The sequence below is a fragment of the Notamacropus eugenii genome, chromosome 1 (assembly GCF_028372415.1).
Source record: "Notamacropus eugenii isolate mMacEug1 chromosome 1, mMacEug1.pri_v2, whole genome shotgun sequence".
NCBI lineage: Eukaryota > Metazoa > Chordata > Mammalia > Diprotodontia > Macropodidae > Notamacropus > Notamacropus eugenii.
The window spans coordinates 659,780,778-659,911,924 of NC_092872.1; the positions used below are offsets into that span (position 1 = coordinate 659,780,778).

Genomic DNA, 131,147 nt, shown 5'->3' on the forward strand with positions numbered 1-131,147 from the left:
ACAATAAGAGATTCAATAAAGCAGTACAGAGAAGAATGGTTCATATCTTTCTTTTATTAACCTTTGTGTGAAAGGATACTACGATGGATCTGAATATAAAACGACAAAAGTTTTTTAAAGCCCAGGGGCTTCTTGGCCCCCAAAGCGTGAAGGAACAGTCTCACAACCAGTCAGGATTCAGAGTTATTCCCTCCACAGTTCTAGGGAAGGAAAAACTACACTGTAGAGAGCAAGAGTGGAGGAGAGGCCAACAAAAGAGAGAAGGATGAAATCGAAAAGATCCATAATATCTGGAGTAGAGGATAGACGGAGTGTAGAAGTAGAGGAGTGAACTTTTACAGCAGCGGAGTGGGGGGCAATAAAGGGGCAATACAACAAGGAGTGACTTTCTTAATACTGAAGGTTGGCCCACCAAAACCACCTTAAGTGAGCAGCAAGGGGGCTCAGAGGACACAGCACTAGGACTGGAGTCAGGAAGAATTGAATTTGAATCCAGCCCCAGACACTTAGTAGCTTAGGAAATCTTAGGAAATCACTCTGTCTGCCTCAGTTTTTTCAACTGTAAAATGGGGAAAATAATACCTATCTCCCAGGATTACTGTGAGGATCAAATAAGATGATGTTTATAAACTGCTTAGCACAATGCCTGGAACATGGTAGGTGGTTAATAAATGCTTGCTTCATTGAATTATAGAGATAGATACCATAATAAATTTCAAAAGAAAAAAACTCCAGAACCATATGGGATTACATAAAAATTCTATCAAACACTTAATTTTTAATTAAAGAAAATTTAATTCAAATATTTAATAGGTTATTTGCAATAAGAAGAAAACAAGGGAGCCATCCAGTCTCATTCTATGACACAAATATGATCTTTAGTTCTAAACCAAGAGGATACAATGAAAAGAAAGAAGACTTTAAACCAACATTGGTAATAAACATTGATGGAATATTTTTAAATAAAATATTGAAGATAACAATGTGGCAGAAACTGGGCATGGACAATGCCTGACACCATACACAAGAATAAAGTCCAAATGGATATATGATCTAAGTATAAACACTGATACTATAAACAAATTAGGGGAGCAAGGAATACTGTATTTGTAAGATTTATGGAGAATAGAGTAATTTTTGATGAAACAAGAGATAGAGAACATTATGAAGTACAAAATGGATAATTTTGATTACTTTAAATTGAAAAGTTTTTGCACAACCAAACCCAATGCAACCAAGATTAGGAGGGAAGCAGAAAACTGGGAAAAAATTATTGCAACTAATATATGTGATAAAGGCCTCATTTCTAAAACATATAGATAACTGAGATATGAATACGCAGTTTTCACAGGAAGAAAATAAAGCTATCTATAGTCATATAAAAATACTCCAAATCACTATTGATTAGAGAGATGCAAATCAAAGCAACTCTGAGGTACATATCACATCTATCAGATTGGCTAACACGACAGAACAGGAAGATGACAAATGTTGAAGATGTGGAAGAGTTGGAACACTAGTTCATTGTTGGTGGAACTGTGAACTGATCCAACCATTCTGGAGAGAAATTTGGAACTATGCCCAAAGGGCTACAAAAATGTGCATACCCTTTGACCCAGAAATATCGCTTCTAGGACTGTATCCCAAAGAGATCATAAAAATGGGAAAGGGTCCCACATGTACAAAAATATTTATAGCAGCTGTCTTTGTGATGGCCAAGAACTGGAAATCAAAGGGATACCCATCAATTGGGGAATGGCTGAACAAGTTATGGTACGTAAATGTAATGGAATTGATTGGTTGTTGTCCATTTTTGAAGAGGACCAAAATGACATCACCAATTTAAAGTGAAGTTTCAGTGTGTCTGACTATGACTGATCAGACTAATATGAGCTCAGAATGCTCTACCATAGGTTGGACAGAAATAGTCCATATGAATATTTGGGGTGGTTACTCCAGATTTATGCATCCTACATTTACTTTGTGCTCTCTCTATTCTGCTTTGCCCATAGAGCACAGCACCCTCTCTGATGTGGGCATGCCATGCTGAGCAGTCCTGTGCCAGTATCTCCCATGTTGCACAATCAAATCCAAAGTTCTTGAGAGTGTACTTGTATCACTTCTTCTGACCACCATGTGATCGCCTGCCCCATGTGAGTTATCCATAAAATAGTCTTTTTGGCAAGCATACATTTGGCATTCCAACAACAGAGCCAGCTCATCGGAGCTGTGCTCTCTGAAGCACAGTTTGAATACTTGGCAGTTCAGCTTGAGCCAGGACTTCAGTGTCTGGTACCTTATCCTGCCAGGTGAACCTCAGAATCTTCCTAAGACAGTTCAAATGGAAGTGATTTAGTTTCCTGGCATGGCGCTGGTAGACTGTTCATGTTTCACAGGCATACAACAATGAGATCAGCACAATGGCTCTGTAGACCTTCAGTTTGGTATTCAGTCTAATACCTCATCTGTCCTAAACTTTTCTTCAGAGTCTCCCAAACATTGAGCTAGTTCTGGCAATGCATGCATCAATCAACCTCATGATGGTAGTTGACCTTGATGGCGTGTTCATCCTCATTGAAAGCATTTGACAACATGGCTGAAAACATCATGCTAAAAAGTGTAGGAGCAAGCACACAGCGCTGTTTCACTCCGTTGGTGATTGGGAAGGCATGGGAGCATTGTCCACTATCTAAAACATGGCATTATGAAATTGATACTGATGAACTTTTCTGGGCAATCAAATTTTGACATAATTTTCCACGAGCCCTCACAACTAACAGCGTCAAAGGCCTTGGTCAGATCTACAAATGTGTACAGACCTCTGTTCTGCTCTTGGCATTTCTCCTGGAATTGTTGGGCAGCAAACACCATATCGACTGTTGCTCAGACCTTTCTGAAGCCAAACTGGCTCTCAGGTAGATGACCATCTTCCAGGTGAAGGATCAGCCTATTAAGGAGGACTCTAACAAGAATTTTGCCAGCAATGACTAAGAGAAAGACCCTCTGTGATTGTTGCACGACAATCTATTCCCTTTACCTTTATAGAGATCAACAGTGGAGGCATCCTTGAATACTATTGTGCTATAAGAAATGATGAACAAGAAGACTTCAGAGAGGCCTGGTAGGACTTATATAAACCAATGCCAAGTGAAAGGAGTAGAACCAGAACTTTGTACACAGCATCAAAAATAGTGTGCGAGGAATTTTTCTGGTAGACTTAGTCCTTCACAGCAATGTCAAGATCCAAAAATTACCCAATGGACTCTTGAGGCAAAATGCCTTCCACATCCAGAGAAAGAACTATAGAACTGGATTGCAGAATGAAGCAGACCATTTTCTCTTGTGCTATGTTTTGTTTTGTTTTATGGTCTCTCCCATTCATTTTGATTCTTCTATGCAACATGACTAAGGTGAAAATGTATTTAATAAGAACGTATGTGTAGAACCTATATAAGATTGTATGCCATCTTGGGGAACAGGGGAGAGGGAAGAGGGAAATCTAAGATATATGGAAGTGATTGTAGAAAACTAAAAAAAAATAAAATATTGGCATGTTACTAAAATGACATATTAGAAAGATTATACACTATGATCAGGGTGGATTTATATATCAGGGTGGAGGGCATTTGTGCAATTGTACAGTTGAATGTGCAATTCAACATAAAGAAAACTATAAATATAAAAAGCTATCTCAATATTGTAAATAATAAAAATCATATCAATAGATGCCAAAAATGCTTTTGATAAAATCCAACATTTTTTTATCTTTAAAAACTCTAAAAATTACAGGAATAAGGAGATTTTTTCCTTAATATAGCAAATAATATTTATCTAACTCCAAGAACAAATATATGTAATTGAGAAAAATTAAAGTCCTGTCCAATCAGATCAAAGGGAAAGCAAAGATCCTTTCATCACTACTACTATGTAACACAATGCTAGAAATGCAAATTATTGCAATAATACAAGAAAATCAATTGAGGGAATAACTATAAGCAAAGAAAAAAAACAAAATTATCACTTTCTGCACATGTCATTGAAAGTATATTGAGAGAATTCTAGAGAGTTAATTTCAAAGTTAATTAAAATAATAACTTTGGCAAAGTTTCAGAATATACCATAAATCAACATAAATCTTCAGCATTCCTCTATATAACCCGTAAAATCCAGCAAGAAGAACTAGAAAAACAAATCCACAAATCCCATTCAAAAGAACTACATAAGTTATAACAGATATGGGAGTATATTTTCTAAGATTCACCTATGGATTATAAAACACTCTTTGTAGAAATAAAGATAGACCTACTATGCAAAAAAATTTAATTGCTCATGTCAATATAACAAAAATTACATTATCTTAATTTAATCATTTATTCATTACTACACCAAACTCCCAAAAGAATATTTTATAGAGCTAAAAAAATGAAAAAATTCATATGAAAAAACAAAAAGTCAAGAATCTGAAGGGTAAAAATGGGGGGAAAATAAAGGAAGGAATGTGATTTGGTACTAGATCTCAAACTACAACTATTACTGCAAAGTGGTAATCATTAAAACCAGGATCATATCTCAAATTATATTACAAAGAAGTAATCACTAAAATGATTTGATACTTTTTAATAGAGTTTTGTCACTTCGACAAATTTGGTATACAACATTCAGAAGCAAAAAATAAAATTAGTATAGTATTTGATAAACCCAAATACTCCAGTAACTAGAAGAAAGACTATTTGACAAAAACTAACCAAAAAATTAGACAGCACTCTGGCAGAAATTAGGTTTAGACGAACACCTCAAACTATAAATCAAGACAAAGTCCAAATGGATACATACTCTGAATATAAAAGTTCACATTATAATCAAATTAGAGAATCAAGGAAGAAATGGGAAATTTTGGTTACATAAAATTGAAAAGGTATTACACAAACAAATTTAAAATAGAAAAAATTAGAAGGGAAACAAGGAAAGGGGGGGTAGAAGTTTTGCAACCAGTTTCTCTGATAAAGGTCTCATTTCCAAGATTTATAAGGAACTTATTCAAGTTTATAATAGTAAGGGACATCTCCAGAAGATAGCAAGTCAAAGGATATGAACAGGCAGTTTTCAAAGGAAGAAATCCAAACTATCAACAATCATATAAAAATGCTCTAAATAACTAAAAATTAAAGATTCTACCTCATATCTATCAGAGTATGATGATAAAGGAGGAAAATGAAAAATATTGGAGGGTCTGTTGGAAAATAGGTATACTAGTATATTCTAGGTGGGACTTTTAATTGGTCTAGCCATTCTGAAAAGCAATATGTACCGAAACTGTTTAAACCGTCTAACCCAGCTACAAACATTAGGCCTTTACCCTCAAAGTAATCGAAGAAAGAAGAAAAGGACCTATACATAAAAAATATTTATCACAACTCTTTTTGTGGTAGTCAAAAACTGGAAACTGAGAAGTTGTCCTGCTATTGGGGGAATGACTGATACACTAGAATGCACTCTACAGATGTAATGGAATATTACTGTGCCATAAGAAATGATGAAAGAGAAATTTTCAGAAGAAACTGAGAAGACCTTTAAAAATTAATGGAGAGTGAAGTGAGCAGAACTAGGAGAATAGTCATTCCATGATAACTCTATAGAGAAAAACAACTATAAAAGACTTTAGAACTCTGATCAACGCAATGATAAACCACACATTCAAAAGAAAGAAAATGACACACATGCGGAAGGTGATGAATTTAAAATGCAGAAAGAGACATACATTTTCAGGCATGGCTAATGTGGGAATTGGCTTTGTCAGACTGTGTAGATATGTATTAAGGGATTTTTTTTTTATTTGCTCTGTGGAGGTGGGAGAAATAATTAATTTTTAAAAATACTTTTCATTTGAATTTTTTAAAGAGAAAAAAATCAGAGTTAGACAGGTTCTTAACTTTCATCTAATCCAATCTCATCATTTTGAACATGAGGAAATGGCAACCCAGAAAATTTAGGCCAAATAGTAATCATCAAAATAATCTGAATATTAGAAGACAAATACCTTTATTTTTAATCATAAAATTAACTTTCTTATTTGAATACAAGTGACCCCTTGAGGCCTCATAGACAAATAGGGACTGCATTAGGTATGAAAGAAAGAGAAAGACTGAAGACCCACATCTTGCTAGGGATTTGGAGGCAGGCTGACCCTGAATAACACGGATTACCTGACATTCAAGAATGAGAGGACAATGTGGAAGAGGTATGTCTTCTTTTTTAATGCAGTAGTGGTCCAACAGATTCTTGTCCCTAGTTCTGAGTTCTACAACTAATAAGGAAAAGGGAGAGTGTGGTAAATGGTAGGGAAGAGAACGATAGTAAGTTAGGAGATTGGAAATCAAGACCTTTGAGAAAAGGCAAAAAAAAAACCTGTAACTGTCCAGCCTGAGGGTGATTTAACCATAATACTGTGTACTTGAACAAGCAAAATTCTCCCTGAAAGGGTCTCCTTTGATAGCATGTAGCCTGTGAATATTTACAAATCATACAAGAATCTTTGAATGAATGAATTTTAAAAATCTATTAAGCATTTTCTGTACTATGTGCCAAACACTGTGCTGAGTGCCAGGAATAAAAATACAAAAACAAAATAGTCCCAGACCTCATGGGTGAGGGGAAACAGCCACAAAGGGGAGTGGGTATCAAGAGGATGATTTGGTCAGGTAGGTTAGAGACATGCAAGTAGAACAAAAGGGCCATCCATTATCACACCCTTTCCAGAAGCAAAGATGACATTCATATGATTGCAGTACTCTGTGTAAGAGGTAGAAAGGAGAAAGGGGGATGGATAGCAGGTATATGGTACAGGAAGTTCAGAAATTAATGCTCCCAAGTACAATCTCTGGTTTAGAAAATAGCATAGCAACAACAGAGTTGAAAATAACCAGCATGAAAATTAAAATGCAAGAAAGGACAGGGAGTGACAAGTGGAGTGATTTAATTCTTCCCTGGTGTAGTCTCTAGTAATCTAGGTAGATGTGAAGAGCAAGAGCTCAAAAGATATAATGATAGCATTGTTCTACAAACTTCTTAACATCAACATTAACAAGAGAAACGTAAGCACACCATGTTCATTTGCCACTGTCACAGAGGACATGGACTGAAGAGTCCAAAGGAAAGAGAGATTCCCTGTAGTTGGTGAGGTCTTACAGATGTTCTTGTTTGCAGATGATATAGTGCTGGTTATATCAAGCTCTGAAACCTCATAGATCCTCCAGAATGAGATCTATGATCCCTCAAAAGAGTTTGGTGAACTATTGTCCAGCTTCAGACCATGGTGCTGTTCATCCTTCATTTTCAAAGAAGACCAATGAATGCAGTTAGAAAATCCATAAAGCTAGTGTATTAGCACATACCAGTACAATTGAACTGGAGGAGGGAAACAGGCTGGATCACCTTTGGGAAATCATACATTGCTTACATACAATACAATACATACAGTAGTTAGAATGAACTTAAGCTTTTCTCTAAAACAGAAACCTATGTTTCTAATAGTAATCTGAAGGCAACCTTGTGGTACAATGGATAGAAAACTAACCTTAGTCAGGAAGACTTGTGTTCAAATTCCTGTTTAGATATTTACTGGCTCTGTGATCTTAGGCAAGTCACTTAACCTCTGTCAGTCCATCAATAAACATTTATTAAGTTCCTACTGCGTATCAGGCACTGTGTTAGCTCTGAGGATACAAATAAGGAAAAAAACAATTCCTATCCTCGAGAAGCTTACAATCTAATGGAACAAGATAATAAAAAAAGGAAGCTTTAATAGGGCTGATGTAAGGATTAAATGAAATAATATAAGTAAAGCACCCTAGCCCACTGCATAAAGCTAGCTAGTATTGTTAATATTCTACCAAAAATGATGTGTGCTTACAAGTCATGTAATGCTACAGTCTTGAGTTAACATTAAGTGTCTTCCAAAAGACCACAGAGATGCATATGGCAGGAATAAGCAGGATATAGCACCTTAACAGCAAAGAATCACACTAGACAAAGAGCTTAAATGACATCATTTTGGAAGATGGTTAACCAGAAGAAAAAATGACTCAGTCATGTGATGAGAATGAGGGATAACCAATCCACAGGCTACATACTCCGATAAAATAGACACATCAGCAGAATGAGAAGCAGGCACTCAAGATCTCCAGTGGTCCACACTGGTAGATTTATGGGACAGTGTAACCAGAGTTGCAGGTTGGTCTGGATGGATTGCAAACTTCACTCTTAGAGGAAATAGCTATATCAACATAATCCCATATTGACAGAAATATCCAAGTATCTTCTATGTATTTAGGACCTTATCCAAAGGATATTCATAGGTAACTCCTCAAACAATTTAGATTTTTCTTAAAGGATATATGCAGAAGTTGGAAGCAAGGGAAGATAACAAAGAAAGAATATAAAAACAGGGCACAATGCTATAAGAATCATGGCAGAAGCTTGGAATAAACTGAGACTGGCAAGAAAAGCTAAGGACAAGAAAAGGGATTTTTTAGTTCTATTAGAGGAAAGTGGAGTATCAAAGAAGGGATAGCATAGCAGCCCAGGGTAGATTGTATAACTGACAACAGAGAGAAGATAGAACTGTTAAGATTTTATTTAGTTTCTGTTTTTTCTGCCAAAAAGAATGACCTTTGTACTGGAAAGAACCGAATAAAAATGACTAATAGGGAGTTGATACCTACTGTGACTTAACAAGATGGTGAGAAAGTACCTAGCATCTTTGATAAATTTGTCACTGTCCCAGATGAATTATATTCTTTTGATACTGGAAAAATTAGTGGATATGATTGCTAGTTCACTATCAGTGATATTTCAAAGATTGCAGATGATCAGAGAAAGGCATGGTGTCCCAAATTTTTGAAAAGAGGATAGATGGTAAGGGAATCTGCAAACTATGGGCTAAGGAGCTTCACTTGGATTCTTGGGAAAACTCTAGAACATATTTTTAAAGGGATGATTAGTTAAATGTGCAAGCATCCCTAGCTTCTTTTGAAACTCAGTTCAAGTGGTATTTCCTCCATGAAGCTTTTCCTGATTCATCCCCTTAGCTCTGGTGCCCCACTTCCCCAAGTTATGTTCTATTTTCTTTGTATATATTTTCTTACTTTATGTGTATGTGTTGTTTTCTCAGATGGAATATAAGCTCCTTGTAGTCCCATCACTGAGAACGTCTGGCACACAGTAGGTGCTTAATAACTGCTTGATAGATCCAAAAAAGTATTTCTCTATGGAAGCTGGAATATACCGTTGTTTCCAATCTTTACAAAGCACAAATGGTATTTTGTCTTCCTCTTTGTCTATCTTAACACCTACATCTCCCCAAATTATGCACGGAATCTCACAAGATGCTTTCAGCCTATTTTTTATCAATGTTGACAGACATGCACAAAACTAACAGTCTTCAATGGGGCTCCCATTTTTTGTGCACCAATTTCTAAGTGACTTGATAGCCATCGTTCTATTTAGGTCCATCTCAATAGCGACATACTACAGTTCAACAATGGTGAGTCTTAACCAAGCATACCCCAGCAAATTAAACATGTTAAATATTGACAATACTAAAAGAGAATGTAAGGCACTATGTGCACCAAATTGACATTTGTTCCACAAAAGGATGAAAGATAAAATGTAGCAACTACAACAAAAGACCTTTAAACTGCCACTACAATTCAGAAAAAAATGAGAAACAATCAAAGGGAAGAAAAAATATTTAGTGGATCCAACCTCACCCTAGCTCATAAGTGCTAAACTTTTTTTGTACTATGGAAGCCTTTTGTGACAGTCTGATGAAGCCCATGGATCCTTTCTCAAGACAATGTTTTTAAATGCATAAAATAAAATACACAGAATTACAAAGGAAATAAACTATATTTAAATAGAGTATTTAAAATATTTTGAAAACAAGTGGGTCCTAGATGCTAGAGATGGGCCTGATGACAGAAATTTATTAGTTCACGTTCAATTTTGGGTTGAAATGAAACACTCCTAAGTCATTGAACAGTTAACAAAAAGGTTTACTTTGACCTAATACAGAGAGACTATGCAATAAGTATACAGTGGCACTTAGCTTTAGCTTTGATAGATGTGGCTTCCTTCATTTCCTTATAGAAGGGTCAGCAGGGTAGGCTATAGTGACTCCCATCGTCTCAGGCACCCACCAAGTTTGAGAGACCCTGATCCAATCTGGGTGGCACTTTTTATACTTTCAGGTGACCAGGAAGCTGCATCAGGGAAGCAGGGACCAATAAGGTCCTAAGGACCAATTTAACTCATTTAGCAAAAAACAATCTCTGTCACCAGAGGGAAAGTGACACCTTCTCTAAGCATGAGCCAAACCCATATTGTGGGAAATGCTGGTAGATATTATTCCTATCACACCAGGTTAAGAATCCCTAGATCCCAATCTCAAACAAGGAAATATATATATATGTATGTATGTATGTATGTATGTATGCATGTATATACATGTACATATGTGTGTGTGTATGTACAGATACACATATATGCAGAGAATCAAAAAATAAATAAAGATCATTTATCCCAGAAGACCCCACAATACAGTAGTAGTTTACTTCAGACTGGGTGGGAAGTAGAGGGAGCAAGTAAGGGTAAGATTTTCCTCAAGGTCAATGGGATCGGCTAAACAAGGCTAACTAATCCTCAGGTCATCAAGCTGAAGCCAGAGGAATCATGGCAAGTAGAAGCTTTCCATCTCCAAGTGGTCATTAATGTCTCTCACATCTTTTTTCCCATATTCACAACTTAACATTGGTGCCTCCTCTTCTCTTCTCCTCCTAGCTAACATATCTGGGTCATGTTGGCATCAAAACCATACTGAAAATGTCCCAGTAATGGTGGTTGCTAGAGGGGCATTACCCAGAGACTCTGTGTCCATATTTAAAGAGTCAATTCCTTCACATACCATATACATTACCATAATTACCATAATACAAAGGAAAATGAAATATATGCATTTGTAGACCTACATACAAAAATCTAATGGGTATTCAGAGGAGATAATGATTACTCTGAGCTGGTGAGTCTAGGAGGGAAAACATCTTGGAGGAAGTAGTACTTGAGTTGCACCTAGAAAGGATTTTGATAGAAAAGAACGGGATAAATGAGGAGGAAAGAATATAAACAAAATGCAGAAGGAGGAAGGGAAGGGCAGGTTTGGCAAATGATGGATCTTCCACTTTTACTGAAGCAGTAGGACATGAGGTTAGAAAAATACAATGAAACCTATTTAAAAGGGCCTTAAAAATCTGCTGGTGAGTTTGAACTCCACTCCATGGCAATGCGGAGCCATTAAAGATTTGGAGTAAGATAATATTTTTTAAAGTGATTCCTGGAGTCTCTGTAGGACAGACTACCAGGTATGGTAGTGGGGAGGAGACATGACTTAGCTACACTCCCTGAGGAAATACATCATCCATATCTTTATATCTCCTTCACCATAAGGTACAGTGCTAAACCCATTTTTCTCCCCTTGAGGAGCTGGGAAGAGGGAAGTAGGGGTTCAGACTTGTGATTTCATCCACATAGAAGACCCATTGTGGAAACTCCCTCTATGTATCAAAGAGTTGCCTGGGGCATTGAAAGGTCTTTGAAACAGTGGAGAATAGGAGAGGTGTCCCAGGATAGAATCTGGCACACAAAGATAGGACATGAACCTATAGTTTTATTGGTATAAGGAATTCCTAGGCAAGGAAACTCTCTCTTCCAATGCAAGTTAGCACCTTCTCTGAAACCTACAGCCTTAGAAAGTTGCATAGAGTACTAATGTCAAATTAAAATAGAAACAGGGGCTTACCTAAGGATCCCTGTGGGCCACAAAATAACTTTGTTTTTAAATGTAAAATTACTTATATTTTGTTGTATTTTATTTACTTTGGTAAACATTTCCCAATTGCATTTTAATCTAGTTCAGGCCATACCTAGGAAAGCCATATGTCACATGCTTCCAGCAGCCTCATGCTTGACACCTTTGGCCTAGAACATTGAGAGATTAGGTGATTTGTCTGTAATTAGTATGTTAGAGGCAGGACTTAAATTCAGGTTTTCCTCACTCCAAGACCAGCGCTTTCCACTATGGGTTGTTGCTGCAAATAACTGAACACAGAGTAAGTGAATGAATAAATGAGACAGAGACGCTATTGCAATAGTCCAATTTAGATGTTTCTGGACTCATTGCTGGAGTAACAGACTATAAGTGGGGGAAGTAAAAGAAGAGAAGATGGGACACATAAACTTTAAGCTTCATCTCTCATGTGTAATGAAAGTCAGCCAGAAAAATCATGTTTGTTGTTTTAAAGCACTGGTGCTTTTGTTTATACTGTGTGTTTACAGGTTTTGAACTTTCCTCAGCTAATCTTTTTAAGGGACTGAAAAGAGTTTTCACTCAGGGGAGGAATGTAACCTTAGTCCCAAAGCCCATTGGTATGTGACTCTCTACAAACCGGTAGAAATGAATGCCCTGCCCTGCATGAGGGGCAGATCAGACTTGGTGAGAGGAGAAGAGGAGAGCTCTTTTGCTCTCTTTAGGCTTCAAGTCATTTCAGATCCGGCAATCTCTTTGGGTGCTTCTGGCTTCCAGTTTCAAGAGGGATAATGTACAAGGTCAACTTCTCTTCAGGGCTGAAGGAAAAGATTGGGAAGACATGAGAGGAGTTGAAAGTCTCCATTATGTCCCTATCCACAGCTTATTATATTAGAGACTCCAGGGAACTTCCCCTTGGATGAGAGCTAGGATTCTTTCTGTGGTTTGAACTGAGTTACCTTCCTCTCCTAATGGGAGGTCTCTATCATTCTGTATCTCTTATGTATGCCTTCTCTGATTTTTTTTTTTTTTGCTACCAATTTGGATAAACATGTTTTCTCTGATAATTTCTATGTGCGGTCATTATGGAACTGACATTTGAAGGGAAAAGAGTCAAGTCTTGTGTATAAAGCTTGGGGTTATCCTTTCCCCATAATGAAACAGTGATTAGAAGTTAAATTGAAACTAAAAACCTCATCTCCTAAACTAACAATATTTAAGGGAATAGATTAAAATTTCTCTGAAGAGAGCAGAGTGGCCTTTGACCCCAAATGCCTTCTTCCTCTCCTGGCAGGAATTAAATCTCCCTTGGAGAAGTGGGGGGTGGGGGAAAGAGGGTAGATAAGTTTCTTCTGCCTCCTTTACAGCCACATAATGACACTCCCATGGTACAAGTTGGGAGGGGGAAGTTTTCCCTACACCTTTTAAAAGAATTTCAAGCATCACTGGAAGATATAAAAAGAATATTCTGGGAAACAGAGGAAACTTCTCATACCAAAGGAGTGGCTACTTGCTCTGCCTAAGACCAACCCAATTGGGAATTTTTAGCTATTTTCACTCCAGACAACCCATCCTTCAATATCTGCCATTCTGTAATAGCTGTCACTTCTAAAAATCTACCTTGAAAGAGACTTGCCCTAAAGATAAGGGATCTAGTCGCTTGAGAGCCCCAGGGTTATAAATTGTCTCTCTGCTGCCATAAGTCTACATGTCTACTTCGTGAAGCCTAAAGTCCAGGAGGCATAATTCAATGTGACAGATGTTGTCAGCAGTGGGAGAATGGATTATGCATCACTAATGGAGCCTGAACTGAAAATAAGTGGAACATCTTAAGAGCTCTTGAGTACTGGCGCTAGAATGCGCTGATAACCCCATTGCAACAAATGGAACATGTTTTCTCTCCATGTTCTTAGCATTCAATGCAATAATGGGAACATTAGACCAGAAAACCTCAGAGGCCACCTCTACCTCTAGGATTCTGTGATCCAATGAAGCCACTCCTTCTGAACGCAATTAATTACTATTAGCAGAATCGATCAGGAACAAAATGTGCCATAAGTAAAGCGTGCTTTCCTCCTCCCGCATCTCCATTAGCTAGCTTTCTTTTTCTCCCCTGTATATACACATTGCCTTCATGCTACTGAAGCCCCTTAGAAAATTTATCCTATACATATACATTCAACAAATACTAACTTTGTGACCCTGAGCCAGTCCTGGGCTTCTCTGTACTCCAAGGCTGCTGTCTCAAAGACAGCAAGTTGTAGAACAACATTGGAATAGAGACTTTGCTGGAGTAAAATCACAGATGCCCAGGGCCCAAAACAAGAGAAAATCATTCACACCAAGTTATTATTATTAGCTTTCTCTATGACTCTTGTTTTCTATCCCAGAGAACTGTAAGTTTTAGAAAAAGGTACTTAGAGAGAGCAAAGCTTACCTGGAAGGAATGGATCATTAGAATACCAAATCACAGGATCAATAGAGCAGTGGAGATATTTGGAAATAAGGGGATTCCTTCCCAATTGCCCTGAAATCACATCACATTATTAACCCTTTACTCTGATCAGTCAGTCAGTCAACGAGGATTTATTACATGCCTACTAGGTTCCAGGCACTGTGCTAAGCCCTAGGGATATAAAACCTTATATATACATAAGTCAGCCAGATAAGTAAAGGGCTGCCTTGACCCAAACAATACGTGTATTCCTGAAAGTTATCTATAAATCTTACTCCCACAAATCAAATCCTGTTTCATATTGATTTGTCTCATCATTTCAAAGATTTAGTCTCATCATTTCTGATAATTCTTCAATAAACCCCTAATGGGGTAGGGAACCTGTGGTCTCGAGGCCACATGTGGCCCTCTAGGTCCTCAACTGAAGTTTGGAGTCAGTGAAAGGGCCACATTTGAGCACCTAGAGGGCCACATGTGACCTCAAGGCCACAGGTTCCCCACCCCTGCAGACCTAGCACTTCAGTGTTGAGTTCTACAGTCCTCAGACAACTAACAGGAAAAAAGAAAGTTAAGTACTAAAGAAGGAACTTCAGAGGCCATTTAGTCTGACTCTCTCATTTAACATTTTAGTAAACTAAGGCCCAGGTCAGTAACATGAGTTGTCCAAGGTTACACAGTCAGCAAGTGGCAAAGCCAGGACTCAAACCTTATTTATTTAAAAGCTCCCTAATTAACTGAAAAAAAAGTTTCAACAAATCCTGTAATAAGGTAAAAACTCCTTAGCAGTAGCAGTAATTTTGATTTTATTATTCTACCCTCTGATTATCTTTATGGTTAGTCTGCAAGTCCGTTGAATGCTGAGGTTTATATTGTGAGCTATAATAAGAACCATAATTGGATACCCATATACCTAGTTTCCTTAAAGCAGTGCCCATCTGCAATTGTAGAAATTCCAGTAGGAGTTTAATAAGAAATATTAATAACTTGCATTTACATAGAGCTTTACAGTATGAATATCATCTCATTTGATTCTCACAACAATCCGATTAAGTAGGCAGTGATTTATCTCTCCCTTTTACAGGTGAGAAAATAGAGAGTCAAAGAGTCTAAGTGACTTGTCCAAAGTTATAAAAGTAAGTGGAAAGCAGAACTGGATCTAGACCAAAAGTCTTTTACCTGGGACTACAGGATTTAGAATTAGAAAGAATCTTAGAGATCTTCTAGTCCAACCCTATCATTTTATAGATAAGGAAACAGGTTTTCTGACTCCAGTTCCAGAATCCTTCCCGTAACACCATGCTACATTTCAAAGAAATGGAGGAGGATTAGGAAAGCCTCAATTCTCCAACTGCCTATTGGATATATTGAACTTGATTTTCTATAGATATCTTAAACTCAACATGTCCAAAACTGAATTCATTATCTTACCCCTAAAAAAAATTCTCCTCTCTTCTTAACTTCTATATTATTATTAAGGATACTGCCATCCCCCCAGTCACCCAGAATTGCAACCTAGGTGCCATCCTTAACTCCTCACTCTCACTAAACTGTCAGGTTTTATATCTTCTACCTTTACAATATTTATTGTATACACCTTTTCTCCACTGACACTGCACCACCATGATGGAGTTCCTCACCACCTTATACCTGGACTATGGCAATAGCCCACCTGCTAGCGTCCCTGTCTTAAATCTTTCCCCACCCTAGCACAACTTCCACTCAGTGGCAAAGCCCTCTTTTTTTCCCAAAGCAATCTTAAAGTGCAGGTCTGATCATGTCACTCAGCACCTTTCCATTTCGTAAATTCCTGTGACTCCCTTTTAACCCCAGAATCTAATATAAGATCAAAAATGTTTGACTTTAAAGTCCTTCATAAATTGATTCTTCTTATCATTCCAGTCTTCTTACACCTTACTCCCTTCCACATACTCTGCCATCAAGGGACAATGGCTTCTCACAAGATATTCTATCTCCAAACTCTGAATAGTCACTTAACAACTCACCATGTACTTATCATTCAATAATTGTTTATTAAGTATCCACTACATGTCAAGCACTGTTCTAGACACTCAGGAGATTAAAAATAGTCATTGAAATAATCCCTACCTGTAAGGAGTTATAGAGGAGACATAAGACTTATATATGTGTATAAACGTATATATGTACATATATACTTATCTGTTTATACAAATATACATATATAGGTGTGTATACAGAACAAATATGAATAATAAATACAAATATATTTCAGAAATTAGTTAACTGTAAGGTAGTTTGGGAAGAAGAACACTAGCAGTTAGGGGATCAGGAAAGGATTCAGTCAGGGCAGAGGCACAGAGGTGTATACCATATGGAGACAGGAGATGGAGTCTCGAGTGTAAGGAACCCAGAGAAGGCCATTCTAGCTAGATTTCATTGTAAGCAGGGTGGGAGGAAAGGGGAAGGAAAAAGTCAACTAAAATTCAATGTTAGAAAAATAGGTTGAGGCTAGATTATGAAGAGACTTAAAAGCTAAATAGAGGAGTATTTTATCCTAGAGGCAATAAGGAGCCACCGACAGAAATCATTTATAAAGCTACAGTTTCGCAGTTTTTCCTGGGACCTAAAGTGGCCCCAGATGCAAAGTTTGGGAGATAGAAAAACTGTAGGTAGCTGCAGGTTTCACAGACATGTGGGTAGCTGGTTTTGAGCATGAAACTCCTAACAAAAACTAAAAAGACCTTGTGAAATTTCACAGAGCCTAACTTTGAAAGAGCCTTTTATTTTCATGCTTCCTTTTGGTTCTAGGAGACAAGCTGGGTAGGTGTGATTAAGTGAGAGCAGAGAGGTGTTTTTCATCCCTTCCCATTTCTATATCCCCAGCTTTTCTTTCAATGAAAATGCAAAAATATGTGCTGGGAAAGGTAAAGTAATCTCAGTGCCAAGTCTACCAGTGCACTTTCAGCAAGGAACAAAAATTTCTTTGCCTATTTCCTCTTTGGTTTTTTGTTTGCTTGTTTTTGTTTTGTTTTGTTTGTTTTTCTTTAGTTTCTTCCCTCCTCTGGATTCAAGGTCTAAGTGTCATACCAAATATTCTTGAAACGGATTTGGGTCTTATGGAGCATAATGACCAAAAAAAAAAAAAAAAAGATCCCTGAACTTTTGAAATTGCTCTTGGAACAATAATATTCTGTTTTGCAAAAACTAAGACTCTCAGTTAATTTTTCCAACTTACAGATGAACCCACAAGCACATTAGATTTTAACCAGAGTCCTAACAAGTCCTCCCCTGGTACTCTCCCCCTATGAGACTGATTCCATTCAGGAATCTAAATTCAAGAACATTTTAAACCACCCAAAGAAAGGTGTCCTTGGAAGATTCTTATTCTAGTCTCAGTTTTGATATTGTTTGGAAATGGACTTGAGTCTATAGCAGCCTTCCCACATCTCATTGTCAAGAAAATAGAAGGAGGAATATCAGAGTTGGAGCCAAGATGGCAGAGTAGAAAAATGCATATAATCTAGTGCTTCCCCCACAGCCCACAAAATACCTGTAAAAAATGACTCTCAACAAATTATAGAGCAGCAGAAGTCACAGAACAACAGAGCGAAAGAGGTTTCCAGTCAAAGATAACCCAGAAGGCCAACAGGAAAGGTCTATCTCACAGGACACTGAGCAGACTTGAGCCCAGCACTGGCCACACTGCACTGGGAGGAAGAGGACCTCAACAGACCTCCAGGGCAGAGTTCTCAGCAGGGAGGGTCCCAGATACCTCAACCCACAAGAAACAAAGAAAGCTCCAAAGGTCAGGGTGGGAGGGCTTTCCCAACTGGGCAAGAGGGGAACAGGGTCCATTCAGCAACAGCCCCAGGCAATGACATCAACAGCAGCAAAAGAGTGCAGGCAGCTACGGTGGCCGGGAAACAACCTAGATCCATTGTCCAGGCAGGTCAGCTTAAAGCCTCTGGTGGTAGGGAGCAGCTGATCTAAACCTCAGCCCTGAGTGATGGCCCCACCCCCACTCAAAGTGCCAGGGAAATCAGCTGAATCTAATCTCAGCCTTGCACATGATACTGGGGAGAGGAGAGGCAATAGGACCATCCTCTTGACAAAGGATTCAGAAGTCAAGTAACTGGCTGAGAAAATGCCCCCAAAAAAGGGGAAAAAAATAAGATCATAGAAGGCTACTTTCCTGGTGAACAGGTGTCTCCTCCCATCCTTTTGGATGAGGAATAACAAGGTATCCTGTAACAGGAAGTCAAGGCCCCTGGCCTCCAAAGTGAACTTAAACTAGGCTCAGGCAATAGAAGAGCTTGAAAAGTTAGCAGCTTGCTAAAGGAGAACCAAAAAAATGCTGAGGAAAATAACACCTTTAAAAAGAGGCTAACTCAATTTGAAAAAGAGGTCCAAAAAGCCAATGAGGAGAAGGAGGCTTTAAAAAAGCAAAATTAGCCAAATGGAGGAGAAAGTTCAAAAGCTCACTGAACAAAACAGTTCTTTGAAAGAGAAAATTGAGTTCAGGAAAGCTAATGACTATGACATAAAACAAGCAGTTAAAAAACAAAACCAAAAGTTTGAAAAAATAGAAGATAATGTGAAACATCTCATTGGAAAAATAACTGACCTGGAAAACAGATCCAGGAGAAACAATTTTAAAATTATGGAACTACCTGAAAGCCATGGCTAAAAAAAAAGAGCCTAGACATTATCTTTCATGGCATTATCAAGGAAATCCATCCTGATATTCTAGAACCAGAGGGCAAAATAAATATTGAAAGAATCCACAAATCACCTGCTGAAAGACACCCAAAGAGAGAAACTCCTAGGAATATTGTGGTCAAATTTCAGAGTTCCCAGGTCAAGGAAAAAATACTGCAAGCAGCTAGAAAGAAACAATTCAAGTATTGCGGAAATATAATCAGAATAACACAGGATCTGGCAGCTTCAACATTAAGGGATCAAAGCGCTTGGAACAGGATATTCCAGAAGTCAAAGGAACTGGGATTAAAACCAAGAATCACCTACCCAGCAAAACTGAGTATAATACTTCAAGGGAATAAATGGTCATTCAAATGATATAGAGGACTTTCAAGCATTCTTGATTTGACTTTCAAACACAAGAATTAAGAGAAGCATGCAAAGGTAAACAGGAAAGAGAAATCAATAAAGACTTTCTAAAGATGAACTGTTTACATTCCTACATGGAAAGAAAATATTTGTAACTCTTGAGACTTTTCTCAGCATTTGGATAGGTAGAGGGATTGTACATACACACACACAGACACACACACACACACACACACACACACACACATAGACAGAGAGTACATGTTGTGTTGAATCAGAAGAGATGATATCCACAAAAATATAAATAAATAAAAATTAAAGGGTAAGGGAGGAAAATGCTGGGAGGAGAAAGGGAGAAATGGAATGGGGCAGGCTATAACTCATAAAAGAGATAAGAAAAATCTTGTTCAATGGAGGAGAAAAGGGAGAAGGGAAGAGGGGAAAAGTGAAGCTACTTTCTCCACATGTGACTAAAGGAGGAAATAACATGCTCACTAAATTTGGTATGAAAATCTATCTTACGCTACAGGAAAGTAGGGGAGGAGGCGACAAATGGGGTGAGGGGAATGATAGAAGGGGGACAAATGGGAGAAGAGAGTAACTAGAAATAAACACTTTTGGGGAGGGACAAAGTCAAATGAGGGAATAAAAAAACAAGGGGGGGATAGAGTAGGATAGAGGGTAATAAAGTTAGTATTACACAACATGATTATTATGGAAGTCTTTTGCTAAATGATACATATTTAGTCCATATCAAATTACTTGCCTTCTCAGTGGGGATGGGTATGAAAGGAGGGAAGGAGAGAAGTTGGAATTCAAAGTATTAGAAACAAATGTTGTGAATTATTATTGCATATAACTGGGAAATAAGAAACACAGGTAATGGGGTATAGAAATTTATCTTGCCCTATATGAAAAGAGAGAAGATGGGGATAAGGGAATGGTGGGATGTGATAGAAGGGAGAGTACAATGAGGGAAGGAGTAATCAGAATGCAAGGTATTATGGGGTGGAGGGAGGGGAGGGATGGAGAGAAAAATTGGACATGTTACGGAGTGATGTAAAAGCAATTCGTAGTAAAACAATTGACTGAATTAAATACTGAGACTAAATCAGAGACATCTTTAGTTTGGGGAAAAGAATTTTAGTCTAAGTTTCCTAGAGGCAGGTAACCTTGGGTAAAATTTGGCACTGATGGAAAAGTTAAGGTTTTAATGGTAAATTTGATTTTATGATTGTTATTTAATCAGGAACTAAAACATGTATAGTAAGACATATAAGCCACTTAAGACTTGCCTCAAAAGATGTTCCTTAGCCAAAGTGAAATTATAGTCATATCTGAAACTTGGTTATTGGAACTTGCTATTTTAAGATTCTATGGGACTATTAACTAACTGACTGTTCTTCTGAGTCTGCCTCCAGGTATGGATAGCAAGAAAGGTGATCTGAGCCTCCAATCCATGATGCCAGTAAGCCTGTGAGATGTTGGTATGAAATGCAAAAGGTGATCTCATGGGAAGTTTGAGAGAGCGGCTGTTCAGCCTGGGCTGAGGTAGGATTCTCCTGACTCAGTTTCCCCACTGACACCTGGCAGACTTTAAGCCTGACTCAATGCAACTTGACAATCTACTCCTGCCGGGAACTGACATGAAGGTGGGAGATATTGGTTCCCTGCAATGTCCCTACTTTTAGTGGCAATTTCCTATAGTCAAAAGGTTTGTAAGCTTAATAAGAGATCCATTAAATTACAGATTGTTGGTAGGGGAACATCCAAGGTTAAGTCTAAAATTAAGCTATTAGGCTTAGGACATTAGACCAACAACAATAAGTTAGGGTCCTTTAATTCTTAGCAATAGTGTAGAGACAATCAGGTCAAGGGCTTGTGAAGTTAGCATATGTAGTTATTATTTGTGTCTCAGTTGGTTAATGCTAAAAAAAAAATAAATTCATTTGTGGTCTATATTGTAAATGCTTTAAGAGAAGGATCACCTGACCAAAAGTTGGAATTGTTTTATGTGATATGAACTGTGTTAAAAATGAAAAATAAAAAAAAGAAAATGGAAGGAGCAACTATTTATGTGGTCATAATCTTCTGAAGGGGCTGCCAATTTATGGTCATATTAAATACAATCAGCAGACTGGCAGAGTTGTAAATATGTGCCACTGCTACTACTCCTGTAGTGGGGACCAGTCAGGATGGGAAGGGAAGCATGGAAGGGGCAGACAAAGAAAGAAAAAAGGCAAGAAAGTGAGCAAGGATTATATAACAGGTCCATTTTGAATATGTTGATTGATCTAAGCCAGTCAGACATTAACAAGTAAGACAAGTTAAAAACAGGTAAGATTGGATCCTATTATAATTTTTGATGTAGGGTATATTTGATGTCAGGTGATTTTGTTATAATAAGCAGTCCACTCGATGTTATAACAATATATAACAATGTTATAACAATGATCATAACGATGGTAGCAATTAGGATCCTGGGCATAATTAGTAACACTGGAAAGAAAAGCATCATGAAAATTCCACCTAATTGTAATCTTTCTTTTAAGAGAACAAGAAACTCCTTTGAAAAAAGAATTTTGAGTCTAGTCTGATAGAGACTAAATAAGGAGCAAGTAAACAGAATTCTAACTCCAGGGGTCAGCAATGACATTAAAGAACCTAAGAGATGAGCTAATCCTATGCCTTAATTTTACAGAGTTAAAAATGATGCACAAAAAAAAGTGTGAGAGCAGAATAAGGTCTCCTTAAATGCTATGCAATGCATACTACTTAAAGTTGAGAGATGGAAGAAAGGGAAATTGATTTCAAGGGGAATCACTTGTTCCCATCCAGAAACATTATGGGGTCCTAAAAGGAGTGCTGGATCAGGTCCTGGATTTGAATGTGGATTTCAGTTATTTACTATCTCTGTGACCTTGAACAAGTCCCTTATACTTCTCAAGAGAAGCTACTAGCAAGAATGACCAAGAATTCACAATGGTGATTCTAATACCCTGAATAAGGAGTAAAAGGCAAAATTTTGCAGTGCTCTATATATATTACATGATGTATGCATTTCTTTCATGCCCAAATGACTGATTGTTATCCACCCTCAAAGTACAGACTGGCCTCCCTCCTAGCTAGAAGGCAAAGGGGCTCTAGAAATATGCCATTCCACTCTCCAAGTTATCAATAGAACAAAGTATTCCTTTTAAAAATTATGAAAACAGAAGGACTTTGATGTGAAAACAGAGAATGAAAAAGATCTGGAAATAAAGAGGAAATGTTGACCTGTGTCAGGAAGCTGGGGGGTAGAAGAAGGCCACACAGAGGATAAAGAGGAAAAGAAGGACTATTATTTGGGAATTAAGCAACAGAAATTAGACTCTTCCTGAAGAGGAGGGAGCTGCTTGTCCTGCAAGGAATGATGATGTATATTCATAAGTGCTGTGAGGGGGTGGATACCATATAGTGAGGATCAGAAGAATGAAGAAATCAGATCAGTAGTGTAGTTTTATTACCCCTTGCTGAGAGGTTTTGAGGCAGTTATTTTCTGACTTGAGTAATCACAATGAAGGGGTCTGTTATATTCCTGATATGTATAGATAGATAGATAGATAGATAGATAGATAGATAGATAGATAGATAGATAGATAGATAGATAGATAGATGAGAGAGAGAGAGAGAGAGAGAGAGAGAGAGAGAGAGAGAGAGAGAGAGAGAGAGAGAGAGAGAGAGAGATGCACATACAGTTTGTAACAGAGATCCTCCAAAGACTTGTCAGGTGAAATGACTCCTTCTGGTGATTTTCTATGGGCATAAATGATCCTTGTCCAAGATATCTAGGAAACATTGTTCAACACTGCAGCATCTTGATCAAGAAACTAAAGACCTTCAGGGCACAAGTGTTTCATTTTTTTCTTCCCTGCTTTCAGTCAAATGGAAGGATTTCAAAAGATAAGGGCGCATTTGGTAAATTGACAGGAGATGTTATCTGAGAGCAAGATTTGGATTTCTGAACCAGTAGTGAGCTCCTGGCCAGGAATGAAGCACACGTAACAAGGACCAGTAGGAAAATGTTTGCATTCAGTCTTACAAATCTAATTGTAATTTGGGCATGGCACATGCACCACCATCACCCCACCTCCACACTCCCATACTCCCCTTCTTCCTCTCTGAGTTGACAACCTACACTCACATTGGCAAGTCTGGGGTCTTTCCCTAGAGTGAGACAGGAGGGGCAACCACTAAACATGAAACTTTTACTAACCCACAAAGCAAATGCAAGAAAAGTCAAAACATTTATGTAAAAGAAGGCAAAAGTAGTAAGAATCAAAACATCACAATCTATCCATAAATCTGTGTGGATTCTCCCACTGACACAGCTTCTCTGGTGGCTGGGTTAGGGGGAATTACTGCACATTTACATAAAACTAGCAGAGGCAGTGAGTAAAGAAATCCATGTGCCAACAGTACCTCACAACCCTAGACTGCAGATTATTTATATCCTTGATCTCTTCAAGGAACAGTCTCTAACACATATTACCTGCTGGGAAAACCAGTTCTCTGTTAGCTCTTCCCCTTCCAGTCCTCTCATCTCTCCTGCCGGTATTTTGGGAGAGCTCAAGAAAGACTTTATGGAGAAGGTGGTGCTTAAATTGCCTCTTGAAGGAAGAGAGAGATTCTATAAGATGGAGACATGGGATGACCTGCTAGGCAAGGCTGTTTCCCTGATACTCTTGAGCTGCTGAAGCAATGTCAAACTTTTTTATCATACAGTCACCCTTGACAGGGCACTGAGAAAATATGAGATTCTTTTAGCAAAAATCGCCTGACAGAGAGAGCAAAGCCTGTCTTTCCCTTCTATTTCTTCATCTCAAGCCGTAGAAAGCAGTAAAGGACCATATAGGCAAACAACTGAAGGGTTTCCCCTCTCAAGTGTAGGTTGTACTAAAGGGCAACAAACCTAACCTGCTCTTCATACTGAAGACTAATCTTCTTTCCTCTCAATAGCTTCCAGAAATAATAGCCCTTTCCTCCAGCCAAATAATCCCTCACAGCATCTGCAAAGCCTGCCCGGCAGTTCCTGAATTTTGTCTTCTGTAAGCAGCCTTCTGTGTCTGCTGTCCTCATCTTCTGACACCTTCTGCACTCAGGTTTTCATCTTCATCTACTTTCTATCTCCATCCAGTCTTAATTGTGGACCCCCTCAGGATCTATCTCAGACTCTCTACTCTCTCTACACTCTCTCTCACTTGGTGATATCAGCACTCCTTTGGGTTCCATTTCACCCATTGTAGATGATTGTCAAATCCTTTTATCCAACCCTACTTTCAAAGTAGATGTAATGTGGGCATCTCAAACTCAAGATGTCAAAAACAGAACTCATCTTCCCCCCCAAGTCCTCCTAGTTCTGAATCTCTCTATTAAAGTCCAATGTACCCCCATCCTTTTAGTCAACTAGGTTCAAAGTGTCAGGGTCATCCTCTACTCCTCACTTACCACCCACATACAATTAGTTGCCAAGTCTTATAAATTCTTTCTCCACATCTCTCCTCTGAAGCAGCAACCACAGTAGTCCAAGTTTTCATTACCTCTCAGCTGGATTTTTGCTTCCTAATTGATCTCCCCACCTGAAGTCTCTCCTCACTCCATCCATCCCCCACACTGCTGACAAAGTGATTTTCCTTCATTGTAGATCTGACTATGTCCCTCTTCTTCTCAATACCCATCAAGTGTCTCCCTATTGCTTCTAGGATAAAATATGAAGTCCTCTGTTAAGCCTGCAAAGTCTCCTACCATTGGACTTCAAACTCTTTCCAGTCTCATAGTAATCTATGTATATGTATAATGGATATGTACATATGATGTATGTATATATGTATAATCATAGTAAACAATTCCTCCTCCATACAATCCTCAATCCAGCCAAACTGGCTTTCTCATGGTACCCCTGCACTGGCCATTCCCCATGCCTGGAATGCACTTACTGCTCAGTTCCACCTTATAGATTCCCTTTCTTCCTTCACAATGAAGTTCAAACTCTACCTTCCACATGAAGCCTTTCCTCATCTCTTCTGAAATACTGTCCTCACTCTCAAAACACATTGTAGCTATCTATTTTGTGTTTATTTGCATTTATTCTGTATATACTTATATTTGTTGTCTCCCCCATTAAGATGTTAGCTTCTTGCCAGATGGAATTGTTGTATTCATTGTATTTCAATCTTTAGTGCCCAGCATAGCAGCCTGGCAGGTAGCAGGTGGTTAATAAATACTTGTTGACTGATCAACATCTATACATAAATGTACAGAGTATCACTCAATCAACAAACCATTTAGCACTTACTGTCTGTCAGACATTATGCTTGGAATACAAAGAAAAATAAAAGACATCCCTGCCCTCCAAAGGAGAAGACAACATCTATAAATTGGAAGGTGCAAAATAAATACAGTGTATGTGGAAGGTAGTCTTGGAGGAGTTCTGACTAGCAGTTGGGGAGACCCAAAAGGCCTCCTAGAGGAAATGGTGCTTGAACTGAGTTCTTAAAGAAAGCCAGGGAGATTAAGAGTCAGAGGTTGGGAGGGAGAGTATTTCAGGCATGGGGTATATCCAATGCAAAGGCACATAGGCAAAGGTGGAGTGTCCTGTGTGACTGAACTATAGAGTGTTCAGAGAGGATTCAAATGTGAGAATATAGGAAAGGCAGGAAAATGTCAGATTGGGGAGAGCTTTAAATGCCAACCAAAGGATCCTGGAGGTAAAAGGGATTCAATGAAGTTTATCGAGCAAAAGGTTGACATCAGATCTACCCTTTAGGTACAAGAAAAGTTAACCAGAGATCCTAACACAAGGATGAAATTTTTACTTTATATGTATCAATGTGATTTACTGGGATGAAACCCATAATGGTAATATGGCTTTGGAAGGGAGTAGCTTATTCAAAAGGAACAGAATAAGTAAAGGTGGGACCTGGTTGGGGATGCAAGAGAAGTTATATTTTATATAAAGAAGATGTGCTCAGGAGAGGAAATTCAGAAAAAAACACCATGCAACACCATACTTGGTACTTGGGTTAAAAAAGAATCAACAAAGTCATAAATAAAAGAAATATTGTCAACAGAATAAGCCATAGACAACCTAGACAGAAAGATGATGAACTTGGAAAATACATCACAAACCTAGAATAGAAGCAAGAAAAATGGCTAGTAAGATAGATGGACAGAGAGAGATTTTATTAAGCACTTAACTATGTGTCAGGCACTGGACTAAGCTCTGAGGATACAAATACAAGGAAACAAGTAAGGGGCTGCTTTCCAGGAGTTTACATTCCAATGGGAGAAGACAACAAATGAAGGGGCATTTGCTAGGGTGGAGTCCATACACAGTGCCACAGTGAGGAGGATGGTGTGGAGGTGGTGGGAGGTCTGGTTCTAGGAATAATAAAGCTAAAACTCATCTATCAGAGCTGAGAAACCAAATATTGGAATCCCAGGTTATGGAATCCTAGGAAGTGGGCAGTGAGGAGGTGGTTAGAGAAATAAAGTTCAAGTGCAAACTAGGAAATAAGTAAGGAGATGGCAAGGTGATATAGTAGAGATGGAAGACCTCACTTTTCTAGACATCTCAGTGTCCAAGGAAGAGCAACTGAAAATTCTCTGGCTTCCTTTAATGACAATGCAATCTTTCAAAAAGTGGAGGAAGCAAGGAGAACATTTTCTATTCCAAACCTGATTCTCACCAGCTAGGAGGAATGGCCTACTATAATAGAAACAATTGAACTTTAGTGTAGAGTGACCATTATATCTTAGAATTTGTTCTAGGAAAGAGAAAGGTTGGCAATACCTTGAAAATGCCATAAATTTGGGAAAGGTTAATTTCAAAAGATTCAGATAGGTAGCATTCATTGCCATAAAATTCTGTAGGGGATATCATACCAGAAGGGATAGGAAGCTCCCCAGAATTAAATTCTAAAGGTATAAAAAGTAGCTATTTTAATGAGGAGGAATAAGGGTAGGAGCTGACTAAAGAAACCAAGGTAAATGCATAGAAATTTATTTATGAGCTTAGAGTTTAAAAGTATATGTCCAGAATATGTAAAATGAATACAAAAGTGTATTCCTACAGACCCTGTCCTATAAGAATAGTTTCAAGACTCTTAAAGCTCAGAATTAGCCAAGGCTGCCCAAAAATGCAAAAGAAAACACAAAGGGGAACATGGTGCTTAGAGAGAAGAGGATGGTCAAAGAACGGATAGGACCATTACTCAGGGTGGATGAGACAACCATTAACAACTGATAGAGAGAAAGCAAAGCTCATTACCTCTCATTTTTATCTAGTTTTTAGTAAAGGGAATTACTTTGCATGAAATGACCAATAAGGAATTGAAAACAAAAATAAACAGTAACATATTAAGAGAGGTCATAAAATAGTGAGATCTAGATCCTTGGTGAGTTCCAGCCACCATGTCAGGATGTTGAAAGAACTGTGGGATGTGATTGCTAAACTGAATCAGAGAGGGTTGAAATATTATATTGAATGGTAGAGTTACCTCAAGGTTAAAAAGGAGCAAATGTTGTTCAAGAAAATGGAAGATAATGGAGTTTAAAAACTAGTATCTAATAAAATTGATTTCATTCCCTAACAACATTCTAGAAAATATTATTAAAGATATTGTTAGTAAATATCAATATAAGAAAATAATGATCACTACTCATTTAATCAGACATTCCAGGGCTTCCTGCCATCTACCATCTGTTGTCCCCCCTCTTTATCCACCAGGAGTAGCACACTGCTTGGAACCAAACACCTGGAGCAGTTAATGCATTCTATTTGGAACTCTTCCCTGGACCTATTCTTGATTGGCAAGTGGGTGACTATGGACTTACGTAACCAAGAACATCTAGCTGACTTCAGACCATACTTCACAACCATCTGCCCCAGACATCTTGAGCCATCTTGCCCTCTACCTAGGCCTACCCCCATACAATCTTTTTCTCTGGAAACTGTAATCAAATCAATACTGCTTCTATTCTTCTGATGTATTCACTTATACACTAAGACCCAGTATAGCTTCATGAAGAACAAATAATGACAGACTAACTTCATCTCCTTTTTTAACAGAGTCGTTAGTCTTGTAGTATGCTGGGGTGGTCAGATTGGGGTTGTGTAGATAGTATTTACCTAAGTTTTAATGAAATGTTTTATAAAGTCTCACATGCTTCTATAGAAAATTGAACAAGAGAATTTCCTTATCAATTTGATGAACTTACAGGACATTGAACCTTTGTCTAGGACTTTTAGAAGTGCCTTAGTTGCAAGGGTGTGGATGTGCTCACTGCTACCTTGATGGGAAGACTAAAGACATCTAATTAAATCTCAGTAACTAAAGTTGTCCTCTGGATGAATTGGTTGACTCTTAGAAGGATGGACTGTCATGGAAGAAACCATTATTTGTGATAACATAAAAAAAAGCCAACAGATCACTTTGGAATCTTTCACTTTATCTTTTCCAATCAAGCTTTCTCCCAAGAGATTTTGAGAGAACAACTAATGTAGAGGAGAAAGGGAGAATATCATTTTCCCTCCTTCTCCCTTGCTAGCTTGCTCTTTATCATGACTGAAGCAGAAGCACATGTACTAACCAAACCATGTGGCCTGAAAAGGAATCTCCTATACAGTGATGTTCTTTAGCACTGGGGTCCTAGGTAGAGAAGGGAGGGAGTTTTCACTGGGCAACAGGATCCCAAATTGAGCCAAAGAAGGAGCATAATCCTGAAGGATGAAGGTTGACTCTGGGGTGAACCCAAGTTTGAGAGGCCTGAATTCTGGCCTAATGAGAAAATGGGAATATCCTGAGTGAAACTGAGTCTTGAAAGAAGATCAAGGATATAGCCATGGTGCTGGCAGAAACAGAAATGAGGGACTTCTGCCTGATGTGGAGGAGCAAAGGACCTGGTCGTTAGACTCCATGATGAAAATGGGTCATTCAGACTGTAAGTCTGGTATGAAAATTGTATTACATATTTAGCAGCTCCAAAGGACTCTGCGAGAGAGTCTAAGTCTTTGGAAAATCTTGGGGTAACTGAAGAGAAGATTTATTGGAGTGCTGAATACCTAAGTTCAATTTCTTACTCTGGGAATACAAAACATAGTGGCACTAAACATGGAGGACTTTAGAATTTTGTGGGAAAGTAGACCTCAGTAGAGGAAGAGCAATATCATATTGATTTTTATGAGCTATTATGGGGTCTTTTTGTTTACTGCATTGTGGATGGGGTAAAATAAAAGGTGAAGTTGACAGTACTTTGAATGCCTATATGGAATGTAGGGCACAGATCTACACACGAACTATATTCTGAGATTATCCAGAGCAGACTCTGGGTAGGGAATTACAAATGCAAGGGAGAATAAAATTTTGGGGTGGCCCCTAAGATTAAACCTGGTCCACATAAACCCAGAGCCAGGAGGCCCTAGGTCATGGTTACACTGTTCTTTAACCAATCAATTCACTAGCATAAGCTCTCACCATGTGTCAGAAATCTTGATCAGCAAAAATTGTCTCTGCTTTTAAAGAGCTTACTTAATGAGAAAGACAAAATGTAAATAGATAGGAACCTTCAAGATGTACGCAGAGAAGGTGGAAAGCAGCCTTAAAGCTTTATCATTAGAAGCTAAGGGAAACAAGAAGTAGCCCCTGCAGAAAGTGGTGTTTGAGCTGAGTCTTAAGGACAAGATGAAGAAATGTGGGTTGGCTAATATTCCATAAAACTTTTAAGTGTTCTAATCCAAAGAGTAATTATTTAAAGGTTCCATGTCAACTTGGAAAAGGTCTCTAGTAGAATTTCCCAGGTACCTGTGCTTGACTTTATACCATTATCATTTTTATCAATGATAAAATTAAGATTAAGGCATAGGAGTCATGCTTGTCAAATTTGCAGATGACACAAAACCAATTCTTTGGATGATACCAAGAATTCAAAAAGGTCTTGGCAGAGTAGAACCTCAGGTTAAATGTAATAAGATGAAATTTTATAGAGACTAATGTCAAATTTTACACTTGGGTTCAAAAAAGTCAATTTCACAAATACAAAATGAGAGGGAGAGGGTCATTGACTAGACATCAATTCCTCTGAAAAAGATTTTGGGACTTTAGCAGATTAAAACTTCATATGAGTTCAAACTGATATCATGAGCAAAAAAAAGCTAAGGCAATTTTACGCAGCATTAAGAGAATCACATAACTATCTAAAAGATTGATGATAACGTAAAATAGCACAGACCCAAGCATAGATCCCTGATGCACTGCACTGTAGACCTCCTTTGAAGCTGACATTAAACCATTAGCATCTAGCCATTATAGCAATTCCAAATCAATCTTATTTTACTTTTATCTATTGTACTGTTATCAACTACTTTGCTAAAATCTTGATAAACATCTGTATGTGTACCTCTAATCTACCAATTAAGTAACATGATCAACAATCAATAAAGGAAAAAACTATTCCAAGACACCAGATACAGAATGGCAGGGGAGGAAAGCACACACATCAATAGAACCACAGCCAGATCCACTTATAAGCATTTATATACTTACATACTAAAGGACTACATGACCCAGCATACATTCCACAAATGAACTAAGGCAAAAATCTGTTTGCATTAGAATAAGAGGCCCACTATGGTATAATGCCCAAAGTATTGGGTTAGGAATTGAGAGTTCTGTGGTTCTCGTTTACTAGATCCATAACCTTGACCTTCAAATCTCTGAGCCTCAGTTTCTGCATTTATAAACTGGGGATACCTATTCTGACTACCATTTGTCATGAGAATCAAGTGTTTTGAAAACTATAGGAGACATTGTCATTATCTCCCTCCTCAGGTTTCTCACAGCAAGTTACCTGACTCCCCTTTGTCTTTAACATACACTTTCTTGTATCATCTAGTAGACTATGCTTTGCATAAACATAAAACATACTGAACATACTAAAACATACTAAGCACTTCTCCAGTCCCTAAGCCTCCAAGTCTGCCTCTCTTTTCCCAGCCTTCTAGGATCCCCGAGGGTTGTGGATCTCTCCATTTTCAAGCTTAGAAAGCAATCCTTTTCTTTGAGAAAAAGGAGGGGAAGGGAGAGCCGTTACATTCAGGGCAAGTGAGAGCGCTATCTTATAGTCACTGGGAGATCTTGCTCCCGTTCAAGGTCCCATTCTTAAAGTGCCGTCAATTTCATAACCCTCTTTAATCCTCAGGGTTGGAGGGTGTTACTATCCCTATTCCACATATGAGGAAGCTGAGATTCAGAGGGTAGCGAAACTTTATGCTACTTCTCAAGATCACAAAACTAGCCAATGTCAAGGTAAGAACAAGAAAAGAGGTCTCCAGACTTCGTCCAGTTCTCATTCCATGACCCTGGGGTGTTTCCCATAACCAGGACCACTCTGGGCTTCCTAGGAACCTGCTCGGAGGAGAGGTGGAGCGAAGTGGGGAGGGGCTGAGAGGAATGAAGCTGGGACATCGACATCGGGCAAGGTCCCAGTCCAAGGCAGAAACTGGTGATCCCTCGGATTGGAGGGTGGAGGGAGGCCTGACTGAGGCACACAGACACACCGGGACCAGAGAAGCCAGGAGCACAGGAGGCAAGGGAGAAGTCGCCTTCCCCCCTGGAGTCCGGATCGGAGTGGAGGAGGGTCCCAGACTGCAGGCTCTGTTCACGCAGCGCAGACCATGGGTGTAAGGCTCTGAGCCTGACCATGGGGCGGCCGCTGACCATGGCAAGGCTGCTACGGGCTCTGCTGCTGCTGCTCCTGCTGTGGCCTCTGCCTACGAGGACGCACTGTCCCGACTTCTGCAGCTGCAGCCCCGACGGCGCCCTGCGCTGCCCAGACGCGGGCCCTGGCTTCACCAGGCTGTGAGTAACGTCAGCGGGCAGCCCTGGGGAGGGGAGAGGAAGGAAAGGGGGAGAGGGGAGATGAAGACCTGCCTCCCGGTGGAGGTGCCAGCCCTGCCTTGGTCCTCCTGTCCCTATCAGCTCCCCAGAAGTAAAGAATGAGCAGATTGGACTCAGAGGACCTGGCTCAGCCACTTGCTCCCTGGGTGACTATGAACAAGAAAGTCACTTAGCTTCCTTGGGCCTCAGTTTCCTCCTGTGTAAAATGAGGACTAGATTAAAACCAGATGACCTAGGTCTTATCCCTGATTTACTCTGCACAGCAACTTTCTCCTCTTTCAGGGACACCAGGCCCAAAGGTAGGTCCCTTCCTATTCTAAGTGATGTGAAAACCTCCCAATTCATCCCACCCCTTTTGCTTGCCCAGCCTTTATCTTTTGGGGAGAGAATCTAGCTTCACCACCACCTCCTCCAATTTTGTGTGCCAGGATATCAGTTATTGGGGGTGGTTGTAAGTACCAGCCCCGCTGCACAGGACACCAGGTTCAAACCTTCCTCCTAGTAACTTGGTCCAGCTAGGACTTAGTTGAAAAGGAAACATGGGGATAGATTGGGAAGGATATCATTGATTAAAATAACAAAGAAGGCTGGCCACATTTACCATCCAATTTCTCCAAGGCCAGATATCAGCATAATCTGTCCTCAACTCCCTCCTGCTTCAACTCAAGTTTGCCTTAAAGCACCCTTTCCCTATGGGACCCCTTTCCTCAATGTCTTTCTGATTTTTTTCCATCTCCCTATTCAAGCCTACTCTCTGAAAATTATTTTTATAGCATTTCACCCTTTCAGAATGGATTTAAGTCACTAGAAAGTAACTTTTCCCAGTGATATTTTATAGCTTAGTCTACCAAGGGTGGGGAACCTGTCGCCTCAAGGTCACTTGTGGCCCTCTAGATACTCAAGTGTGACCCTTTGACTGAATTCAAACTTCCCAGAACAAATCCCCTTAAGAAAAGGATTTGTTCTGTAAAACTTGAACTCAGTCAAAAGGTTGCACTCAAGGACCTAAAAGGACACATGTGACCTCAAAGCTGCAAGTTCCCCACTCCTGGCAATTATCAGCACAGACAGAAAGGCTTGGTTTTGTCCCTATCCAGGAAATTTGGGACATATGTGTAGAGGTATTTTAGGGGAGTGGAGGCACAACTGTATTAAATGCAACACCAGATCTCTGCTCCATTCCTCCCTCAAAAAAAGTGAGGGAAGGTGTGTGTTTTAAATTTAATCTTTAAATAAATTACATCCTTCTCAGATAGGATAAGAGAGAAATACACTACCCAGTGAATGCCCTTTGGAAGACCTCCTTATCTCTTCCAGTTCATATAGCATAGATATACTCTAAAGCTTGAAAAGGTCTTACGAGTTACCTTGCTCAAGACAAACCTGAAAAAAGAAATGCCTTCTTCAACATTAATAAATGGTTATCCACTTTTTCTTAAAGAACCCACCCCCTCCAGAGGCAACCCATACCACTCTGAGTTAACTCTAATTGTCTCAAAGACTTTTTACAGTTCTCAAGTCTTTAACTAGTCTTTAACCCTAATCTCAAGTCTTTAACTGCCTGTTTGCAATTTCCAACTTTGGCAAGTAATTATGCCCTCTAGGGCCAAACAGAACAAGTCTGGTGATTTTTCCAGGTGACAACCCTTCAGATCCTTGAAGACTGCTAACATTTCTTCCCCCTAAGACTTCTCCAGGCTAAACATCTCTTGTTCTTTCAACTGATTCTCATATGGCATTAACTCAAGGCCCTTCAGCCTCCTATTTATGCCCACTCTGGACAGTTTGCCACTTATCAATCAATTTGACTGACACAATCATTCATAAAGTGACTACTGTGTGTGCAGCAGGAACTGTCAGAAACTGACAATAGAAAAACAAAAAATAAAATGAGTCACTAGCCTACAGGAATTTACATTCAATGAGGAAGGAAGGAAGAGAGAGAGAGAGAGAGAGAGAGAGAGAGAGAGAGAGAGAGAGAGAGAATGAAAATATATAGGGATAGGACCTAGATTTATAGGAATAGGAGCTAGACCTCTGATTTCATCAGTATAGGGAACTCCTGAACAGAAAAACTTCCTTGACCAGTGCCTTCTCTGATGGGTTGTTTTAAAGATTATTGCCTAGAACACTAAGAAGTCAAATGACTTGCCCAAGGTCACACAGCCACTCTGTGTCAGAGGTGAAACATGGAACAAGGTCCTCCTGGCTGTCAGATCAGTTTTTACACACTATACTACACTGACATTTATACACATATAAATATATTCAAGGTAATTGATGGGGGACAGAGGGTGGCAAGGAAATACTTCATGTAGGAGGTGGCATTTGAGTTGAGTTTTATCGGGTTTTTTTGAAATCCTGCTTACTAGCTATAGGAGTCAGCAGCTTCCTCAAATACTTTAAATCTTTTTCTCACCTGTAAAATTAAGCAAATAACACTTGGCATTTTTGTGAATAAAGTCCTTTATAAATTTTAAAGTGATATAGGTATAGATACCTAGATAAATCTATCAATATATATAGGCAACGATATCGATTGATTGATCTATCTACAGGCAGGTTTCATCTGTACAAGAATTAGAGAGGCCCCAAAGCTTCCAGTGGAGAAGCTAAATCCAGTGGGCATCTGAAGCAGGAATGCTCCATTCTGGGCAGGGATGGAAGTACATACAAAGTCTACAGAAGATTTGGGTGGGGTGGGGGTGGAGGAAAAGCAGCCAACCCTTTCTCCTTTTGGCCTGTGCCTGACTTTGCCCTTGGGAAGAACTTCTGGATGGTGATTATTCCCATTTAGACAGTCCAACCTCTGCTCCATCTCACTCCCTCCATGCTCCCAGGGGGTTATTCTTTCCCATTCTGTTAGCAGTTCAGTTCTACTTTTTAAATGTCCTGTGGACTCAGTTTTCTTCATAGCATCACTGGAGCCGCTGAATTTCTCACAGAGACAAAATGTACTGCAAAGTCTACAACATGAATATATGAACCACTTTTATTGTTATCCAAGTTCACAAAACAGGCAGCATGGGCCAGGTCTCCTGATTCAGAAATCAGGGTTTTTAGCATTATACCCATTACGTTATTTGGGCAGAATAATTATTGGGTTGAAGGATATTGGGAGGGAGGGGGAAGTTCCCTTAGAAGATATATGTGGTAGAGAAAATATACGTCTCAATAAATTTTTATGTGTCTTAATTACTTCAGGCCTTAGTAGAATCAAAGGACTCAACAACAATGAGGTGCTAAAAATGTATTCAGATCAGAATATCATCACTGAGATAAGCTAACTGCTTACAAATATTTTAAATGGTAGCTTTCAAGTCTTTGCTTTCCCTTTCATATTTTACTTAAGTTCTAAGTATTTGAAATACAAAAATAGAGTTTAGAGATTCCTCTAGTGTGATACCAAGAAATGGCTTCCCAGATTCTAGTTCATTTTAATTAGGGGGAACAGGTTAACTTGTAGCTCATAAGAGATTTGATTCTAAATTTTTCCTTCTTTTCTCATTAGCTCCAGGCAACTAGAGGGAAAGAAAAAAACTCTCACCTTGCCCATAGTTATATAAAGATCTTTGTCTCTATGACAACAGAAAGGTTGATCTACTTGATATGGAAACAGCTTCTAAAATCTGTTAGTAGGAAAATGCTAATAATAATTATGGCACTTTATTCATTGCATGTTGTGCCTATTGAAAGATTAAACTCTTGACTTTATTGGAAGACAATATGATAAATTTTTAGATGGGTAAAATGTTCCCTCTATGCACTGCTCCATAGTAATGGAATGATGTCAGCCTCCTGCCATCATTACTGAATTCTTTTCTCTTCTTTTACCTTCAATTCATTTCATTAACTGAGCACCTTCTCTGTGCCTAGTCCTGTGCTGGGTTAAAGTGGAGCTTATTTTGGATGCTATGAATAAAAAAGGAAACTTACATTTTAGTTTGGGAGATTCATAGAACAATTAAAGGACAGTTACATAGAAAATGTGGTGTATTAGAGCCAGACTGCGTCAGGAAGACCTTGCTGCCATTTTGACCTCTGATATATGTTGACTATGTGCCACAGAGCAAATCACTTAAACTTCAGGGGCCCCAGGAGGCTTGTTAGGACTATAAATTGTACAACAGTTGCTAATCTGGCAGCTAGTTGGCACAGATCATTGGGTTTGGCGTCAGAAAGTTCTGTATTCAAGTTCAACCTAAGACATTTCTTACCTGTGTGACCTTGGGCCAGTCACTTAATCTCTGTTTAGCTTAGTTTCCTTATCTATAAAATAGGAATAATAATAGCACCCATCTGTCAGAGTTGTGAGGATCAATGAGATATTTGTAAAGTACTTAGCACAGTGACGAGCACATAGTAGGTGCCATATCAGTGCTAGCTATTGTTATCCATCTGAATCAGTGGAGGGAGTATCTATCCTCTCCAGGAGTCTCCCACAGGAATGAAAGCATAAATCTGGACCAAAAAATAAATAATTAAATAAAGCAGAACAAAGGTGAATGGTGCTGATGCTAAGTAACAAATGAATTTTGAGAAAGGAAAGGTCAGCTTAAACTGCAGAGGTGGGGAACCTACAGCCTTGAGGCCACATGTGGCCTTCTAGGTCCCCAGGTATGGCCTCTTGACTAAGTCTAAGTTTTACAGAACAAATCCTTTTCTTAAGAGGATTTGTTCTGTGAAGTTTGGATTCAAAGGATTGCACTTGAGGACCTAGAGCTCCACATGTGGCCCCGAGGCCACAGGTTCTCCACCCCTGGAGAAGAATCAGGAAAGGTTTCAGGGTAGGAAGTTTGCCTGAAAAGATAGGCAGGCTCTTGATAGGCTGAAAGGATAGAAAGACATTTCAAGAGGTGGAACAGCAGAAGTTGTGGAGGTGGGAATAAGAACATCACATTCAGAATGAACATCACAGTGGCTGCTGAAGGTCTATCGCACAAGCACCTTGCATACACATAGTAGGTGTTCAATAATTATTGGCAGGAAAGAGGGAAAAGGGAAGCAAGTAGATTATTATATAACTTATTCTATATATTATATATACATATATATATTCTAACCCCCAAAAGTTATTACTAAAAGCTCATGATTAAAAAGTCTTAAGTACTTCATAACCCAGAGGAGTTTACAAAAGAATGCCGCAGCAATGGTCTCTACCTAACAGATGTTTTTGTTAAAACACAGATGTACAGATACCAGAGAACTGTGGGAAGATGGCAGCATATTAAGACCCAGAAAAGTCCAGATCCTCCCAAAACACCCCAGTAAAGCTCTAGAAGTGGGCAGCTAGGTGGTACTGTGGATAGAGTACCAGCTCTGGAATCAAAAAGGCTCATCTTCCTGATTTCAAATCACTAGCTGTCTGACTCTGGGCAAGTCACTTAACCCTGTTTGCCTCAATTTCCTCATTTGTAAAATAAGCTGGAGAAGGAAATGGCAAACCACTCTGGTATCTCTGCCAAGAAAACCCCAAATGGGGTTACATTGGATACGACTGAACAACAAAGCTCTAAAAATGCACCAAAAGGAACAATATTAAAGAAAACCAAAGAGAAATAGTTAAGTTTCTCCAGTCAATCAGTCTATCAGTAAGTATTTATTAAGTGCCCAGGATGTAGGACACCTGGGTTTAAGTCCTGCATCTAATCTAGCATATATTAGCTGTGTGACTATGGGCAAGTCACATGAATTCTCAGGTCCCCCAGGTAACTTCCTAAGAAGATAAGGAGGAACTGACATCTGTATCTATGAAATAAGTTTCTATGCTAGGAGTTCACATACACAGATACAAACACAGAATGAAAAAATATCAACATGTAATATGCCTTCTTCGGTATCTCCCACATCACATCAATCCTATTCAATCTTTTGAATCTGTTCCCCTCTTCTCCCTCCCCCACCCCCGCCTTCAACCCACAATGCTACCACTGTAATCTAGGATCTCAATATATTTAGCATATCACAAAAACTTCCCACCGAACCACTCTTCCTACTTTCTGTGCCTTACTCTTCCAATCAGATCTTATTTTCTACTACCATTTTAATCTTTCCATAATACAGCTCTGATCATGTTGTCCACTTGATCAAAAACTTTCAATAGCTCCCCATTACCTTCTGGATAAAGTCCAAACTCCTTAGCTTGGCATTCAAAGCTCTCAAGGGTTTGCACTAATCAATTTTTCCATCTATCTCCCACCACTCTGATATTTCTTAGTTACATACACTCCAGGCAAACCGGCAATGGGGCTATCTATCAATAGGTGCTGAGGTGAGGAAGAGAGGAGAAGCAAAGAAACCAAAGCATTTCACTTTTTGTTTAGGACAGATAGCCTTTCTTTACCTGGATGCTTGACTTGAACCAGCCAAGTAGAGCATTTTGGAGAAAAGCAAATCTAAGAAAATCAAAGCACAGGAGGTCAAGCTGTCCCCACAAATAGATAGTTAGACCTCTTTGTGAAACTTCTCATGGGCTAATTCATGAGGCATTTGCTGTCCTTTGGGGGAGGAAAAGCCTAGAATGGGGCTGAATCCAATAAGATAAAACTTAATAGACATAAATATAGTCTTACACAGGTTCAAAAAACAACTTCACAAGTACAAGATGGGGGACAAATGGCAAGGAAACTTGTTGTGAAACAGATCAGAAGGTTGTAGTGGTTTACAAGCTGAACAGGAGTCACAGTGTGGGTGGTAAATTTAGACTGCATTAGGAAAAGCATGAGAAAAACCATAGCAGATGGCTAGAAAGCTGGTCTGGGAGTCAGGAAGACCTAGGTTAAGGACTTCCTCTACTAGCTTTGTGCCCACAGGGCAACTCACTTCATCTTAGTAGCCCATGACTATTCCAAGATTCCATGTTACAGAGGAGTTCACATCCCACAGAGGAGGTGCACTCTGTAGTAGTGGAGTTTCTACAGTGAGAATTCCCCATCTGAATGAAATAACTGATCCAGGTGAATAAAATCACCCATTTCTCTTCCTGTCCCACCCCTCCTAATCCCCCTCCCCCCTCAAAAAAGAAAAAGAGGAATAGTGCCGTGACAAAGAGACATAGTGGATCTGCTGTATATACTCTGTTCTGATCAGACCAACATATGAAGTATTATGCTCAATGCGGGTCACTCCACATTTTTGGAAGGACAGGCATTAAACTACCATCCAAAGTAGGATGATAAGGATAATACGAACATAGTCTCTACTGCTCCCAGAAGGCAGACCAAGAGCAAGAAGCATTCATTATGAAAAGGCACGTTTAAGCTTTAATGGAAGGAAGAAAAAAACACTTCTTAAAAATTACAGAAGTCCAAAAGGGGGCTGCCTCAAGAGATGATGGAAACCTCTCCCTCCATCTTTTCTCTTCTCCTCTCTCTCTCTCTCTCTCTCTCAAACACACACACACACACACACACATCCAGGATGCTATAGAAGGGATGTCCAAATATAGGCTGTACTTGATGGGCTCCTCCTTCTCCAAGATTCTGAGGTTTTGTACTGTGGCCCATTAACAGGATACTTTGAAGCCCCAGGCAGACTCCCTAAAAATCTCACAGAAAATGCGATAACCAAAAAGGCTTACAATTGCTTTTCAGCTTTAGACAACTTTATGCTTCAGCTTTATGGCAATAACACTGTGCAAAGAGTCAGAAGACCAAGACTGTAGGGCCACCTCCAACCTTTTGTGGTTGTATGACCTTGAAGTAAGCTACTAAATCATTTTGGGCCTCAGATCCCCATGTAACGTGAGACTTAATCTGTTAAATAAGGAAGTTGGATTGTATAGCATCTCTAAGGTCCTTCTTGGATCAAACATTCTAGTAATCCTCTGGCCACTCTTTTCTGATTATTTTTCCTGAATCCCAAAGCAGAAAAGCCAGAGAGATTGTTCTAAGTCTGCTACCTACCCCCGCTTTTTCTCTTTAGACTCGATTCCTTTCTTGAAAAGAGACAAATAGTAACCTTCAAAAAACTAATCCACCAGGGTAACCACACAAGGATTTTTGTTCAGTTGTGTTTCACACATATATCGAAATTCCACAAAGATCCAACAACAAACCAACACAGCCACCTTGACAGCTAGGGAGTAGTTCTGTACTGGGGTATAGTGTTATTGTTTTGAATGGGCCTTGGTCATCCATGATTCATATTTAATAAAGCCTTTTAAAATAATAACTGACATTTTTACAGCAGTTAAAGATTTACCAAGTCCTTTCCTCACAACAGGCCTGTGAGTTGGGTGCAGCTGTTATTACGTACATTCAATAGAGAAGAAAACTGTTTCAGTGACTTGCCTATCATAGAAACAGCACCACCTAGGTCACTTGACTCCATGTCCAGTTATGCCACACTGCCTCTCAAAGTAATTTGTGCCAAGTGCTGTCTGAATGGGACAAATAATAATAACTGTTGACATTTGTACAGGACTAAGGGTTTACAAAATGCTTTACATATTAAATGCTATAGATATTGAGAGAAACCAGAGGTTATGCTGGATAGAAGCAAAAGAACTGGGCTTTCAAGGATGAAGTCACAAAGTGGCATCTTGATAACTCACTAATAAGTCTGATAAGACCAGTGTTAGTCTTGGACTGCAAGCTCCTTGAGGATGAGGACCATATCTCATTCTTCTTTTGGCTTCCTCACTGCTTATCCCTCTTTTCTTAAGGAGATTTGTTTTGTGAAGTTTGGATTCATTCAAAGGGCTGCACTTTAGGACCTAGAGGGTCACATGTGGCCTCACCCCAATAGGAGCTCAGCAAATATTTCTGGATGAATTAAAATATAAAATAAGAGTACTGAATGACACTTTCTGAAAATTCAGAAGCAAATCAGTTTCTGACCTCATTATCCAATTTTCTTCACCAGTCAGTGAAATATTAGATAACATTGACCCAGAAAACATAGACAAAGAGATTCTGCTAACAATTCAATAAAAAAAGGTAATCATCTTCAGGTACTGGATGCAGGATGGTAACTTCTCTCCAAATTCATCTTCAGACTCATTAATAACTTGTGATGCAGTAAGTTGGAACTAACTTTCAAAAAATACAACTTTCCAAAAGTTTTAAGTGTCTGGAAACAGAGGCTTGGAATGAAAGAGCGTCCTGAAGTATATCTGCAGTGTCACTGACATGACAACATAATGATATTCTCTGCTCCTGAAAAATACTTTTGAGAAATCATTATAGTTGATGCAGATGATCCCCAGGGAGAATTCAACATATAGTTCTATTTACCAGAGTTATTCTTGTCATGTCATATTATTGCTGAAAGAGCTCTGGTTTGCAGGAGAGAAGGGTTGAAATGGTTGTTTTGTTTCTTTAAAAATTAGACTTTAAATGGCTCTTTTTGAATATGCTTGGATGTATTTACCATTTTTCTCTCAGGCTTTTTTTTTAATTTAGATGTTGCATAAATGACTTGGAAAAGCTATTATGCAAGAGATCTTGATAGAATGTCTGTTCACATTATAGTAGGGAATTATCTATACTTTCTCAGGTACTCTAGAAAGACTGTCAAGGTTGACAGTCAACTCAATCAACCAAATACAAAAGCCAATGAAAGGGTTCTGATTGACTCAGATCTTTTTAAACAGGGCGCTTACGTGAGCCCCTGCTACCCGATTGGTTCCCCAGAGGTGAATCATGTATGATTAGTTCTGTTTTACAGTTGAGGAAACTGGACCTCCAAGGTCCAGTGAATTGATCAAGGTTACAGAGGCAGAGCTGTGTCTCAAACCACTGTTCTTTCCCACTGCACCAACGTGTCTTCCCAGCTACTTTCAGAAAAGAACAAAGGTAGAAAGTTTTCTTTCCTTGACTTTATATTTCTTCCTGTTTCACAGAGATTAGTGAGAAATTGTTACTTAGCTACCCAGAAAAAGCTCAGGAAAGGAAGAGGAGAAAGAAGGTCTTCTTCTAACTCTTGACAGCTTTACTAATGACTAAGAGTATGTTCCTGTCACTGAAAATAGAGTTAATGGTTAATTATATGGCCACAACAGCTGTTAGTAGTGCTGTGTCTTATGTATGGAAGCAGGGAACATGCCCAGTGGGAAAATCCATCCCCAAGCAATGGGGTTTGTGCTCTAGAAGTAACCCTGCTAAGGTTGTCTTTTCATAGGGGAGGGCAAGGAAGCAGAGAGGAAGGAAGTCTGTGGATATAGGGAGGCTGGACAGCCTCAGGAAAAGTTGCCCCATCTCTAAATCAATTCACTACAATTCAGCAAGTTTTCATTTGAGTACCTTCTCTATGTGCCAGCCCCACTGACTTGGAGCTGAGGAGAGAAGGGAAGTTGCAAAATAAATAAACTAGGCATTAATTAAATTTAATGAGCATTTATTAAGCACCTACTATGTACTGAGAACTGTGTTAAGTGCTAAAGATATCAAGGAAATAATATTCTATTGATAGGAAACAAAATGTACTCACATAAAAATTACAGATTACATACAAAGTAATTCCCTAGAGGCAGGGCACAGATTTAATAAAGACAGGCGTTTTTTAATATAGTCTTCCTGAAAATCTGAGAATACTAATCCCACCTCACACACTGATGTCACTGAGCATGGTGTCTTCCCTTCAAGTTTCTAGAGGAACCCCCTAAGAGACTGGAGGCATCTCTTCTCTGATGTCATTGGCTCAAGCCCCATTCCAGGGTATCATCAATGTTAAATACCAGTGATTAGTACTCCAATTTCATTTTAACCAACAAATTTCAATTATCTTTCACAAAGGGATATTCACTACAAATATATAGCAAGAACAGAAATTCCCCCTCAACACCTTGGGGCATATTTGCCCTTATTCCCCCACCATTCATGAGTGTAGTGGGTTCAAACTCAAAGTGGTTGCTACAAGACATTAGCCCCACCAGATCACTTCTAAATGCAGCATAGTCAGTGCTTCCTTCAATCTATGCTAGATTGAACAAGTCACTCAGGATATTTTTCCTCATTGTCTCAGTACAAAATCTGGCACAGACTCTAACTCCCAGACCTCTGGTGATTCACTGTTCTGATCTTTGAAAATTCTCTAGGTCATAACCATCTCCAATGCTCTTTTCATCTAAAATCAGGAAAGAGCAAGTACAAGAGGCAAACTACAGAGGCCCATATTCATGAGCCATACGTTGGCCCTCAGAGGGCCCAAAGTCTCTCCCCACTTAGAGGTGTTTCTTTCTGCCTCTCCCATGTCTGTCTGTCTGTCTTTCTCTCTCTCTCTTTCCCTCTCTCTTTCTGTCTCTCTGTGTGTCTCTCTCTCCTCTCTGTCTCTTTCTCTGTCTCTCTCTGTGTGTCTCTGTCTCTGTCTCTCTGTGTCTGTGTCTCTGTCTCTGTCTCTCTCTGTCTCTCTCTGTCTCTGTGTCTCTCTCTGTGTCTCTGTGTGTGTGTGTGTCTGTCTCTCTCTCTCTCTCTCTCTCTCTCTCTCTCTCTCTCTCTCTCTCTCTCTCTCTCTCTCTTTCCTGTCTAGTTAGTGCCCTTGCCATGAATCCCAGTTCAGGTACAGCAGCCAATCAAAGCTCTGACTCTTTACCACATAGTGAGATGGCTGAAACCAGTCATAGAATGTCTACACATGCTACAAATTAGAGAACAGGACCCTTCGTGCCTTTCTGAAAGCAAGCTCTCCAGTGGGCTACCAGGTAGGTTGAACATACTGTCCATGCTCTGCAGATGGAGCTCTCTCATTGGTCAGTCCCCTGATACATTAACAAAAGGCCAGGGGTTCAAGAAAGAATGATAGAAGGATTGGAAAGAATGAAATATAAACACCAGAAGAAAGGGTCTGCTATGGAGGGGTAGAAGAAAGCACAGTGGTAGTCAGAGAAAGGAGCTTTAGTGTAAGCAACCCATAACTCAGAATCACAGGGATTCTGAACTGAGTCATAGGACAATAGAAGGTCATGCCCTTCACAGTGATGAAGGTAATGTTGATTAGAGTATCAATTCCTGAGAAAGGGGTGTAAGAAGGAGGAAGCTGGTTAGGAGGCAGTCAAGTGGAACGGTACAGTGCTAGACTCAAATCAGGAGGATCTGTGTTCAAATCCGACCTCAGACACTTTCTAGCTATATGACCCTGGTCAAGCTACTTGACCTCTGTCTGCCTCGGTTGCTTCATCTATAAAATGGGGAGAATATTAGCTCCTATTTCCCAGAGTTATGAAGATAAAACAAGACGATATTTTAAAGCCCTTGCAAATCCTAAAGGTACTATGTAAATTATCATTTCTAATATTATAACTTATTATTTATTACATTATCAATCAACAAATAGTTGCTGAGTACCCACAACAGGTCACATAGTGCTATAGTGTGAGTGCATAAAGCAATCATTGTAGGTGCTTAACAAATGCCTGTTAATTAATTGATTGATTGATCCTTGCCTCATGAATTTTACAATTTAGTTAGAGAGATGCAATATAAATATGTGAAGTGTTACATAATTACCCAAGTGACAAATAACAGGTCAATACAGAAATGGAAGAATTGTCCCCAGACAGTACATGATTAATCACCCAATGAATATACTTTAAGAATGAGTTTATTGACATCCAATTCCCTAACTTGTCATTATAACTTCCCACTCTCAGTGTTTATAAAATACTGCAAGATTCACAAAGTACTTTCTCTCACAATAACCCACAAAACACATGGGAGATATCTTATTGTCTTCATTTCACAGATGAAGAAACAAGCTCAGAAAAGTTAAGTAACTTCCCTAAAATGAAAGCCAAGGGCTCTGACACAGAGAATAAGTCATGATCATGGACATTTACAATGTTAAATGTTAAGAGAATAGTTCATTATGGCCCCAAGTAAGCTCCTTGGAGGAGTAATACAAACTGAGTCTTGAAAAATAAAACAGTCTCCATTCTCTGGAATTTTATAGTGCTCATGGAGCGCCAAGATGTACACATGTGAAAGAACTGGAAAATGATCTATGACAACGTGCAATCAGTTGATAAATTAGACGGTCCAGACTGACGCATTCTTGATGAAGCCATTTTGACCCTTTGTGGTCATCACATCCTCTTTCAGATTTTCACTAACTATCCTTCTCACATTTTACCAGGAATTAAATTAAGCAGAGAGCCTAGAGTTTACAGACTATTCTTTTCCCATTAGTCCCACTCAAGTCATCAACAAGTTTCTATTAAGACTTACTACGTGCTAGGCATAATGCCAACAGCTAGGGCTATTAAAAAAGAGGCAGTGTCCTTGCCTTCAAAGAGCTAGAGATTGAATAGAAGAGACAGCAGGTGAACAACTCTGTACATAGGCGATATATACAGGAAAAATTGAAGTCACTTTAGTGGAAGCCGTTAGCCTTGAAGGGGGAATCTGGAAAAGGCCTCTTGCAGAATGAGGATTTTGAACTGAACCATGAAAGAAGTCAGGGAAGCTAGGAGGCAGAGACAAGGACGGGGATCATCTCAGGCATGGGGGGCAGCCAATGAAAAACCTGCAGAGAAAATGGTGGGGAGTCAGGAGGTGAAGAATTGTATTCAAGAAACAGCAAATTCTTTCATCTTCGGATGTAATGCCTGGAGATTGGAACTTACCAACAGAAGTTAAGTTCTCTCTTACAGCCTTACTATTTTGGGTCTCACCTCTGTATAAGCCATTTGTGTTCTGTCCTCTCCAGTGTAAAGAGAATATGTTGGTAGAAAAAAAAATCCAGAACCAGAATGAGAGCTGAACTGTTCAGGCTTCTCCTGATCAAAAGTAATCATTGCCCCATCATGCCTGAATAAAAAGTAGTCTTATTGGCATTTCGGTTTTCTTCTTTTCTCTAACATATACTTTTTTAAAAAAACCTTTTTGTGTTGTCCTTAGCATTCTTTTCCAGCTTCAATTCATTCTGAGCTTAAGTGACCCTGTCAGTATTCTGAGAGAACCATGTGACTGTTATGTATTCATCCCATCCCCTGCTTTTCAATATACCTTCAACATGTCCTTAAAATCTAAATTTCCTGTGCATATACACCAGACAATCCTCTTTTTCCTGTTCATTGGAATTGTTTTTCTGTGTCTTTGAGATCTTATTTTTTGTTACATTTATTTTTGACATTCTTTTTTTATAATTTTTAGTTCCAAATTCTCTTGTGCTCTCCCACCCCTCCCCTACCCATTGAGAAGGCAAGCATATTGCTTATAATAATAATTGTACATGTGAAGTCATGCAAAACATTTCCATATTAGTCATTTCAAAAAATAAAAAGCAAGAAATATAAAGTTTAAAAAGTATGCTTCCATCTGTACTCAGAGTTCATTAGATCTGGAGGTAGACAGCATTTTTCACCCTAGCTCCTTCGGAATTGACTTAGATCATCAACTTGATCAGATTAACTAAGGCTTATACGAGTGATCATTGATACAACACTGCCATTATTGTGTACAGTGTTCTCCAGTTCTGCTCACTTCACTTTGGATCACTTCACAAAAGTCTTCCCAGGTTTTTCTGAAATCATCCTGCTCATCATTTCTTACAGCACAATAGTATTCCATCACAATTATATGCCACAGCTTGTCCAGCCATTCCCCAATTGATAGATATACCCTAAATTTCCATTTCTTTACCACCACAAAAAGAACTTCTATAAATATTTTTATACCTATAAGTTCTTTTTCCTTTCCTTTGATCTCTTTGGGATACAGACTTAGTAGCTGTACTGTTTGGCTAAAGATTATGCATAGTTTTATAGCCCTTTGGAGCATAGTTAGAAATTGTTCTCCAAAATATTTGGACTAGTTCACAATTCCACCAACAGTGTATTAGTGTACTTGTTTTAACATATCCCCTCCAGAATTTGTCATTTTTTTTCCTTCCTATCATGTTAGCCAATCTGATAGATGTGAGGTGATACCTCAGAGTTGTTTTAATTTGCATTTTTTTAATCAATAGTGATTTTGAGCATTTCTTCATGTGACTACTAACTTCGATTTCTTCCTTCTGAAAGCTGCCTATTCATATCCTTTGACTATTTATCAAATGAGGAATGTCTCTTATTTTTAAAAATTTGACTCAGTTCTCTTTGGGGATCTTACTCTTAAGAGCTTACCTTTCTTCCTAAGCTGACATCCCTTGTAGAATTTTATTCTATGAGAATCCTACCCATCCTTGCTCTGAAACCTTTGAAATTCATTCTTTCTAAAATCTCCAAGGCTATATTTCTTCTCTTCAATCACAAATTCTAAAATAGAGTAGCTATTTCTGCCCAAGGTGATCATCATTTCTGAAAAAGATGGTTTCAGAGAAACCTGGGAACATTTGTATAAACTGATACAGGATGAAGTGAGCAGAACTGAGAAATATTTATAAACTAGCAACAATACTATAAACATACTAATACACACATACAACTTTGAAAGACTTAAGAACTCAAATCAAAGCAATGACCAACCATGATTCCAGAGGATCAGTGATGAAGCATTCTACCCATCTTCAGAGAGACAGACAGGAAAAAGAGAGAGAGGGGGGGGGGAGAGAGAGAGAAACAGCGAGAGAGAGAGAGAGAGAGAGAGAGAGAGAGAGAGAGAGAGAGAGAGAGAGAGAGAGAGAGAGAGAGAGAGAGAGAGAGATAGAAACAGCGAGAGATAGAAACAGCGAGAGATAGAAACAGAGACAGAAAAAGAGAGAAGGAGGGAGAGAGAAGTTATAGATTTAAAGTGCAGAACGAGACATATTTTGAGGGATATGGGCAATGTGAAAATTAGTTTTGCTTGATAATAATGCATATTTGTTACTAAGATTTGGTTTTCTTTTTTTCAGAGTAGAGGTATGTGAGAGGGGAACAAAACAGATTTTTGTTCATTGAAAAAATTAAATTTTAAAAAGAAGAAAAAGTAAAATTAAAGATTTGCAACTTTGAGCCCTCCTTTTGGTGAAGAAGTCCCAAACCACAGTCCTTCTCATTGCTTCTTTCACCTCTCAAAGAAAGAAATTGTCACTAAGAAGAACCAGAAAATTATTAGCTTCTCTCCTTTGGGCAATGAGGATGTTCTAGCACATGCCCAAGTAACTGACGTCCCTCAGCATCCTGCTCTCCTATGCCTCTATAGCAAGCCTGTTTTTCAAACTACTAAATTTCTTTCTTTTTGTCCAGGTAGTACGTAGTATATACTCTGATGACATCATCACTTTTCTTTCTGCCTTCACTGGATTTTACTCAAATGCTCTATTCCATACTTTCCACTCAGGTTCATAGATTTCTTCATATGAGTATAGTTTCTTAAGATACATTGCTATTTCCCCCTTTGATCTCCTCTTCCCCTTTACCTGGCCTGGGTTGTTTGTTTGTTTGGGTTTTTTTGCATACATTGCCTTGAGGAGTCATATTCCAGTCTTTATTTCTCTTCAACAATTAATGATTCCTATGAGGCCAAATTTGTCTCTTGCATTAGTAGCTGCAGTTTACATGCCTTCTCATATTTTGTGAATTTGTTTATCAGGGCAGCTATATGGGGCAGTGGGAAAAGGGCTATACTTATAGTCAGGAAGACCTGTGTGACCATAGGTAAGCCACTTCACTGCTATCTGCCTCAGTTTCTGCATATGTAAAATGAAGATAACAATAGCACCCACCCACACCATAGCTGTAGTGATGATCAAAGGAGATAATATTTATAAAGTACTTTGAAAAGGTGGGTTTGTATTTGATCCCATAAGCCGGGAATAACTGACACCTAGGCAGTTAGGTGGTACTGCAGATAGAGCATTAAGCTTGGAGACAGGAAGACCTGAGTTCAAATCTGACCTCAGACACTTACTAGCTGTGTGACCCTGGGCAGGTCCTTTAACCCTGTTTGCCTCAGTTTCCTCATCTGTAAAATGAAATGGAGAAGGAAATGGAAAATCACTCCAGTACCTTTGCCAAGAAAACGCCCAGTGGAGTCATGAAGAGTTGGACATGACTGAACAACAACAAGGCAAACTACAGCCTGAGAGACAAATCTGGGACACCACCTGTTTTTGTATAGTCCATGAGTCAAGAATTGTTTTTACATTTTTAAATAAAATTGATTTTACCTATACTTACAGTATAGGTTATAAGGAACCACTAGCATTCATTGAATGGGAGTGTGACTTGATCAGACCTGTACTTTAGGAAAATCATTTTGGCTGCTTTCAGTGGGCAAAAGATTTGAGGCAAGGTAATAAATTAAGAGGCTATTGCAATTGCCCAGGTGATGAGAACCTGAACTAGAGTGGTGCCTCTGTGAGTGCAGAGATGTTGTGAAGAAAGAAATGACAGTATGTGACAGCAGGTTGGATAAATGAAAAGAATATGAGTGAGGAGTTGAAGATGATAAAAATAAGCCTAGGTGATTGGGAAGAAGATGGTACTCTCAATTGTAATCGAGAAATCTGGAAGAGGGGAGGGGAGAAGAATGAATTTTATTTTCAACACATTCAGTTTGAGATGCCTGTGGGGCATTTAACTTCAAATGTCCAATGGGCAGTTAGAGATGCCAGATTGGAGCTCAGGAGAAAGAGGTGGGAATTTATAGCTCTGTGAGTCATCTCCATAGAGAGGATCATTGAACTCATAACAGCTGATGATATCACCAAGTGAAAAAAATGGAAAGAGAAAAAAGAAGAGTCTTGAACCCAAAGTGAATTGGGGGTAGTAATATGGACTTAGATCTAGATTGATGAAAAAGTGGTCTGGCAGGTAGGAAGAGAACCATGTAAGAGCAGTATAAGAAAACACCAAATGGAGGAATTTTCCAGAAGGGATTGATAGTGTCAAATACTGCAGAGAGGTGAAGAATGTTGAAGCTTTAGGTAAGGACATTAGATTGGGCAATTAAGAGATCATTGGTAACTGTGGAGAGAACAGTTTCAAATACTCCAAGGATCAAAATTTTAATTTTATTTTTACCAATTCCTTTGAATTAAAACCATAATCTGAAAGACTTCAGAGGCAGTTTCATAAAGTTCTTCCTGAGAAGGGGGAACAGAGTCTCTCTAAGAGTCTCTGTTTAATCTCTTGCTTAAATATTCAAGAAAGGAGAATAAGGATCTACAGATGCTATCAGGTTAAAAATCATCCAGTTATAGGAAGAAGGAGGAGGAGGAAAAGGAGAAGGAAAAGGTTTAAGAAGGGGTTCTTAACATTTTTGTGTATTTCATGGACCCTTTTGTCAATCTCGTAAAGCTTATGCACTCCTCAGAGAAATGTTTTTAAATAATTTCAGGACTGCCTAGAGGGCTATGAACCTCAAAGTAAGAGTCTCTGCCTTAAGGTATGCATCTAGAACATAGATTCTCCCAAAACTTGCCAAACATGACAACAAATACTCAATTCTTGTGACTAACTTGGGTACAAATGATAGTCCCAGAAGGAAACTATTGAACATCCCTGAAGATTATGAAGTCTTGGGCAAGAAACTCAAGTTCATGGAGACACAAGTATTATTTTCACCACTGCTGCTAAGGAAGGGAAAAGATTTCAGGAAAGAAAAACAGATTTGGGAATAAAAGAGCTAGTTGGGAAGTTCATAGGCTCATATGATAACAGAGATTATAGAGATCGCAGAAATCTTTTAGTTCAAATCCTTAATTTTACAGAAGATAAAATTGAGGCCTTGAGAGGTCAAGTGACTTATTTAAAGTCATCCATTAATAAGTGGCAGCCCTGGAATTTGAACTCATGTCCTCTGACTCCAAATCAAGGTGGTAACTGAGAGCTTGACTCTGATATCTGAAACTGTGTTCAAAAAATAAGAATGATAGGCTTTTGGACAGGGATGGAGTCCACCAAATAATGAATGACTAGTAAAAATATACTTGCCTAGAGTCATACAAATTTAATCAAGAATACTTTAAAATGAAAAGGAAGGGATTGGGAAATGAAAATTGTTTATATACATACATACATGCACACACATATACATACACACATACATACACATATATATATATATATATATACACCAAGAGAGATACTCTGGAAAGTAATAGCTTCATTGAAGGGGAAGAATTGCAAAAACGATGACAGCATGGTGAATGAAAATACTTCACGGTCACTGTGCGTTGGACAGGTCTTATATGTGAAGTGGGGGTGGGTGAACACTTGTTGAGATTTCTTCAAGTTGTTTCTTGTTTAGGCTCAGGTCATATTGGATAAATTCTGAGTTCCCTTTCAAACTGAGACTTGGTGATTCTCTACTTCTGGAATAGAATCCAAGACCACAACTAGTATAACAAAGTCTGAGATGGAAATTGGTACTAAAACCCATGACCTTATATAGATGTCTATTAACCTATTCACAAATAGTAATACACAGCAATTTTGTCATGCGGTCATTTCAGTCTTATCTTATTCTTCAAGATTCCATTTGGGGTTTTCTTGGAAAATATATTGAAGTGGGTTTGCCATTTCCTTCTCTAGTTCGTTTTATAGATGAGGAAACTGAGGCAAACAGTTAAATGACTTATCCAGGGTCACACAGCTAGTAAGTTTCTGAGGCCAAATTTGAACTCAAGTCTTCCTGACTTCAGACCCAGTGCTCTATCCACCGTACCACCTAACTGCCTAGCTAGGCATCAGTGTGCCTGTCTTATAAGATGAACATAAATTCATGTTTGTCATTTAAAACTCTTCACAATCAGGTCCTTTCCTTTCCCTTCCTTTTACATATTACTCCTCTCCACACAATTTACTGGCCTCCTCCTTTGTCTGTCTGAGTTTGTCCTTCATTTTCGAAGAAAACCATGACATCAATTATCATGGCCAATGCTCCAACTCCTGTCTCCAGGCCTTTATCCTATATGTCTCCCATGCTTGGAATGCTCTCCCTTCTCACCTCTACCTCTCAGAATTTTCGACTTCCTCCAAGATTCAGCTCAAACACCATCTTTGACAGAAGGTCTTTCCTGGTCCACCCAGCTGGTTAGAGGCTTCTTATCTCAGATTGTTACCTTTTAACTCTCCTGTACATATCTTGTACATGCCTACCCAATATTCTCTTTTTTTCCCCATCAGATCATCTCCTTGAGGACTAGCACTTTCAGTTTTTGCTTTTCTTCTGTACCCTCAGTGCTTAGCACAATGTCTGGTACATAGTGAATGCTTTATAAACACTGACTAATTGATTAGCATTAATGCCTCAACTCCTTCACTATAGGTTGCTAGAGGCCAGCAAATGGAGACATTCACCATGATAGCAGTTGGCATCTGCTCAATGGGTCTCATCTATTTGAAAGCCTGAAGATTTTACATTATTTGAAAAGTGGGAAGTCATTTTCTGGCTAAGTTCTGAGATATGAGCAGTTTTGAAAAAAGAGCACAGAAATTCTTGAGTAGTGTTAAATATAGAACAAGGTCTTATACAATAAACATGAAAATCTTATTCTTGTGAATTAAAAGAAGGGAAGATTTCCTCCCTGCCAAATCACCATGTTCATTAAACAAAAATGCTTTGTGCATACCTGATCCCTTCTGTGTTCCTTCTCTTTTTTCCTCATTTTAGGAGTACTTTTTAAAATTCAGGGTTTGTAACTATAGCAATAAACTAATTGACTGTGAAAGATGGATGAATCTTTTTAGTTTCCTTAAATCGATTATATAGATGGCTTTCTAAAACAATTACAGTATGATGAATAAAAATACTTCACGAGCTCTATGTGCTGGACAGGTCTCATACATGGGGTGGGGGGGTGGGTGAACACTTGTTGAGATTTCTTCAAGTCTTTTCTTGTTTAGGCTCAGATGGTAGTGGATAGATTCTGAGTTCCCTTCCAAACTGAGGCTTGGTGATTCTCTACTTCTGGAATAGAATCTAAGACCACAGCTAGAGTTTAGAAGGTTGCAGTTGGGGCTTAATCATCTCTCTCTCTGCCACTGACTAACAATGATTTTGTAACTGCCAAATCTAGTAGCTTTTTCTCAGTTCCTCATCCTTCTTGACTTCCCTGCAACTTATGATACTGTTGACTACCTTATGTTCCCAGACACTCTGTCCTGTCTGGGTTTTCATGATACTGCTCTCTCTCGGTTCTCTTCCTACCTGTTGGACTCCTCCTTCTCAGTCTCCTTTCCTGGATTAGCATCCATACCATAATCCCTAAGTGTGGGAGGACCCTAAGACTCTGTCCTGGATCTTTTCTATATACAATCTCTCTATTGGTGATCTTATCTGCTCATCTGGGTGCGATGATCATGATGGTCCTAGTCTGTCTCCTGAGCAGCTGGATGGTGCAGTGGATACAGTGCAGGCCTAGAGTCAGAAAGACTCATTTTCCTGAGTTCAAATCTGACCTCAGATACTATCTGTGTGACCCTGGGTAAGTCACTTAACCCTGTTTGCCTCAGTTTCTTCATCTATAAAATGAGCTGGTGAAGGAAATATCAAACCATTCCAGTATCTTTACTAAGAAAATGGCGTCACAAAGAGTTGAAAAATGACTAAAGTCTCTCTTCTGAGTCCTATATCATTAATTACCAAGTGAACATTTCAAACTCATTATCCCAGAGACATTTCAAATTCAGCATATCCAAAACAGAATTTATCTTTCCCCCAAATCCACCCTTCTTTTGAATTTTCCTATTTCTATCAAGGGTATCACTATCCTTCTAGTCATCCAACTTTGCAACTTCAACATTACCTTGGACTCCCTCCTTTCCCACAATCCACACATCCACTCAGTTGCCAAATTTTCTCATTTCTACATCTTCAGGATTTCTCCCATCAATCCCCTTCCTTTATTCACATGGTACCACCCTACATCAGCCTGTTTTCCCCTTTCTTGTCTGAACAATTGCAGTAACCTCTTAATTGGTCTCCCTGACTTAAATATCTCTCATCTCTAATCCATTGTCCACACAGCTGCCAAAGTGATTTTCCTAAAGTGTAGATCTGACCATGTCCCTCTTCTATTCAGTAAACTCCAGCTGTTCTCCATTATGTCTAGGATTAAATTAAAAGTCTTTTGTTTAGTATTTAAAGCCTTTCAAAACTTGGTCCCAACTTACCTTTCTAGCCTTGGACATCACACCCCTTCCGCAACTATAAGGATCAGCCAAACAGCTCTCGCTCTTCCATACATATGACACTCCAAATTCCATCTCCAGGCTTTTCACACTGACTGTTCTCTATGTTTGCAATGTCCTCCATCCTCACTACAGCTTCTTAGAATCTCTAGTTTCATTCAAGGTTCATCTAAAAAGATACATTCTATATGAAGGCTTTATCAGTCCCCCAAGTCCTAGTGCCTTTCTCCCAAAAATTACATCACATTCATTTTTGTGCATACTTATATGTGAACATGTGTGCCCCAATCAAACATAAATTTCTTGATGTCAGGGACTGTCTTATTTTTTGTCTTTGTGTCCCTAACACCTTGCACAGAGCCTGGGCTCTGAAAAATGCATGCTGATAGAGTGATTGACTTTGAGCAAGTCACCTCAAATCTTTAGGCATTGGTTCCTCATCTTTAATAATAATGATAGCTAACATTTACATAGCACATACTGTGTGTTGGGCACTGTGCTAACTGCTTCACAATTATTATATCATCTGATGTTCAAAACAACCTTGAGAGGTAGGTTTTATTGTCCCCATTTTACAGGTGAGTAAAGTGAGGCAAAGAGAGATGAAGTGATTTGCCCAGAACCATTCAGCTAGTAAACATCTGAGCCCAAATTTGAACTCAGGTGTTCCTGACTACAAGCCCAGCAACTGTGCCACTTAACTCCTCTCATAAAATGAGAGAATGATCTCCTGGTACCTTCCAGCACCCAAGATCTACATTTCTTTCCTCATATACTTACAGCACTTTTATTTTTCCTTACACAATAATGAGTTGGGCATAACAATTCTCAACTCTTAGGATGACTTACAATTTTGGTATTCTATTGTCATATGTGAACATTGAGACAATATGAAATAATAATAAATTAGCTATGTGCACAAATTTACAGGTGTGTAAAGGCAAATTTCTTTGTGACTCAAGATTGAGTAACTGAGTCCCATGACAATGGGGGAAAATAGTAGGTTCAGAGAAAAAAAAAAGTGGTTCCTAAGGCTTAGATTCTAGATACTAGAATGGTGGCAAGATAAACCATCCATTTAATAAATTCTTGCCAGCCTTAGGAGAGAAATTCTGGAAGTCAGTTCTTTTAAATGCTGGAAATCTGACCTTTCAATATCCTGGTCAGATCTGATGCTTTAATGGAACTAAGCTGTACAGCTGATGAGTATCAACCAGCCAGATACTCTATTGTCGTATTATCAGGTCAGTTCTCTATAGAGATAAACTCTTAGCCTTGTCTGTCACATGACATGACCTGTATCAGGGTTAAGATCAAAGACATATACAAGCTATGCTAAAAATGTGCACCGAGGGAACAACTTTGAAATGGAAAATGAGGTCAGATCAGTCATAGTTCAACAATTTTAAAAGTGCTCATATTTGTCTGGTATCAAATGCAGACTGCCCCAAGGAGAAGCTTCTTTTCAAAGAAAGTTTACTCCATCATATGACTAATATGAGTAAATAAATTAATAAACATTTATTAAGCACCTACTGTGTCCCAGCTTAGTACCAAGCAGTAAGAATTAAAATATAGTCCCTCTCCTCAAAGAGCTTACAATCTAATGGAGAAAGACAACACAGAAAAGAAAACTGAAAAGTAGAAGTAGAGATGGGATGGGGGGAGTGGTGAAGGGAGACAGCGCTAAGGAAGGTACCCAGCATGGGCCATAATGGAGAAGTCCAAAGAAGCCCCAAAGCAGCACAGCTGGTGAAAGTGGGAAGAAGACTGTGCTGGGTCCCTTCCTTGAATGTAGGCCTTGGAGCCCATGGTTCTGCCTTCAGGTCAAAGGGTTCAATCAGAGGGGCAGATGTGAGTACTAAGGCTGATTCAGTATTGCAGGATAATGAGAATTCCCAATAATGAGTATACACTCCCAATTATATACACATAAAGGGTAGATACACCAGGACAAAATTATACTTTGTAAACATTCAGCAAATCTACACATCTGCTTACAATTCATTTAGAAGCATTTGCAATGGACGATAGGTGGGCCAGGGATTTATCATGTTCCTGCTTGCTAACCTACATCTGCCAAGTCTAGACAAAGGATGGCCTGGGGAGGAATAACTCTCCGTCATAGATGAGCATAGTGGGGGTGGCACCATCACCAGTTTCCATAAGAATACCAGTGGTATGACCAGAGACAGACAGAGACAACTCAACCTGAAAAGAAACATACATGGGTAGGGTATTGACAGTCTCAAACATGATCTGCATCATCTCTTCCCTGTTGACCTTGGGGTTTAAGAGAATTTCTGAACAAGGTCTTCCTCTGGGGTTACTGGCAGCTCATTGTAGATTTTCTCCATGCCATACCAGTTATTAGCAATGCCATGTTGAATGGGATACTTCAGTCAGAACACATCTCTTGCTCTGGGATTATCCTTCTACCCCATCCCTACCCTGACACCCTGGGGTCTTGGGCATCCAATAATGAAGAGGGGAATTTTGCCTGAGAAGCATCATCCCTAGCAAAGTCAGCTTTGCACATGCAGATCTATTAATGAAAAGAGAAGCAATTTCTTCTGCTATTTTTGTAGATCTGAAGTCTGTCATCTTCCTCATAGAAGAAATTAGAACGAGGGAAAGGCGTAGAACAAAAAAAAGGAAGAATGTCCAAAGTAGTTGAAAAATGCTGCCACTTCCCATTGAGTGAGATAGTTCTATCTTTCTCCATCATTCCTATCTGCCTGGTCCTTCTCCTTTCCTCTCATTCTGGATTTGTGGACCACAGGTTATTTCATCATCATGGTAGACTATAAAGAACACCAAATATGGGAGTCAGGAAATTTGGGTTTGAACCCTAGCCTTGCCTCTCACTATTTATGAGATCTTAGGCTAATAAAACTTCCCTCTCTGAACCTCCCTTTGGCTGTAAAATCAAAGGGTTTAACTAAATTAGGCACATTTGGTTGTCTTCTCCTTTCTGATGTCATTTTCAGAGAGTCTACCTAAAAGGTAGATTTCTCCAGCAAGGAAGATTCTATATATGGAAAGGTCCAGAGAGGGAAAAGGGGGCATGAGAGAAAGCCCATCCAAGTCCAGAGATGTTTTCTGGACTACTAGAGAGAGAATTGTTGGTGAACTCCAGTGAAAGCAACTGAAATGTTTGCTCTGGAGGAAAAAGGAGTTGGAGGGGAGACATTAAATATTTCCAAGTGTTGAAAGACTGTCACATGTAAGAGGATTTGTACTTGTTCTCCTTAGCCCCAGTGGCATTGCTAAGGCAATGAATAGGTGGACGTTTCTGAGAGATGTATTTGGCTCGATGGAGATAAAAACTTAGCAATTAAAGCTGCCTGGAGATAGAAAGGGTTGTCTTTGTTAATGATTGGGTTCCCCCTCACCATAAGTAGCATCATGATGTTGTACAGAAAGGGCCAGTCTACAAGATAGAAAGAGCTGGGTTCAAAGTCAGACACATATTAGCTGAATATAAACAGACAAGTCACTTGATTCTCAATGCCCCCAAGGAACCCCCTGAGTAAGGAATTGGCAAGTTCCCCCTACCACCAACACAACCAATGGAATTATAAGTTCAGAATCCCACAGAAACAACTGTCACCGAAGTACTACTTTATGGCTTGCAAAGCACTTTCTTCATAAGAGTCTGGACAAGAAGTGTGTCACAGGGAGAAGAGCACTGGATTTGGAGGCAGAGGCCATGTGTTCAAATGTAGGTACTGCCACCTACTACCTACAACTACCTAATCACCGGAGGCAAGATACTTCACCTTTCTGGCTGCTAAGTGGTGCAGTGGATAAACTCTTGAGTTCAAATTTGACCTCAGAAATTGTGTAACCCCTAGATTTGTCACTTAACCTCTGCCTGCCTCAGTTTCCTCAGCTATAAAATAGCACCTACCTACCTCCCACTATTGTTGTAAGGAAAAAATGAAGTAATATTTGTAAAGTACGTAGCATCCACATTTGTGGAGCAGAGTAGGTGCTTAATAAATGCTTATTTCCTTGTATTCCTTCTCTGGGCCTGTTTCTTCATGTGAAAACAAGGAGGCTGGACTACATGGCTATAAGTCCTTTCTAGGTTCTAGGATCCTATCTCTAAACTTCCTTCCAGCTATAAATTCTAGGAAACCTGTCTTCTTGACAATCTATTTGTGGGGTGCGTCTTTGAGCAGTAGAAGGCAAGAACAACAGAGGAAGTGCCAAATGAACTGGAGAGCTGGTGATTAAATTTCAGACTTTAATATGACACGCATGACAGGAATAAGATTCTTCACCTTTATGGATCTCAGTTTCCTCCCCTGTAAAAAAAAAGATACTAGACTCATTGAGGAGAATACTAAGACCCCTTTTAGCTGCAAACCCACAGTTATCACTTGAATTGTTTTAATGGCCCCTTTCCTATGAAGGTTAGTGTAAGACAAATTTTGGACATCGAGCCATATTTTCAAGTGAAGAGCTTGCTATTTAAAGGAAGCCTGTCATAAATCTTTGTTTTACAAAAGAATACTTTCTAAATACAGATGAACACTCCTTAATTTATTGGGTTGATCTGTAAGTATTTTTCATATCTCAGGTTTTCTTAGAGAGGGGCAAAGAAGCCTTATCCACTCTGAAGATGTATAGCTGTGAGACTGGCATGAAACAGTATGAAAAAACAGTATTAAAAAAAAAAGTCAGTGAATAGACTATTTCTCAAAGAATCTGTGTGTTTGTATGTTGGTGACTGCTCCAGGGCAAGAAATAAAAATGTGTAGGGGAGAGACAGAGACAGAGGTAAAGAAAGAGACAGAAAGAGAAGAAAATGCAAATATGCCCCACCTTTGGGAAAATTCTAATTCCCCAGCTCTTATTCACATTGGCTGGCTGGGTCCCCAGAAGGTAGAAAACTACTTTTCTCCTCAGGGTTCTTTCTAGGAGTTGGTTACACTGAGAGACTGGGGTTTCTAGCACCATATTGTCATAAACTCCCTTTCATTGTATTTCTCATTAATTATTAAGTTAATATCTTGAAAAAGCTTTTGGGAAAGACTATTTAATGAGATATTTTTTTAAAAATGACATAAAAGGCAATCCCCCAAAAGTCTGGGGTATGTTCTCCTACAAATATATACTCAAAATTCATTAGGAAAGTAGGCACAAGTTTAAAGTGGTGGTGAGGCACACATGTAATACAAAAGCACTGTTGGTGGAGTTGTGAACTGATCCAACCACTCTAGAAAGTAATTTGGAATTATATCCAAAAGGCTATAAAACTGTGTATACCCTTTGACCCTGCAATACCACTACTATTCTATATCCCAAATAGATTTTTTTAAAAAGGAGGGAAAAGCACCTGTATGTACAAAAATATTTATAGCACTTTTGCGGTGGCAAAGAATTGGAAATTGAGGGGACCCATCAATTGAGGAATTGCTGTACAAGTTGTGGCATATATATATGTATATATACACACACGCATATACATACATACATATACACACACATACATATATGTGTGTATGTATATATGTATACATATATATATTATTGAGCCATAAGAAATGATGAGCGGGATGCTTTCAGAAAAACCTGGAAAGACTTGCATGAACTGTTGCAAAGTAAAGTAAACAAAACCAGTTGAACATTGTAAATGGTAACAGCAACCTTGTATGAGGATCACTGTGAATGACTTAACTCTGTTCAGCAATATAGTGATCCAAGACAATTCCAAAGAATTTATGATGAAAAATACTCTCCACATTAGGAGAAAGAACTGATGGAAACTGAATTCAGAGTGACAGGTACTTTCTTTTTACTTTATTTTTCCTTTGGTTTGTGTTTTATAACATGAGTAATATGAAAATATATTTTGTACATGGATAATCTATATCAAATTGCTTGCCTTCTTTCTCAGTAAGGGGAAAGGAAGAAGAGAATTTGGAACTCAAATTTTTAAAAAACAAATGTTAAAAATTGTTTTTACATGTAATTGGAAAAAATTTTTTTGAAAAATAATAACTTATAGTTCCCGGGTACTGGAAGTCCTTCTCCGCTATTGCTGATTTTTCATAAGTTCCCCTTAAGGTAGCAATAGCATTCTGATGGGCTTGGGGTGCTGGTAACCTTGTAGAGTCTTAAAGCTGCCTTTCCTCAATGTACCTAGTTTGTCTTCAGTCTTAATTGGGTGTCTCAGCACCCAGTATAGAATTTTCCATCAACCACTGCTGTCTAAAGACACTGCTCAATAGAATTAATGCAGTTACCTAGGAAAAGGACATAGAGATCCTTTCTTCCTCTTCCCCCAGATAATTCCTTCTCAGGCTGCTCCATCACTAGACTGGAATGTCAAGAACCTATGTGGAGGCGTTTCCTATATGATACTGTCCATCTTCATCCAATGACAAAAATACCTCTTCCAAGTTGATTAAGGCCTTGTTTGCATCTAGTTTATACTTTTGATTGATTGGTTCATTCATGAAGCTTTGACTTTCTGTATTTACATTAATTGAGATGAACCCCACTACCACCACCACCATTACATGTACACAGAAAGAGAGAGAGAGGAGAGAGAGGAGAGAGAGAGGAGAGAGAGAGAGAGAGAGAGAGAGAGAGAGAGAGAGAGAGAGAGAGAGAGAGAGAGAGAGAGAGAGAGAGAGCAGGAAGAAAGGAAAAGAGAGAGAAAAGAATAAGGAAATAAGGGAATTATAGAATATTAGAGCTGGAAAAATTAGAGAAATGTTAGCAATCATCCAGTTCCACCAAGTCATTTTACAGGTGAGGAAACTAAGAACCAGAGAAGACTTGCTCAAGATCACATGGCTAGTATGAGGCAGAACTGAAGCTCAGACCCTCATCTACTGACTCTACAACCGTACTTTCTCCCCTACATCGCTTGCTCCTAAATCACATTCAATTAAGCAATATAAATTTTAAAAAAGTTGGAAGAAACTGTACTAAGGAATAAGGTAAATGATTTTTAAATTTTCTAAACAATCAAAATGACCGTATTTCATCTGAACTAATCAGGTTTATCTAAACACTGTACTTTTTTAATCTGTAATTTCCAATCTTGAGATTTTATTCATAAATACTTGGGTTTTTTGAGGGACCTCTCTTCCTCCAAGATATGTAATCTAAAAGAGGATCAGGTTTATGTTCCCTTGGCCTTCTTTTGAGAAATAGGTGTTCAAAGGGCAACTAGGTGGCACAGTAGATAGAGCACTGGCCCTAAAGTCAGGAGATCTTCCGTTCAAATCTGGCCTCAGACACTTACTAGCTATGTGTCCCTGGGCAAATCACTTAGTCATGATTGTGTCCAGTTTACCCCATTACCCACCCCCCCAAAAAAAGAAAAATGGGTGTTTAAAACTTTAAAGGGGAAAATATGAATCTGAATTCCACCTTTATATTCTTATCATGTAAGGTCATCATACTATCTCAGCACCAGAGCTGATTCTTTCCTCTGGGAACTAGATGGCATAAAATTGGGAATATCTCCATGTCCAGCCCCTTTGGGTTTTTTTTGTTTTTTTTGTTTGTTTGTTTGTTTGTTTTGTCTTTTAGTCTTATTCTACATCCCAAATGGTAAATTTCTCTTTTTTTTTTTAATTTAACTTTTAACATTTATTTTCACAACATTTTGGGTTACAAATTTTCTCCCCTTTTATCCCCTCCCCCCCCAAACCCAAGCATTCTAATTGCCCCTGTGACCAATCTGCTCTCTCTTCTATCCTTCCTCTCTGCCCTTGTCTCCGTCTTCTCTTTTGTCCTGTAGGGCCAGATAGCTTTCTTGACCCCTTAACCTGTATTTCTTATTTCCCAATGGTAAGAACATTACATTTGATCCTAACACTTTGAGTTCCAACTTCTTTAGCTCCCTCCCTCCCCACCCCTTCCCTTTGGAAGGCAAGCAATTCAATATAGGCCAAATCTGTGTAGTTTTGCAAAAGATTTCCATACTAGTTGTGTTGTATAGGACTAATTATATTTCCCTCCATCCTATCCTGACCCCCATTACTTCTATTCTCTTATGATCCTTTCCCTCCCCATGAGTGTCGACCTCGGATTGCATTCTCCTCCCTATGCCCTCCCCTCCATCCTCCCCCCCACCCTGCTTGTGACCCTGTCCCCCACTCTTCTGTATTATGAGATAGGTTTTCCTATCAAAATGAGTGTGCATTTTATTCTTTCCTTTAGTGGAATGTGATGAGAGTAGACCTCATGTTTTTCTCTTGCCTCCCCCCTTTATCCCTCCACTAATAAGTCTTTTGCTTGCCTCTTTTATGAGAGATAATTTGCCCCATTCAACTTCTCCCTTTCTCCTCCCAATATTTCTCTCTCACTGCTTGATTTCATTTTTTTTTAAGATATGATCCCATCCTCTTCAATTCACTCTGTGCACTCTGTCTCTATGTATGTGTGCATGTGTGCATGTGTGTGTGTGTGTACTCCCACCCAGTACCCAGATACTGAAATGCTTCAAGAGTTACAAATATTGTCTTTCCATGTAGGAATGTAAACAGTTCAACTTTAGTAAGTCCCTTATGACTTCTCTTTGCTGTTCACCTTTTCATGGTTCTCTTCATTCTTGTGTTAGAAAGTCAAATTTTCTTTTCAGCTCTGGTCTTTTCATCAAGAAAATTTGAAAATCCTCTATTTCATTGAAAGACCATTTTTTCTCCTGAAGTATTATACTCAGTTTTGCTGGGTAGGTGATTCTTGGTTTTAGTCCTAGTTCCTTTGACTTCTGGAATATTCTATTCCTTTCCCTTCGATCCCTTAATGTAGAGGGTGCTAGATCTTGTGTTATCCTGATTGTATTTCCACAATACTTGAATTGTTTCTTTCTAGCTGCTTGCAATATTTTCTCTTTCACCTGGGAGTTCTGGAATTTGGCCACAATGTTCCTAGGAGTTTCTCTTTTTGGATCTCTTTCATGCAGTGTTCTGCGGATTCCTTGAATATTTATTTTGCCCTTTGGTTCTAGAATCTCAGGGCAGTTTTCCTTGATAATTTCATGGAAGATGATGTCTAGGCTCTTCTCTTGATCATGGTTTTCAGGTAGTCCCAGAATTTTTACATTGTCTCTCCTGATTCTATTTTCCAGGTCAGTTGCTTTTCCAATAAGATATTTCACATTATCTTCCATTTTTCGAATCTTCACGCTATGTTCTGTGATATCTGTCTTTCTCATAAAGTCCTTAGCGTCTATCTGTACCATTCCAGTTTTGAAAGATCTATTTTCTTCAGTGAGCTTTTGAATCTCCTTTTCCATTTGGCTAATTCTGCTTTTGAAAGCATTCTTCTCCTCATTGGCCTTTTGAACCTCTTTTGCCAATTGAGTTAGGCTAGTTTTCAAGGTGTTAATTCTTCAACATTTTTTTGGTTCTCCTTTAGCAGGGAGCTGATCTGCCTTTCATGCTTCTCTTTCATCCCTCTCATTTCTCTTCCCAGTTTTTCCTCCACCTCTCCAACTTGACTTTCAAAATTCTTTTTGAGTTCTTCCATGGCCTGAGCCCATTGGGTGGGCTGGGACACAGAATCCTTGATTTCTGTGTCTTTGCCTGATGGTAAGCATTGTTCTTCCTCGTCAGAAAGGAAGGGAGGAGGTGTCTTTTCTCCAAGAAAGTACCCTTCAATAGTTTTATTTCTTTTCCCTTTTCTTGGCATTCTCCCCAGCCAGTGGCTTGACCTCTGAATATTCTCTTCACACCCACCTCGCCTCCTGGTCCTCCCAGCCAGCGTTTGGGGACTGAGATTCAAATGCTGCTTCCCGCCTTAGGGCATTTGGTGGGGGCAGGGCTGCTATTCAGTGTGAGAATTAAGTTCAGATGGTCAAGTCGGGGCAGGGCCACCTCTCAGGCCCAGTTCCCTCAGGGGGTTTATGCACAGACCTTCCACAATGGATCCAGGCTCCCGCCCACTTGGGGAGCCCCTCTCTGCAGCCGCCTCTCAGCTTCTATCTCCCGGGGGGGGGGGGGCCGAGCCATGGGGGCACCCCACTCCCCTCTCGACCCGCCAAAGAGACTCTCTCACCGACCCTCGTCACCTGTGGGTGGGGGGGCTTGTGCCGCCACTGGATATCCCGTCCCTAAAGCCTGCTCGGATCTGTACCTCTCGGAGCCGCGGCCGCCGCAGGTCCGGGCTGGGCTCCGCGTCTGCAGCGCGACGGACCTTTTGCGAGAGGTTTGCAAGTCCCTCTGTGGGTGGAGGGACCCTCGTGGCCGCAGGATATCTCGTCCCCGTAGCCCGTTCGGATCTTTTCCTCACGGTGTCGCGGCCGCTGCAGGGCTGCACTCAGCTCCCAGTCCCAGCGCCCAGTCCACAGCGCGAAGGACCCCCCCGTGAGAGGTTTGCAGGTCTCTCTGGAACAGAAATCTCCCTCGCTCCAATATTCCGTGGCATCTGGGGGCAGAATTCACCGTGGGTTGGTCCCCTCTAGCCGTTCTGTGGGTTGTGGGTTCGGAGCTATGTGTATGTGCGTCTTTCTACTCCGCCATCTTGGCTCTGCCCCCCAGCCCCTTTGTTTTTATAGGACCTCCCTCATTGTCTTTCTGCCCTTGGGCAGCTATCCCCTTTTCCTTACCTTTATCTTATTTTCTTTATGCTTTCTCTGATTTCAGTCAATCAACAAAATTTATTAAGCACCTATGGGTCAAGCATTGTGCTAAATTACAAAGAAGGGCAAAAGATAGTCCCTGCCTTCAATGAATTCACACTCTAAGGATTTCTATTATATTCTCAATCTTCTTAAACAGAAGAGTTTAGGCCCAGTGGCTCATTTAATTCACAGAAATTTCAAGAATGCAATGTAAGCACAGGATTCATTTTACCAAAATTCGGTTAGTATACAGCTTCCTAAGAAACTCATGCTGAGTCCAGTGGGTGCAGGTGTATTATTTTAGCCCTGCTCAAGGATTCTGATACTCAGCTCCTTTTCCATGACAGTCACCTATCCAGTGTCATCTGCTGTTAGCTCAGCATCTCTTCCCCAACAGTATTCATCTTTACCTCCATTCCTGCTGCTTTTTCTGCCCCTCGGCATCAGCATTACCTGAGGCCAGTTTCATTTTGGCATCAGGAAAGCTCTGCAGCACAGTTCCTAGTGATCTAGCATTTCTCCCACTTTTTTTGACCTTTGTCCTTCCTCCCAGTCCCCTCAGCTTCTATCCATCAACACCTTCCAGCATTCTCCCTGTTCAAACCTGAGTTCTGCAGCCCTCCTGGGAATCACACCCTATACCTACTGCCATCCTTCTCCCAGGCGGCCTGCAGAGAGGCTGGGACTGCTTTGCTCCCATTTGCATGAATAAACAGCTCTGAAGAGTTTGGCTGAAGCTTTTATGTAAACTCTCTCCAAAATATGTTCTGTTCTGCATTATCCCTTAGTAATAAAGATTCTGGGATCAGAACTTGGCTGTCAATTTTATTGATGTTGTAGGGGGTACAGTAGAATACAGCTTTCTCTTCTGGAAATTTATTGGCTTGGCAGTGCAGAGAGCAATAAAACCGTGTTTTTAATCAGTAAGCCAAGCGGACATGATTCAGAAGAAATATAGGAAGCAAACATGCCATAACAAGGGGACTTTTTCTTCCCCATCGTCACTGTTCTTACTATAATCCATGTTAAATATTTCCAAGTGTTGAAAGACATATTTAATGGGGCCATTTTCAGGAATGGAATTAGAGTACAAAGCCTTGCTTGCCTCTTGTTGGGGGGTCCTATTACCTGTAAGGCTATTCAGTGAAACTGCCCATCTGTTACATGCTCCCAGGTTTTTTGTGTTTAGATAGAAACATCTGAGGAGCTGGCCTTTAACTCATAGGTAATTGCAGGTAATGCAATGTAGTGAGAAGCATACTGGACTGCTCAGGAGATCCAGATTTTTAGCCATGATTCTTCCTGAGCTGGATACTACTATAAGGGTATATCCTTGAATATTTTACTTGGTCTCTCCAACATTCATATTCATGGAATAGGAAAGCATTTATTTATTAAGTGCATGTTATATGTCTAGTATTGTACTAATCACTGGGGATCCAAAAGAGAAAATCAAGATATTCCTTGCTCTCAAGGAGCTTACATTCTAATTTGAGGGTAGGGGGACTAATACATAAAGGAGGGTTCAAATGTGGGTGACAGAAAATCTTGATATTCTGTACTCTCAAGAAGTTCACATCTAATGAGACAGACAACACATTGGAGAGTCCATGTTGATGTTCACTTCATGAAAAATGGAAAGGCAGCTAATATCTAAGCAAGGGGAGTAGAAAAGAAAATAACAAGTCTAAGGGGATCTTGTGAAGTAATGGCAGAGCCAATGGTCTACCGAAGAGATGGTAGGTTGAACAGTTAGAATGAAGTGGGGCTCTGGGAGATCTCCAAGGATCTGTACGGCAGTATCCAGCCAATAGTGAGCATCCTGTATTTGGCAGGAATTGACCATAGGAGAGATCAGTCTGTAGTTCACCTCAGTAGCAGCAGATGTGGCTGGTCTGTTTTCTATAAATTAAAATATTGGACTAAATGATATCTAAGGACCTTTTCTACTCTAAATTCTGTGATTCCTCTGATACAGTGGGAATAGAAAGTTCTGCATGTTACTCTTAACCAAGAGTCAAGGGCATAAAATACAGCACTTGCCTCCTTCTTGTGCTAATATTGTTCTGTATGAGAAACCTGATTTGGAGGATGGGGAAGGTCTGTTCTTTATTAAAGCACAAAGTAATATTTTTGTCATCCCTGGGACATAGGTGCTTCAAGTATGCTTATCCATGTTTGCAAATAAAACAACAGCACCAGAGAGGTTAAATTAGTTGCCCAGGGTCACAAAGTTAGTGTCAGGTGCAGGCTACAAACCTAGTCTCTGCCCTCTGAAAGGTGAGCATTCTTGTCCCTACAGCATGCTGCCTCTTGCTTCTTCTGCAGCTCTAGCTCCCCTCCAGAGTACCCACTACAAGGTTCTGTATAGACTAGTCAATCCTTAAATGCCTATCCAATGAACAATTGGATAGATGAATGAAGTAAATGCATCTGTAGGTTTGTCTCTCCATGATAGTGTTCCAGGGTCAAAATGACTTAGTTGATGATGTGGGTTCCTGGAGAGATATGGCAAGTCCCAAAGGTAGGAGAAATTTTGTCAAAAATCCCTAGTTCCTGTCATATTATTTTGTCTGCCTTTCTCCAACCTCCTCTCTAAGAAATCAAACACCACCACCACCACCCCCTCCAATCTCCCTTACCTACGTGAAGTAACCTGATGTCAGCATAGATTTAGTTTCTTTAAAAGAGACCAAGCTGGGCCCATTGACCCTTGCCTCTAATAGAGAGTAATGTCCAAACAGCAACCAAGAGTCCAACCACTGCACTACTCATGGGGCTTGTCATGGAGAGCTTGAGAACACATGATCTGATGGGGAACAATGGGAAGAGGAAGGAAGTCACACAAAGGCACACATTTATGTAAAAATCTGAAAGCACCCCATTTGAAATTCCTGCTTTTTTTTTTCCTTTTCCAGATCACTTACTTATCTCCCTGTCAAAGTCATCCCTTCACAAGCTTTCAGAGGACTTAGTGATGTCTTAATAATGTAAGTCGGTTCCCTTATGCAAAATGACACTCACAACTGCAGTGACTGTTTCATTTCTTTTAAAGCAGTAAGAGAAAGCATAGCTGAAAGGGGATAATTTTTGTGGGGGGGAAAATGTGTTTAAGAAAGTAAACCCTATTATTTCTGTCTATATCCATACAGCTAGCATCTAGGGACCTTTGAAGGAAAGGTATGATTTTCAGGAGTCATTAAAATCCAGATAATTAACCTCGCTTCAGAGAACTGAATGCATTTTGATAAGTGATGATAAACTTCCCAAGCGGAAAAGGAGATAGATTCCAATCATAAAAACTCTTCTTCTGCAATAGAACAGCTATTCCCCCATGACACATTTTTAGATAACACCCACATCAGATAAAATGTGTCTAGTATTTTATTGTGCATCTGAGGATAATCTTTGTATCTAAAATATAATAAGTTTATGACAAAAACACAATATTTATAGCCATATTGATGAAAGAAATTTATCAAAAGTGTAATAGAGCCTGATAATGCCATGTTATCTTGTGTCCTCTCAGATCTGACCTTTCTTTCTTTGTCCCCTTTGCCTCAATGTTCCAGGCCCAAACCTCCATCCACATACATAGACCTTGTAGGACCAAAGTCTCCTTCCATAGCTATGGCACAGCAGATGGTTTAGAATTTTGAAAAGAGTCAAATTCCATAGATTGTTCTTTTTAGGGATCGAAGAGGAAACATTGCAAGAAACAGAAAGATGCAAACTGACTAGGCTAATTCTAAAGAAAAGAACTTCTCAATTGCTGGGTCTAGGCTGGCACCTTGTTGTACTTTAATATTCACAATAATAATAAACTATATTATGGTGAGTGATTCAAGCAGCCACTGTAGACAGAGCCTTCTTCTATCTCCCTCCCCTCTTAATGATAGTTTTAGCAGCAGCCCACAATTCATCTCTAAAAGGCAGCATACTGGATTAGCATAGTGGAAGGGGAGGCAGCATATCCATAGAAAATAATAAGCCTACATTGGCAGCCTAGGTGGGAATTTCTAGCTTCCTTTGAGGTTTAGTTTTAAAATATGGAGATCATTAATAACAACATAAATGCATATAGCTCTTGCAGTTTTACAGTACCCTTTCCTCATAACAACCACTCTGTTTAGTAGATAACACAAGCATAATTACTGCCATTTGACAGATGAGGAAGCTGAGCCTCGAGATTCAGTGACTTGCCCAAGACCATACTTAAAAAGTATGGAAGGTGGATTCAGATCCAGGGCCCCCAGTTCTAAGAGTTAAGTCTTTCTACTATCCCAGTGCCACTTATTTTTTTTAATATTTTCAAAATAAATGCCAACTATTGGAAATTTAGTGCAAATTGGAAGGAATCAGTATAGTTATTAAAGGTTTATATAGAGGCAGGCAGAGTGATGTTTGCTCCCAAAGCTGCTAGTCAGGAACACTTTGTCACCCTTTTAGTCAATTAATCAACGAGCATCTATTAAGTGTCTACTATGTGCCAGGTACTGAGCTAGGGGCTGAGGAGACAAAGACAAAACCCTTAATTAGAAGAGCAGCCATCCATTCAATAAACAAACCATCAAGCTGAGAACAGACTTAACACAGACTCTGTTGCTCATAATGGACTTTATCTGGTTTTTATCAAAGCACAAGCCTTTAACTGAGCCTTAGGAATACAATGGTATACAAAAGTACAATTACATCAATTTGCTATTTTCCCTCTGGCTACAGATATGATCCTGCATTTGGTCTTTAGTCATAAGACATATCTAGACACTTGCTTTGAGGCACTTTGCCAGCTGCATTGATCTCAGTATCCGAGGAACAACCATCCTAAGTCATCATCTAAATGCATATCAGACCTCCGTGTTAGGAGACTTGGTCCCAAGTTGTGTCATGATTATTTTGGACAGAATTTTAGCTCTCACTCATTTATAACAGAGCAAAAGCACAATCACCTATAAAGCTGGGCTGTCAACAGCTGCCATGGAAGCTGAAAAATGTGGATTTTAACTAGACCTGTATTGCAGGCACTCACACAGCAACCCTCCTAAAGGGAGACATTAACACTTTATGATGCCGCAAATTTTCTGTTCTTTTTCAAAGAAAACATATCACATTTTTGCTTCTTTTGCCCCAATTGTTACATGTCATGCACAGCTCATTCTCATGTAGACATGATCATCTGTTTCATGTTGTATTCTCTGTTTCTCCCCCCAGTGAAATCTCTCAGAGTGACTCTCTGGAAAGGATGGAAGCTAATGCCTTTGACAGCCTCCTCAATTTGTCTGAAATGTAAGCATCGGCTAAGAGATAGTTTATTGCTGTACACTAGTACCCTTGCTAGCCAGAGCCCACTCCGTATTTGTATTCAGGCACCTGCTGCAAGGATCCAAGAGGAAAAAAAAGACTACCACAATTACTGGATTTGGGCAGGCACTAATTTCTCTCACCACAGTGGCCTAGAGGTTGCTATGGTGACAACTGCTTCTCCCTAGGTGCTGTATAAACTCTGAAACATCACAACACAAAGCTGGAAATTAAAATTGGCATGTCAGAGTCCAGCCTGCAGCTTCCATCTCTCTCTTGGGGGGTGAGGGGGTCACAGGATCACAGATAGTAGATGTAAAGCTGAAAGGAGTCTTAGAGGCCATAAAGAACAACACTCTCATCTTATACATGAAGAAACAGAGACATATATAGGTATAAAGTGACTTGCCCAGGGCCCCAAAACTAGTGTCTGAAGCAAGACTTGAACCCAGGTCTTCCTAACTCCAAGTCTACTGCCATATCTAGCAGACCACGCTGCCTTTCCTTGTAGATGTCCACAGACAGTGTGGAAATTTGGACTACATATTACTTTCATGTTTCCTCCCATCTATTATAAATGTTTAACAAAATCTTTGTATTCCAAGATCATAGATTCATATTGAAACTTGGAGCAAAAGGATCTTAGAGATAATCTCATTGATCTCTCATGTTTAACAGTTTTAAAAACTAGGGCCCAGAGCCCCTAGGTCACAGAGATGATTAGGGAAAAAGTCAGCACAAGAATCAAGTCGTCTGACTCCAAGGATTGTGATCTTTCTACTGTGCCAGAAGTTTCTAAGTCCAAAACTTAAATAGATAGCATCTTGGGATATCTGGGGATATTGGTAAAGTCCTTTCTAGTTCTAAATCTATGATTTAGACATTCTATTTAGACATTCATCTTCAAAAAAAATAATCAGATGAGTCATCCAACCAGTGTTTATTAAATGCCTCTATGTTTCCAGTATCGTGTGAGAGCCAGTCAGTCGGTGGACAGAGCCTGACAGACAGCAGGTGCATATTAATAAATGCTTAGTTGACTGACTGTGAGGAACAGGGTAGAAGGATAAGTTACAATCACAAAATCGCAGAATTTTAACCAAAAAGTGAATTCCTTTCACAACACAAAGCACACTCAACAAGATATCATCTAGCACCTGGCTGTCATAATAAATACAGTGCTAGATTTGGAGTCAGAAAAACCTGAGTTTGAATTATGCCTTCAAATATTCCCTAGTTATAACGTTGGATACGCAACCTCTCAGAATCATCTGTAAAATGGGGATAATGATAGCACCCATGTCCCAGGGTTGATGTGAAGAATAAATGAGACAATATATGTAAAGTGCTTTGCAAACCCTAAAGAACTATATAAAGTTAATTTATTAATTATCCACCCTTTCCTTCAAGACTTCCAGTGATTGGGAACTCATCATCACCCATCTGCTTTGGGGTAGCTCTAATTGTTAGGAAGTTTTCCCTAACATCTTCCTTTAGCATCTTCCACCCATTGTTCCTACTTGTGTCGGAACAAGTCTTTCTATCCCCTTTTCCATATGACAGCCCTTCAAATACTTGAAGTCAGCTATGATTTTCTTCCCCTCAACCCTCTACCTCAAGTCATCTCTTTTCTGAGCTAAATGTCCCTGGGGCTTCCAGTACACAGCCACTGCAGCTTCCCAGGAGCTCACTCATTATATATTTAGGGAGTTTAGACTTTAGCAGATAAGACAAGTTCAGTAGGTACAAATAAAGTTTTGTCTGATTTGGGGCCACTTGACTGAACAGAAGTATTCTACTTACGCAACCACCAATCTAATTCAACTCTTTTTACACCTGAATTAGATTATTCCTCTAGTTGGTCTTCCTGACTTATCTCTCTACAAGCCAAACCATCCCACCAAACAAGGGCCAAAGTGATTTTCCTAAAGCTCCTATCCAACCATATCATTCTTCTACTCAATAGGATTCTTTACTGACTCTAGAATACAATATTATTTTATCTTTATGGCATCCTTTTAATATGCCAATTTTTGTGTCGATCAATCAATAAACATTTATTAAGTACCCACTATGTGCTAGTCATTGCTAAGCGCTAGGGTTACAAATATGAAAAAAGAAAGACAATCCCTGTCCTCAAGGAATTTACAATCTAATGGGAGAAGATAGACGTAAAAGAAAGCTAAAAAGGAGTGAGGAAAAAGGAAAATAAGGTATAAGGGAGGGGTAATGGTAGAGAAGTCATTTCAAGAAGTCCCAAAGTAGTACAGCCAAGGTGAGAAACATGTTTCATAATGTGCATTTGTTAGTACAGTAGTATACATGTGTATGCATACACACATATAATTTATAAATAAATATACACCTATTAGGGATGCATGTGCCAGTTTTAAAAATTGCTACAGTATGTGTGATCAGAAAAGACTGAAGACTATCACTCTAGAAGACAGTCTAAGCTCAGGTCTTCAAGAAAAAATAATAGAAGGGCCATCAACAATGACATCACTTGAGTCCTGTAGAAAGTCAAGGTCAGATTAATTTGGTCAGTATGAAAATGTAATGAATACTAGAAAGCCTTCTGTCAGTGGTCACAACTTATTATGCCACAGAGGCTCCATACCAGACAGCAACCTTATAAATTTAATAATTGTGGGAGGATCTTCAGTAATGGCTCAACCTTTATCCAACATCAGAGGATTCATGCTGATAAGAAGCCTTAGAAGTGCAATGATTGTATGTGAAAGAAAACAGAGAGAAACAAAAAAGCCTTATCTGGCGACTTTCACAGCTTTTCACAGGTAAGAGCCACTTTGGGAGCACCTGCCCAAGGTAGGCATAATAACCCTAACATCCTACACATGCATAATCCATTTATGCTTTCTAAGGCTCTTTTTTACAGACATAAGAAAAATCATTAGTATTTTTAGAGTACTTTAAGGTTTGCAAAGTGCAAATATATATTAGGACTCTACAAATATGATCTCATTTGATCCTCACAACAGCCCTGTGTTTTGTCGTTCAGTCATTTCAGTCATGTCTATCTATATTCGTGACTCCATTTGGGGGTTTTCTTGGCAAAAATACTGAAGTAGTTTGCCATTTCCTTCTACAGATCATTTTATAGATAAGGAAACTGAGGCAAACAGGGTTAAGTGGATTGCCCCAGGTCACACTGCTAATAAGGGTCTGAAGTCAGATTTTAACTTAGAGAGATGAATCTTCCTAACTCCAGGCCCAGCACTCTATCCACTGAGCTACCAGTGAGACAGCTGCTTATTATTATCCTCATTTTACAGATTAGGAAACTGGGGCAAACAAAAGTTAAGTGATTTGCCCAAGGTCTTAGAGATCTTAAGTTTCTCAGGCTAAATTTAGACTTCCTGACTCCAGGTTCAGCACTGCACCACCCAGCTGCCTCAGTGAGATGCTCCAGTGATAAAGTGGAATTCAAATCAGCTTTCCTAACAACTCTCTGAGATAGTAATGACAATGGGTATCATCTATAGAAAGTATGGGTGGTTTTACCCAGAGTCACAAAGCTAGTTAATTGCAAAGTCACAACTAAGAGCACAGATTTATAGAATATCTAGCTAGACATTCTCAAACCTTTTGGTCTCGGGGCCTCTTTACGTTCTTAAAAATTACTGAGGAATCCTCTATCACCACTACCAAGGGCTCACTTGTTTATGTGAAATATAACTATGGATATTTACTGGACTAGAAACTAAAATGTCTTAGTATTATTGTAAGAATAGTTTTGACTTTATGGACCTTTTGAAAGGATATTGGGCCCTCCCAGAGGTCCCTGACCACCACTCTTTGAGAACAGCTACTGTAGTGGATACATTGTTCCACATAAACTGCTTAAATTTTAAGTCATACCACCACATTGGAAGTATCCTGCCTTGAAAAAGAAAATGGCTAACATGTGGTCTCTCCGGTGCTCATGAATTTCCCATAACCCTCAGTATGCAGACCCTATACCACATAAACACACTTGCTCAGTTACAGAGCCCTGGAATTGCCCCAATCTTAACTAATCCCTGTTGTCCTTTGGGCTGGAACTACTTTCCACAAAACAAATTTCCTGCTGAAATTTTGGGCAACAGCTCCCTCCACAGCAGAGCAAAGCATAGGAGATTCCACCTGCCTTGTAAAAAAAAAATGGGATGAGAGTTTACTGAATAAAAATGTGCTAATTAATGTCTTCTGCCATCCCCAGAACCTCTGTACTTCCTCTCAAATGTAAGAAAAAATGCTAGATTGGTCCATGCCCATGTCAACCAGCGGCCTTGGGTGCTCTAGAGTCTCAGGTATTCAGAAGTATAGGTATCTATTAGATAACTACACATTTTCCTTCTCTCTTCACAGATTGATCCAGAATACCAAAAATCTGGTGTACATTGAGCCTGGAGCATTTACAAACCTTCCACGGCTAAAATATCTGTAAGGAATTCTCATTTTCTCAAAAATAGGATTTTTTTGGCTTTTCAGTAAAGATTAGATCAATTAAAAAGTTGAAGTTATTTCATTATGGTAATAATGCATTTAGCACTGCTTGTAACTTCAGCCTTATTCACAGACATATAGTCATCGGATGTTGGCATTGGAAAAGATCTGAGAGCTTGTCAAGTCCCATGCCCATATTAAAAGTAAGAAAATGAGGCCAAAGAATTTTAATGATTTACCAAAAAGTCACACAGCTAATAAGGGGCAGAGCCAAAGTGACCAGAAACTAGGCCATCTAATGCCCAATTTAGTCCTTTTTCTCCTACCCTATAACATTAGACAGGTGTGCTGTGAGCTGTTCTTAGGCCTGGTCCTAAAAAGCTGGGTGGCATGTCAAGCCCATCTTCGATTCATGAGGAGGGCCAGTTATATAAAAAGAAAAAGAGCTACATTTATAAAGGACCTACTATGTGCCAGGAACTGTGATAAATCCTTTTTACAAATAGGGTTTCATTTGATCCTCACAACTCTGTGAGGCAGATGCTGTTATGGTCCCCATTTTCCAGTTGAGGAAAAGGAGTAAAAAGGTGCTATGCTAAATCCTTTGGTTAAGGAGAATAATCCTTTTGCTATGTGGATAATTGCTCCCTATCTTTTTTTGTTAAGTTCAGTTTTTTAATGTTACTTTTTCTTCATTTTAATTCAGTAAGCATTTACTGAGTGTCTGCTATGTACCAGGCACTGTACTAAATACTGGGGATACAAAGGCAAAAATGAAATAATCCTTGCCCTCAAGGAGCTTACTCTCGACTTAAGGGATGCAGTAGGTATACAAGGAGGTTAATATAAATCATATGTATACAAAATGTAAACCAAAATAACTGGGGGTTTGGGGGTTTATCATAAAGACAGGTGGGGAAATTCTGGCTAGACATGAAATTATGTAGAAGATCTATAAAAGTATAGCTGACCACAAGCTCAGTATGAGCTAAAATCAGCCATAGTACTCATCCCTCTGGGTGGGTTAGCGAGGGAAAAAAGGCATCTCTTAGCTATGCTATGCACTAGGCAAAGCCTTATTTGAACACTACATAGAGTCTGTGGCCATCATGATGATTACTGCTATTTACAGTAATAGTTCCTACTTATATAGCACACGACACTTCATAATCTGCTTTCCTCTGAGGTAGGTAGGGAAAATATTATTAAAGACCCATTTTAAAGATGAAAAAAACAAGGCTCAGACTGCCCAAGGTTCCGTGGCTATTAAATGGAAAATCTGGGACTAGATTTCATTTCTGCATTGTCTGTCTGAACTTTACCTTCCCTCAACACTCTGGTGCTTGTAAGCTCAGAGAATCGGCATAACCAAAAATAGCATCGAAGTCAAATTCCATTGTCTGGTTTCCCCTTTTTCTTCACATGAGGTTGAGTCTTTTGTGGGTTTTCTTTTCACTTTCTCACATTAGTAGTGCCTTAATCCCCCACCCCCTTCACCTTTGTTTTGCAGGAGCATCTGTAACACAGGCATACAAAAGCTCCCAGATGTTACAAAGATTTTCTCAGCTGAATTTAATTTTATTTTGTAAGTACTTGGCTAATTGCTATGCATAACAGTTTCACATTTGTCGTTAAAATTTGGAAAGTAAATATTTCTCATTTCTTTCCTCAAGGGAAATTTGTGATAACTTATACATAACCACCATCCCAGGAAATGCTTTTCAAGGGATGAATAACGAATCTGCTACACTGTAAGTAAACTTCAAGACTCAGTGCCTCTTGGGCAACCATAAATATTTTTCTCACCTCAAGCCCAAGCGTTTTCACTGGTTGGAAGGTTTCTCTTATCTAAAATTCACACTCACTATTAACATTGTCCTGTACTTGGAGTTAAGAGAAAAGAATAAGGATAATGATCTGTTCAAATTGTGCTTGTGGTGAATGGTCCCAACGTAATGGGTTGGTTCAGTGGGAACTTCAAGTTGTGATTTGGATAAAAGATCTGGCTAATTGACTCCTTTTTTCTGTTGCCTTGGTGAGGTGTTTGGGCACTGTACAGTCACAGCTTCAACCTTTTGTATTCACATTTAACTAGAATGGAAATGAGGAAACTAAGGCAGGTAGAGCTTAAGCGATTTACCCAAGGTCACTCAGCAAATTACTAGGGCAGGATTTAAACTCATATCTTCCTGATTCCAAGTCCACCATTTTATGAACTCTGCCACCTTGATAATGTGTTATTATTATAACTATGAAATCATAGATGAGTTGCTATCTATATCAGTGAAAGGAATTACAGCACCTAGAGTTTCCCCACACTGAAAAAATCACCTATTATTCTCTTATTCTTTAAATACTCTATTTTCACCTAAATTCTGTCAGTCGTAAGTTCCATTTCTTTCATGATTCTCTCAAGTGGTTCTCCTACTTATCTAACCACTCTTTCTCAGTCTCCTTTGCTGGATCATCGTCATTCATATACCTACTAAACAAAAGCATCTGCAAACCTCTGCCCTGAGCCTTCTTCTCCTCTCTCTACTTCCTTAGTGACCCATGCATTCTCAGGGATTCAGTCTCTTTGCAGATGAGTCACAGATCTATAATATTCATTTCTTATCTATACCCTGAACTCTAATTTTGTACCACAAACTGCCTGCTGGTCATCTGTACCTGGATGTTCTATAGGAATCTCCAACTCAATACGTCCAAAACAGAACTCATATTTTCCCCCAAACCTATCATTCTTCAGACTTCATTATTTCTCTTGAGTTCAGTACCATCCTCAATTTCCTAACTTTGTAGCCCTCTTTGAAATTTTCTTTTCCCAAATCCCCCAGATCCAATCAGTAGACAAATCTTACTGATTCAGTAATCTCCACATACTTGCCTGTTATTCCCTTCTCTCCTCTCACACAGGCACTGTTATGGTTTAGGCCCTTTCACCTCTCATATGGACTTTTGCAACAGTCTCCCGATCATCTCCCTGCTTTCAGTCTCTCCCCTTCTCCAAACCATTTCCCACAGATTTACCAAAATGTCATTCCTCAAACATATATCTGATCATTGTATACCTATTCCCACTCCCAATAAAACATCTGCAACAGCAACTTATTGTCATGAAGATAAAATTCAAAATCCTCAGTCTGGTATTTAAGGCCCTCCACAATCAGGCTTCCAACTCCATTCACAGTGTCATTTCACATTACTTCCCATGACACACTCTCCACTCTACGTCAAAATGGACTTCTAGCTGTTCCTGGTCACACCATTCTATCTGCCACCCCTGGGCCTTTGAAGGAGTAAACCTGCTTGTGTGGGATGCACTCCTCCTTCACCTCTACCTCGTAGAATTCTGACCTTCCTTCAAGACACAGCTCACATGCCACCACCTACAAAAGGCCTTTCCTGACTCCCTAGCTGTTAATAGTCTCTCTCCTTGATATGACTTTGCATTAGGCAGCATGGCATAATGGTTACTGAGCCATCCCAGGAATGAGGGTGACCTAAGTTTTAGTCCCACTGCTGAGGTTCACTGGCTTGTTAATTCTGGCCAAGACTCTTAAGCTCTCAATGCTCCAGGCAACTGGCTAAGACCACAAGTTGCAGAACAGATGCAGCTATTCAATGGTGGAAGAGTTCCCTCACCAGGAATCATGTATGCTGATGAAATCACGGATCCAAATTTTTTTAACTGTGGTGCAGTGGATGGAGCACTGAGTGTGGAGTCAGGAAGACCTGAGTTCAAATCTGGCCTCAAACACTTACTGGCTGTGTGACCCTAGGCAAGTCACTTAACCCTGTTTGCCTCAGTTTCCTCCTCTATAAAATGAGCTAGAGAAGGAAATGGGAAACCACTGCAAATATCTTTGGCAAAAAAAAACCCAGAAGGAGTCACAAAGAGTCAGACATGACTAAAACAATCCAACAACAAAATATATTTTGTACATCTATGTATATATAGAAGTATACTATATTTACTTATATGCACATGAATACACATATAGAATACAAGCTTCTTGAGGACAAGCGTTGTTTTGTTTTGTTTTATATCCCTATCATCTAGCACAGTGCCTTCCATATAGGAGGCATAGGATCAATGATGATGATAGAGCATTTATTAATTATTTACCATATGCCAGGTTCTATGCTAAAAAAGTGGGAATGCAATTACAAGCAAGTAAGATAGTATCTCTCTTCAAAAATCCTACATTCTGATAGGAGAAAATAACACAGAAAGAAGAGCTGGAAAGAGGTGAGGGAAAGGAAGGGAAAGGACACATGCCTTAGCATGGTGTAGAGATGGCTGCAAGATGGCGTAGAGGCCAAGATGAAGCAAAATTCAGCTATCAGAGCTAGGGGACCCAGAGGCAAAATCCAAGGTTATAGTGCTGGGGAGATGAGGATGGTGCTTTAGAGAATGAGTTGCATGGTAAGGAGATGGCCAAGAAGTGGCATGGAAACTTGATTCTGGGCAACATTAGGTCAGTGCTTACCAATTAGTGGGAATATGTGGTGTCTTCTTCATAAGAGATCTCTTAAAATGAGAGATAGACCTAGATGCCTGCACCTGGAATGATTTAGAATAATCATAATTGGACTAGTATAAGACGACCTATCAATAAAAAAGAAAGGTAGCTTCCCACCTAAGGATTATGGGTTTCTAACACACTTAGGCAGAGCTGGTAGTAGCAATAGGCAAGTTGGATTACTTTGTAGGGGCAATATGTTGGGGGAGTACAAGGGTCACTTTTTTTCACTCTTTTTTGAAAAATTCAATTATTCATTCATAGTATTTTTATTTTTTTCCCAATTACATGTCAAGATATTTTTTAGCATTCATTTTTACAAGATTTTGAATTCCAAATTTTTCTCCTTTTCTTCCTCTCTTCCCCCTTCCTGAAATTGTAGGCAATTTGATATAGGTTATATATGTGCTATCATATAAAACATATTTCCATATTAGTCACAGTTGTGAAAGAAGAAACGGATCAAAATAAAAAAAACACAAAAAAGAATAAAGTGAAAAAAGTGTACTTCATCTGCATTCAAAGTCCATCAGTTCTGTATCTGGATATGGATAACATTTTTCCTCATGAGTGCTTTGTGTTTGTCTTGGAGTATTGTGTTTTTGAGAAGAGCTGCATCATTCATAGTTGATCATCATACAACGTTGTTGATACTGTGTACAATGTTTTTTTCCTGGCTCTGCTCATTTCACTTTGCATCAGTTCATACAAATCTTTCCAGGTTTTTCTGAAATCTGCCTGTTCATCATTTCTTATGGAACACTAGTATTCCATTACATTTATATATCGCAGCTTGTTCAGCCATTCCCCAACTGATGGAAATCCGCTCAGTTTCTAATACTTCACCACCATGAAAAGGGCTGCTATAAATATGTTTGTACATGTAGGTCCTATTCCCTTTTTTATGATCTCTTTAGGATACAGATCTAGTAGTGGTATTGCTAGATCAAAGGGTGTGCACAGTTTGACTGCCCTTTGGGCATTGTTCCAAATTGCTCTCCAGAATGGCTGAATCAGTTCACAACTCCACCAACAGTGCATTGGTGTCCTAATTTTCTCACATCCTCTTTAACTTTTGTCATATTGACCAGTCTGATAGGTGTGAGTTGGTACCTCAAAGCTGTTTTAGTTTGCATTTCTCTAATCAAAAGTGATTTAGAGCACTTCTCAATATGCCAATAGATAGCTTTGATTTTTTTCGTCTGAAAACTACCTGTTCACATCCTTTGACCATCAATTGGGAAAACAAACTTTTAAATATTACTTTTCAGTAGTGAACATATTTTTAATTCTAGAACTAATTATATTCATCATCGTATACTTTTGTTTTGTTTTTGTAATAAGTCAAGTTGCATGCATTACAATGAAAGGTCAAAGAATCTGGTAAGCAGTTAAGACAGGGAAACTTTGGTTGAGGAATTTTCAAGCCCAGCTTAGAATGTATGATGCCTTTTAACAGCTCTGCAGTGAAGATCCATGAAATGAAATACTTATTGAGTGTCTATAACATGTATACTATATTAAGTAAGCACTGAAGTGAGGACAAGAGAAGGCTAGGGTATAAACCCCTTCCAAAGAGCTCACAATCTAAACGAGGAACCAATACTTATAAAGCTTTTTGAGAAAAAGGCACCATGGTACAGTGGGGAAGGCACAGACTCTAGAGTTGGAGAAGCTAGGTTTAAATCCTACTTCTGGAAACCTATTCCTTATATTACCACAGTCAAGCCACTTAACCTTCCTGGACCCCAGTTTCTTCAGCTATAAAATGGAGGTGGGGGTGGAAAAAGTCTAAATGTCTTACAAGGTTCCCTTTGGTTCTAGATCTATGATCCTATAAGAATCAAGATTGTGCCATATTCATCTTCACATATATCTAAAGATCCAGCAAAGTGTTAGAAGAAACTCAGTAAATGTTTTTAAGTGAGTGAATGAGTACATGAATAAGTGGAAAGTAATACAAGATAGTATATAATCTAGCATGAGATTGAATGGTGAAGACAACAAGGGCTATGAGGCTTCAATGAAGGAAGAGATCAGAATAATCAAGGACAACTTCATGAAGGAGATAAGGCTTAAAGTCATGGAATCCTAGCAGCTCAGGGCTGAGAGCAACCTTATAGATCATACTATCCTACTCCCTCATTTTATAGATAAGGAAACTGAAACTCAGAGAGGCTGAATGGCAGTAATGACCATGGCATGTGAAGGTGATATTTGAGGAGGATGGGAAGAGCGAAATAATAAGAAACAGGGGTTGGACAGCCAGGTTAGAACCAGATTACACAGAGCATTAAATACCAGGACAAGGATTTTAAATGAATGACTGTGGCTAAAGGCTAACATAGGGAGAGGCTTCCATTTCATTGGTCCTTCATTCTTTAATATTTCAATGTTTCCAATGGATCTACAATCTCCCTGACATGGGAACACACTCCATAGTACAGACTGAAATCATTCACAACTTATCTTCCTGTGTGACTTCTGTCTATATCCCTTCCATAAATCTTCAATAGTGAGTCTGCCAGATATGCTATCAAACAGCCTTCTTTTAGATCTCTTCACCTTGTGTTACTACCAATGGACCACATAGGTTATTATCTCTTGATCTTGCTCTGTTATTGGCCCATCTCCTTTTTTTAATCATACATTTCTTTAGTAATTCCTTCTATACTGCTTCTCTTGTACAATTCTTCATTGTGTAATGACTACCATGTGTGTCTCCATTGCCCTTTGGGTGACTTGTAACTTTTATTCTTTGTAGGCTGCTGTATCACAAATTTTCCCATAATATAGCATTACTGGAAAAACAGATGTCAAAATATGGGCAAAGCTTTGCTTTACAAAAAAATTGGGGGCCATTAAGAATGTAATATAATTTCCCAAATGCAATATAACCCAGAATATTCAATTCTGGACCCAGTTCATTATCCATCTGCAGTGTATTCCAAAAAAAATGTATTAACAAGAAAATTATAATATTAGTATTAAAGCATCATAGTGCTTTAAGGTATATAAAACACTTTATTCCATTACCTCATCATATCCTCATAATAATTTCCATTATACAAATGAGGAAACTGAGGCCAACAAAGGCTAAGTGATTTGCCCACTGCTAGTCAGCTTCTGAGGCTAGATTTGAACTTAGGTCTTCCCAACACCAGGTCCAGCATAATACCTGGCAACCTATAGGCTGTTCAACCAATAGATTATCATATTCCAAAAAATAAGCAGTCCTCTTTATCCACTTGGCTTTTTTGTGTGAGATGTTAAACCAGACCCTTTTGAGTAATTATGGCCCTCATTGAGAAGGCTCTGCAATGTTCCAGGGCTTGACGCAGTCAGTACAATGTCATTTACAAACAGGAACAATTGGAGGACCTTGCTGTCTGTATACAGGGAATTCCTCTTCAATTTAGATTCTGTGCTATGCATCTTTCATGACCATGGCAAACTCCTCTGGCAAGTTTGCATCTCCTTGTTTTATACCTCATTTGATATTTCTATCTCTTATATTGACTTTCAATGAATTTTGTGTGATTTTGACGTATGTATGGGTGATACCTCATTGGGAAGGAGCCTTTAAAGTAACATTATGCCCTGTTGAATCAAATTTTTAATAACATACAAGAAGCACAGTGGGATCTTGTATTCTTTGCCTATTTTAGTCAGGCCAGTGCTTATCATAGTGCTCAGAACATCACAGACACTTAATGAGTGCTTGTTGACTTGCTTTGACTTATGGCTGTGAAGATATAATCTGCTATATGTAATTATTTACAAAATCCTTCCTTTTGCCTTACTGTACATTCACCAAAGATGCTCTATGTGTGCATTATTCTCATAAAGACTTTGTACAATTGGGAAAATGGACTTATGAGTTGTTAGTCATCCAAATTTTTTCAGTCCCCATAAAGAATATTATTTTTCCAAGTATTTCATATCCTCCTTTCTCTCAATTATCTTGATAATTGATGCTTCAATGCTTTCAAAGTTTTGTCACCTCCAGCATGAACCTCATCTCTGTATATTTGGGCTAGATCATCTCCCTTTTCATCTTTGTTTTTAGTACCATTTCTACTTCCTCATGTAGCACACTGGAGATTGTTATGTTAGAATGAAAATATAGTGACTCCAATGTCATTAATGGACAGAATAGTTTGTCATAGTAATCTCAAAAGATTTTTACATTTCTAATCTATTGGCCTCCTTCTAGTTTAATCCCTTACTACTCTTGAGATGATCTGGCTTATTTGGATTTTTGCCACACTTCTTATAAATTTAATTTTCCCTATAATTTTTCTTGATATTATTTTAAACTGTACCATGCGTAATCATCCAGTGTCCTCTTCCATAAAACTTATACATCCATTAGTGCTGTCTTTGGATACTATATATTTCTACTTGGCACAGAAATCAACTGTTTGCTGGCTGAGACAGTTTTGGGTCCTCAGTATGTTAATGGGTCATCAGTTAAAATTTTTAGATAACAAGATTTTATATGTTTCTTCCATCACCTTCAATTTTGTGGCATCAAGAGTTTATTCAAATAGGCCAAATATAGTTCTTTTATTTGTATCCCACATTTTCTTTTAATTTTTAATCATTCTTCTAATTTTGCATTGGTTTTTGTCTTTGTATTAATAAGTTGATATCTGATTATATGCTCATTATTCATTCAGAAATGATTCCTGCATTGGTAACTAGTAATTTCCTGTCCATTAAGATATGATCAATTTCATTTTTGTGATGTTATGCCTGTCAAGTCTAAAGACATTCCAACTCTTTTCTTGAAGAAAGCAATTGTGATAAATAGGTATGCAAGGCTTCTATATAAGCCTTTGATGTTTTTGTTACTTATTTTTGAGCCATATTTTCCAATGTATTTTTCACAATTCTCCTCCATTACCATGTTGGCATTGAAATCATTAAATTTTAAAATATGTGGATTTAATTTGGAAGGCCTAGAATTTTTCTACTGCCTCATGATCTACATTAAATGTTGGCATATAAGCTACAATTATCTTCTTGGTGGTCTTTTTATAAATATTCATCATAAGCATTCCAACTGAGATGGTGAAGTGTCTTGTGAAATGATGTCTTTTGTTGTCTTTGGACATATGATATAACTCCTCCAGCTCCTTAATTTGCCTCTCCAAGAAAGACTTATGAGTCATCTTTCCATTAAACTGCATCTTTCCATGATGACTTCTGGTTTCTTTTATAGCAAGAATATCAAGATTAATTTGAATAAACTCCTTCTGCAGTATGACTGCTCATTGGCCTCTGGACAAGGATCTCATATTTAGGGGACCAACAGTTAGCTTAGTATCCATAGACAATTTTCAAAGTTACATAATTCTGAGCTACCTCTTTCTCCTTTTCTTCCATTCTGCCATCATCACTACAGAAGCAGAAAGTAACTGCACAGAGCTAAGGACTAAGATGCATTTTTCTTTGCTTCCTGAATAGTCATAACCAAAGAATCTGTCACCAAATGGCTAGCTCACTAGTGATAAATTTTTCATACTTAGGCAAGAAAGTAGATGCAATATACATAGTTCAGTGGAAATGGTTCGGTGGAAAGCACACTGGATTTGAAGTCAGAGAACCTAGGTTCAAACCCATGACATTGGGCAAGTTATTTAATTTCTATGCACCTCAGTTTTTCATCTTTAAAGTAGGAGGCTTCAACTATATTGACTCTAAGGGACCTTCTAATTCTAAATCTACAATCTTAGTTTTCACTGGGACAACATTCAAACCTTTTCCAGTTCAAACCTCAAAAATTCCTCCTATTCACCTGATAGATAGGACCTTTAGGAGAGTCAGGTCCTGTGACTCTTCTGAATATGACCCAAACCCGATCAAAATATAATTGTGCAATATTTAACCAAATAAACAAAATAGATAATGTGTGCAGAGTGCCAGGCCAGAAATTAAGAGGACTAGACTCTTCTTCCTGAGTTTAAATCTGACCTCAGGCACTTACTAGCTGTGTGACCCTGGGCAAGTCATTTAACACTATTTGCTTCACTTTCTTCATCTGTAAAATGAGTTGGAGAAGAAAATGGCAAACCGCTCCAGTATCTTTGCAATGAAAATCTCAGAAGGGGTCAGAAAGAGTCAGACATGATTGAAATGACTGAACAACAAAAATATTAATATGCACTTTTCTAAGTCAATATGCAGCCCCTGGAGATCCTTATGTACAGTTTAGTGACCCCTGTTTGTTTCTATTTGAATTTAATACCACTCTCAGAGAAGGAAGTCTCAGGAAGCATTGGTCAAGGGCTCAGCTGTCACTCACTTTGGAATACACGGTCATCATGCACAAGACGTCAGTCCAGTATACAAGTTGTCCCCAGAGATACACAGATTACTGGACTTAAGAGGCTTCGATGTCTCCCTTGCTTTGTCTCTCACTTAACTATTAAGACAACTAAACTCAAGACAACTAGCTCAATACTCAGAGGATTTGGGTCATATTAGGACATTAGATGGAAAGTTCTGCATCTATTTGTTTTTAATTATCAGTCTACAAGCAGTTTCCAAGCAAGAAAAGGTTAATGCTGTCCTTGGTTTTATTGGAAACAACTGCTACCTTCGTGGTCCTCCAGCAAAACTGCCCAGCCCCACTGATTGGGATGGGGAATCTGCAGCCTCGAGGTCACATGTGGCCCTCTAGGTCCTCAAGTGCAGCCCTTTGACTGAATCTAAACCTCACAGAACAAATCCTCTTAATAAAAGGATTTATTTGTGAAACTTGGACTCAGTCAACAAGCCACACTGATCTAGGAGGTCACATGTGATCTCAAGACCATAGGTTCCCCACCCCATGTTAGCCCATATGATTTTAAATAAAAACTGAAAATTTAAAGGGATATAAAGTTTATAGTTCTTCCTTCCACACCATGACATTCCCCATTGTGGTTTCAGGATATCACAGGTCAGCATAAGAAATTAAATGGGAATTTGGGGTAGGGAGTTTTGTGGAAACCATAGATGACACAGAGCCTAAGACCAAATATTTAATCCAAATTATACAATAAGGTACTGTAAACACCATCATAAAAGAAAAAGAAAAAAATACAGACTTCTCTGCTACAAAGTGAGGGCCAAAAACTTTCACACAGATTTTCCAGATCTCTGAGGTACCACACCCCGAACCCAGGGGATGTGGAAGGGATGACCATATGCATGGGAATATAGTGCAATTTAACATAATGCAGCCTAAGGGGATTAGTATTTGATGCTGAGGTAGGAGAAGAGAGGGAGGAAAGAGAAGGAGAAAAAGCAAGAAAAGGAGGAAGACAGTAGCAGATTTTGACAGGTTAACTCAATCAGTAAGCACCTATGACTTACCAGGTACTGTGCTGGGACAACAAAAGTGAAATGGTCCCTGCCCTCAAGGACCTTTGAGAGTAGCATGGGAAGACAACATGTATGACTCAAAGTAATTTAGGGGGAAAGGCACTAGCACAAGTTAAGGAACCCCAGGGAAACTTGAAAAGCTCATCAGAATAGCCAGTCCTACAGATCTAAGGAGTACTGGGGAATTCTTTTTACTATAAAATTCCACACTTCCACAAAAACACTGCACAATATTCTTATTGTAGTACCATTAACTTATTGTTGTTATTATTTTAAGGCTATCAGCGTGCCCCTGTGGGATGTAATTGGCCTGCCTCCGAAATTAATGAGGATTTCGCCATATCCATCATGGCCCACGGTGGCATTGTGGCTCCCATTTTCCTCAGATATTAGCAAATCAATTGGAATGGGAGAGATTAGTCATTTACCTAGCTAGTCCTCTTATTCTAAGCTGAATGGGTCCTTCTGTGAGTGAAGAATCATGCAGCGTACCCCAGTGAAGTAATGGCATTATACTTAGGGAGAAAAGCATCGGTTTCTCAGCTCTAAAGTTCAACTCCATAATTAGAAAATAATAAGAGCAAACCTTCTCCTTTCATTATTAATGGTATTTGAGATTTTGCACTCTGTGTGGCCCCTCTCCCCCACCCCTCACCCAAATCCATACCAACTCCAAGCTTATTTGCTAAAAACAAAACATTTCACTAGGTGCCTGAGCAGCTCGGTAGGATGAAGACCAGGGCTGTGCAAGTCAGTGCTAATGCTCCTATATGGCTATGTTTGCTTTTCATGCAGGCATCTCAAGATCATGCCTTTAAATGATCTCTTAGACTAGTCAGGAGTCACTGAGCTGCATCCTTGATCCTGGGCTGCACTGGCCTGGGCCAAGAGACAGGGACTTGAGTCCTGGATCTGCCACTGATTAGCTAGCTGTGTGCTGTTGGGACTCTGGGACTCAGTTTCTTCTTCTATAAAATGAGGGGGATGGACTAGATAATCTTCAGAGTCTTGTGTAGCTCTAACATTCTATGAGGTGCCACAGTTCATTTTTTACTCCCAATCACAATGATTACTTCTCCCCCTACAGCTGAGTTTTTTTCCACTTCCCTTTCCATAGTACTGGACACTGACTGACCTGCTTTCTCACCCCCTTTTTCATACTTCTACACATACTCCTCTAGTCCCAGCTCCACCTGACCTAGAGACCCTCTTGGCTGCAGATGGGGAGAGGATTAGCTTTGAAATCAAGGAGGTCTAGTCGTACTGCCCCCTTTCCTGACCTCCCAGGGCCACACGTGGCCCTCCAGGTCCTCAAGTGCAGCCCTTTGACTGAATCCAAATTTCACAAAGCAAATCCCCTTAATAAAAGGATTTGTTCTGTAAAACTTGGACTCAGCCAAGAGTCAGCAGGTTCCCTACCCCTGTGACCTAGATCTTTTCCTCTCATATCCATTCTTCCATCTCCTAGCTTTCGCTGAAACCTAACCCTGTCTGGAAGGTACTGCATCTCATAGTATGCTATTGGAGGCTGGATGCCACTTTTCCCACCCAAAGAACTAGGAACAATTAATAATAATAATACCTAGCATTTATATAATACCTACTATCAGGCACTATGCTAAACACTCCACAAATATATTGTCTCAACTGATCCTCATAACAATCTCAGAAGTTATGTGATATTATCCCCATTTTACAGATGAGGAAACTGAAGCAGATAGAGGTAAAGTGACTTCCCAAGGCCACACAGCTAGTAAGAGTCTGAAGTCGAATCTGAACTCAAAACTTCCTGACTCGAAGTCAAACACTCTGTTATCAACATGTTCTTTATCCGCTGCTGCCACTTTTAGACATACCCTCCTGAGTCACTGGCACTTAGCAACTATCTCTTCTCTTGTTAAACTTACTTAATCCTCTCCAGAACCTTGTTGCTGTCAACTATGGACTTCCAAGTCATCTTCCCTCTTCCCAAATGACTTCAGTACCTGGCTGTTTTCTTCTACCCCTCAATCTCTTAATAGATAAGATTATAATAATAAAATATAATAATATTTTAAATATAATAAATAGATAAATAATAAATTAATGTAATCATAAAAGGATTTGTTCTGTGAAGTTTGGATTTACTCAAAGGGCCACACTTGAGGACCTAGAGGGTCACATGTGACCTCAAGACAGCAGGTTCCCCACCCCTGTCTTATCCCTTCTAATACTTTGGCCTCCCACTTCCTCAGTCTCCCCAACTTCCATGACCTCTGTCCCCAAACTACTTCTGTCACAGAGAACCCTATTCACCCCTTCCTCTCAGTTGTATTTCCTAGTTAGGGCTCTGGTTCCAAGTGACTTAATTTGGAGTATCTTAACTGAGAACTCCAGAATTCTGAGTAAAACCCATTGTGTTTCATTACTATAAGGATCAGATGATGCCAATCAAAGGGTTTTACTGCTAAATCAGAGAATTTTAGAGTAAGAGTAGATACGGAGGCCATCTACTCCAAATTGGCCCTAATAAGAATCCTCTCTGCTGCAGATAAAGTAATCCTCCATCCTTGGCTGGGAACCTCTCCCTTCCAAAGCAGTCCAAGCTAAACTTTGGATGGCTCAGATTGGAGACATCCAAGCCAAAGCTTGAAGTTCTCTAACTCTTCTGTTAGCTAATGGCCTCACTTTGGGCAAGTCACAACCAGGATTTGCCCTTGATCTGCTCAGTCATGAGGACCATATGTAATGGTGTTATTACAAGAACTTTAAATGTACAGTCTTTACTACTCAAATATATGGCATCATTATTAATGCCCAGCTACTCAGAGTGGCTTATCTTCTGAATCTCCTTTTTGCTAGCCAAGGACATTCCAGTGCTGAACTCAGGTTAGCCCAGAGTGAAGAAGAAAACATTTACCCATGGTCAAAGAAAAGGGGGTACGGAGAAGAATCTTTTGCCTTCAAGCAAGCATTATGCTGGAAAGCATAGGATATGTTAGTTTCACTCAAGTTAGTTTAACAAAATCCAGTTTTTCATCTCAATATCTCCCTGAAAGTGAATGATTATGAGTCATATAATGGGCTTTTGCACTGGTCAGAAGCCCTGTTTCCCCCCACCTTTGATACATACATATATGCTTCACTGAAAGCAACCCTGATGTATGAAAATCTGGATTTGCAAAGTTTAGATCAATTCAACAAACAAGTATCAAGCACCTACTATGTGCAAAGCACTCTGCTAACCATTGGATTAGCAGAGCAATGGTGATTAACTTTGCAAAAGTCAGTAAAGATTTCCTTAAATTAAGTACTCCTAGGGCATTTAAAATGCTATAATAATAACAATAAATAATAATAACAGATATTTCTATAGCACTTTGATGTTTAAAAAGCACTTTACATACATTATCTCATTTGATCCTCTCAACAACACTTAAGTAGTGCTACAGGTATTATTTTCCCCATTTTACAGATTAAGAAACTGAGACTGAGAAAGCTTAAGTAACTTCCCAAGGAACACATGGTTAAGAAATTTCAGTGGTAGGATTCAAACTTGAAGACCTGCTCTCTCTGTAGCAGGGGTGGAGAACCTGCAGCTTCAAGGCCGCATGTGGCTTTCTAGGTCCTTGGGTGAAGCCTTTAGACTGAATCCAAGTTTTATAGAATAAACCCTTTTATTAAGGGGATTTGTTCTGTGAAGTTTGGATTCATTCTGGGGCTGGAGGTTCCCCATTCCTGTTATATATCATTCCAAGCTTATGAAAATATGATCTACCTGCAAGTTTTCATGCCCACAGTTAATGTGAAAAGCAAGGACCACTTACATAGATAAATATACTAATAAACTGTCTTTGCAGGGGTTTTCCAAAAACCATTGGTGGAGGGAGGGAAGGATTAAATAAAATAGAAGTCCTGGAAATGATTTTGTTAAGTAAAGGGAGAGGGAAAAGGAATACATTCTGAAAGAAAGGGGGGAGCAAGGGTGGGAGAACTTACCACAAGCCAGCAGAAATAATCAACTTACTCATTTAAGAAGTTGAGTCTCCTAACAGAGTGCTAAAGTGTTGGGAAACTTAAACAGTGTTTTACATAGACAAGAAAAGAGTTAATTCCAGCTCCTCTTTATTTATGAATGTGCTATTTGTGTGCAAGTATGAAAACATATTTACAAAAACATAACCTAGGACCTTAATAGCTATAACAGGGTGTCACGTTACTCCATCTATCAGGTCACTTTTGAAGCAATTTGTAAACATGAATCAGTTTAGAGTTACAAAGAAGGTCAGAGGCCATCTAGCTTAATACATACCCAAAAAAGGAATCCCCACTACAACCCAGCTGATAAATAGTCATCCAGCCTGTTAATGAAGGCTTCCCGTTTGGAGAGCCCACTACCTACTTCCAGAGGCAGCTCATTCCACTTTGGGCCAGGACAGCTCTTGTGGTTCAGAAGGCTTTTCTAGCATCAAGCCAAAACTTGAATCATCACAACTTCTAGCTGCTGCTTCTGGTTCTGTCCTCTGGGACTAAACAGACTTTAAACCCTCTTCCACACAAGATTCCTTCAAATACTTGAAGACAGCTATTGTGTAAATCTTCGCCAAGATAAACATCCCTTGTTCCTTAAACTAATCCTCATAAGAATGGAGACTTGAGGCCCTTTCCTATTCAGAATGCTCTATGACTTTTCAATATTCTTCCTCAGGTGAGGCACCCAGAACCAAACACAGAATCAAACACACTATGGATTTGATCTAACAGGGACAAAGTCTAGTAGGACTGTGACCTCTCTGCCCCTGATAACGAAGTCCGTCTTAATGCTGCCAAAGAGTATGTTGCCTCTTTTGGCCACCACATCAAACTGCTGATCCACACTGAGAGCGAAGTCCACTTAAATCCCTGGAGTTTTGTTTGTTTTTTTTTTCAGACAAACTGGTGCCCAGCTATGCCTCTCCCATCTTATATTTAGGATGTTGATTTTTTTGAACCCCTATAAGGAGTTTTATATTTATTCCTGTTGAATTACATCGTACTGGCTTTATTCCGATGCTAAAGGTATTGAATCCTAATATCTACAAGATACAAAATAAACCCACAAAACCAATAATAACATGATAACAAAATCCAAGAGGAAATCATGGAAATAGGAATCCCATTTAAAATAAGTACACAATGCGTAAAATATGTTAGAGTCAATCTATCAAAGCATATCTAATATTTGTAGAGATTAGATTATAAAATGTTCTTTAAAAAATAAAGAAAATCTAAATAGTTTAGAGGAATATTCAGTGTTCATGGCTAGGATAATATGATACTAATGATAGTATTACCAAGGTTATTTTACAATTTTAATAATATTCCAGTCAAACTACCAAATGGATACTTTATAGAACTCAGCAAAATAGTAAGAAAATTCATTTAAAGAAACACAAGATCTAGACCATCACTGGACATAATGGAAAAAAAGGTAGAAAAAAGAAGGAAGAGCACTTCCACTTTACAAAGTAGCAATTATCAAAATTCTTTGTTATTGGTTGAAAATTAGAAAAGTAGCTCAGTGGAAAAGATTAGACAAGGGAGAATAAGAAATCACTGAACTCAACAACCCAATGTTTGATAAACCTGAAAACATCAATTTCTTAGAAAAAAATCCCTATTTGTTAAAAACTTAAGAATAAATGGGAAATCAGTCTGGCAGAAATTTGGCTTATACTAACACCTTACACCATATGCTGCAATAAATTCAAAATGGATATGCAACCTGAATATTAAAAGTCGCACTTTGAAAAAAATTGAAAGAGAAGCAGATCATATTCCTTTCATAGCTATGGAAAATTCAATTTAACCCCAAAATGGATAAAAGCAATTGCAAAAGATAAACTAAAATAATTCCATGAAATTGAAAACCTTTTCTACAAATAAAATTAACGCAGCTAAGATAGGAAAGGAAGTAGTCGTATGGACAAAAAAAATTTTCAAATTCCTCAGATAAGAGCTTGTACCCAAAATATATAGACAACAAAGAGAAATATATTAGACAATAAAGGCACTACCCAATAGATAAGTAGTCAAAATATATGAACAATTTTCAAAAGAAGACTTACAAGCTCTTGACAACTATGAAAAAAATGCTGTAGATCATTAACAAAAAAAAATTCAAATCAAAACAGCCCTGAGGTTTCACTCCATACCCAGGAAATTGGAAAAAAAAATTTTTAATGTGAGTAATAAATCTTGACAAGGTTTTGGAAAGATAGGCACACTAATGCATTGTTGGTGTAGCTGTATATGACCATTCTGGAAAGCAGTTTGGAAATGTGCGAATAAAGTGACTATCTTTTGACTCAAATATTGAAGTATTAAGGATATACTCCAAAGAGGTCATTGACAAAAAGAAAGATTCCATTTACACAAAAGCATTTATAGCAATACTTTTTGTAGAAGCAAAGAACTGAAAACAAAGTAGGTTGTCCATTGACTGAGGAAGGGCTAAACAAACTGTGGCACATTACTGTAATGGGATGTTACTGTGATACAGTGTTTCCTCATCTTAAAAAAAAAGATATCATTGATCCATTCATCCCTGCTAGCTGTTCTCCCATATTACTCCTCCTTTTTGTGGTTATGCTCCTTAAAAAGGTCATCTACAATAAGTGCCTCCACTGCCTTTCCTCTCACTCTTCTGTCTGAAATCTGACTTTTAAACTCGTCATTCAACTGAACCAACTGAAACCAAAAAGAGAACTCATTTCCTACCTTCCCTATTATTGTTGAAAGTTCCACCATGTTCTAAGTTGCCCAGACTTGCAACCTAGGTATCATCTTCAATAACTTACACTTTTTTCTGCTTTGTTTTTAATATTGTTTGATGCCTCATGGAGTCATTGAATTCTATTTAATCTCTTCTAGTGTTCAGGGAGTCCATTACTTGATTATACTTTACTATTTTTCTCTCTCTTCTAAGCTATTTATTCTTGAATTGTTTCTTCCAGAAGTTTTGTTTCATTATCTAATCTCTTGCTTCATTACTTCTAGGTATTCATGTAGTCTTTTGGATGACACAAAGTTGGAAGAGACAGTTATGTTGGATGACAGATCATGACAGGCCAGAAATGACAGTCTAAAACTAAAAAGATTCAATTTAAACAAAGGTCCTACAGTCTTAATTGGGGAGAGAAGACTAGCTCAAGTAAGCCAATAGGAAACCCATCAGAATACTCTCTAAGTGCTTCACAGAGCCTCAATTCTATAGGAGTTCATGGAAAGCTGGTGTAAACCAAGGAGGCTCCCTAGGAATAATGGGTGGGACTTGAACTTCAAATGAATAGAGGAACCAGTTGGGTGCTTTAAAGAATATTCCTAAAGCCAATAGATGATATAGTGCACTTCCTTCTAAAAGTTTGCTATAATAGCTAGCTACCTGTTTCATAACTCTATCTCATGATCATGAGTTATTTTGTAATGCAAATAATTTAATAATTTATGTTTTGGAAACTATTTTCCCAAAAAAACTAGCTGTGGCACTTCCTTTCTCTGGGGCTCAATTTCTCCATCTGCAAAATAAATAAATTGGAGTAGATCATGATTTAGGGTTGGTAGAAACCTTTGAAGTCATCTAGTCCAACTCTCACATTTTATATTTTTGCATCATGAACTCCTTTGGAAGCCTCATGAAGCCTATGGACCTTTTCTAAGAATAATGTCTTTTCATACTTGAAGGAAATGCACATCTCAGGTAGCTAAAATAAGGGTGTAATTTTTTCTCATCTAAGTTCGTGGACCTTTGAAATCTTTCTATGGACCCCTTAGGAAATCCATGTACCTCAACTATAGCCCTTGTTTTGTAGATAAAGAAGTTAAGTTTTGATCATAGATCCTCTGTCTCACAATCACTACTCTTTCTACTGGGGAGCCATCTTTTTTTTTAGTTCTAAAAACTTATTTGATTCTATTCTATTCCATTGAACTGTCTCAAAATGACTCCAACCAATATCCACATTCCTACAATACTACACACAGAAACCAAACTAAAGCAAAGGATATTCCCTGGCCCCTGGAAGCTTTCACTCTTTAAAAGTCAACCTCCTGTCAGTGAGACATGCAGCTAGATACGTGTGAATTATATAATAATTTTCCTTAGTGCCAAATGCCCAAAAAAGAGAATCATTTTTCACTTCTTAATCTCATATCTTTGGGTTCTATTCTGTCCCCGCTCCCCAACTCATTTCCCCCTTTTCTGCAGCAAGCTATATGGAAATGGATTTGAAGAAATACAAAGCCATGCATTCAATGGGACGACACTGATTTCACTGTAAGTATTCTCCTTATTCCCGCAGCTCATGAATAAAAATGAAACATTAATCTGGCGACCAGATCAAATTCAATCTTCAGCAACTAACTGTAGGTAAAAATAAACTTTCAAGTGGTTAGTCATCAGCACTTCAATATGTTACCAAGCAACTGACTGGCTAGAAACCCCAAAGCACCCTACTTTCAAAGCAGGCTGCCTCCCTACATAGAGGTTGACAGTTTGCTAAATATTCAACAACCCCACTTCATACCTTCTTCATCTCACAACTTCCTTCTATAACCTCCTTTTCAGATAAATGGTATTTCAGAGAAGGCACAATTTTAGGGGGAAAAATTCTTAAGAGCTTTCTTTCTAGACTCCATTGTAGAAAAATCAAAGCCTGGTTTTCCTGCTGGTCAAGTGTCCTAATGTTCAATTCTAAGTTACCACCATAGCACTTTGTTCCTAGATCAACCCTTGCTTAGAGAGAGCTCACTTGCCTTTAACTCAGTAGGAGAATCATGCCCCAGCCATGTTTCCTCCTCCTTTTTCACTTTTCTTTGGTCCCTAGGTCTCCTGTCAAATGCAGTGATAGATCTCATGTGCAGCTGATGACCCAGTGATAAAAGATAAGCTAAACAAAATGTGTTTAAAAATAGTAGTGCCATACTGAATGTCTACAGGAATATATTTAAAAAAAAAAAACCTAATCTTGCAGTGAGTATATCTATATGAGAACTTGACTATTTTTAAAAAATGAAATAAAACAAATTAAGGAGACTATCCATGTCACTAAACAAATCATGTAGATCTTGACCTCATGACAAGTTAAAACTCCATAAAAGAAGCAACTTAGTTTGTCTCAGACCTGAACCAAATACCTTTTTTATGTGATCCTCCATACCTAATGATAACTTTTGCCTCATTCTACATATAGAAGTATCTACAAATACATATGTTTTGAATATGTAGAGATATAAATACTGCAGTCCAACTGACATGTCTAATTCATGGTCCACTGGAGTTCTTCAGATCAGTTTCTGCCATGAATATGCACAGATACTCATGCCCTGTCTAATATTTGTTCAACACAATCTCAATTAATCGGAATTCAATTTCCACCTGTGAAGAGAAAGAAGAAAGTTAATAGTAAGGATTTTGTTTTTATAAAAAGAAAAAATCACCTGGTTAATGCCCTATGCTCAGCATTTATTCCGTGCTGTCTCCAACTACCTAATAATCAATGACATTTTGAACCAATGATACTAAACCTCAGTAAGAGCTAAGTCAGCAAGCATGTACTCAGTTATGTTCACTAGACTACATGTAAGTCAGGAAAGATTTTAAGAACATCTTTATTGAAAAGGGTTAAGCATAAAAAAGAGAAAACTTTGAAAATGTGCTACAGAAATGTGTCAAGTCAAGAAGCATTTATTAAGTGCTTACTGTGTGCCAGGCACTGCTCTATCTGTTATCATCATCATCATTGCTGTTGTTTTTCTGATTTGTTCACAGTTATCTAGAGAATTCAGGTAATCAGAATCTACTATTCCTAGCATTTTGTTGCCTTGTGGTTTGATTTGATTTTTTTTTTCCTTTTAGCCTCTCCGATTGAATTTTAAAAGGTAGTCACATGGGTGTGTGCTAGCATTCGGAAGGGACTCCCCCACTCTGTTCAGAATAGTTCCCCAAAGCAGGAAGCAGGGAAGTGTGGTCGGTTTATTTGGTTTTTTGACTGGATTACAAAATGTATAGATAAAAAAGATTATGGTAGAGGAAGGGAGCTGGGCTTTAATAAACCATGCAAAGCTCTCTCTTGTGAAAATGTGAACAATTAATTTGAACTGGTTATCACGGGGATTATTTACTCACATAGCCCAATTTGAAAGATTTACGATCATAACTGAACATAATTAAAACAAACTGAAACCCGAGGAAGAATTGTGGCAGCTTGGGAAAGGAAACTCCATTTGATTTAGATTTCAAATAGCAATTGACTCTGACAACCTGATCTCTTTGAAAGTCAGAACATACCCAAGGGATGGAAATGTGCAAAATGTGTGCGTTCTGAGATATGTATGAAAGGACTGAAGGTTTCCACAGTAACACTCTTAGGAGAAGCATTCTGAAAACAATCCCTGGGGGAGTGGGCTGCCATGGTATTGATGATTTTTAGATGACAGGAATGATTTGGAGACCATCAGAAAGACAGGGAAGAAGATATAAAGGATCCCACTTTGACACTAATGCCCAGTTAAATAGTCAATCATTACTTCAAGACTTCTAAAGCCCCCTGATTGCCCAAGTGTGGGTCCTCCCTCCAACAATATAGCTCCTCAACCCTCTTTTGCACACTAACGGAGGATCTTCATGACTTGATTTGGCCAAAAAATCATCATCTGTCCAGTAATCCAACCTTTGGGGATTTAACCACATTGGTTCTTAGAGGACAAATATTCGATTCATCATGAATGTAATTATTTAAAGGTCATTTCAGCTTGGTCCTAGGATCTCTTCCTCCCTCTGCCCTGTATGTTGCCTTGCTACAATGAAATATCATAGTAGAGAGCTATTTGCCATGCAGTAATGACTAGCTTGATGTAAATTGTCTTCCTGAGTAACCTGGAATTATATAATCAGGGTGCAAAGGACCCTGTTCCCTTTGCTACTCTGGAAGTATGACATTAACAGGGAGATTAAATAGAATGGCTAGTATGTGTGTGTATATATATATATATATATATATATATATATATATATATATATATATACATATATATATCACTTCCTAGATGCCAGATACTATGCCACACACTTTAAAATTATTGTCTCATTTGATCCTCACAACAAATCTGGGAGGTAGGTGCTATTATCCCCATTTTACAGTTGAGTAAACTGAGACATACAAGGCTAAGTGACTTACTCAAGGTCATATAGCAGTAAGTATCTGAAGCAGAATTTGAATTCAGGTCTTTCCGACTCTGGAACTGGCCAGAAGATTAGAGGGCCCAGGCTTGAACCATGAGAGCAGCTCCCATTTGCTCATAGAAGAAATGCTTTCTAAAGCACACACTGACAGTGAGGAGACTTTTCAAACTCACATGACCAAGTTAGACAAGTGAACACTGAGCAGTTAAGACTAAGGATCTCTAGGTTAAAAAGCAACAAAAATCCTCAGGCAGCTATCCAAGTAGCTACTGCCGTAGACCTCTCCTGGCTGTTCACATTCCTCTCTCAGCTATCCTCTAGACTCACTGGACATTGCTTTGGCCCCTCAGAACAAGGACCGTAGCTCTTCCCTCCTTCCTGGCTGCCTACTTTCATTATGACTAGCCCAGACCACCATGCCCAGAGACCTTGAGCCTTGGTAGTAGTCCTCAGCCAGCAATACTGGCCAGCTGGCCCAGAAACAACATAGGAACTGTGATATAGCACTGCTTTTCAAGGGAAAAGCTGGCCCTGACACAAAAAGATAGAATTCTTGCTCATGTAGACATCTTCCTTTGCCCACACTGATTTGTGTTTTTAAACAACTCTTATCTACAATCTGGAAAACATAAAACATAAATGTTACTTAAGTGAATTTGCTCAAAAAATTACACAGATTCCATAAAACTGCCTAGTAATTCTATACTTTTAACAAGCTACCTGAATTCACTAGGTGACCCAAGAAGGAGAGGTCTGGTGCTTTGGGTTTTGCGGGTTTTTTCCCCCTCACAATATCTCACTTCACAATTAATGCTCCAAGAGACAATAAGTGGTCTTATACAGATGAGCTGACCTTCAAGGCATAGGAGCAGTCCCTAAGGAGTGATGACATGATCTTATGTCTTCTGATATAACCTCCTGAAACACCAATGGATTAGAGTAAAGAGGAGATAAAACCACTGTTGAAGCCACTAGGGGCTCTGGGCTCAATCTCCCAGTTCCACCTTTAACATTAACAGATCAAGGATGCTGCCCCATCTCCCCTCAAGAACCCAAAGGTACCCCTAATGGGGAAGCAGGGTTCTTCTGATGCTTTCAGTTTATGATCCTTTCTGGTATATTTCCCCAATATCAAAAATCTATTTTTACCCCAATATTATTTGCCAGTGCCAGTCATTATCACTCCAGCATTACTTAAACAATTGATATCTCTTCAGTATCATAAATAATTCCTACCAATTAACTTTGACAAAGAAATCTTTACTGAGAAGATATATGAAAAAAGAGAAATATAAATATTCCCCCCTCCCAAACCACAGTCTCCCTCTACTACCTTGGACCCTGGAGAGAGCTTACTCAAACTTAATGTGACTGCTACAAACATTTCCCTCATCAAGTGCCCTTCTCAGGGTATTACAATCAATGGGTGAGTTGCTCCTTTGCTTGCAGGATCTGGTGCCTAAGAAGTGAGGTTGACTCATTGCTGGGCTAGTTTAAACAAATTAGCCTCAGGGCTGGCTCCTCACCAGGCAGGCCTAAAGTTAAACTTAGTTCTTTAACTTTTGTTGGTTCTTCTGACTTTTTGAAGCTCATAAGGTCACATCCTGGTCTGTTTGTCTCTTACCTTCATTCACTTGAGATCAGGGAAAAGAGATAAAATGCACAAGGGAGAGAAGACATAAAACTTCCGTGTGCTCATGTCCATGTAGTAGCCAAAGTAGGTGACCAAAGTAGGGGAAATAAGGGTCACTGGGGCAGAGATGGAGTTTGAATTCTTCCATTAGAGCCTTTTGTATGCACTCTCAGTTCCAGTTTAGAGTCCAAAAGAAGACTTTTTTCACCTCTCAGTAGGCAGATTAAAAAACAGTCACAGAATGCCTGTGTATATGCTCTAAAATGGGGACATGGTTCCTTCATTATGTACCATCATGCATTTCCAGAAACAAACTCCCCAGGCATCCATGTAAGTTGGCACCAGACAGAGCAGACTATATATACTTGAAGTACTGGGACCCCGTTGGCCAATTTCCAGTTTACTGGAACAAAAGCCTAAAAGAGGAGTATCAGGAAAAAATTCCTTTCTTGATCTTTCCCTCATCATTAGTAATGTGAAGACTTCTAGCCAATGATGAAAGGGCAGCTATTTGTTTAATGTGATTTCAAGGGTTCAGAGAAAGCTACTCACCTCAGAAATATCTCCTTCATGATGTTTGAGGTCTTTTTAACCAGGGGCTAAACTTTTATGCTTCCAAAGAAAGATCAGATTTATTATGCAAATTTTCTCTTGTCATAAGAAAAGAAAAATAGTAATAAAATTTCAATAAAGTATAAACAAAGTGGAACTTGGGACATTGAAGGGTAAGAGATGTTTACCAAGGGGATCAGGAAATAGGAGAGATTGGAGGGAGATTAGGAGATATATAGAAGATATATCTCAAAGGGCTTCCTATTTTTCCAAGGACCAGCACTGACTAGTATTATTAATACTAATAACTCACATATACGTAGTGGCTTTGATAGATTATTATTTGATCCTCACAATGAGCCAGGAGGTAGATAATGCAGTAATATTTCCCCACTTTAGAAATAAGGTAACTGAGTCTCAGAGAAGTTTAAAGACCTGCCCAAATTTACTCAGGTAGTCAGCTGGGAAAGATAGAACTCAAAGCCAAGGGTTCTGGTTCCAGATCTTGTGTTCTTTCCACTCTATCACACTCCTTCTTAGTTAATTCTCAACATAATGAAAAAAGACCCCATCCCATGCCATCATCCTATCCCCAGGAATCAGCAGTTCAATACAAGTGAAGTAGGAGGAGGGAGGAAGAAATGAGGAAAGAAAGGGAATGGTCTTATTTGGTCAAAATAATTTTCAGTATCTCTGTCTAAGCTCTACCCCCCTCCTTCGATTAGCCTGGTATCATCTGCCTTCCAGGGGTCCTAGAGCACAAATTTCCCAGGCATCTGCTAGCTTATATTGAACCTTAAATCAAACCATCTCTTGCTGGGAGTGTGGAGCAGGCAGAGTGAGAGAGTTATTGGACTGCAGTATCTTTCCTCCATCTGGCAGATAGCTTTGCCTAATTCTTTTTCTTTCTTTTCCCCCTATTCTCTTTATGCAGGGATGTGTATTTGGTACACATTCAGAAGCAAGCATAATTTGGGGTATGAGTGCATACATCCATATTCCAATATTGACACAACACACACCTAGCATTTCTCAGGAATACCAAAAAGATTAAGTCCTAAGGAAACACCATTTTCTTCCATAGGGACTTAAAGGAGAATAAGAACCTGAGGAAAATGCACAACGACGCCTTGAGAGGGGCCATCGGACCCAATGTTTTGTGAGTATGGTGAAGTATCCGCCACCACACTTCTTATCAGGGTTCAGTGGCTCCCATACCATTCTCACAATTCTCAATTTGTACCTAATGATGCAGCTATTGACGACAGCTTAGACCCTATCAGGAATGTGGTGTGGAAGCCTGAAAATACTTCCACATATCATCTAGAACATGTCATTGGAATAGGCAGAGAATGTTTAACAAAGATTAAGAAGGCCTCCTCGCCCAAAATTATCTCCTCCACTTAGGATCAGGTGTAGACCACTGGTAATATTTGAAACATTCTGTTATCATGTGACTCACACACACACACACACACACACACACACACACACAATAATAGTCTCATTATTGTTCCTCAAGTGGAGGGACTCCATCATTATGAAATGGTATTGATGGAATAATGCCCCAGAAGAGAACACTCAGGAGGGCAAAAGGTAATAGTGTGAGATTGGAAATGTTAGTCTTTGGTGTCCTTGCTTCTCCTTATGCTATTTTTTTGTCCTCTCCATGTTCTGTCCTATGCCTCTCCATTAAGTTTCCCAAATCCCACTAGTGCCTTCAGTCTAACATTACCTTTCCATCAACTCTGTATATATCTTATATGTACATAGCTATCTACATGTTGTCTCTCCCATTAGAATATAAGCTCCTTGAGGGCAAGGACCAACCTTTTATCTTTCTTTATAACCTCAATTCTCAGCCTAGCATATACTAAGTACTTAATAAATGCTTGCTGAATGACTGATTCCAGGGACTCAGGGCCTCTGGTTGCCCAGGGAACCCCATTCCAATGTCTCACTGGAGTCAGTCCTCCCAGGGCAGTGGTCTGTCTTTAGATCTCCCTCTCCCAATTTTTCCTCTCAATCTAAATGTGAAAGCTGCAGAACTCTAAAATGATCTCAGTTCAACCAGGTGAGGCTCATAATATCTAATAAATTGATCTCTCCTAAAACATTAATGCCAAATAGCTTCACTATAAATAGCTACCACTCCCAGAGATTTCATTTTGGCAACACAAGGCTTTAACCCAAAGGAATGACCCTAGAATGGTGAAATTTTCAGATATGAGTGACATTTCTGTATTGATAATGCATTTTGGCTTATTGTTAATATAATTTACCTTCTTAATGGGAAGATCTTCCCCACCCATTAATGAGCCTGTCCATTAACGGGAGTTTGATTAGGGAAGATTTGTACGAAGGCCCACACATTTTGTTAATGAGGCACTGGTTGTTTCTCAAGGGTTGTGATGCCCTCTAGCTCTAAAAAGTGTATAAAGACTGTGAGGTGAGGTTTTATTTTCGGGCTTACTCTTTAAAAGTATTTGTTTGACCAGACTAGACTTTGGGAAGCCTGCCATTAAGCAGATCCCCCCCAACCCCCACCCTTTGAAAACACAGATGTTGGTGCTTCCCTCTCTGATACTACAGTTGGATCTATCTGTTGATCTGTGATGTATGTATTGCTTATGGTCAGACAGTTGGAAGCCCTGTCTGTCTATTATTATTTCTCTGTATTTTCTCTGAAGTTGAGGAAGCTGGCTTTTTCCCCTGAACTAAGTGAATGATACATGTGCTTGATTAAAGTGATTGCTGACCCCTCAGAAGTTGCTTTCCTTTTAGAGGTGCAGGCTTATGCACTTGTACAGCAGGCCCTCTTGTGTATGCTGGGGTCCTTGCTGTTACAATGTCAGTGGAGGAACGATCCTGAAACCACATCACATGAGCAGCTTCCTCCTCTCCCTGTGTGTGAAGCCAATCCTGGGCCTGTCTCCCTTCTTCTCCTTTTTTCCATATCTTCTTCAGTGCAGCCTTCATCCTGGAAGTCTGTAGCACTTGCTAAGAGATAGGGAGACCAGGGGCTCACCGGCTGAGCCCTGACTTCCCAGTGACAAAGAGTCCCTGTCCACAGTTGGTTCTTCATCCTTGCATCTCCCCTCACACAAGGAAAATAAGTCTGGTACCCAATGTAACCAGGTTACAGGAAAGTAAGGAAAATGCATACTGCCCTGCTCCTGGAGTTCTCTGCTATAGGTTAAGTCTTAGTTATGACTAATGAGAACTAGTGAAAAAACTGCAAGTGGAAAACATGTCATCTTTTTTCAAAACATTAATGGGTCCTCAAAGAGTTAACTAAGGCATCAGCCAAGGTCCTACCCATTTAAGACCCTGGAATTGCCCATGATAAGATTAGAACACTGAATGTAAAACTTCATTTGCAACTCATGAGGCCTGTAAAAAATGAGTAGTTTTGTAAGATTTGTTATTTTTGTGAAAACTACAATCATTGTTTTTTAAGATTTCTGCTTCCAACAATCTAGCACCAGAAAATCTGGGTTCCAGTCCCACCTTTGCCCTGTACTACCTCATGGACAAGTCACTTAACCACCTTAGGCCTTAGTTTTCTTCTCTGTAAAATTAAGGAATTCACCAAATTGTCTCTGAAATTCTCTCAGTCATATCTGTTACACTGGAAAGGGTATCAATGAGGGAATATAAGTTAAACTATAATAATAATCATTGACATTTATATAACATTTTAAGGCTTATGAAGTTTTACACACATTGTTTCAAGAAGGTTTGCTGCCCACAAGCAATTTGTTATCTAGTTGGACATGCAAGGAGGGAGAAAAAGGGAACACAAATTACAACACCTGCTATGTATCAGACACTATGCTAAGAATTTTACAAATCTTATCTTATTTGATCCTCCCAGCAACTTATGCAGGCAGGGGCTATTATGATCTCCATTTTACAATTAAGGAAACTGAGGCAGACAAATTAATTGACCCAGGGTCACACTGCTACTAAATTCCTGAGGCTTGATTTGAATTCAGGCCTTCCTGACTCGAGGTCCAGCATTCTATCATTCTATCCATAAGCATGTATAAACAACAACACATAAGTAGCCAGAGGGGAGTGTGTGATTAAGTTCATACAAATGGTATGGACACTAAGTGTTTTGAGTCAGATGAGGGAGAGACCATTCTGAGCTAGGCTGGTGAAAATTGAAGGCTATCATTATAGGGGATGGGATCTCAATTGTGTTTTGAAGCATGAGCAGGATTTTGAAAACCCTTTGATTTGGATACTGGAAATTTATCTTGATATTTTCATGAAGTCTGACAAATTTTGAGAACTAGGAACCTGCTTATACAGACTGATTTTTTTCCTATTTGGGAACTTTTCACATAGCTCTGCTGGAAGGGAAATATTGGTTGCTAAAAGAGTTTAGGGGAGCGGTTGCTTTGGAGACTGCATCTTGCTTCCTAGGTAGAAGATGGCTAATGCCACACAATGGTTTTTAATAGAATAACAAACCTGTACTTCATGAAAATCTATCCCACTGAGCTTTATCAATCAGGGAACAAGACTTCAGAGGCCCTGAATGCTTTTTCCTGGGGTAGTATACAAAAAATGATGGCATTTTGCATGAACCTGCCGTCTCAGAATACAAGTAATTTCACTTCTCCTAAACGCTGAATGTTATGTTCAGACACAGGCACAGGCAGGTCCTAGGATCTGAGACAAAAGCTTAAAGGACAGAATAACGGCTCCTTAACAACAATTAAAAATAAGATACCGCTGCTTTAAGTTTATACCCAGTGAGATTGACCAAGATACTATGGAGAACAAACAAACAAAAAGGCATACTCCTAAACTTAAAAAAGAAAAAAAAAAACAGAATGATGTCATTGTCCTGGAAAGGTATGAGATATAAGAAAATGTAATGAGATAAAACAAACAAGTTATCTTCTTTTTCTACAGGGATATTTCTTCTACCAAGCTGGAGGCACTACCTAGCTATGGGCTGGAGTCCATTCAGGTGTTAATTGCCACATCATCCTATTCCCTAAAGAAATTACCACCCCGGGAAAAATTTGTCAATCTTCTGGAAGCCACCTTAACTTACCCCAGCCATTGCTGTGCATTTATAAACCTGCCAACAGAGGAGTAAGTTGTTTTATTTTTTTAAAGAAGAAAAGAAAACCAACTACAGTTGTTCCAGAAATTCACATTTTCAGACTAGCCAATGTCAGCCCCCTAGAGTGTGTGTTAGGCAGCTGCATGCGAGTGGGGTCTCTGTCAAAAGAGAGAAGAATAAGAGAAAGAAAAGAACTTTTTCCCTAGGGGAACACTATTGCCAAATAGTTAATTCACCCTACATCTGCAATGCCTCTGTCACCATTCTAGGCTAATTGAATTATAGCCTAATTTAGTCGTTGCAAAATTGAGGACATAACTTGGCTCGTCAAAGTCTAATCAGTCCCATGCCTCCTCAGAGTTCACCATTGCCTTGGGGTATCTGGGGGACGTGGGGGGCGGGGAGGGGGGGGGCGCATGGAGTACGGCTTTAAGATGTTTAAATTAACACAGTGTCTTAATCTTCTAAGTAAAACAGACACAAAATACTGCAAGGGGATTTCCTCAGTTATTCCTCTCCCAGGCATGCTGATGAGTGACTTCCATTTTTATTTTCTTTAAACCCCAGGACAGGAGCCCAGAGAAGCTCACTCATGATTAATTCTCTTAATAAGTAACAAAATTGATAAGAGCCACTGACTTACTTTGTTCCAGTTTTGGACCCCTTACTGCCTGGCTTCTCCAGTTTCCCTTGGGGAAGGAAGCTTTCTGTGCCTGTTTCCCCATTCTCAGGAACCAAACCTAGGACTCAAAGCAGTCAAAAGAAAATGGGAGTGGGGGTGGAGAAGGGCAGGAGAATGAGACACTTTCCACAGAAATCGACCATTGCCATCACCTATCTACTCCTCTCTCTCTCTCTCTCTCTCTCTCTCTCTCTCTCTCTCTCTCTCTCTCTCTCTCTCTCTCTCCCCCCCCTTCCTTCCCTCCCGCCTTCCATAGCATAGAAAACATGTTTACAGGCTCTGAAATGAATTGTATTGTCCTGTCACTGATGCCCTATGTGAGACACAAGGAGAAAAAAATTCTCCACTATCTTGGGGTGTTAATTACCTAGACATAGGACCTGCTCGTTCCTGACTTTACAAAGTACTCTGGGTCAAATTGGGAGAGAATCAGAGCTACACAGAAAATGAATAGAATTAAGTAAATTCAAATCAACAGATATTTATTAAGCAGTTACTAGGAGTATGGCACAATGCTAGGTACTGGAAATACAAAGAAAAAATAAAATTGCCCTTGACCTGAGGAACTTATATTTTACATAGGGATCCAGCATGTTCCTGAAAAGTACTAAAATTGAGGGGTATAAGAAAGGCTCCCCTAAGGAGCTGACTCCTGAGCTGAGTCTTGAAGGAAGCTAAGACTTCTTAGAGGTCAAGATGAGTAGAGTGTGGATTCCTCAAATGTTGGGCAGCACCAAGGTGGGAAATGAGATGGTATATTCAGAGAACAGCAAGCAAGCTAGTCTGACTGGAATAAAAAGTACATAAAAAGATAATGCAAGAATAGTCATGTTGGTTATGCCAGACTTCACAGGGCTTTAAATGCCAGGTTTAAGAGTTTGTACTTTGTCCTGCAAGGCCTAAGGAATCAGGAAAAGGTCTTAAGGGAGCACAGGGGTGTTGGTATAGTCAGGTAAGTGCCTTGGGAAGATTATTTTGGTGTTTATAAGGTAGATGGATTGATGAGGGAAGCAACAATAATAGTCCAGGCAAAAGATGATGAGGCCCTGAACTAAGGTGATAGTTATGAGTGGACAGAAGGGGGAAGATACGGGAGATGTTGCACAGAGAAAATCAGCAAGACTTGACAACTAATTGGATGGGTGGGGGAAATGAATGAAATTACTTTTGAGTCAAGGATGACACATACATTGCCAACCTGAGTAACTGGAAAGATAGTTGCTCTCTGAACAGAAATAGGGAAGTTTAGAGAAGGGATATATTTAGGATGGAAGATAACGAGTCCCATTTTGTATATAGTTTCAGGTGCCTATGGGACATTTAGGTAGAAGTGTCTAATGTATCATTGGTAATATGGAACTGGAACTAGAGAAAGTAGTAATAGATATATAGTTTTAGGAGTTATCTCCATGGAGACAACTGGACCCAGGGGATCATCACTGAGATTATATAAATAGGTCAGAAAAAAAATTTTCAGTACATTGAGATAAAGGGGAGAATCAAAAAAGAGAGAGAACCTTTGGGAAGGGCAAAGATAACAATTCAGATGAAAGGCAAAGCTAGTCAGCTCATTTTGTTTCTATTTTCTCTACCAAGAAAGATCTCTGTATTAAAAAGGACTCAACAAAAATGACCAATACACATTTTATAATGAAGATAATTATTGCGAAACTGAGAGCCCCTACCTGCCCTTGATGAGTTCAAGTTACCTGACCCAGATAAACTACATCCCACTTATTGAACAATTTGGTGAAGGGTAATTAACAGCCAATGTTGATGTTCTTGGAAAGATATTGAAGAATGGTAAAGGCTAGCAGGATTGGAGGATGGATTTTGTTTTGATTTTTTTTTTTTTAAATGGAGCTTACAAACTATCGGTCACTGAGAATGACTTTCACTCACAGCAAAAATCTAGAACATAGCATTAAAAGAAGGTTAATGACCATATAGAAAAGAAATTGGTGGTAGCAAAGAGACAGGCATGGCTTCACCAAAGAGAAGACTTTCTTTTTTGACAGTTATTAAGCTGGTAGATGGGGGGGTGCTGTAAATAAAGTCTACTTGCCTAGTGAAAAATTTAGGAATCTATTGTGTTGTCCAGGGAGATGTGTGTGGATTGTATAATTGTGTGTATTAGGAGGTGGTTGAAAGTTTGGCTAGAGAGAGTAGTCCCGTATCATCTTGGGAAGAGGTCTCTAGTGGAACAAATCTAGACTCTGTGCTTGGCCTTGGGCTATTTCTTATTTGTATCAATGATCTGTTGATACAGAGTGGGGAGGGATCGCCCACATATTAGATGAAAGGGGAAAGATTTTAAAATATCTGAATTGGATAGAACAATGGGCCAGATTATTTACTAAGTATAAGTGGAAAGTCTCATACTTGGTTCAAAAAAGCAACTTTAGAAGCTTGTATTATCAATCACTTGTTTGTATATAGCTGTTTGCATGTTGTCTGCCCATCAGACTGTGAATAACTGGAGAACAGGGACTATCTTTTGTCTTTCTTTGTATCCCTAGTATTTAGTGCAGTGCCTGGCACATGGTAGGTATTTAATAAATGTTTATTGACTAAATGACAATTATCAGATAAAGGAAGGGTATTTAAATAGCAGTTTATCTAAAAAATTATCTAGGTGCAAGGAAGAGAAGAAAGAAAGGGTTAGATCAGTTGACTGCAAGTTCAACAATGTATTATGGCAGCCAAGAAAATCAACACAATTTTTTTTAGAAGAGACACAATGCACAGGACTAGATAAGTGATAGTGCTACTAAACTGTGTCCTTGTCAAATCAGATCAGATTATATTCAGTTTTGAGTGTCACATTTTAAAAATTATATTAATGAGAGTGATTGTTGTTATTGTTCAGTTGTTTTAGTTGTGTCTGACTCTTCATGACCCCATCTGAGGTTTTCTTGACAAAGATACTAGAGTGATTTGCCATTTCTTTCTCCAGTTCATTTTACAGATGAGGAAACTGAGGCAAATAGAGTTAAGCAATTTGACCAGGGTCACACAGCTAGTAGCTGTATGAAGCCGGATTTGAACTCAGGAAGATGAGTCTTTATGACTCCAGACCTGGCACTCTATCCATCATGCTACCTAGATGCCCCCATTAAAAAGAGTAGAGGAGGGCAATCAGGACAATGAAGAGTCATGGAGTCATGAGGATTAGGTGAAAGAAATGAGAATGCTGAAACTGGAGAAGACTGTATAGCTATATTCAAACACACAAAGTGATGTCATATGAAAGAAAGATTAGATTTGTTGTTCCAGGTTCTAGAGAGGAAGTGGAGGACAAAGGAACATTTAGAGCTTACTATGTGCCAAGCACTGTACTAAGTGTTTTACAAATGTCATACTGGCAGAACAAGTAGCAATGGGTGGAAAGTACAAAGAGAACAATTTATGTTTGACATGAGGAAAAATTTCCTAACCAACATATTTATCCAAAAGTGGAATGGACTGCATTAGTGGGTAATGGACTCCTCCTCGCCTGAGGTCTTCAAGGACAAGCTGGATGTATAAGAGCTGAGTTTATGGAAAGGGAATTTTTTTGTGCTGGCAACACAAATGAATGTAAGACAGAATCTTTGCCCTTAAGTCAAAGCTGGGAGAAAAGAAGACAGGTATAATGTTTAAGACAGGATAATATATAATTAGGTAGGTACTTTAAAATGTTTTTTGATAAAGTGATTTCCATAATCTTACACTTCCAAGCCTACACTGCCATGAAAAAGATTTAACAAACCTTCTGAGAGCAGTGAGACCTAAAATTTAGTTCAGCTGCTTTTGATTCTATTTGTAGAAGAAAAAAAAAGCTACCTCTGGGAGAAATGGGTTTATGTGATACAACTCAATAAGCATTTCCTTAGAGGCATCTCGCTGGTGCAGTCAATAGAGCACCAGCCTGTGAGTCAGGAAGTCCTGATTTTGACTCCTGCCTCAGGCACTTCTTAGCTATGTGGTCTTGTACAAGTCATGTGCTCGCTCTATGCCTCAGTTTCTTCATCTGTGAAATGGAGATGAGAATAATAGCACTTACTTCCCAGGGTTGTTGTGCAGATTAAACGAGATAATACACATACTGCTCCTTGCAAAAGTTAAAACACTACACAAATGCTAGCTACTGTTGTTGTTAATGTCAGACAGAGAAGGCAAGAACTTCAAACTGAAAGATTCTTTAGGTTCAGATTCCAGGCTGAAGTCTCAAACTTTAGATGCTGCTGGAGGGCTAAAGTTAGATGCCAAAGGAATGTTTGTGCAACTTGGTGTCACAACCCTGACCTGCACCTGCAATGTACTGGATAGCACACAGCTGTATTGAGCAGATGGCCTGAAAGGTCCCTTGGTATCTTTTATTAAGGTTTCCATGAAGATAAAGAGGGTTTTGCCAAGGGATAGCATCTGAAAGCCAGGAATATTCACATTTCTTCTAAGCAGCAGGTTTGTCTCCAGAGAACAAAAATATCTGCATAATACCGTATCAGGACAGGAGGGCCCCAAAAACATTTGATCCAACATTTGGGGAAGCCGTTGTGGTACAGCAGAAAGATCAGAAGTGGAGTCAGGAAACCTGTGTTCAAAACCTGACTCTGACATTCACTAGCTCTATAACTTTGGTTGTCATGCCCTTATTAAATTATTACTAGACCCAGGCATACAAAGAAAGGCAAATACAGTCCCTTTTATCAAAGGGCTTACTTTCTAACGGGAATAATAACATACAGACAACTACATGCAAAATACCTATCTCCTGGTTGGTGACAGCTGTCCCAGAATTCTATTTCACAAAAGCCCATCATTCTCTACCTCCTGGCTACCTTCACCCCAGCCTTTTTGCCAGTCCTCTTACTGCTCCACCCCACTCTAGTTCTGGATCCATGAACCATGATCAAATCAACTCTTATATTGTTCTTGGATGGAATGTGTCAGTCTTTTCCCCTAGGGCTTCACTTACCATTGGTATAACATATTCCCCACTATACTGTTCCTCACTCCCCTCTGTTTAAATATAAGCTCCTTGAGAAGTTGTTTTTGCTTTTGTATTTGTACCCTCCATGCTTAGCACAGTACTTGGCACAGAGTAAACACTAAACATTTGGGGTTTTTTAATTTATTTCATTCCTTTATTCTCTGGATTTCAGTGTGGCATCCACGAGATAATTGATTAGATGACTTTGTTTCTTTCAGTGCTAACATTTTGTGATACTGTATCCATGAAGTGTAATCTAACAAATACACATGGAAAAGCACCCACCCATAGTTTTATAAAGGACAATTCATTCCTAACTCTGACACTTAACCTACTTTCCCACTTTTGGACAAGGGGGTTTATATAAAATGACTTCTCTCATCAACATAGCTGAAAAAGATGTAAAGTTATTTTGTCCTTCTGTTGGGAAATACTGATATTCTCACATCTTTCTATCCTCTGTCCTCTTTTTCTTAATCCATTTTCCCTTTGTACTTAACCCTAGCTTGTTCATAGGTGTGCAAATGCTGATATTCTTTTATATTCTTGCTATTTTTCCAGATGCCCACTGGCTAATCGATTATAGGGACTTGGGAGATGGAGGGTTGGGAAGAAAACATTTCAATCCATAAATATAAAACCATGATAGATATCCAAACTAGAATCCAAAATCCTCAACTTTTGTTCAGTTTTTGCAAAACAGACCTCAAGATATGATTCAAAGCCATGAACTTTTACTGGTTACCTACTTACCAAGGTCAAAGTAGAGAGGATAGTGATGAACAGCAAGCCTTAATATTCAACAAAGGAAGCTTTTAATGAGCATTGTGAGAGCCAAGCTTCATTGTAACAAATACAAGATTTTTCTCTCTAGAGCCCACACAAAATACTTAGCATTCAGGAGTGTTTTATCTAAGCTGAGAACACTATAATGACAATTCAGAAGCCTTTAGTTTCCCACCAGGTAGCACTTCAGTTAGGACAATGGTGCAGAACATAGATGTTGGTGTAATAGGTAAAGAATTTGGAGGAACAAAGCATAAATAGACATGATCAGATTTCATTTAAAGACCAAAAGCTTAACTCCTTCTTTCTTCTATTTTAGCCAGAATATTTCACTTTTCATTTTTGAAAACTTTTCCAAACAATGTGAAAGCACAGCAAGGAAACCAAATAATGAAACATTGTAAGTATTTGCATGCAAAGAAATATAATTCTGAATGCACTTCATTATTTTTGATACAAAGGTATGTTTTTCCTTAAATATCAGATCAATCTTGGAAGGGAAGAGTGTTGCAAAGGGTGTTTTAATAGCTATAAAATAGGAATTTCTTTTTTCAAGTGTCACCTTGCTATTCTAGAACCAGACACTCAAAAACTGGCACATTGTGTCTAACTGCTTAGTTATATATAACATTTCAAAAATTAATGAATTTATTCAAACATATTTTGAAGTCATTAATAGCCAGATGATAGCTTAATTTGAGGTGATTTGACTCAGGAGAGACCTTTCTCCATTTGATGTATATAATAGATAACTTCTAAGTTGGTTTTTGATGAATTCTAGGCTATTTCCAAAGTCATCATAGGGATTTAGGCTATCTAAATCACCAACCTTCTTAGTTTAAAGTTGTCTCGGTGCCTAATCCTGGGGTCTTAATATTTTGGAGCAGAGGAAAACAAGCATAAGAAACAAGAAATGTTTTCCCTATGTTATTTCATGATGAGAGCAAAACAAAATTTTCCCATTCACGAAAGGTCCATTCCCCCCAAGGCACTGTTGGCAGTGAAAATATGGATCAAAATGGGTGTCCAAGAGCTATATATGAAGAAATTTAGGAGAAGGGAGAGACTTAGGGGTATTTATACATGGAAGAAATACCTTCGAGGTACTTGGCAAGGCACACATAGTTTAATAAAATGTGCCCTTTACTGACCTATATCCTCCAACTTCATCTATACTATATTGTAACTACATGTCTATCCTGTTGAGATCTCAACCGTTTATTTCTAATAGACTCACCTTCAAATACAGATGTTACTACCGCAGAAAAATAGTCATTGCTACATCTTTACATTTCCTGAGGTTCAGAATTACCATTACATGCAAAACCAAGTGCCCCCAAGATAATTACTGTTTGTTCTTCCATATCATTAATTTTCTTCTCTTTAAGTTCACTCTTTTCCCTGCCTTTGTTAATCTCTTTTTTTATCCCTGTCTCACATCTTTAAAGGCAGAAAACATTAAAATTGAAATGCATGAAATGGGAACTGATACATCACACAGTTAATAAAGAGGCAAAGATTCCTATATCAAGTTATTTTCATTTCCATAACTGCACTTAGAGAGTAGTATCCCTTTGGTAAGCATCTCCCTTCTCTCATGTATAACATCTGTTTTCCAAACTGCTCTCTATATTATTATTCACATCAAACATCTCTTTGAAGGTCTGGTTCTTAAGACGTTTTTCCCCCTTATCATTTTTTTTAATTTTGTAAGGCAGATTATTGAGTTGGGGCAGGAGTAAAAAGAAAAGTGTAAGTGACCAACCATAATTTAAAATATTTGCAAGGATCTTGACAGGATACTATCAGTTTTATAGCCCCTGCTATTTTGATAATAATCTATTCCTCTCCACCAAAAGGTATATTTACTGGGCCTATGTGTATCATATCTTGGCCAAACACTGAGTGTTCTAACAACTCCTTCAGAGTTATAGCCATTATTTTTACCTGATGCAGATGAGAAATTTCTTTCCATTTAAATGTGTCCCCTACGCAGCAGAACTATTTTCCTAGTTTCCTTTTGCTTGACACACACTTTTCACCATACCTTTTACTTATCTCTTACCATCATGGTCTCACTCCTTCCCTCAAACCCCAGGCCTTCCATATTTCCTAATCTATCACTGACCCTACTTCTACATACTACACTATTGTTGGTTCAAGACTGAAATCTTAAGGGAAAACAAGTGTACCAGGAGCTATTGTAGATTTTCAAAGTAAGCCTTGCAACGAGGCTTGTACTCTACTATAGAATAACAGCTTGATAGTAGTTTGGCTGGCAAATAAATGAGATAAATAGCCAAGAAAATGCCAAGAAAGGATTCTTTCAAGTTTAGCAAGCATATATTGTGTCTCTAAATTTGTTTTCCAAAGAAAATCATCCTCTGTAAACAACTTCATTAAGTCTTCGCATCAATGTGCACAATCTATAAAGAAAAACGTCTAAATGGTGTTTTATTTCTTTCTTAAAGAACTCCTACATCAATTCAGAGTTCTGAGATAATTTAACAAATAAATGTGAGACCAGGGCTTGTTGTGGTTTTGTTTCCTTTTGTTTCTTTGGCTTAAAAAACAGTACTAAAGATTATTCTTGCATTTTTTTTTTTTACTCAGAACCAAAGAAAATTTCTTAAGTTTACATCCAATTAAGATATTCTTCTTGCAGCTATTCTACCATCTTTGCGGAGAGTGAACTAAGTATCTGGGATTATGACTATGGCTTCTGCTCACCTAAAATACTTCGATGTGCTCCTGAACCAGACGCCTTTAACCCTTGTGAAGATATCATGGGCTATGACTTCCTTCGAATCCTCATTTGGCTCATAAATCTCCTAGCCATCATGGGAAACCTCGCTGTCCTCTTCGTTCTGCTGACCAGTCATTATAAAATGACAGTGCCCCGCTTTCTCATGTGCAATCTCTCCTTTGCAGATTTTTGCATGGGGCTCTATTTGCTGCTCATTGCCTCAGTCGATTCTAAAACCAGAGGTCAGTATCATAACCATGCCATAGACTGGCAGACAGGGAGTGGTTGCAGTGCTGCTGGGTTTTTCACTGTGTTTGCCAGTGAACTTTCTGTCTACACACTCACTGTAATCACTCTAGAAAGGTGGCACACCATTACATATGCCATGCAACTAGATCGAAAGCTACAACTGAGACACGCAGTTCTGATCATGCTTGCAGGCTGGCTATTTTCCACGATATTCGCAGCCTTGCCCCTTGTGGGAGTTAGCAATTACATGAAGGTCAGCATTTGTCTCCCCATGGATATTGAGACCACTCTCTCCCAAGCATACATCCTGATCATCTTGGTAATCAACGTGGTTGCCTTTATCATCATTTGTGCTTGTTATATTAAAATTTACTTTGCAGTCCAGAATCCGGAGCTTGTAGCAGCCAACAAAGATACAAAGATTGCCAAGAAAATGGCGATTCTGATATTCACTGATTTCACCTGCATGGCACCTATCTCATTTTTTGCCATCTCAGCTGCATTCAAAGTACCCCTCATCACAGTGACCAACTCCAAAATTTTACTGGTGTTATTTTACCCAGTTAACTCCTGTGCAAATCCATTTCTATATGCAATTTTCACAAAGGCCTTCCGAAGGGATTTTTTTCTTTTACTGAGCAAGTTTGGCTACTGTAAAAACAGAGCAGAACTTTATAGGATGCAGAATTTTTCAGCTTATACCTCCAACTGCAAAAATAGCTCCCATGGAGCAAATAGGGCACCTCAAAATGCATTGAAGTTGTCCACTTTCAAATGCCAGTATACCACAGTTCTAGAAGAGACTTGTAGCAAAGGATGCTAGCTATAATGTAACTGCACCATAGAACCACACCTGTATAATACTACTAAAATTAAAGTATACTTCTACAATTTTACTTGTTAGCTATCAGTGATGTTTACACAAAGTATTTGTTTTGCACAATCATTTGCTCTTAAGGGTGGCAACATGGAGTAGTGGATAAGGAGCTGGCCCTAAAGCCAGGAAGTCCTGGGTTCAAGCCCCGCCTCTCATGTACTTTGGCAGTTAGCTTAGACAAATCTTTCAAGCTCTCAGTGCAATGGACAGGCCTCTAAAAGATACAGAGTCTGGCAACCTGCCTTAGTGAAGGGAATTTCCTCACCTGAGAGATCTCTATACTGCTGAAATCACAGGTCCAGTCCCTGTCCTTGTCCCATTTGTTCTTAGATTTAGAGCCCTGGACTAGACCTCTAGAACATCACATCCATTCTCCTTCCATAGGGTGTTATATTTCTAAGATGTTCACAACAATGTAAGCATCTAACATCTCTTGTTTGCTCTGTGCAGCTTTAAAGCACTCTGAGGATACTGAAACGTTATATTTGTTGTTTAGTAAATGAAATGTATTAGGGAAAATAGATCTTTAGAGGCACCATCTTTTTACTTTAACTATAAGAAAACTTTGGTGTGCTATAATTTTTATACTTTTTGGTGGCAAACCAATGTGAATATGTTAACTCTCTGGTAGGCAGAGGCTTTGTTTGATAGCATCTTTATTTACTACCTGCGACACTGTGTTTTCATTTGAAGTGGGGACTTCTGGTAGACTCCTGACTTTTCATTAAATCCATTATAGTCATCACGACTTAACTGCTTCTCAAAACATCTATTCTCACCTCCAATCTTTATTTGAGGGCACAACAAAAACTGTCTCTTGCTATACACTGTATTCTCTTCTTTACATGAGTTTGCAGAGCCAGGGACCACATAAAATGTCAGACTTGCTTAATGTATTGATCGCTTTTGCTGAACTTGGTCTTTTTCTAATTCTTTGTTATAGGGAGTGGCCCTCTGAGTGGAGGGACACAGTGGGCAATTCAATGATACAAAAACAAAAGGTATCAATAAAATTATTTTTAAAAAAAAATGATAAATGTGATAGATTGTAAGAAATTGTGGAGGGCTAGTAAGAACTGAGAGAGAATGAAGTTAGGGAAACCAGAACAATTTTCATGATGACCACAATAATGTAAAGGAAAATAACACTGAGCAAGTTCAGAGCTCTGGATGATGAAGTGATCAGACCTTCTTTCAAAGATCTGAGAGTGAAACACAACAGCTGCCCCTCAGCTAAGAGGAGGGGGACACGTAAAGGATTTGCTTTACTTAAGTATAGCCCTTTTTTGCAAGAGAAGCTTCTACTGTGGAAGGGAAGGAAGGAGCCAATAGTAATATTAAAAAAATCAACAGAGATTTTTAAAATCTTTTCCGTGATTATTCTTTTTCCTATTTTCATATATTCTGCTTCTTTAATAGCCTTCTTGCCTTTATCCAAATACATTCCTCAATTTATCTGCCTCCCTCATGAACTGGCATTCATGAGTTTCTCCCTGAAGTAATATGAAAATAAAATGCTAATTTCTCGGGTCTCTATAGCCATACACTATAAACTGTTTGATTCACATATAAATTCAAGACCCAAAACAACAAAGTAAGCAAGAAAGTAAAAAATATAATAACACCTATTCTTCTTTAGGTATTTCACTTGAAATAGGTCTCAATTCACTCTAAATTGAATGTATTATATATATTTAGGCGAAAGTCTGTATGTCTACACTGAAAATTACTTTGATGACATGTGATATATATTAATCTTCATTATCTATATTATGCTATTTTATAGCAAGTCTAAGAAATATAACATCATTTTCTCCAACACTGGTTTGAAAAGTCATCTATGACTGATCACTACCCCTTATCTAATCTCTGTCTCCCCTCTCTCTCTCAAATCACCAAGTTTTATTATTCTTTTGTCCTATTTGGAATGCATCTGTTCTTTTCTTTCCTATTAATTCCACCCTCATTCACTCCATCACCTCAACACCTAGACTTTGTTCTCAAAAGCTTCCTAAGCAGTCTCATTGCCTCCAGTTTCTATTCTCAATGTATCCTATACACTACTATCAGAGTCTCAGCAAAATTCCACTTTCAATTAAACTCAGTAAACATTTATTGATCATCTGCTATATGCAAGGTTCTGAACTCTTCTGAACTCAAAGCATGGTACACTAGTAGAAAGCTAATACATACACAAAGACACTTTCACATCTTAATTTGTATATGTCAAAAGGAAAAGGACAAGTTCAAAGAAGGAAAAGAGGGTACAAGGAAGGCTTTATGGAGGAAGTTGCATTTCAGTTGAGCCTTGAAGGATAGGTAAGACTTCAACCCATGAAGATGTTGGGAACAATGTTCTGGGGATGGGTAATGGCATAATAACAAAATTAATGAGGAGGAGATCAACTAGCATTAATATTTGCAAAGTGCTTCATTTATGATAACCCTTTGAGATAGGTACTATTTCTATCCCTGAGGAAACTAAGGCTGAGGGAGGTTGACTTGCTCAGAGGCACACAGCTTTTAAGTGTCTGAGGCAGGATTTGAGCCCAGGTCTTCCTGCCTCATGGTCCAAGATTCTATCCACTGAACCACCAAGGTACCACATAAACAGAAGCCTAATTTCAACTCAAGGCAAAAAGAATTTATAAGTGCTTGCTGAGTGCCAAGTGCTGGGAATACAAACATAAGCAGAAAGGCAATCAGTCCCTGACTTCAAGGAGAGTACATTCTAATGAGAGAAGATGATACATAAAAGAAAACTATAAAAGGCCAAGGTAGGAAAGAGAAAATTCTCTAACTGGGAGAGGAATAAAGTCTAGTGGGGAGGAATGAATCTGGAGGGGAATGGATATGGGAAGACTTGGGGGATATTTGGGGAAGAGTGTCTCAGTTCAGTTCCTGTCTATTATGGGTGAAAGAGAATGCTCTGGAGTAAAAATGGATCAGATTAAAATCAGCACATGGAGTATCTAACATGCAAATCTAAGGAGCTAGGACTTCATTTGCTAGGTAGTGGGGAGCCTTCTGAGCAAGGACTAGCAAAATGAGACAAAGGCATTACAAAGAGCAACCCAGCAGGGCTGTGGAGAATGGGTTCTGGGCGGTACTGTTCAAAGAGTCCCAGCTCTGTGATCAAAGAATAGCAACTCAAATCCTAACTCTGCCACTTACCACCTATGTGACCTTGGTCAAGACAGTCCATCTCTCTTGGTCTCAGTTAGACCTCTGTAAAATCAGAGTTGGACTAGGTGGTCTCTGAGGTCCCACTTAACTCCAGTTGGATGATCTGATTATCCTGTGAATGGAAGAGAAATTGCTTAAGACTGACTACAAAAAGCAATCAGAGCTTGATGTAGAGTGGAGATCAAGGTAGCAGCAATGGCATGGAAGGAGTAGATATAGGAGCAACTGTGGAGGTAGATAAAGAGTTGAAAAAACTAAGCAACTAAGATTTGGGAGCAGGGTAGAGTCAAGGATGACTGGGGTTTCTAGCTAAGCAGAGGTGACTGGGAGAATGATGGTGTGACTAACAGAAAAAAGGACAATTGGGAGGAAAATGAGATGTTTGTGAGGTTTGCAGAGAGGGAGAATGTCTTTTGAGCTTGAGATCCCTATGGTAGATATCTAGATATGCCACAGTTATGAAGTTCTGTCCCATAGTGGCATCACATCACAGGAAGAGATGTGGGTAACACACTTCTACAATAAAAGAACTCCATCCCATTTTGTGAGACAAAATGTTCTTCCCCAGTGCCTACTGTTCTCTCTATAGCGTTCTTCCATAACCTGCTCTGTAACTGTCGTCTTTGGACTACTGCTACAAACTTCTTTGTCACTCCTGCCTAGTCCTTTGATGTGGAGATCACACTGCATTCTCTGAAAATGACTTGGACCACAAGGTGGGAAAAGGGGGAGTCTGGATAAAACACTTGGGGCTAGAGATACAAATTTTGGAGTCATCCTTATAGCAGTAAAAGCTGAAAGAACTGAGTGAAAGAGGGCACCAGGGAAGAAAATATAGAGGGGGGAGGGTCACAACATAAGCCTACATCAAAGGGTAGGGAGGAAACATAAGAATCCTTGAAAGGGCAAAGGTAGAGAGAGAACCAGGGGTCACAGAAGCCATAGGAAGCACCCATATTCATAATGGAGAGGTGATCATCAGGGTCCTCGGATGAAAAACTCAGCCTTAGAAGGTAGCTCAATGGCCATCTATTTCAACTCATATCTGAAGAAATTCCCAACCACAAGATAGCAAATAAATGTTCATCCAACCTCTATTTGGACACCTTCAATGACGAAGAACACACTACTTCCAAAGACGATCCATTCCGCTTTTGGAGAGCTATAATTATTAGGAAGGTGGTGGGTGGGTGGGTGGGTGTTTGGATATCAAGCCTAGATTTATCTCTTTGCAACTTCTACCCCCTTTTTATATCGCTGGGGGAAAATATAGAACAAGTCAAATCCCTCTTCTATGGGAGAACCTTCAAATGTTTGAAGATGGCATTACCCTTCCCCCAAACCTTTTCTTTACCCTAAACATTTCCATTTCCTTCAGTCAGTTCTCATCTGGGATAGACTTAAGACTCTTCACCATTATGGCTATCCTATTATAGAAGATGGGAACAGAGAAGAATTCACTTTCTTATGAGCCTTGATGAGGAAGTGATGGGAAAGTCACCAATAACCTCCTCAGAGTAAAATGGGAAAGAAGCCATATTACAAGTGCTTGAGGAAAGGGAGATGAAGTAGTGACTGTGATTTTAGTTTACGCTTTCTAAAAGTTTATAAAGATACTGTCACTGAAGGGGCTGTGATATGACAGTAATTCAGAAGTAAGATTATTTGAGGATTTATGTTTGTTTGTTTTTTAGGAAAGGCAAGACCCTAACATGTTTGTAAAAAGGAAAGCAGGGAAAGGAGAAATTCAAGTTGCAGAAGAGAGAAGGGATGAGCAGCTTCCTGAAGGGATAAGATTGGGAACACAGACAGGAAGGTTAGCTTTCATAAGGACATGCTGTTGTTCAGTCATTTCAGTTGTGTCCAACTCTCTGTAAGCTCATTTGGGGTTTTCTTGACAAAGAGACCACAATGTTTTGTCATTTCCTTCTCCAGATCATTTTACAGATGAGGAAACTAAAGCAAAGAAGCAACTTGCCCAGGGTCACACAGCTAGTAAGTGTCTGAAGCCACATTTGAATTCAGGTGTTCCTGACTCCAGGCCCAGCACTCTATCTGCTACGCTACCTAGTTGCCCCAAACTCTTTATGCTAGCACTCAAAGCCCTTCACAACTAGCCCCAACATACTTTCCCAATGTTAGCATTTGCTATTCCCCTAAATAAAGCCTCCACTCCACTCAGACACTTTCTATGTGCTGAATATTCCTTGCCTCTGAGTTTTTATTCATCCTTTCCATTCCCCACACCTAGCACACTATCCCCTGCTCTCCATATGAATCCCACTCATCCCTCAATGCCTAGCTCAAGCCCAATTAAAACTTCTCTAAGAACCCCAGGTCCTAGTAATCTCTCTTCTAAAATCCTTTAAAAATTAACCTATACCACCAATTGGCATTTATCATATATTGCTTTATATTTAATTATTTTTTTCATATTTATCTGTCTCCCTGAATAGAGAATAAATCTCAGTGTAGATATCATATTTTTTGGTATCTACCACAGTGCCTTGTGTATAGTTAATGTTTAATATCTGTCAGTTGAGTCAGTTTTAATTACTGAAGTAACAAAAAAAAACCACCTTGTTAAATAGTATCCCTATGATACTCAACAAACACCTCATCTTCGCTACCACCACCAAGGCTAGAATTAAAACGAGTAGAATGAATTTTCTCAACCAATATAATTTCTACAAAATTGTACTTCCTATATACAAAAAACATGATGTTTGGTGCACAGGAATGTTCACGTTACCATATAATGTTAAGCTTGGTTTTTGCCACAAAGAGTATTAACCCTGGCAAGAAGTGATGTAATTCAAGAGTTTATAAATCTGGACTAAGTGCCACAGAAATGGAATATCATTGCCCTACTCAACACTTGTAAGACATTTTGGGAAACTTGTTTTAGTTCCTGCAAACATCTATCCTTAAGTTCACATACATATTAAGAATCTTTAAACCACAAAGATTCCAAAATAACTGTTAGTAAACATTTCAATTAAAAATGTATTCAAAGCATTCAACATCATACAGTACTTCCATTCTTTCAGTAAAGGTACCACCATGGGCATCCTACTTATAATTTAGCTTTCCAATTATAAATCAGTCTTCCCACCTGCTTTGGAGTGTGTTTACATGAAAAACTGCATAAAATTAACCTGTTGACATGATAGTCAAAATAAAATCCCCCTCTAAATTTCCCACTTCACCACCTCAATTAACTGATGCTATTTACTGGAAAGTTATTAGTTTTCTACATAGCTTAAATCTCTGAAAATGAGTGTGTCAACTGGAATTTGAGTCTTATTACCCTATGAAGGCTGTTTGAGCTGCATACGTAATTATGCGTAAATATTACAGGTGCAGTCTGAGTTATTCTGCATATTAAGTAAAATAGGCAAAGCAGGTGTTAGTAGCAGGTAGCTGACCTAGTCCAAAAGGGGAGAGTCTAGATAGAGGAAGGAATAATTAAGACAAATGTCAGGTCATTTGCCATGTTGTTTCACAGTGAGAAAAACATAACCTTTATAGGCCTCACTTCACCCATCTCTAAAGTGGAGATATATGCCTGCTACCAATGTGCTATTTAGACATTGCTGATCTCTCTCCTTTAGATCATCCTGACGCTGCTCTCTCCTCATTCTCCTCCTACCTGACTGCTCCTTTTGAGGTCTTCATCCATGCCACATCCACTAGCCATGGGAATTCTTGCCCAAGGCTCTGTCCTAGGACCTCTTCTCTTTTTTCTCCATACAATCATATTTAGTGATCTATCTCATCAGCTACCATAGTGTTCAATGACCATCTCTATGCAGATATCTAGCCCTACTCTCTCTCCTGAGATACAGTCCCTCATCACCAATTGCCTTTTTGACATATCAAACTAGAATTCCTATTGGGATATCAAAGTCAGTATGTCTAAAATAGAACTCATACCTATCCCCAAACCTACCTTTCTTTCAAACTTCCCTATTTCATTTCATGACACTACCATCATCCTTCTAGTCATCCTTGAACATAAACCCAGTACCATCTCTAACACCTGTCTCTTGCTGACCCTAAAGATCTAAATAAACCGTTGCCAAATTTGGTCTTTTCTACCTTCCTAATACCTCTTGCATAATCCACTTCTCCCATTCATACAGTTACCCTCCCAATTTAAACCATCTTCGCCTGCTCAGAACTACTGCAATGGCATTCTAATTGTCTCCTTTCCAATCCATTCTCCACCCAGTAGCCAAAGAGATTTTCCTTAAGTATAAACTCCAGGAGCTCCCTGTTCCCTTCAGGACCAAATATAAATTCCTTTGTTTAACACTGAAGGTTTTGCATAACCTGGTTCCTTCTGCTCTTCCCCACACACTTTCTGACCACACTGGCCCACTTGTTGTTCCACATCTCCCCTCCCAGCATCTAGCACTGACCAGCCTAGATTAGTCTCACTCCCCACTTTCACTTCTTAGTTTCCCTCACTTCCTGCAAGTCTAAACTCCAATTCTACCTTCTTCAGGAAGTTTTCCCTGCTCCTCCTCTCTATAATGGAAATGAAAAATCTTCCCCATTCATTGAAAGGCTTCAGGTGGGGCTACTGAGGGAGGCTTAATTAGGGAAGGCTTGTTTCTTATGAAGGCCTCCAGCTTTTGCAGACTGCTAATGAGGCACAGGGTCACGAGGGTCATGCCCTCCAGCCCTGAGAAGAGTATATATACTCTGAGGTGAGGTTTTGCTTTGGGGATTAGTTTTTGGAGAAAGGTTCATGTGCCAGATGAGATTCTGGGCAGCTGTTTTAAGAAGCCCCCAGCTTTGAAAATCCAGATGTTGGTGCTTCTCTGTCTGGTGATGTTGTATGTATTGCCCGTGGTCAGACAGCTGGAAGCCCTGTCTGCTGGTCTCTGTGTTTGATTAAAGTAATTGTTGACCCCTCAAAAGTTGCTTTCTTTTTGGAAAAGCAGATCTAAGAACCTGTGCAGCAAGCCCTCCTGGGTATGCCAGGGTGCTTACTGCTACACCCTCTAAGATAACGTCCTATGTACTCTGTATGTATCTTCTCTATAAATGGTCACTGTTTACATGTTGTGTCTCCCATTAGAGGATAGAGATTGTTTTTGCCTTATTTTGTCTCCTCAGGACTTAAGATCTTGCTTGACACATAGTATTTAATAAATGCTTAACTGATCAACTATGAAGAGCACACATTTTCAAAATTATAAAATTAAACAGGATATATAAACTGGCAATAAGGCTATGGCAATTCTGGAACTTGTAATTCTTCATGAGAAGTACCTGATTTTAGTTCTATATAGAGTGAAGCAAATGAGTTTTTGCCAGTGACTTAGCTAAAGGCAAAGATGTATTGATCATCAAATTTTGTAGACAACACATAGCTGGGAGGGGACAGTTAACATACTAGATGACAGAGTTAGAACAATCTCATGAAGCTCCAACATTGGACTTGATCAAATACAATGAAATTCAGTAGGGGTCAATGTAAAGTCTGACACCTGGGCACAAAAAAAATCAACTTTATAAGTACAGGACATGAAAGGAATGGTTAGACAGCAGTTCTGACAAAGATCTGAGAGTTTAGCTTCCATCCAAGTCAGCAATAGGATATGACAACCAAAAAGCAAATGAGATCTAGGACTGCATTAAGAAAGTCATACCTTTGAGGAATAGAGAGGTGACAGAGCCCTGTACTCTGCCCCCATCAGAACTTATCTAGATTACTCTGTTCAGTCCTTGGAGCCACAGTTTAAGGAAGTGTCCAGAGGGAAACCAGGATGATAAAGACCCTACAGTCCATATCATATAAGGGACAATTCCAAAAACCAGGCATATTTAGCTTGGAGAAGAGAAGATTCAGGAGGGACACACAGACATCTCTGAATTGTGTAAAAGGTTATCATATGGAAGAGGCATGAGACTCACACAGTTTGGCCCTGTGAGCAAAAGTACGATCAAGTAGGGGAATATGAAAAGGGCCACCTTCAGGCCACATGTCTGGAAGAACATTTTAACAATCTAAGCTGTCCAAAAATGGAACAAGTTGCTGGGAAAGGCAGCGAGATTCCCTGCTATATAAGTCTTCAATCAGAAACAATATGAACATGCGTTGGGTATGTCATAGTGGGGATTTCTTTTATGTATGTATTAGAGACAGCAAGGCAGTATAGTGGATGAGCAGGACTTGAAGTCAAGAAGACTTGAGTTAGAATCCTACCTCAGACACCAGCTGTGTTATCATGGGCAAGTCACTTAACTGTTTGCCTCAGTTTCCTCATCTGTAAAATGAGGATAATGATAGCAATTACCTTCCATATAGGGAGGATCAAACGAGTTAACATGTGCAAAGTACTCTGCAAATCTTAAAGTGATCTATATATAAGAGCTAGCTCTTGAATGCTAGCTGGACTAGATGACCACCGAGTTCCCTTCCAACTCTCAGTGTCTGTGACTCCATAACTTCTTCCCCCCAAGCCTTTTTATTTTATGATTACTACTTAAGTGCCAAGTAGAGGCACACAACTTGGGAACCCTCTTGGAGGGTTTAATAAGTCTTTGCAGACACCCCTAATTTTAAGGCAGAAAGAACATGAAATAATCATACAAAATAAATTTCAAAAAATATGGAGTACCATCCAAATGCAAGAGATAATCACAAAACAAGCATGGCAAAGCTGGCAATTTTTGCCATTTGAGATGGTGAGTAGAGGAAGAAGTTTGGAAATAATAAAGTACTTGGGAAGGGACTTGATGTTTGGGAAGAAATAAAAGTGAAATATTACTCTGGAATTGTGCATTATTTTTTCATTAATTAATTTTATTTATTTTCAGTGCTCTACAATCACTACCATATAACTTAGATATTCTTCCCCTCTCTCCCCCCTCCCTCCCCAAGATGGCATGCAATTTTATATAGGTTCTACACATACATTCATGTGTAGGTGTAGGGTGTGTTCAGGGAGGACCAGTACCAGAACCTTTGCTGTGATGGCTGCAGAGACCTTTTCGGGACTCTTTCTAAGGGTTCTCAAATCCATTGGTGAGTTAGAGGGGTGCCTACCCCAAGCATGTGAAGACTTCATCTGATGGAATGGGCAGATGAGAACAATTTGTCCCAAAGGCCATAAAGGCAGATGAAGCAGGCGATGTGGAGTGGTTAGAGTTTGGTTAGACATCAAAGACGCCAAGGTCATCCACTGCATCCTGAGCCATTGTCAGCCATCTTGACTTTGTCCTGCCACGGGACTATGATGACTCTGGAGGAGAGAGTGAGGCTGATGACTTCATGTAACTCTGCCTCACTTAAATCCAATTTACGCACGAATCAAAAGACATCACCCATACCATTTCACTATTATGCCTCAAAGTCCCGTGGTGATAGGTAAGTGATGGAGCAGCAGGTGCAGATACACTGGAAGCTGTAGTCACAACCCTGCACACAGGTCGTTGCTCACTGGAAGCAGCAGTGGGACTTGGCAGCCCCGGGATGTCTGAGTAGCCTTTTAAAGATCACACTGCTTACCTCCTGGTGTGAGGTAGGGGGCTAGAAAAGGTGCCCTAAAGATTACCTGCTTACCCAACCCTGGCCTGATTACCACAGCAGACAGGGAATCCCACTATGTGGTTGAAACACAAAAAAAATGTACAACATCTGCAAACATGATTCCACTCACCATCGGCACATGGAACATGTGCACACTAATACACAACACAAAATCCAGTAGACCTGAAAGAACTGCTCTTGTCACAAGAGAACTCAACAGGTATCGTATCCAAATAGAAGCCCTGAGTGAAACAAGGTTGGCAAATGAAAGCCGGCTTACTGAAGCTGGAGCTGGATACACCATTTTCTGGAGTGGGTACAGTGAAAGGAAGTGCCGTGAGGCTGGAGTGGGTTTTGCAATCAAAACCAATCTAATCAGCAAGGTGGCATGCCTACCAAAAGGAATGAATGACAGGCTCATGACAGTGCAATTGCCACTTGCAGGAAAACGCCATGCCACTATCATCAGTGCCTATGCTCCCACCATGACAAATCTTGATGAAGTCAAAGACAAATTTTATGAAGACCTAGAGATCTTTATCATCAACGTGCCAAAAGAGGGCAAGCTTATAATTCTGGGTGACTTTAATGCTAGAGTAGGCTCAGACTACCAGACTTGGCAGGGAGTCCTGGGGAGGAATGAAGTTGGAAACAGCAACAGCAATGGTCATTTACTGCTGAAGACTTGTGCATCACATGACCTTCTCATCACCAACACTGTCTTCTGCTTACCTAAACGCAATAAAACTTCATGAATGCACCCTCACACACAGCAAACACTGGCATCTAACAGATTATGTGAGTGTAAGGAGAAGAGACAGACAAGATGTGAGAGTAACAAAGGCAATGTGTGGTGCAGAGTGCTGGACTGACCATAGACTTATCCTTTCCAAGCTAAATAGTCACATTCATCAAAAGTGCTGACCCCAAGGCAAAATGACTGCCAGAAGAATTAATGTCAACAAATTAGAGCTCTTCTCTGAGAGTGAACAGTTTGTTACTGACTTGGAGGGAAAGTTGAGCCAATACACAGTTGGCAACAGTGGAGCAGAAAAAGAGTGGGCAGCTTTCATGGATTTGGTGAACAGCACTGCATTTGCTCACCTGGGTCAGAACACTCACAAACACCAAGACTGATTTGATGAAAACGATGGGGAAATTCAGAAGCTGCTAAATGAAAAACGAGAACTCCACAGGATTTACCAGCAGGATAGTTCATTCACCTCTAAGAAGGCAGCATTTAATTCCATCAAAAGCAAAGTACAATCAAAGTTTAGAGAGAGGCAGGATTCCTGGCTCAGTAACAAGGCAGATGAAATTCAGTTTTATGCTGATAGTAACAAACCACTTTTATGATTCCCTGAAAGCTATTTATGTACCAAAAACCTATGGTGCATCACAACTACTCAGTGCTGATGGAGCCACATTGATTAGTGATAAGGACATGATCCTAGAAAGATGGGCTGAACACTTCCATAGTGTTCTCAATAGACCATCATCAATCAATGCTGAGGCCATTGACCATATACCTCAGGTTGAAGTCAATCCCTCCTTAGTTGAACTTCCAACTGGAGAAGAAACCATACAAAAACACGCTCAAGGTCTCTCTCAAGAATTTTGGATTTGACTGCACAACATGGGAGACACTGGCACAGGACTGCTCAGCATGGCGTGCCCACATAAGAAAAGGTGCTGTACTCTTTGAACAAAGCAGAATTGAGACAGCACAAAGTATACACAGGATGCACAAATTTGGGATATTCACCCCAAATATTCACATGGACTATCTGTGCCCAACCTGCGGTAGAGCATTCTGAGCTCGTATTGGTCTGATCAGTCACAGTCAGACACACTGAAATTAAACTTTACAATGGTCATTTCATTTTGGTCCTCTTTGAAGACACAGGACAACAACCAACCAAACAACACATACATTCATATTAAATACATTTTCACTATAGACATGCTGTGTAGGAGAATTAAAATGAATGGGAGAAATCACATAACAAACCAAAACATAATACACACACAAAAAATGATTCACTACATTCTGTGATTGAATTCCATAGTTCTTTCTCTGGATGTGGAGGGCATTTTGCCTTAAAAGACTACTGGGAATTTTTTAAGTCCTTGCATTGCAATGAAGTTCCAAGTCTACTAGAAAAAACTCTCACACACTGTGGTCATTGCTGTGCACAAAGTTCTCCTAGTTCTGCTCCTTTCACTCAGCATCAGATCATATAAGTCTTTCTGGGACATTATATTATTACATAGTAGTACAGTTTTCCTCCACAGAAACCCCCGGTTGTTAGAGAACTATTAGGAGACAATGGTAGAAGTTCAAGGAGAAAGCTGCTGATACCTACATAGCCAAGGCTATTGATGGTGATACCTGAGGCATCCTGTCAAGGAAAATAAGGGCTTTTGAAAAAGAAAGAGTCAAAAAAGGGAGTAGGAAGCTGCTCTTAGGGAAAACACAAAAGTAGATGATCTTAGTCCAAGTGCAAGCTTTTATTAGTACAAGCTTTTTAAAAGAGATAAGCCTCAGAAAGAAGTGTTGGATACATGTATGATATAAGCTTTTTGGTGACATATTGTTAGAAATGTCTATATCATTCAAATTAACTGCATCACAATAGCTATTCTCTAAATGAATTTTAATGGCAATTCTCTAAAATTAAAACTTGTTAATAGAGATAAAAGTGAATGAGTAGTCATAAATATTTTGTACTTACAAAGCAGTTTCTACTAGATAATTTCAATGTACTGAAGGTTAGCTCTGGGAAAATTGTGAGAAAATGCTGTTAGAAAGCAGAGAAGCCCCAAACCCAACAAAAATGCCAGTAAAGCTCTAAAAATGTACCCAAAGGAACAACAATAAGTAAAATCAAAGAGAATCATCCATTAATTCCTGCATCCACTCAAAGACTACAAAAAAAGAATGCTGGAGTACTGAAGTACAGAGCAGAGACAGGCAGGTTAGGTAGGCAAAGGAAGGCAAAGTACAGTGCAGTCTGATCCTGCGGAAGGAGAGAAGGTTAAATCAATGCCCATCACTGGTTGACTCACTGTATCCAACTGTAGCAGGAGATGGAGCCAGACCAGCATCCAGGAAGCATGTGCACGGTGCAGTAACCAGGCCTCTTGAGTCGGAACCAGCGCAGGAGGCAAGGCCACACAATTTCTTCAGAAAGGGGGACTTTATCTTAACAATGAACTCAAAGTCAAGCAGGGGGTAATTCATACCAATTAAAAATACAGGAAAAGAGTTTGACCCAAGCACAAGCCCCCAGTGCAGAAAAGAACTAAGGCTAGAGATAAGAATAAACGGAAGAAAACATCAAATACAACAAAGAAATAAATACTTTGTACTAAGAGAAGTCCAAGGGGTAAACCCAGAAGAAGTGAGTAATTCTACAACAAATTCAAGAAAATAATTTCTTGGCCACATAGGCTATAACAGCACCTAGTAAAAATGAAATAAGAGATACAAAATGGAATGTTTGGGGAAGAAATACAGGCAAAAAAGAAATAACAGTTTATAATTGATGAAAGCAAACTTTATCAAATGAAAATTAGATCAGGCCAAACAGAAAGCCTCTATATGAGGCAAAAAAAGAAATGTTAAAACAAAAAGATTTTTAAAAACAGAAAAATATGCAATACATATATATTAAAAACAACTGACCTGGGAAACAAGCCAAAGAGAAATAATTTAATATGACTAAAGAAGTTTAAAAACATATTTCAAGAAATCACAAGTGAAACTGCCCTAATCTCTTCGAACCCAAAGGGCAAGGTAAAAACAGAAAGAATTCACTGGTCACCTCCAACAAGAAACTCCCAGAAAAATCACAGGTATACATAGCTTTTGGAACAATATACAGAGCTTTCAGGACAAAGAAAAAAATAAAGCTGCCAAAAAGAGTTTAAGTAACAAGGAGACATGGTAGGAATCACGCAAGACTTGGCAGTTGTCACTATTCACAGAAAGAAAACTTGGAATACTATATTCCAAAAGGTAAGAGATAAAGGCTTACAAACAAGAATAACCTATCTGGCAAAATTAAACATAATTCTACATGGAAAAATGTACTTGTAATGAATGAAGTATTTCCAAGAAATCTTGAATAAAAGGCCTAAATTAAGTAGGTGCTGTATGTAAATGCAAGGGATAAGAGAAGGATAAACACCTTTGATCCGCTGGAAGAAACTATGTGAAGATGAATTATTTATACACTAGTAGAAGAAGAAACAAGTGCCTCCTCAGAATCCTAAAGTTTTCATGGTCATAAAGGAAGTTAAATTACAAAGGCAGAAGACGACCTGGGGATGTTCTGATGTATCTTAGGAGAAGAAGGAAATCAGAGAAATATTGAACTACACTAGGGCGGAAAAGAAGAGGAAGGGGAGATAACATAGGATATCACATGACGGAAGTATATGACATGAAGAATATACAAATATGATTGAACTATTTTCATCTGAATCAGATGAAAAAGGAAGGTTGAACATACATATACATACAGTGAGAACAGGGTTTCAAAATGCATTAAATGTAACATGGAAATATGCAGGGAGAGGAGAAGAGAGTGGTAAAAGAGGAGGCAGGATAAGTGAGACAGTAGGCATAAGCAAAATCAAATCTAACATCAAAGGGGAGAGCTTGAAGGGAGAATTTAAAGAGAAGAAAGAAACAGTAAAAATCTGTGATTGAGGGAGGATAAAGGAAAGAGAAGAGAGCCATTCAGGGGGGGAAACATGTCATTTATAAATCATAAATGTTGAGCAAACTCCTCTTCCACATGTTCTTCTAACATAGTGCCCAGCAAATATTAAGTGCTTTATTAATGCTCATTGAATTTAACTAAATTGCCTTTGTAAAATAAAGGTGGAAGGCAAAGTGAGGAAAAAAGCACAAGAGGAGAAGGTGGAGAAAAATTCACAATTAATAATCATAACCTTGAATGTGAATAGAATAAACTCACTCATAAAATGGAAAAAGATAGCAGAATGGAATAAAGAGTAGAATCCAATAACATGTGATTTACAAAAAAACACACTTGAAAAATATTCACAAAGAGATAAAATGAGG

At 39.1% G+C, this 131,147-nt stretch overlaps 1 protein-coding gene across 9 annotated transcripts; it reads left to right on the plus strand.

Moving 5' to 3' along the window:
• Positions 1-31,216: 31,216 nt before the first annotated feature.
• On the plus strand, positions 31,217-115,334 carry LHCGR (luteinizing hormone/choriogonadotropin receptor). Of its 9 annotated transcripts, none has more exons than XM_072635624.1 (11): positions 31,217-32,254; positions 67,803-67,874; positions 70,096-70,170; positions 74,557-74,631; positions 76,145-76,219; positions 76,308-76,385; positions 94,759-94,827; positions 101,004-101,078; positions 104,849-105,034; positions 111,768-111,848; positions 114,062-115,334. In XM_072635624.1, the coding sequence occupies exons 1-11, from the start codon at positions 32,097-32,099 to the stop codon at positions 114,138-114,140; spliced, it is 1,023 nt and encodes a 340-aa protein (XP_072491725.1). In that variant the 5' UTR covers positions 31,217-32,096; the 3' UTR covers positions 114,141-115,334. The 9 variants fall into 9 exon arrangements, with proteins under 9 accessions (XP_072491725.1, XP_072491716.1, XP_072491720.1 ...); XM_072635615.1 differs by having other exon boundaries at positions 114,114-115,334; XM_072635619.1 differs by lacking the exon at positions 111,768-111,848 and having other exon boundaries at positions 114,114-115,334.
• The last annotated feature ends 15,813 nt before the right edge of the window (positions 115,335-131,147 follow it).

What these genes read in the sequence shown, in the direction of transcription:
- LHCGR (XM_072635615.1), top strand. Translation starts at nt 32,097, where the DNA reads ATGGGGCGGCCGCTGACCATGGCAAGGCTGCTACGGGCTCTGCTGCTG. An exon ending in GGCCCTGGCTTCACCAGGCT is followed by an intron (nt 32,255 to 67,802) that starts GTGAGTAACGTC and finishes TTCCTTTTCCAG; the next exon opens with ATCACTTACTTATCTCCCTG. An exon ending in AATAACGAATCTGCTACACT is followed by an intron (nt 76,386 to 94,758) that starts GTAAGTAAACTT and finishes CCTTTTCTGCAG; the next exon opens with CAAGCTATATGGAAATGGAT.